The sequence below is a fragment of the Neovison vison genome, chromosome 3 (genome assembly GCF_020171115.1).
Source record: "Neovison vison isolate M4711 chromosome 3, ASM_NN_V1, whole genome shotgun sequence".
NCBI classification, from domain to species: Eukaryota; Metazoa; Chordata; class Mammalia; order Carnivora; family Mustelidae; genus Neogale; species Neogale vison.
In genome coordinates, this window is record NC_058093.1 from 163,946,340 (window position 1) to 164,086,373 (window position 140,034).

A 140,034-nucleotide genomic window follows, 5' to 3' on the forward strand; every position below is an offset into this window, starting at 1 on the left:
GTGATTTCAGAAGCTTCTGTTTGGCAGGCTCAAAAAAATATCCATTCAAAGGAACTGACTCTGCAGCAGGCTGAGCTCAGAAATGGGGAATCTGGACCCTGGGCTCCGGTTAGCTGAATGTTGCCCGACTGGGGAGAAATGCAGCCTTTGGCATGTGGTTCAGTCATTAGAACCTTTTCCAATAAGACATAGAAATTCTTTTTTTCTTTTCACGTAAAAAAAATTTCTTGCATCTGAACCTCTATTTAGAAAAAAAAAAAGGTCTATGACAAAGGTTAATTAAAAGGCAGCCAATTATATGATCTCACTGATTTGAGGAACTTGAGAAACAAGACAGAGGATCTTAGGGGAAGGGAGGGAAAAATGAAACAGGATGAAACCGGAGAGGGAGACAAACCAGAAGAGACTCTCAGTTTCAAGAAACAAACTGAGGGTTGCTGGAGGGGAGGGGAGTGGGAGGGATGGGTGAGTGGATGATGGACATTGGGGAGGATATGTGCTATGCTGAGTGCTGTGAATTGTGTGAGACTGATGAATCACAGACCTGTACCCCTGGGACAAATAATACATTATATGTTAATAATTTTTAAAAATGCAGCATTGCCACAGAAGGACTCTATATTTTATAAATCAAATGTGCATGTGTTTTTGACAATGGTAACCCATTTCTGGACAACATAACCATTTCAATCACGTTTAGTAGTTTGTGCCAAGGATTGACAGGTCCTTTGCCTGATCTACAAGGCCCACAATGGGTGGTCCTAAAGAGGGGATTCTTGAGGTTTCTTCTGCTAATGCCCCATCCCCCACACACCCATCTAAGACAGCCTGAGAGCCCAGGGAATTCAGTGAATGATGCAGATCTTACTTATGGCAAGTTTCACCTTGCTCTCAAGCATCTAAAACCTCTCGCCGGCAGAGTGTTAGGAAGCAGGTCCACACACTGGAAACCCGAAGTGGGTATAAAGAACTTGGCAGGAAGTTCACACTAAAATTGCCCAACATGCTCGGGAAAAGGAGAGATGCCGATGCTGGGTTGAAGGGAAGCTTTGGGGCGGGCAGTGCTGGAATAAAAGAGAAGATCTGAAAATCCAGAAGAGACAGAGGATGGAGAGGGGAATTTCCACGAATCCTTGCCTCTCTGGACCACACCTTCACCTTCTCAACGTTTCCTTCTTAGCTCTCCCCTCTTCCCTTATGGCCCCATTTTGTCCATCCTGCTAGTTTGGTGTCTCTGTTTTGTAGCTTGCTAGTACATCTGGCAGAGAATGAGGAGGGTCACTCTTACATAAAAGGGTATACTGAGTCAGCCCCAGGATGCCCTATCCTTAGCTGGGAGGTTGCTTAAGATGGCATCCTGGGGAAGAAGGGTCCTGTGGAGCGTCCAGGGTCCAAAGTCCCCAGGCTCACTGTGCAGGATTTAGGACCCACAGGCTCTGAACCCACTCTGGCTTCCTCTTGCTGCTTACTTCCTGGTTTTGCCCTGCAGTTATGCTAGATGCTTCTCCCCATGCACCTTTTAAGCCACATCTGAGATTAAGACCCAAACCTCTGAGGTGGCAAGTCTGCTCCGACCTGGGCTCAGGAGAGGGGGCTGCTTTGCCCCAGAGTGGCCTCCTTACTTCTTCTGGAGCTTGTCTGCACATGCCCGTGACTTTCTGAAGAGGAATGGGCTTGGCAGTTGGGAGCAGCTAGGAACTGGGGAACAGAGGACATCCTTGGAGGCCTGGTACCACATTGGTGGGATTCTTGGCTGAGATTTGATATTCAAAGCCACCAACTTTACTTTGCACACTCTTTTAATTTAGAGCTTGAAGTTTCTGGGAAAGCGGTATTAAAAAATAAGGTTTATCTGGGGATTTTGACAATGGTTGATTTCCTTTGAGAAGGATAATCTGGACATGAATGTGTAAGGCTTGCAATTTCAAGTCCACAGGGGGCCAGCTGGGTGAGTGAAAGCTGGAGGCTGCAAGGAAAATGATGTATGCACCAAAGGAGGCATGTGTCGCCATTCGAATTCAGGAAAACTGAGCTTCTTATCCCAGCTTTCTCCTGACTCTAGGTCTGGAGCTGCTGAATCAGCAGGGAATGGGGAGTGAGAGGTGCTGGGAAAACACTCCTCAGGAAAGACAGAGCACTCATTCCATGCTTTATTACTGGGGCATCATTGTGGCTGTGAACTTTGCATATTTGTATCTCTATTACCTTAGGGATTTCTCTTATTCGTGAGGAGGATTTATTATGCTCCGTTCTTGCAGAAAGCATCTCGGTAGGCAGCCACAGGTTATTGAGAAGTTGTTCCCATTATCTCTATGCCTTCTCCTGCCCCAAGTGGAAGCCAAGCTGGGGTCTCCCAGAAGTAGATAAGGGTAGCATGGTGTAGAGGAAAGAACATGAGCTTTGGGTCAGGCAGCCCTGTGTTCAAACCCTGCCCTTACTACCTGCTGTGTGAGTGGAGATGTTTCCAGTTCCTCTTCAGAGAGAGTTAATAGTGCTTACATCAAGGGGATTGGTAAGGATTGGAGGGACAAGTTGTGGAAAGTACTGGTTTAACAAAGAACCAGCTCTTGGTATAAATGTCTATTCCTCCCCACCTCTTTTTTTTCCCACTTGAATGGTTGCTCATAATGCCTATTTTCAGTGTGTTGTCTTCAAGCCAGGACTTGTTCTGTAGCTGCTCCATTAAAGAAACCTCAGTAGTCCCCAGTACAACTTCCCACTTTACAGATTCGAAAACTGAGGTCCAGAGAGTGCAGCAGCTGGCATAGGGTAGTACCCAGCAGGCATCAGTGGAGGGCTTGCTATATGCTAGGGATTATACCTTTTATCCTTACAATAGTCTTGTGAGATGCTTTTTAAATCTACATTTTACAGACGACAAATGGAGAAAGACTTAGGCAATTAACCTGCACTCTACCAAGTCAAGGCCACACAAACCTTCAGCAAGGAAACCAGAGCTGTGACTGAAATAGGTCTGGGTTCCACCTTCTTCTACTCAAGGGTGCCTTTCCAACACCTGAATGGGATGGTCTACATCAAGGTTTTTATGTGTTCTGTGAGGTCAGGAAAATTCCTTAATGAAATCTTTGAGAGGATCATCCACTGAGAAAAATCTAGAAATTAAAAAAAAATTTTTTAAAAATGAATAGACTTGGGGTGCCTGGGTGGCTCAGTGGGTTAAGCTTCTGCCTTCAGCTCAGGTCATGATCTCAGGGTCCTATGATCGAGCCCCGTGTTGGGCTCTCTGCTCAGCTGGGAACCTGCTTCCCTTCCTCTCTCTCTGCCTACTTGTGATCTCTGTCAAAAAAAAAATATATATATAGACTCTATTTTTTTTTTTTTAGAGCAGTTTCAGGTTGATAGAAAAATGAGTGGAGAGTATAGAGAATTTCCATGCACCCCTTCAGTTGCCCCACCCCACAACTCATGAGTGGGTACATTTCTTATAATTCATGAGCCAACATAGATATGTTATTATTAACTAAAACCCATAGTTCACATTAGGGTTTGTTCTTCGTGTTGTACATTCTGTGGTTTTGACAGAGGTGTAATGACATGTATCCGTCATTGTAGTGTCACAGAATGAATTTACTGCCCTGAAACCCTCCGCGTTCCTCCTATTCATCCATCTCTCCCCCTTTCCCATAGCAACAGTGATCCCTTAGTCTCTCCATAGTTTTGTCTTTTCTAGAATGGCATACAGTTAGAATGATACTATATGTAGCCTTTTTGGATTGCCTTCTTTCCCTTAGCAATAAGCATTTAAAGTTCCTCTGGGTCTTTTTGTGACTTGGTCAGTCATTTCCCTTTATGGCTAAATGATATTCCATTGCCTGGATGTGTTTATCCATTCACCTACTGAAGGACATCTTGGTTGCTTCTGAGTTGTTGCAGATTTTTCTATGATAGAAATGGTCTTTGATTTGGCAACTGGAATGACAGGCCTAGCTTTAAGAATAATCCCAACTTCTTCAATTACATTTATTTATTTCAATCTGGTTTGCTTCCCTCGTCTCACACACAAGGATTCCTCATTTCTCCTAGCTCATGCTCCTTTATTGAAAGAGGAACAATCTGTATCATAGAACTGGCAGAACTCCAGGGCTTGGGACCCTCTCAGGGTTGAAGTTCACAATGTCCTCTTGGACCCTCAGGCTTGATTAGATTTAAGGGAACTTAGACTCAGAAACAGTCAGCAACTGTGGAGTCTTAGCCTACAGAAAAATCTCACATGGAAGATTCTGACACACTGCTGGCCATACAGGGTGCTTTGGGCATGGGCAAGATTCTTAGTAATTTTCAATCCCATTGCTCCTTCTCCTAAAGCTGGCCTGGGAAAAAACGATTTCTCAACAGCTGTGGCTCTCCAGAGCACAATGGGGAACAAACGAAGAACGTGAGGCTACAGTGTGTGCGTGTGTGTGTCTGTGTGTAAGTGTGTGGGGTGTGGCCCACAATAAGTATTACTATACTGAGTATTGCTGTAATAATTATTGCAAAAGACCTCCACACAAACACATATGTAACTAGAATTGATAGAAGAATGTGTAGGCCTCTGAAGAGTTTGGTATTATTACTTCTCTGGGCATTGATTTCTTCTTAGTACTATATCTGATTTTCAAAGTTTCCCCTTTTATGGTGTACATAGGTTCTACTCTAAGGAATCACATAGGGGAAAGTATATGTAAGTAAGAAAATTTCCCATGAGACTTTACTACATATAATCTGGACAAAACCCTATGTGTACCCATTTTATCCTTTTTTCTGCCCAGAGGAAGTGTGAGTGGGCCAGGTTTTGACTGTATGGGATGTGCCTAGCCTGGCGGCATCAGGACTGGAGTATGAGCTTATTTAGCGGTAGGCTGAGCGGAACCGGAAACGGAAGTCATTCTGAAGGAGAGCAAAGGTCAAAGTGGTGTCAATATATTCAAGGCTTGATGATCCATGTAAAATAAAAGGCTCAGTGGCTAGCCCAAGCCAACTCTCCGGCAAGGTCAAGCAGCCAGCCAGGAGTGGGCAGACAGGGAGAGCAAGAGGGGGTTCTGAGGAAATCAGGGAGGTCCCAAGCAGACCATCCGGGTTCCTGTGTGTGGCCGCTGGGTAGGCTGGCTCAGATAGGGGGCTGTGAAGGGGCAGTGAATTCCTTGCAAAACCAGAATATAAGCACTGTACCGAGCTTGAGAGTTAGTCTGAGTATAATACAGAACTGAGGCAAGAGTGGCTTGAGTAACAGGTGCTCAGTGGGTGTCACAGCTGTGAGTCCAGCTTCTCTGTGATTCTCTTGGCTTTCCCCATAGGCTTTCATGACAGCCAAAACAGCTTTCCCCATTGTGTCTTTCTACAGGAGCAGCCTGAGGTCCAAGGGCATCTCTGCTTCTCAGGGAGAAAAATCTTTGCTCAGCCTTACACCCATGTGAGCCTGATAGCCGGGACTGGGCCACAAACCCAGATCCTGGCTGCAAGGGAGGGAACTATAAAGCCAGGGTCTGGTATTTTTCATGTTTTCATGCCCTGGGGTCTTTAAGGTCTTGTTCAGACTTCAACCTCTTTGCTGTTTCACATCTCAGCCCCCATTTTGGATTGTACTTGGTCCTGGCAGAAAGAACAGTCACGGATGACCCACAACTACTCCTGAAAGCCCTAAATGTGAGACAAACAGGAAGCTGGTGTTTCCTAGCCTGTCATTGCCCATATCCTGTCGCTGTTGGTGACGTAACTGGAGATGGCAGGTTGTGATCGAGAACTCTTGCACTGAGGAAGAAGGAAGGTTTGGGGGAAATGCTGGTATCAGGAATGGAATGTGTAGGTCATAAACTGTGTCGCTCATCAAAGAATCTGTCACACACAAGCTAGCATATGACAAATATACAAGCTATGAAATGAATTTTAAGATCTGTTCCCACTCTCAGAGTCGACTTTTCCCATGGCTTTCTCTGAATTCAGCTGACTTTATTTGGCACTGCTTTGTGGGCACGTGTCTAATAATAATCCTGTCGCAGGATCACAGTTTATAGGCAAGGGGCTGGATTGTTCTATATCTGGCTTAGTTGCTTGAAGAATTGTGTGTTCCAGCATCCCCGATCCCTCTGTGGTTCGGATTTAGAGGTGGCCAACACAGACACTGGCGTGAGGTTTGAGAGGCAGAGGGAAGGAGTAGCCATTTTTCTCTGAAGCTCTTTGCAGCCTGAATTGGTGGTAGCAAGATGGGTGGCGCCTGGCAGGTTCCAGACTCTCCTTGTTGCTCCTCCACTGTCCAGCTCTGCCCTGCTATTCCCTCCTTCCTTCCTTCTTTCCTTCCTTCCTTGGAAAGAGAACGTGAGGGGGGATGGTGGGCAGAGGGAAAGTGAGAGAGAGAATCTCAAGCAGACTCCCTGCTGAGCCCAGATTCTGACACTGGGCTTGATCTCAGGACCCTGAGATCATGACCTGAACTGAAATCAAGAGTTGGCCACTTAACACACTAAGCCACCCAGGCACCCCTGTCCAGCTCTGCTTTCGGCTTGTTGGCCCAGCTAAGGGACAGTCCTCCACCAGCTACATGGTTGTGGATCTGCAGTGGTTAACACCCTGTTCCTTCCTCCCCCCACCTCCACCACCAAAAAGCCACCTCATTGTCATGGGCCTCAGTGATGGAACAGCACCCGGCTTTCCTGTGTCCCAGCCAGCCCTGACTGGTTCGTGTGGTTAGTGCTTCAGGAGGGGGACCAGACCGTGAGTTTTCTCTGATTTCTCTCACTTCCCCTTCCAGATTTTTCCTTTCCAGACTCCTCCCACTGTTGTGTCAGGTCTAACCCCACACTAAATCTCATCCCATGGTACTCACAGCAGCTCTCCTTTCCTGAGCACAACCTCACTGAGAGATACGGCCCCTCAAACATACGTAAAACTACCCTTCAGTTATTTTCTCTAACCCCTGTTTAAAACCCCTATTTCTACCAATGATAAGATGCGGTAGGATACAATTTACACTTGCCAAAGTAAGGAAATTCTGTCTCTTATAGTTCAAAGTCATCATTTCTGGGTTAATTCACACCATTTGGCATTTCCCCCCCTCCTCTTCTTTCTAGGGGCCATGTTCCTGGGTGTGAGAGGAAAGGCACCCATCCTCCTGGTGGGGCCATGCGCTTCTGGCTCACTGAGCTCTGCTGTAATGTGGCAAGGTGATAGCCGGATGCCCTGCTCGGCTCTCCCCTGACATGTGGCGACTTCCACGTGGTCCTTTGGGCCAGTGTGCTGGGACCCCCTGCTGAACTCGAAGCCCCCTGACATTTGCCTTCACTGACCAGGTGGTCACCTGCTCTGGCCTCATCTCCTGACTCCACATCTCCATCAGCTCACTGGGCCTCCCAGCATCTCCACATGCCTCCACTGGGGCCTCCTGCATTCCTGAATTCTGTCACAAGGCTTTGTGGAAAGCAGGGTGCCATGCCAGAACAAATCTGGAGGTTTATACATGGAAAGGGGGAATCCACAAGCAGGGAGGAAAAGGTTCCTAGAAGTCTCCAGAAGGTTGAAGGGAAGATGTCATGGGGACAGAGATGTGCCCTGGGAAAGCAGGGAATGGAGGTCAAGATTTCTGAGGTGGAGCAGTTCTAGGAGCTGCCAGCCTCAGGAGTGTTCCCGGGGGGCCGGAGCATGACAGACCAGAAATGAAGTACCAGGAAAGTCACCTTCCTTCGTGCAATCTGATCTTGTTGAGTGTGCTTTGGCAAGGGTTCATGGAGAGCAGCATGGAAGCCCTAGGGTTTGGGGAAAAGCAGAAGGAGGTCTAGGAGAATAAAATAATCGTGGATTTTGTTAGCCAGCCTCCTGAGTTTAAACCTGGATATCTAGGGTAAAAGGTCGATTGTTTCTTCAAGCCTTGCTTTCCTCAGGTGCTAAATGGGGACAGTGATAGCCCTTCTGCAGGACGATTGTGAAATACTGAGCCTACAGCTGGTGCTTGGTGCAGTAAGTCTGCACCAGGCACATTTCTTACTCGTTGTTAGCTCTCAATTGCTAGAAAGTGAAATGGTTAAAAACACATCACTGTATTTCCTCAAGATGACTGCACTTCCCGTGGGTTCTAGAATCCAGAGGATATATAATATAACTATATAAATATAAGATATAATATACCTTACATTTTGGCCTTTTTTTTCTTTTATCAAAACAATGGTGCATCTTATAATTTATAGTACCTTGAATTGAGGAAATATATTATTTGCTTCCATTCCATGTAGGTACAAAGGATACAAGATACAAGTTTGGTGTTCTTGTGTTTTCCCTTATTTCGTCATTGGATGGTGGGTCCATTCTCCTATTGCTACCCTTACCCCCTGCCACTTAATGAAAAAATATAGCTAACACTTTGAAATGGAAAAATTACTGTAGTTTTGAATGGGCAATCTTCAAAATACTGAGTTTTAAAAATAGAGAAGTCCTGAACTCCTACGTCACACTGTGCTGCCATCGTTTCTTTAAATATCTGCTTCACCCCATGAGACTGTAAGTTCCCTGTAAGCAAGGAATGTGTCATAATGATCTTTGCACGCCCAGGACTTGGTCTGTCTAGTGTCAGGCTCAGTAAATGCCATCCTAGTGAGTGACTTAAAAGTTGAACCTGGAGAAGAGAAAGGTCCATATGAATTCCTGATGCATGTCAAGTTAATGAAAGATAAAGAAAAATCCGAAGAAGGATAGATGCTTCTGTTATGAAGAGTATAAGAAGAGATTAGCCTGGAATGGTAGCATGAATTATTCTAGTGAGACTCAAGGAAGAACTTTCTGACACAGAAGCTGTGCATGGGAGCTAGTAACAAAGAACGATAGTGGCCGCCCTCCTTTCATTGGTCAGTAGGTGCCCCTGAAGGGGAGGGCAGAACTAGCTGACCTTCTAAGCTTGATTCATCTCTCTTTGAGACTGCTTCTTTTTTAGTGGTTTTTCTCACTTGCTGCAAACCATTGCTCTTTTCTCCACTGGTGAAAGTGAGCCTGGCCAATATTTTTGTAGTCCTCAGAGCATTTCACAGCTGATCTTCAAGATCATGGGCTGGTGTGGATGTCTGCAGGGGTTCAGAGACTGAGCAAGGTAGGGACACCACCTACCCACCCTACTCACCCTGCCAACGGTCCAGAATCTGGTCTCTTTCAAAGACATACACCTGGGTGGCTCAGTTGGTTGGACAACTGCCTTCGGCTCGGGTCATGATCCCAGAGTCCTGGGATCGAGTCCCGCATCAGGCTCCCAGCTCCACGGGGAGTCTGCTTCTCCCTCTGACCTTCTCCTCGCTCATGCTCTCTCTCACTGTCTCTCTATGTCAAATAAATAAATAAAATTAAAAAAAAAAAAAGTCATACATGAGTTTTAGAAACCAAACAAAGAAAACTTGTTTTGCACTGAAGGAAAATACCAAACCAAAGCAACGACAACTTTGCCTGACCTTTAAAACCCCTGTAAGCCTGAGGGCAGTTGGCTGTACCTTGTAAAAACTCTGATCTTTTGACTAAAGAAGAATGCTAATCAGCTCGGCTTTGCCAACCTCCATTTGTTGCCCGTTGCTAAGTGATAGCTAAAGAAGATTAGCGATCATAGATCATAGGTGAATGGAAATTTCTGCCCTGGGCTTTTGTTTGCAGTGATGAAAAATAGTTTAGGGTATTTGAGGGGAAAAAACCCCTCTTCTAAGTCTTTGGCTTTTAAATAGTTTTTAAAGAGCCCCTCTCTGTCTCAACAGACTCAAAGGCCGGAAGAAGCAATAAATGGTTTTCTGCCTTCCTGAGCACCCCTCACTCTTGGTTTTTCTCCTGCTTGTTACCATTTCTTTGGCTACACGTCTGATGATGGAGAAGGCACGAGATCACCCAGCAGGACCTATTATATCCCTGTTCTCACCTCAGCTTACTCCTCCATAAAATGGGAGAAAATAATAGGATGTTTCTCTAAGATTGCTGTGAGCAGAAAATCAGACAACAGTAGGAGAAATGCTCAGTTAGCCTCATGCCTACAGATTGAAAGTGCCAGTATATAACACGAACTACTCTTATTACCACCAATGTTATCATATATTCGTGTCTCTGTGTGGCTCCAGAGTAGTATTATTCCAAAGTGAAATGCACATTTATTTTCTGCTCTTAAAGACTACCTACAGTTGCAATTTTGGCTGGAGCGAGAACCACTGAATGAAAGGCCTTTCCTATCCGAAAGCTTTACCTTGCCGTGTGTGCCCGGGAGCTGTACCCCTGTGAGCCCCACCTCCGTGGCTTGTCTCAAAAGTGGGCCATTGAGCCTCTTGTAGCTGACACATGTGGTTAGGAAGGGCTGTGTAGTGGTCAAGACCTGTCCCAAGTTCCTTGGAATTACTGAAAGTAATTTCGGAGCATCTCTGTGCTGTCACTTTCAAGTGCCTCCTTAATCCACATCTGGCACTGCACAGAATTGCCCTTCATTTATTTAGTAATTTGAATCTTTAAAAAAAAATTACATAGAATTGATTTTTCATTAACTCTGCCAGTAACCTACTGTTTACAGTTTTTACCCGATAAACAACACTATGATGAACATCCTTATACATCCATTGTATCATAATTATAAGGTTATCTTTTAAAGTAAAATCTAGAATCTGAGCTGCAGAATCTGATGACCTTTTGATGGGTTGTTAGAATGATTATTGGATGCATCTGGTAGTAAATGTTCTTCATCTCCCATTACCAGGGCCTTGTGAGAGTTGGAGGAATTTTCTGGAGAATTTGTTTGCCTCTATGTTCAGAAAGAACACTAATTTTAACTTTCTGATTTTTACTTATAGCCAAATATTGGATAAAGAGAGAGAAAGAATATTCTCTTTAATCATTATCTATCTTCATTTCTGTTTCCTCCTTACTTTTGACTGTGAACTGGGTAGATAGATCCCTAAACCATCTTCCTAATTTTTAAGACTAAATCCTGTACTAGGAACAACACAGTGGATAACACTACCTTTCCTGAGAATGGTCCATGTTGTGTGAGAATTTTATTTCTCTTCATTTGCAAAGGAAGTTCCTGCATGGACAAGCTCATCCCTTGGAAAAGCAAGAATTTCATCTATCTCTGATCTAGCGGCTCTCAAAGAAATCTGAAGAATGCTTTGTTTCTATGTCTTTTCTCTTCTGCATTCACCTCTAACTAAAGGCCCCTTTCTAGTGTTTCCCTTTCAATTCTCAGAGAAAGGAATGAACTGGACCAGGTATTTACCATCATTCTGTTGTGGGCAGATCTTCAAACTTGTCTAACCCTCGGGCTTCTGGGCACCCTATAGATGACTATTCTTGGGCCAAGCATCCTTCTCTCTCATCAGTGTGTGTGTGTGTTGTCTTCATCCATTTGGGCCACTGCTTCACCCACCTAACCTAATCACCCCCCCGAAGGCCTCCTACCTCCCAACATTATCACATTGAAGGTTAGTTTTCAACATGTGAATTTTGAGGGGACACACCTAGTCTACAGCAGATGTGCATTGTTTGGAGTGGAAGGGCCCCACTGATGCTCTGCAAGTTTGAGTGGGGCATATAGCATTTAATGGACCTGTATGCATGCTCTTGCTCAGGGATTTCTCTTAGAATATCAAGTGAGGAGATTTGGTAAAAAGGAGATCCTGCATGAACAGACATTTCTGCAAAGACGACATCCAGATGGCCAACAGACACATGAAAAAGTGCTCCACATCACTCGGCATCAGGGAAATACAAATCAAAACCACAATGAGATACCACCTCACACCAGTCAGAAAGGCGAAAATTAACAAGTCAGGAAATGACAGATGCTGGTGAGGATGCGGAGAAAGGGGAACCCTCCTACACTGTTGGTGGGAATGCAAGCTGGTGCAACCACTCTGAAAAACAGCATGGAGGTTCCTCAAAAAGTTGAAAATAAACTACCCTACAACCCAGCAATTGCACTACTGGGTATTTACCCTAAAGATACAAACAGTGATCCGAAGGGGCATGTGCACCCTAATGTTTATGGCAGCAATGTCCACAATAGCCAAACTATGGAAAGAACCTAGATGTCCATCAACAGATGAATGGATAAAGGAGATGTGGTATATATATACACAATGGAATACTATGCAGCCATCAAAATAAATGAAATCTTGCCATTTGCGATGACGTGGATGGAACTAGAGGGTATTACGCTTAGCGAAATAAGTCAATCAGAGAAAGACAACTCTCATATGATCTCCCTGATATGAGGAAGTGGAGATGCAACATGGGGGCTTGGGGGTTAGGAAAAGAATAAATGAAACAAGATGGGATTGGAAGGGAGACAAACCATAAGAGACTCTTACTGTCACAAAAACAAACTGAGGGTTGCCCAGGAGAGGTGGGTAGGGAGAGATGATGGTGTTATGGACATTGGGGAGGGTATGTACTATGGTGAGTGCTGTGAAGCGTGTAAACCTGGTGATTCACAGACCTGTACCCCTAGGGCTAATAATACATTATATGTTTATAAATTTTTAAAAAAAATTATTTAAAATACATAAATAAATATAAAACAAAGTAAAAAAAAAGGGAGCTCCTGAAAATATCTAAGTATTAACCCTATGATGAAAGAATTGCAATCCTAGTTATGTGCCCAAGGGGAATGGAAACACACGGCCACAAAGACTTGAATAAGAATGTTCATATAGCTTTATTCTTGATAACAGAATTGTAAAACAGTTTAGATGTCCAGCAAGATGAAAATGGATAAGCAGCTTTGAGATCATTATTCTATAGAACACTAATGCCAATGAAAAGGAATGTATCACAGACACAACAAAGGTGAATCTCAAAAACATTACATTGAGTGAAAGGAGCCTTATCCCAAAGGGCACACACTGGATGACTCCGTTTACATGAAGTTCTAGAAGAGGCAAAACAAAATAATACAAATATCATTAAACAATTGGTTGCTTCTGGGGGTCGGGACTGGGACTGAACAAAAAGAGGCATTAGTATTTTCTGGTGTGATAGTAATGACTATATCTTGAAAGGGGTTTGGGTGACAAAAGTATATGCATTTGTCAAAACTTAGCAAACGGGCACTTAAAATTGGTGCCTTTCATTGTGTGTAGTTTTTTCTAGGAGGAAAAAGTGTAATCAAATCTTGAGCTCTAGTTAAAGATATGGACATGACATATTTAGAGTGATGTGTAATTATAGCTAGTACGTAATTTGAAATTCATGAAAAAGATGGATTGATGGATGGATAGAGAAATGGGTAGGTGATGTGATAAAGCAAGAATAATAAAATGTTTAACGCTGAAATCTTAGTGAGGGACTATGGGTTTTCATCACAATTCTTTCAAACTTGCTGTGAGTGTGAAAAGTTTCCTAACAGTATTTCGGGAAGAATGCCTAGCAAAGCAAAATATGCCATTCAATTAATTTTGATAGTACTTAGTTTAGTTTTCAAGGCAACTCGACAACAAATGGTAATGAATGCGCATCTGTCATAGCATCGTATATGTTTTATTATATACTGAGGATACAAGAATAAATACAGACTAAATTTTTGGCTCAGAAACCTTACAAATTCATAAGGGAGACCAAAGTGAAATCAAATCAAACTATCATGGGAGAAACCATATGTCAACCGTTTTTTAGAATACTCTAATTTCAAATACTTTTACTTTTTTTTTTTTTAAAGATATTTATTTATTTATTTATTTGACAGATCACAAGTAGGCAGAGAGGCAGGCCGAGTGAGAGAGGAGGAAGCAGGCTCCCTGCTGATCAGAGAGCCCGATGTGGTACTCGATCCCAGGACCCTGAGATCATGACCTGAGCCGAAGGCAGAGGCTTTAACCCACTGAGCCACCCAGGCACCCTCAAATACTTTTACTTTTTAAGTGTTAAGGGATTCGTTAAGTAAATGGCCAATGTCACTTTGATTGCTTAACATCGCAAGACTTTTAATATAAATAAAATAAAAATCAGAGGAAAAAAAAACTCTTGTCAAATGCTGTATTTTATTTTGTTTAGCACACCTTTTTTTTGCCATAACTGTACCCTACTTCTCTGTTGGTTCCGTGACCTTGTTTACATAATATTTAAACTTATGGGGCGCGTGGGTGGCTCAGTAGGTTGAGCACTGGACTCTGGGTTTTGGATCTAGTCATGATCTCAGGGTCATGGGATCCAGACCCACCTTCTGAGCTCTGTGCTCATAAGGCAGTGTGCTTGAGATTCTCTTCCCCTCCCTCTGCCCTCCCCTTCCTCCCTCACCCCCACCACTCTCTCTCTCTCTCTCAAATAAATAAATAAATCTTTAAAAGGAAACATGCAAGGAAAAAGGTACTAAGAATACTTAGAAAATTCAATGAAAGTCAGAAAAAAAAAAAGAAGTGAATATTAACATTCACACGGGTTGGAATTATCAATTTCCCCACCCCCCTCCTCCTTTGATATCTCCCATCTGCGGTCCATCTTCCTCTATAGCCCAAGGGCTCTTTGATCATACCATCATCTTGCTCCAAAATTTTCTCTCGCTCTCTACTGCGTAATGTAGTCCTACAACCTTAGCCTGTGGTCTGTACCTGCCTTTTCACCAGACTGCTGCTGGGCCCACTCATTGTCATTCTCCAGACACTAGCCACTCTCACTGGTTGGAGGTGAGCCTCTGGTGCAGCTGATCCCTGTTTACAGATCTTCACTTTTTCATGAAAAGTCCGTCTCTCTAAGAAAGCCTCTTAGATAGTCCCACCCCAACCTCACAGAGCGATTAATATCTGCAAGCAGTCTTGGAATTTTCTTTCTATCTCTGATGGCTTGTTTACTGCAGATTGTCTTGATTTTCAGAAGGTGCTCGCAACTACCACCTCCACTGCTGTGGGGGCCCTTGGAGGGCAAGGGTTGGGCTTTACTCATCTTTGGATGAACTTAAAGTCACTGAACAGTGCTCAGCACATAGTAAGAATTCAACATGCATTGTTTAATTGAATCTCAACATTTATTCTTAAAATTAACCCACACCAGGCTGAGTGTATTATTTGTAAATGCATTAGCCAGTATCATTTCTTCCAAAATGCAGCCTTCCCCGCCCCCCCCCGCCCTTAAGATTTATTTACTTATTTGAGAGAGAGAAAGAGAGAGAGAGAATGCAAGCACATAGGTGAGCAAGCATGGAGGGGCAGAGGGAGAGAGAATCTCCAGACTCCCTGCTGAGAGCACAGTAAGTCATCTGTTGTCAAGGGGCTCCATCTCAGGACGCTGAGATCGTGACCTTCGCTGAAACCAAGAGTCAGACCCTCCACTGACTTGGTCACCCAGCCATCCCTAAACGGCCGCCTTTCTAACAGAGCCAAAGGCTTATGAATGACCTTCAGCTAGACATTGTGTATTTCACCACCAAAGGAACCATATGGGTACTATTTGGCTTCTATAAGTCTGGGCGTAAGGCAATCCTGAAACATACCATATTTTATCTGGGAGGAGCATGGTTCGCAATGTCAGGTATTGGCCTTTGTGGGTTTGCACTGCTTATCAACTTATTAATTTGCATAATTCTTTTTCTTTTAAGCGTTGACGCTGATTGACTTTGCTTCTTTCGCTGCGTGCATAGTGCCATCTAGTGGCCAGGGGACATATAACACTCATTGACTCCGACAGCGAGTGTAACAATGGCCCTCGGATGTGCCCAGGTTTGGGTAATTATGCTTCTGTTATTCCCTCTGTTTCTGTAGTCCGGAGGACCTCCAGGTGGAGACACATGTGAGTTATTACTAGATGAACGGTAGTTTAAAGGTAGTTTAGTTTAAGGCTAAGTCAACTCAACATGGTCTTTTTTAGCGGGAGTATGTTTAGAAGCGTTCAAGAAGTTTGTATTTTGCGCACTGTCTCACTTCTTTCGTAGTTTCCCCTCAAGGGCTGTTTCCCCTCCACAACCTGGTTTTTGTCCTTTGAGAGAGAGCCCTGGAAAACTGGGGCCACAGCACCAGTGGTTCTTGGAGGGGTAGGGATTGATAAATCTCTAGCAGAGCTCACCTCAAGACGGTTATATGACCAAACTTTCTACTAGAAGAAGCCGCAGATGAGAGGAGGTGGGATGTGGGGGTTCCATCCTAACACGGGCCCTGGTAAAAGGGCAGAACAATAAAACAGTCCAAGCAGTCAGCACGTAGAAACTCTGAAAGAAACAAGAATCTTTGAGCCACTGCAAATAGTTTCCACTATGCATTAAAATCTCATAGTTCTCTTCACATCCAAACCCCTCAAATCTTTTCTCAGAGTACACTGATTAATACTTCATAATGAGAACAAAACTTGGGTTTGTTTTGGGATGCACCAATTAGAGGTTGCAAATTTAATGAAGTATTGACAGATGGGACGCTGACATCATCCATCATACGCAGGCTTAGGAAATCCATTTTGAAAACTTGGCTGGATTTTCAAAATTCAGAATTGTCCTGCTTGGGTGTATCATGAGGAGACAAAGATCAAAACAGCCCATTCCTGCCTTCAGTGATCTCCACTGCGAGGGGCAAGGGGATTTGAAGCAAGAATAAGATACATGAAACGATTAAAGAAATAGAGAAAATCATTTGCTTTTTCTTCTTTCATCTGTATTTTGCATTCTCCAAAAAAGTACATGTAATTCAACAAAATATTTTGATAAAATATCACTTTAAAAAGAAAAATTGGAACAAAATAAAGAAGGGGTTGAGCCCAGGCAGTACATCTTTCCAAGAAAAATAATTAAATAGACTCATTGCTAATTTTCCTAAGCCATCTGACCATTAAGCAAAAGACAATTTAAAAATTTTAAAATATTGATATTTTCGGCTAGTTAGGGATAGATGGGGGCTATCCTAGTGATTTATTATAAAGCTAACAATTATTAAACCAATTCCACAAAACGTATAAATATTTATGAGCAGACAAGCACGAACACAGTCATATAACCAGATTTTGTAGCTCAGGACATGTCTAGTCATTTCACCAATGAAAAATCATTTCTATCCCTTATGTTAATTAGCAAACCCTCTGATGGTGGATTTTAATAATGATATTTGAAGGGCTAAGTAACCATCCCTAGAATTTCAATTTCTGATTAAGATTCCTCAAACACCACTCTTGTTAAGTGGGAAAACATTAGAATTAATTTGAATACATGTTTATCACATACCTGATACTGAAGTGTTTTGAAATGAATTACCTCATGGACATGACAACAGAAGTCATAATGAAGAAGCAGATCAATACATTTTATCTTAAGGTCTTTGTAGCCACATTTAAAAAAAAATTAGGTGGGAAGACAGAGAAGGACTAATTTACTGACTTAAGTTAAAAATATAAAAGAAAACAAGGAAAGGTCACTGTGCTATGTATAGAAGCCTCAGAATTGAGTAAGAAAAAAAAATTAAACCTTAGAATGAGTTCTGAGGGAAAGGATAATTATGCTTCCCCTAGCTTATTGGAGTCATTGGTGGTGCACGTATTGCCAGTGTCTGAGGAAACTGAAAGGCAATGCAAAGCATGTGGCCAGGGCCACCGAGCTGGGAATGTCAGCTGCTGTCAATAGTACTTAGGTCCATGGCTTGGGACAACCGGATGTGTTTTTGCTTTGATTATTGTTGAAACTTCTCTGTAGGCTTCATAGATACTCTGCAGGCTCCTCATTTAGGCTGCTTTCAACCCAGGTTTCAACTTTATTACTGCAACAAGCAAATTTTACTAATAATTAACTGAACAGTGGGATGAAGAAATTCATGCATTTCGTGGAAAAAATAGTACAGCTCTTCAAGTGAAGGCTGGTTTTTCACCAGGTCTTACTGGCTGAGTTGTGTTCCCTCAAAATTCATGTTAAAATCCTAACCATCAATACCTCAGGATGTGACTATATTTGGAGATAAGGTCTTTACAGAGGTAATGAAGTTAAGAAGAGGTCATGGGTCCTAATTCAATTATGACTGGTATCCTTATAAGAAGGGGAAGTATGGACATAGATATGGACAGAAGTTAGACCATGAGAAAACACAGGGAGAAGACTGCCATTGACAAGCCAATGAATGAGGCCTTGGAAGAAACAGACCCTGCTGACACCTTGATCTTCGACTCCTAGCCTCCAGATTTGTAAGAAAATAAATGTAATTTAAGCCCCCCACCTGTGTGACTTGGTTGTGGCAGCCCAAGCAGACTAACGCAGCAAGGTTTGTACTGTGTCACTGACTGTCCCAGGGGGAAGCAGATGAATGTTAGGGGAGTTTAGTGGATCATATACACATGGTGAGGCAGGTGAGGAAAACTTCAAGGCAAAGGTCAGGTTCCTTAGTCTGACACAGTTGAGGAGGGAGTCATTACCACCAACAAGCCTCGAGGAGAAAGGAGAGGGAATGGGTCTAGGAACTCAGAAAAGGAGTTTCTGTAAAGAGAGAGGTGCTTGACAGGTGCCCACAGAGGGTGAGAGGGGAAGACATGCCCTGATCTTGTATTTCTCTTTCTGGACATTCTCCAGCCAAGGCTTCCCCTTGACCATACCCACCTTAGAAGCAGAGGGCAAGGATGCCCATTGAAGCCTCTGGAAAGAACAAGTTCCAGGTCTCAGAGAAACGTGAGAAAGAAGACCAGAGAGTGGACATAAAGAGGCAAATGGAAAATGTCCAGCCAGGTGCATATCTGGATTTTTAACAGAGGCATACCTGCTTCACCTCATTGTCTCTACTGGGCTAATGGATTGGTAGAAGTTCTGGAAGCTGTGGAATAATGAGAGCCCATTTCCATTCACTAATGGACTTGATACAGGTTTCAGAATATTCGTGCCGAGAATACTTGGGTATGGAGGAAGGTGTGGGGGACAGGAGGCAGCAGTTGAAGATCTAGTGACAGAGCAACATCCACAAAGTGGAAGTTCAAGGCTCATGTGCGTTGTCTGTGAAGTAGTAGAAGAGTTGAAGGTAGACTATGATAAAGATAAAGATACACACTATAATTTCTAGAGCTTTACCACCCCAAAAACATTTCCACAGCAGTAGAAATGGTCTAAATTTGTGCCATCCAATTGGTAACCACTTGCCACAGGGAGCATAGCCCTAAAGTGTGAGGGTAAGAACAAATCTAAGAAACAAATTAAATTTTTCTTGGTACAAAAAGGGAAAGACTTGCTCTCCCCTTTCCTCTTCCTCAGAGCATTTACTTTAGAAAACTCAATCATTGCTAATTCTTTCTCTGCCCTTTTCAGATACTATAGAAATCTTTTTAAAACTAAATGAGCTTTTTGTTAAATTTCCAAGGAGCAATGTCTTTCTCTAAGACCTGGGAGTCATCTCTTCGAACATCAAAGATGAGAACATCAAGGAAGAGAGAACCTCGATCTCCCCTTCTCCATGGCATCTGGCTCCAGATTGTAACTAGCTACCTAACACAGAGATAGTAGAAGTCTTATTCTTTCTTTGGATAAAGGCAGTCAGCAACACAATGGCTACCTTAGTTCCCAGGTGGATTTAAGACACACTGTGTATGACCAATGGTGCTGGTAAGTGTTGGTTGAGGACAAGATCTCATTATGTTGTGAACATACATGTAATGGGTTGTGTCTGCCGTGCTATATAAAAAAGTGAGATTTCTGTCTTTGTAATTTCTTAATGGGTGGCCTATGATGCACATCCCATTCTGGCATAATGCTTGTTCAGTAATAAAACTGTTTTCTTTCTCTTCTACTCATGCAGAGAGTTTTTTTGGGTTGGCAGGAGATAATTTTTTAATTGGATTTTTTAAAATGTGGATTTAATTTAATTTCCACAAGAGCAACCAGTTGAAAGGTCAATGGAGGAGCTACGGTGGCATCCTAGAACATTCAACACACAAAGGAAGGCAGGAAAGCAGACAATTGAAAAACAAACAGATGGGACAAAGAGAAAACAAATACCAAGATGGCAGGCTTAAGCTCATCAATATGAATAATTGATGCCAGTAGACTAAACCTTCCCCTCAGCATTCTAAGCCAGGAAGTGTTAAAATGGTTAAGAAACAAGACCCACCTCTATATGTATAAGAAATACATTATAAAGTTGAGAGCAAAAAGATCCAAGATATAAACTATGAGAACACTAAGCATAATAAAACCAGTGTGGCAATATTAATGTTAGGCAAAGCAGATTTCAAGACAAAAAAATATAATCAGAAAGAGAGATATTCTATAATGATAAAAGGGTCAATTCCTTGACCCTTTTATAATGCTAAATATATTTGTACCAATTAGCACAGGTCTAACACGTTTCAAGATACAGGTAGCAGAACTAGAAAAAATTAAACGAGGAGTAGGCAGAGCCACAATCAGCCAAAGATTTTAATATCCCTCTCTCAGCAGTTAATAGAAACAATAGGCCAAAAAAAAAAAAATCAAAGATGATAAAGAGGACTTGAACTCCACTAAAATAGCAAAGCCAAGAAATTTTGGTATGTTAAAGAAGATTTAATTACCTTAACACTGTCTTTGGAAGCACCTCATTTCCAGGTGTTACTTGATAAGCAACATCTTACTGTAAACCTTTTGATGCGGTGGTGGTTGGAATATGGTCTGTAGGGATCAACCAAATATTGCTCTTATGTGCCATTTGGGGTAGGAGCTGTGACTGCATGGTCTTTGTGCTTTAGGAAGTCTTGCTGTGCCAGTGTTGTGAAATATTTATTATTGATGTTGCATTATAGTATAGGCAGAAACGTTGATCTTTTCTCTTATAAACTATAGTAAGTAACTAAAGCAGCTTCTTAACACTGATTGAATGATTTCATCTCTTTGAGTTAGATGTGTGAGCTTGCTTTAGCTGAACTCAACAGCTTCCTCCAATGTTACTTTGGGGGCAGAGAGCGAATTCCAGTCCCTTAGGAACAAGGTTGCCAGAGTTGGCAAAGAGAAATAGAGTGCCTAGCTAAATGTGAATTTCAGCTAAACAACAGAGAATTTTTTTTTTTTTTAACTAGGGGACATATTTATATTAAAATACATCTGAAATTAAAATTTCAGCAGGCCTTCTGGAAATGCTGCTTTTCCAAGGTTGTAAGCAGTTCTAATTCAAATACTGAAGTCAAACAAACGCCTTCTTTCAGGGAGCTGTCTCCTGTGATGCAGAACTATAGTCCTTGTAAACTATGACGGAGCAATAAAAAGATGATGGAAAAGGGTCACTCTCAAGGTCATCTTTTTATTTAAATATTTTATGATGATGCCCATACAAATATAATCTCCCAAGGAACAAATGTAAAACTTAAAACAAATCATCATTTCAGGTACAAAACAACCATTTAGAAAATGTGATTATGTTACATACAAGAGACAGGTTAGGTTTTCCGAATCTGTCCAAGGAGGAAGGTTAAGACCAAGTTTGGATTTTTGGAGTATGCAGGTCGTACTCACATTTCACACAGTAGTGAAATTCCTGTTGCAAACACGGCAAAACAGAACTATTAAGTATATAATGGGAGGAAAAAAGCAACAATTGCTAAGTAGAGAGTAAAAAATTTAGATCATAGAAGATTGACCTTCCTCTTGGCCACATACTTACGATATTTAAAAATATCTGCCTTTTACCCATATATCATTTGTATAGCATAATTCAAGTAAAAAACACGCCTAAAAGAAGAATTCTTGAAGATTCCTTTCCCTAGCAAAATACCTTGAAAAATAAAAATATTACATATCTTTAAAGTTTATGAAAATTATTTTGTTGTAGGAAATATTCACATAAACTGTTACTGATGTGCACGTATGCTTTGAAACTTTAAATGCCCTGTTTTTTCAAGGAGCCACTAAAGTATAATCTACTAAGAAGCCAAAATACCCAAATAGCTTTGCAAAATGAAAGGCAAGGGTGTTGTCCAATTTCAGCCCCAATTGTTCAACTGAATATTTAATATTCACGTACTTAGGACTGACCAGTCAGTGATTTTGAGATGTAGAATAAATTCATAATTTCGAACTCACAAATTGACAGTATAGGGTTTTTCAGTATTTTTTCCAACTACAAACAAAAGAGGATGGTTTCTAAAATTTGGTTTGATTCCACAAACATTTATTCGGCACTTGTGTTATGTACTGAGGATATATAGCAGGGAAATAGCCAGGTTCTTATCACAGTGGAGAAGCCAGTCTGATGGTTAATTTAGCTGTACAAAATTAGAAGACAGTGTATCCTGAGTTTGTAAAAATAGTATATTACTCTAAAACGTAAACTGATTTTATATTTATGAATTTTGCCCTGGATTATTCAACTGAACGGGAAGTGTTCATTATTTTCATGATTTTGGGGAGACACAGGGAAGCAATAATGCTATTTTTACAGTTATATAAGACACACTCACAGAAGCATACAATGTGTGTTCTTTACCATGTTGATGTTCCCAAATTCAATCAACCTAAAACAGATTAAAAGGCCAGTCTTCTGGTCTTAAAGAAAACTGCCGTCCAGACCGTGCACCCAGTTTTGGAGAAACGAGGTGCTGATAATCTACTAGGAGTGATCAAGAATGGGATACAGAACAGCAATGTTCAAGGTGAATGCAGGGGGACAAGAGGCCCAGTCAGCTTCATGGGTGGCTGGACTGGACAGCTGATGCCACGGCTACTCTGTGTCCATCTGGTAAACTCGCACAAGACAGACTGACTCCCTGATTTGCTTTGTGAATATTGTTTGGCCCTAACTCACTAAAAGGCACTTAAGACACAGCATCATCCTTATGCCCTCAGCAAACCCTGGGGTCTCTCTGGCACACTCCCGGCGGCTGGGGCAGCGAGGCCGGTGGTAGATTAGTGATAGAGCAGTGCTTTAAGCCCAGTGTGTAGGTCTCCTAAGTCTACAGGCTCATCAAAAGACTGGCCCACTGAACACATGAAATGGGACCCTGGGTCAGACTCTGGAGGACTACGATTTAGGAGTAAGAATGCTGTACGATGCTGTGCTGGGAGACTCTGGTGGAAGGGGTGGTGTGAGTAGAAGTCAAATGACCAGACTCCTCTAAACCGAAATTTGGCAGGGGGCCACGGACCGCGGCTCCAGAAACCTGTGTCTTTCTGGCCATCCGTGAGGTTTCAGTAGGAAATCGGTAACCGGAGGCAGAGGTTTGCACCCTTTCTGTCACTGTCATGCTCCCTCCTGCTGCTGCCACGGACACGGTCAGAGGGGACGGCAGCCCCGAGCTGGGGGCCAGGAAGCGCTCTCTCTCCCTCACCATAACATAATGCGCGTCTGGCAGAGGCTGAGAGCCTTCCAGAGAACCCGGCAGGCCCCCGTTGGGCTGTATGATTCTCTCGGTAACCACGACGCTACTGTCATTACCATATTGCCGCTCTACCGAGGGAGGGGCTGGCGCGTATACCCGCTCGGTCACAATAAGGGCCTGGGCCTGGCCAGGACCCAGGATGGCAGTGCTCGGCGGCATCGTGGAGCCTGCGGCATAAGAAGTTTCTGTTACTACAACGTTACCAGAAGCCAGTGGATCAGGGAGCCTTGTAGCTACCTTCTGACTCTGCCTGGAAGATTGAGAACTTTTGGTGACTATCTCCTGAGTTACTTTCTCTGTGTTTGCTTCAGGCAAAGGTTTTGGAACTTGAAAGCTACTACCAGTGAAGTAGGCATTCTCTGAATTAATCCTAGTTTGCTCACTGAATGAATGGGAAGTTGCCTTCATACTTGACGCTCCCACAGGTTTTTGCCTCGGCTCAATTTCCCCATCCATATCTATTTTTTGACCCAAGCAAATTTCAGCTAGTGTCCTGAATTTAAACCCTAAATCATCTAGAAAACAGTCATCGAGTTCTCCTTCAATAAAACTGCAGCAGCCAATGGAACCATGGAGAGACTCGGTGTCTTCCTGAGAATAAACCAGAAGGCAATCTTTGCCTGCGTGAATGTCGTCTTCGTCAGTGTAAGAGGCAGCTTTCTAAAATGGAAATAAAACAGAGGCAGAGAATTAGTGACAGCTTCACTTAAGAATAAGGCGATATTTCAGGGCACCTGGGTGGCTCAGTGGGTTGGGTCTCTGTCTTTAGCTCAGGTCATGGTCTTGGGGCCCTGGGATCGAGCTCTGCATTAGGCTCTCTGCTCCACGGGGAGCCTGCTTCTCTGCCTGCTTGTGATCTCTGTCAAATAAATAAATAAAATCTTAAAAAAAGAGAAAAGAATAAGGCAATATTTCTGCCCCAAATGCATAACCAGAGTCTCCTTATAAGAAAACATCAGAGAAACACAAATGGAAGGGCATCCTACAACACAGCAGGCCTGTACTCTTAAAAAACAATTCCTATCATGAAAGAAAAGAAAGGCAGGACTCTGGACTGGGTCTCGGATGGGAAAAACAATGGCTACAAAAAGACATTATTGTGATAACTCGCAAAATTAAATATGGATATGGCACTGTTAAATCTCTAAATTTGTTCACTATACTATGTTAAGAAAATGTGTATGTGCACGTGTGTGCCTGAGCGTCTGTGTGTGTGTGTGTGTGTGTGTGTGACAGAGAGAGAGGGGGACAGAGGAAGGGAGAGATTAGGAAAGCAAATAGCAAATATGGCAAAGGGTTAATAATTGGGTAATCTGGATAAAGAATACACAGGAGTTCAAGATGTGTAAGATTCTTGGAAATTTTCTGCGCAGTGTGAAGAGATTTCTGAGTAAAAGATTGCTCACATACATACACAACCAAGTCTGACTGGAGCAGGGTACGAGTGGAGAGGGAAAACCAAAATGAAACTAACAGGGCGCCCCAGAGTGGAGTCTGCAGTGAGACTGAAAGGGGACGAGGAGAAATGGTTTTCTTAACACGAACCACATCACCATCTTCCCGTGAAGCCAACAGGTGGGCAGATGGTCTGAAGGAAAGGAAGGGGGTAGGAGACAGGAAGGGGAAAAGCACTCCGGTAATGGGCTATCGTGCAGAGAGTGGACAGAAATAAACTGGCCTCCTCAGAAGCCCATCCCTCCACTCCTCTCAAGTGTCCTTCAGAGGCCCAACACTCTGACTCTGCCCATCCCTGTGTGGGGCCCATGGGGCCTTCTTCTCAAGAAAGGTACCCAGCCCTGCTGCTAATTCCTCACTCCAGGCGTGAGGTTTCTGACTGCATCCATCACCTCTCCTGCACCTCTCCTCCTGATTTTTTATGAACTGCCTCCATAGTGAAGCCAAGTAGAGAACATTTAAACAGACAGGACAGATTGGGATTTTTAGGTCTGGTATTCTCCTTGCTCCCCGCACGCTCATCCCTATCAAGTCTGCTCCCGCAGAGGAACTGACCCACTGACATCTGGCTTCATCACAGGACTTGTTCTGACTACTGAAATGTGAGCACAGAAAAGGCAGCTGTGTGGAGGAGTTGGTCATTGCCCCGTTCTGCAGGGTTCTGCAACCCGATCCCCGAGGACGGCACCTGCCCAGTCCAATCAGCTCTCTCGGTTTGTGTCTCAGGATGAAGGCAACATGGAGAAGGGGAGAGTTGTGTCAACTGACAAGATAAGAGATAAGAGAGATAAGCTTCTGTAAGAAGGAAGATTGTGGGGTCATTCATTATCACTAGATAGTGGAGCTCACTGATTTAATGGGTCTCCTCGGTCTTTCCTCACAGCCTATAGGCATTCTCTTAAAAAATGACAAAATTCTACTTAGATCCAAGACAATGATTACCCGAATAATACGACTTTCAAATATAAATGTCTGACCCCCCACCCCCCACCCCAGCACCTATAAAAACCAACCCTCACCTCAGTGAAATAACTTCTTAAGAATTCTTCATTGACTGTAACAGCAGCTGCTCGAGCTCCGACCAGGTCTCTGGAAGATCCTGTGGCTTTCAGGATCCTTGTCCCATCAGCACCTCTGTTGGCTCCTGTTGTCCCTATCCCTTCGGTCACTTCACCAGAAATCAGGCTTCTGAGTTCTTCCCATCTTCCATCCACCTCAGTTACCTCATGATGCCCTTTGGGGAAGGCAGACTTACTTTCTTTTGGGATTTCCTTGGTCATTATACCTCCCACTTTCATGTCTGTTCCTACACCCACTCCATGATCTGCTGCCACATGCAAAGGCACCACCTGTGAAAGTAAAGACAGTTGAGAAGTGAGAAGGACATAGGGTCGGTATAGGTGGTAAAGGGATCTGAGCTACGCTGGCAGGCAAAGGGAATAAGCTACTTCCACGGAGGCAAATTAGGAACAATACTTTGGGTTGAATAACGTGTATTTGAATCATCTGAAGATCTCCATTCCAGCTTCTTATTTTGTCAACTGATTATACCCCAAGGAGAAAACAAAAATTAATTAAGTATGGTCTTAGTCCACTTACGCTATTGGCATCAATGGCATTTTGACTTTCCTTTAGGGTTTAATGCCTCCTTCTATAGTTCCTATATTTCTCTCTCTCTTCCCTGCCCCCCCCCGCCCCCCCCCCCCGCAGGTGGACACATGCTGCTCCAAATAAAGACTGTCTTCGCAAGCCTCCACTGCTACTCGGAATAGCTACCTAAGTTCTTAACGTGATTTCAAACAGAAGTGGGGTAGGCAACTTTTGGAAAGTGTTCTTTAAGAACATTTCTCCCAACCTGCTCTTTGGAATGTGGAGACAGCAGCTAGTGTCGGGAGCACGAAGACCGCATGGGAACGGAACTCATCCCTGGAGGAACAACAAGGAAGGCGGAGCCTGTAGAGGAATCATCACGCTGATCCTTGACTGCCCACGTTCATATCTAAGCCCCTATTCTCTGAGTCCTCTGACCGTTGATGCTAAATAGTGTCCTCCTGAACACAATGCTTACTGCAGATGGTGCTGACAGACCCAGGGGGAAGATGCAGCAGAGAGGCGATGGGACCTCCTTCTATTAAATAGGGAGGAGGGGAGGTGGGGAGGTTTTGCCAAGATTTTATAACTGTTATGGGGATGGTGGGTTTCCCTTTCCCAACCCTATGTACTAGGAGGAACAGAAATGGAGAAGCACATCCCTCATTCCCTGATCCTTTTTAAACATTCTCTGGAACACAAGGTCTACCACAGTAGAACAAGACCACTTCAACTTTGCCCTGGCAACAAACACAAAATCATCTGAACCCTGTTGAACAAACACATGTGAACGAAATCTATAATGACTACTTGACTTTCTCATGACTTAGACTGTTCGGAACAGTGCCCCAAAGCCTTTTAAAATCAGGAAAGAAAACAAGTTCCAAGGACATCTGATTATCTGACCTTGTCTTCAGGTGGCGCCCCTTCGTTATTCCAAGGATGCAGCATCTCTATCGTGGCAGGAATCGGGGTGAAGCCTTTGGCGCCTTCTCCACTTTGGCACATCAGCAATAAAAGTGGTACAACTGGACAGAAACAGAATGGAGTCCAGAGAGGGTGAGTCCCAACATATTCTAAATTGATACTGCATGATTTTGGAATTTGTATCTTGCTTCTTAGAGTTCACTCTTCACTTATTTACAGTCCTAGCTTTGCACTTGTCTTCACTCTGATTCGACCTCGCCAAGCTTGTTTTGGTGACTCATATCAAAGCCTAAAGGCAGCATGAGGGAGTCCTCATCCATCGCTAAAAGGCTGTGTGTGATTCTTGGATGGAGCACCAAGGCTGGATTCAATAGCATATAAATCATCAAGACCAATTTGGAGACTTAAATCTTTTGTTGTTCTTTTTCATCACTTTTTTAATAGGAGAAAATTCACTATCCCCAAAAACATATATTCTAAAAGATCAAAAGCTCCTGGGGATGAAATTTTAGTATGTTCCAATGCTCTAGAACACTGGAACTTCTAAATACTCTACCACTTCATCCTGGAATAGAATTTAGCAGAAGACATGGCAAACAGGTTCAAATTAACATTTGAATTACCCGAGTATTATTTTCGAAAACGACTCTCCATTAAAAGCCCTTAAAATATACATAACATTTCATCATGAATTCAATGAAATTTCAGAGCTCCCTCCTTACATTTTATTCTACCTCAGGGAGGAAGTGAAAGCCAAGGCTGTCTTCCTGATCAAGGTAGTAAAGAATTAATTACACCTGCAGGCAGTCCTTCCCAAATTAGTTTTTATGCCACTTCCATTCGCCAGCTTCGGACGATGAACTGACTACTTTCTACACTCCCTTTTGTGTGAAAAAGCTAACAGCTCAGCAAATATAGCCACTCTGAGTACCTACACTGTGAGTAAAAAACTGAAATTAACCAGTGGCAACTCAACCATCTCAACAGATTTAACAAGGGCTTATCAAGTGTCTACCAGGCACCAAGCCTCACATGGGGCCCTGGGGAGTGTGAGATGAGAAGGCAATGTAAGGAGTCTCTGGATAAAAGATAGAGTCCCAGCTCCAGTACCCACCTACAGACCTGGTGAGCTGAGACAAGTCATTTCTCCATACACATCTATATTTTTGCCAGTAAAACAGAGACAATGATATGAATGTACACTATACACTGTCGAATGCTGTGCATTCAATTGCACATCTACTACGGGCTTTGACAAGCTCCTCCTTCATCACCGAAATCACTGGGGGTGTCTCAGAGGGGGTCCTCCCCCTTGCTCAGTGGCAAGTGGAGTGGGATTCCACATGACCGCACACTGGTACTTTGCTCTTTCGTGAAAGGAAACCGCAGCTCTTCAGAGGCCATGCAGGGAAGGCAGGACAGGCTGTCGCTGTCAGGAAGCACCCGAGTACTCAGAGGTAGGGCTACTGTTGGCGCCGGGGAAGGGGCAAGCTAAGAAGAGGGTTTGAGGAGGCTGAGCCCCGACGAGTTGAAGGCGCAAATCAAGAATTGCATAACTTTGTATCCATCACCCAAATTCATACAACACATCTTTTCCGAGAGCCTGCTATGGGCAAGGCACTGTGCCGAGCCCTGGGTGTGGACGAACGTGGACAGACGTCCATCATCACAGAACTCTCATGAACGAGGCTGTCTAGAAAGCTTGATCATTTAAGTCGGGACATGACGTGTTTTTATGAAACAAAAACTCATCTTTATGAAACAAAATTCTGAAGAGGGCTAGAATTATCTTGGCGAATTTTTTAATGGTCACTTCTTGTTTCCCTGATCACCTTCGGAAGGGTTCCAGTGGGGTTAAAACATCACGGTTACGAAATCAATGACTGCTACCGCAACAAATCACTGGTAGGGCACTGAAAGGACTAGCTGAGCTAAAGAACGGCTTTTCAAATACTTACGTAGCAAGAGCAGAAGGGCAAGAATTATTAGCGCAATGGCTGCGGGTCCCAGGCCAACGTAGGAGTCCTGCAGACGCTCCACGCAACCGCCGCCTTCCAGACACTTACAGATGGTGAGTTTAAGCACTTGCTTTTCAGGGCAACTGAGGCCCTGACTATCCGAAATCAGAAACTGAATTTCACGTCTTCCAGGCTTTAGTTCCTTGTGTTGCAGAAGCACACTGGTACCTACAAGGGGAGGGGGTCAAATGGAAATAGAAATGCGTGATCACCAAGGGAGGGGTGGATGGAAACATTCTTGAATTGCCGACAATATTTAGCTCCAGTGAGAAGCTTTATTCTTGCTTCTCGATTAAAGTCACACTGTGGACTTGTTACAATTACTCCAGATTCCCCCAGGAGGCAAGTTGAAAGCAAAGCACTGGGTCTGGAAGCATCTTTCTTTGATGATGATTAATTTTAACAAATGTGTGTGTGTGATGTCTACCAAATGCTAGAAACCATTCCAGGTACTAAGGATACAGTAACAAACAAGTGGGGAGTTAAATGACATTTCCATTAAATGACCTTTATTGTACCATCTTAAAAAAAATTTGTTAAGGCAATTTTCAAACAGACAATAATAGAAGAGTATAGTTAAGCCATCCCCAGCTTTAGTAATTTTCAGCAACGGGCCAATCTCATTTCACCGAGTCCCCTCCTTTTTGTTCCCGACACTGTATCACGATATATGTAAAATTTTGAAAAATTTCACATCTACAGAAAAACTCTAAGGATATTACAATGAATTACAACCTACCCTTCATGATTTGTTTACATATAATAAAAATATTTTCTTTTTAAAGAATATTATTTATTTATTTGAGAGAGAGAGAGAGAACAAGAGAGAACACAAGCAGGTAGAAGAGCAGAGGGAGAAGGAGAAGCAGGCTTCCCCCGCCTGGGATCATGACCGGAGCTGAAGGCAGACCCTTAACCAAATGAGCCACCCAGGCACCCTGATAACAATATTTTCTATCCACTCACTTTTTTCTGAACAATTTGAAAGTAAGTTGCAGATATTATGGTAAACGAGTCAGAATATACCTTCTAAGACCAAGGGACATTAGTCGTCTCCAATAATTTAGTATTGATATAACCCACAAACTTTCAGCGTTGCAATAATGCCCTTTATAGTTTTCTACCTGTTTTGGTTTTTTTTTTTTTTTCCCTTGATTCTGGATTCAATCAAGAATTATGCATTGCCTTTAGTTGTCACTCTGATCTCTATGAATGATCTAGGTCAGTCCCACGCTTTTCTTTTTTTTAATTTTTTTTGGCCATCAAGACCTTGCATTTCTGAAGGCCACCTATTTCAAAGGATGCTCTGCAGTTTCAATTTGTCTTATTGTTTCCTCATGATTGGATTCAGGTTAAATATTTTTGGCAAGAGCATGACACAAAGAGTTTTATGAATGCAAGACATGTAGACTTAGATGACCACAAAGATAAAAATGAAGTGTTTGGGGTATGTTTTGTTTATTTTTGGAAGTTAAAAAAATAGCCTCTTTTCATTTAGGGTCCAAATTTTATGGAATTTGATCTGCATAGCTAGAATATACTTATTAAATCATTCTCAAAGCTTTGGAGAAGGGAAAAAAGCATCTAGTCATTTAAAGGAGTAAGAACTCATAAAAAAAAAATCTATAAAAACATGGCCTGGAAGAACATAATTAAATTCATGATTGGCTCTAAGGCGGAAAGTCGAGAGGGGAGAAAATGTAAAAAGAGGACTTCAATTTTATCCATTATCATTTAAAAAAAGAGGTGTCATTCAAATATGAGAAACTGTTAATTCCTTTTAGGTGGTAGGTACATAGACGTCTGCTATATTAGTTGCTGGAATTTTCTGTGCTTTAAAATTTTCCCAAATAAATAAAATAGATGAGAGTTATTTATTATCATGACATCTAGCCGATCACCTTATTATGCAACTAAGGAGAAGAAAATTGGTTTACAGAATCCTCTCTAAATTGTCTAGGTATGTAAAGTACAAGTCTTTATACTTTATAACACTTCTGCTTGTAACAGTCCAACATGCATATCCTTAAGAGTTTCATGTTCCTAAGACTATGAAAAATTCAAGGACCCATCAAATTCAAACATCTTGATCTTTAGATAGAAAATATATTTATGTATCCAGAAAGACTCCAAAGACAGACCATTTGGGTTCAAATCCTAGTTTCAGCTTTTAACTAGCTGTGACCTTGAGAATTTTTTTTTTTTAAAGATTTTATTTATTTGAGAGAGAGAGTGAGAGAGAGAGAGAGAGCAAGCATGCATGCACATGGGCAGGAGCAGAGGGAGAGGGAGAAGCAGACTCCCTTGCTTAGCAGGGAGCCTGAGGCAGAGCACAGTCCCAGGACCCTGGGATCATGACCCGAGCCGAAGGCAGATGCTTAACCCACTGCACCACCCAGGTGCTTCTGACCTTCAGAATATTAAGAAAACTCTCTTTGCCCTTGTTTCCTTATCTGTAAAATGTTGATGACAGTAGGGCCAAACTTATAAGGTGATTGACATTAGTAGAGTGCTTAGGACAGTGCGTGGCACCTCCCAAACATCATATGTTTCTTAGATAAGATAAATAAGAGTTGGAAACCCAGTAAGTTCAATGTAAAACATGTTTACATATCTTAGACAAAGAAAGGTCAGCTCCAATTATGCATTCAGCCTGGGTGGGAGTCCCAGGCTTCTGTGAGTACAGAATTAGAAACTGAACAAGGACACCAACCACTTTTCAAGTTTTGAGGCCTATGACTTAATTACCCTAAGAGGAATCATCTAGACGTCTGCCACCCAGGCCTCCTGCTAGCTGAAAACTTGATCTTAAGTAGCCTCCGTTAATCAGGATGGTGACTGTCCTCCTCAGAGGGGAGGCAACTTTAGTTAACTGAGAGCATAACTATCCTCTGCTAGTGAGTACATAAACCCTAAGATTTAAAAATTAGTTATAGGATATTCAAACAAATTAAAGACATGATTTTAATATTTTTGTATCATACAGGAATTATTTATAATCATTACTGTGCTTTTACACTTGCATCATTTTTAGGAAAATTAGCCCTGTTAACATGACAATTTTTTAATTCCAATTTTAAATGTGTGATTATGTTACTGATTTGGCCTTGTAGCTGTTGGTTGAAATATCACTGGTTTGTTCAGTATTGGACCACTGAAGAGGGCTTCAGGTTCAGTGCATTTATAAGTGACATTTACTGGAATTTTAGAATACAGGGATCACAAGAAGTGAGACAATGCAATTGATTTGTTAATTCAGATCGTTGACGTACATAGGCAAAAAATGAAATATGCTAAATTTATAAACGTAGTTTGAGACATTGAAGTCTTTGTTTACTCTGTAATTTGTAATCAAAGCTTCTTAAAATGGTGATCAAATTCTGTTAGACTTAAAATAACAATAAATTTGTTGATTAAGAAAAGCTTGGGTATTATTTTTGAAACTTTCCTAAAATGAACATTAATTGTTTAAAACAAAATAGTCTTCTGGATAGTTCATGGTATTCAAAACCACCCTGGAGAACATCCAGAAGCTCCTATCAACAAGGGGCTATATAGGTCTAAGACATGAATATACGCACAGGGTCACCTGGAATGGGGAGGTCAGACAGGCCCTTCTTCATACTGTGTTTATCATTGACCAGTTTTGTGACTTTGAACAGCTACTTAATTCTAGTTAAGCCAAGATCCCTCAGCTGCAATCAGGGAATCATGTTATAGATTAAAGGATTAAATGCGGTGATGCCTAAGAGGGGCCAGCAGAGTGTCTAGGACTCAGGAAGTCATTCATAAATATTATTTTAATGGAATTGTGATTAGAGCTTAAGACTTTAGAAGGCATCTATTCTGCTGTGCTTAGACAGGCTACTCCTCACCTTACGAGGCAAAACAACTAGTTCAGGAGCCACTTAGAGAATGCCCAGCTATCCTGAAGACATCAGGTTGTTTCTCTTCTTTCCCTGTTCTGTGACTCCAAATGGGGCATCTACTCTTGGCTGACGAAAGACACTATAACTGAGCTTCAGAACCTCATTTTATAAGCTTCTGTAGAAAACTGTATCAGAAATATAATTTATGAAAAAAAGCACAGCCAGTATTTTAATGATTTTAGATTTCTCTCAGATTCAATACTTCAATACATATAGTCCACGGATTTTGCTTACTTTCTTGGTGTACTATTTGCCATTCTTCTGCCATTCCAGCCAGTTTGTCGATGATGGAGAAACTGAAAGGCCCACTGTTTTGGGACCCATCCAAGTCCTCTGCGGTCACATTCACGTACGGCACGTTGTCACAGACAGTCTGGACTGGGTTGACTAGTGTGGGACAGTGGTCATTGATGTCCTCCACTGTGATAGCAATGGTGCCAGTGATGGTTTTTCTTGGATAACCTTAAAAATGAGAAAGAATAAATATGAATATGCTTCCCCTATTGCTGACAACAGACACAGTCTGAATTCTCTTTCTGGTTTGGTACGGAGAAGGTACTAACAAACTGGAGCACTTTCCATCCTAGATATGTTTTAAGGTTCAGATCAAGTCATGTCTTTTAATCCGCTAAATGAGTAGAAATGCAAAGGTTTGTCCATGGGAGAGATCTGAGTTCCCTACAAGAACAAAATGAAGGTCTTGGATGTTCCAAAATAATACTTTTTTTTTAGTATTAAAAATACTAAAAAAACCCCTGGGGATAAAAATACATTATATGTTTATAAAAAAAATTAAAAAAATTAATAAAAAAAAAGAAAAAATCATAAGGAAGGGAGAGTACATTTGCAGTACTGTATCAAAAAATGTGTGTTAAGTGGACGTGAGCTGTTCAAATCCATGTTGCTCCAAAGTCACATACACCATCCTGTCTGCTTAGTGGTCTTCTACATAACAACAAGCTGTTCCATTTAAAGAGGTATTTTATAAAATTAAAAATATTTGATATAAGTTTAAAAAAAAACTAAAAAAATACTCAGATACACATAACGAGAAGAAATACATATGTAATAACTTACTTTCAGATATTGCCAAAATCTTTGCAGTGTATGTACCATTTTGGACGTATCTGGATTCAAAATCAGGAACTTTTACAAGTTTAATTTCAGATGTAGCAGAATTGACAGAGATCCAGTTGTCTCTATCTTCCAATTTCGCATATCTGTTATAAAACAAACATAAAAATAATTCCCACTTCTGGATAAATTGATAATCTCTAATAATCTACAACTCTTTCAAGGTTAATTTTTGGTTCATTCTCTATGTTCTTGTTGTAGGCATTAGTTTGAAATCGTTTTAATTTCTTGCAACTGTCCTGAAAGCCTTCTCTCTTTACAGCGTATCACACTTATTTGGAACATTCCGTATTTCTGTAATGTACCCAAGACATAAACAAGGGCGATCCTTTTTGCCTATAAACCCAGGAAGTTTGCAAGTTGCTCTCTAGTCTGTTCTACAGCCTTTGGTCTAGTCTCCCTTAAATTTGGGGTAAACCTCTGGTGAGTAACATAGTTACCCAACAGCAATTTGTGGAGGAAATGTATTTGCTACTTTCTTGCCTCTAATACTTTCTTTCAGGAAAGAAGACAGGTTTAGACAGAAAAAGACCGTAAATTTCATTCTTAATTTTCTCTTTGTTGCTTTTCGGCTTTCTCTAGACAGAATTACTTGGAGGTGAAACACCCAGTATTTGTCACACACTCAGTCGGTGGAGGGAAGGTGGTCTGGGGGGAAATTTCTCCGTGATTGTCAGTTGCAGATCTAATCTAATCTCCAGACCTTTGGGGGGCTGTAATACTGGGAGCGAAGAAAGAAAATGTTCAATTTCATTACGATTTTTTGAAGACAGGCATTTAAAGTCATTTAAAATAAGGAAATATATTCATAACTGTCTCTTACCTTACATGGGCTACTTGTCCAGTGTCTTCGTCAAAAGCTTGAAATTTCCCAATTATTTGGCCTTGGCTGGACTTCTCCATGCTCTCGCTAACATGAACGGAGATTGTGCTACTTCTAAAATGAATGCCTTCTTTCACATTTTTCACATTTACTTTGAAGGGAAAGGATACAGGCTTATATTTATTCTTAACTGATTTGTGAAAAGCTGCTTTGTTGGTGACAGTAATGCTGAAATCAAGGTTCTTTATTTCTTCATAATCTACTTCCTAGGAAGACAAAATCAAAGGGAATTATTTCAAGAGAAAACAACTAGAACACGCATAGAGCATACATACACACATATAGTTTTAATGTTAATATGACAATTTAACATATGTGGAATACATTAGTGCTCAGTAATCTAACTCATAACAATACCAAGCAATTAAAAAGTCTGTCAGCTTGGATATTCATCAATGTTAAGGATGATTTAGGGCACATCCCCCATTTATCTTTTTAAAGTACAGATCATTGAAAATATATTATATAGACACACACACATATTTAACAACCTGTTTCTTTTACTTATTGAAAAAAGTTAATGGACATGTGATATAATATTCCTTAAAACGTGTTCTGTGGGTTTGTTCTGGTGAAAAAGGTCACATGCCTAGTGGTAGCAGCTGGCTGTCCCTCTAGTATAGACTTTTACTGCACATGAGCATATCAAAAAGCTGAGACCTCCTGGTTGAACCTGCCTAAGCCCAAGGGTTTTCAAATTTATTTAGACAAAGAACCTATCCTCCACACCCTTTTTAGCATAACGTCTATCATTATCTGGTTTGCTATTAATGCCATAAAATATTAACCTTCCTCCAAATCCAAACATTGATTCTTTGTGAACTGTGAAATTTCTAAAGTATATTTGATAGTCAGTGTTTTCACTGAATACTTATTTTATGTTCCAATTTGTCCATTTTCTTTTTATAAACATTTCTACAGTAGTCTACCATTTAGATGTATTTAGTTTACTTAACCATTTGATTATTAGGCATTTGGAGTATCTGTAATTTTTAAATATAATACTGCTGTGAACATTTTTACACAAATCACTTTTCCTCTGTTGAGCTGTATGCCACTGTGAAAAGAAATACCTAGTCAACGTTTATTTAGGTCTTGTTGATTTTTGTTTCTAGTGGTCCTGACCATTTAGACACAGGGGGGCTTGTTTCTTTGGTATAATATTAAATGTATTACATGTGTTCACATGAATTACTGCAAAGCTATTCACTTTGTTTTTTGACGACTTATTACAAAATCATTTTCTTCTCTGCAGGGTTCTAGATGGATAACAGCTTCTGCCCTCTTTGTAAAATCAGCCACTAGGGTGCTGAGACAAGGATTCAAAGGAAAACAACTAGAGAGAATATAGTCTTTATGATTGTATGATCCTTGTGAGAGTTATCTTAAGCTGCCCTTGCACTTAACATGCTTGTTTTAATAGCGTGACGTATGCTAGATGCGAAAGAAAATACTCCCGCCAGGTGTCATTAGTATTCAAAGACCATGGAAGGCCACAGCAATGCTACAGAATGAGCTAGGTACAAGGGCCATAAAAACTGTTTCATATAATAGCCATATATTATAAATAGCCATAGTTCTCCAGAGAGCATGAAAAAAATTTTCAGCATCATGAACAATGAATGAGGACAAATAGCCCTCTGTTTCTAAAATGGTCAACATATTTTAACATTTCCATTTTTGCTACTTTTAATAGCATTAAAGAATTTAAATGTATTTGTTAATTTGTTAACAAAGCCTTGACTTTTTCTTACGTGATGAACTATTATCTGTATTTCCACAGTTTAAAGTATCTGTTCCCAGGGTGTCTGGGTGGCTCAGTTGGTTAAGCATCTGTCTATGTCCATTGTTTTGCTTTTCTAGAAATTTCACACAGCAAAAATCATACAATATGTAGTATTTTGTGTCTGGCTTCTTCTACAAAGCATGGTTTTGAGATTTATCTACGTAGTAGCAAGTATGAGGACTCCATTCCCTTTCATTAACCAAGAATATTCCACTTTGTGGATATACTGCATTTTATCTGTTCATCAGCTGAAGGGCATTTTACTGTTACCAGTTTTCGACTATCATGAATAAAAGCTGCTTGGAAGTTGCATAGAAAGTTTTTGTATAGATATACTTCTTTCTGGACATGCAAATGTTTTATTAGTATTTAGTGTACAATGTAGGGATTTGACAATTCTACACACTATATAAGTGTGTATAAGTATAACCACCATGATAAGTGGTTACTACTGACATCATACAAGTTATTACAACATATGTTTTTATTTTTTGTGGGTGGATACCTAGGCCTAAATCTCTGGGTCACCAACTCCTTGGTGTTTAACATTTGAAAAAACTGCCAAACTAGCTGTATCACTTTTCGTTTTCACCAGCAAGAGATAGGAGCTCCAGTTTCTGCATAATGTTGCCGAGGCCTGGAGTTGTCAGTCTTTTTGATTACAGCCCCTTAAGTAGAGGCATTGTGCTATCTCTTGTAGCTTTAATTTATATCTGCCCTAATGACTAATGATATTGAGTATCCTTTATTTCCATATTTGCTAACTATATATCTTCTTTGTCTAACTTCCTTGAATGGAATCGGATTATTGCTCTTAAAATTTGGAAGCAATTCTTCATATAATTGAGACAGGAAATTTATAATTTTCTCAGTCTGCTGTGGTCACTTTAATACTAATTGTACTATTTTTTGCTATGCCCCCTTTGGCATAGCATCCCTTTTTGTGCTACCATGGTGGAGTGAGAATATTTCTAGAACTTCTATCATTCATCACTGACTTTCTCCTTATGTGTTATTGGCTTTTTGTCTTAGGCATCTAGCAAGGTTATGCTCACATTCTATGACTAAGAGGATTATTTACTTCTTTATAATAAGGCAAATTTATTTGAATGGCACCAATCTGATGTTATTATCCCACTTCTTATACACATAAAATGTGTCTTCCCTTTAAACACGAGGTAATCTTATTCTATTTTCTTTGCTTTACAAAGTGGCAGTCTAAGTAAGTGCATATAATAGCTTATTAATAAATGGTACACATAATTATTACCATGAAAATTCAAGTGAATATTTCTCTATTCGGTTATATATTTATATTACCATTATTCCTCTTCCTATGGTTAGACTTTACCTACTCTTTCATAGACTAAGTTTTTGTAAAAGTTTAGAACTTTGGGAATCAACTTTTGTCTGTGTGTGATTAATGGGATAGTATTTTAGAAGCTATAGCTTTGCATTTTATTTTAAAATCTGATAAGGCGATTCTATCATAAGCCATTTAAAAATACACTGATATTCTTTCTTACTTATAATGTTAGATAAAAATCCATCCTATAATTATAATATTTGCTTTAAAAAATTCCGTGGGGGTAATAAATTTCAAATGTATAAGACCCATATGCTTAATAGGACTATTTTTTTTTTTTAAAGATTTTATTTATTTATTTGACAGAGAGAGATCACAAGTAGGCAGAGAGGCAGGCAGAGAGGGAGAGTGGAGGAAGCAGGCTCGCTGCTGAGCAGAGAGCCCGATGCGGGACTCGATCCCAGGACCCTGAGATCATGACCTGAGCCGAAGGCAGCGGCTTAACCCACTGAGCCACCCAGGCTTTTTCTTTCACTGATTCAATTAAGTACTAGAAGTTAGAATACTGTGTTTCATCAAAATCAAAAGCTTCTACACAGCAAAGGAAACAGTCAAAAAAACAAAGAGGCAACCCACGGAATGGGAGAAGATATTTGCAAATGACAGTACAGACAAAAGGTTGATATCCAGGATCTATAATGAACTCCTCAAGCTCAACACACACAAAACAGGCAAACACATCAAAAAACGGGCAGAAGATATGAACAAGACACTTCTCCAATCAAGACATACAAATGGCTATCAGACACATGAAAAAATGTTCATCATCATTAGCCCTCAGGGAGATTCAAATTAAAACCACATTGAGATATCACCTTACACCCATTAGAATGGCCAAAATTAACAAAACAGGAAACAACATGTGTTGGAGAGGATGTGGAGAAAGGGGAACCCTCTTACACTGTTGGTGGGAATGCAAATTGGTGCAGCCTCTTTGGAGAACAGTGTGGAGATTCCTCAAGAAATTAAAAATAGAGCTTCCCTATGACCCTGCAATTGCACTCCTGCATATTTACCCCAAAGACACAGATGTCGTGAAAAGAAGGGCCATCTGTACCCCAATGTTTATAGCAGAATACTGTGTTTCAAAATGTGACCCTCGTACTAAACATTGGAATCACAAGTGGATTTCTGTTATAAAGGCAAGTTCCTGAGCTCCATCCCATCAGACTTGATTACAGGGCCCAGGAATCTGAATCTGGGGCACGTAACTTTACAAGGTGACTCTTAGGCATATTTAAGCATAAGGACAACTGGATTCGAGCTTTGTCAAGTAATTAGAGCTTTTGTTTTTACACACTATTGGTGAGGTCTGGCTTTACGATAAGTTGATCAATAAAGACATAGTAAACTGGGGATACTTAGTAAAGGCAAGAGGTCATGAGGTAAGGAAGCTCTAGTCAGACATGGGCTGCAAGCAAGACGGTAAGTGTGTTGAGCAATAATGATTCTGTAACATGTTGTCAGATTAGGGTTCAAGTCCCCTGATCTGAATTTGGACTGTAGTGCGACCATTTACTAACTATAGAACTTTGGCAAATAGGGGGGTCTCCAATCTCAAACAATTGTGGTGTCGGTTGAGTATGTAAAGCACTCGTAAGTGTTTGAGGCTCAAAATACAATCATTTCTTCCTCTGCACCAACTTTTCCCATTCCAATTTTGAACACGAAATACTTACCTTGATAAGAGTCACAATTCCTTCATTAGTTTGAGTGTCAGTTTCTATGTGGAAATAACCCATTTCATTTCCTGACACGAATGTGTAATTTGCTAACCAATTATCAGAGCCTATTTCATCTGCATCAAACACTTTTATGCGCATCACTTCTACATTGGCTTGATTTTCTTCAATTACCTTTTCCCGCTGCAAAACATGAACACAGGGTTTTTATTTTAGTATAACACAAACGTAATGATCTATTTTTAGGTAGGACTAAAATACGAGGAAGTGAATACATCTGTTATAAAATAACGGTTACCATTTCATTTTGGACTATAGGTATGTTGTCATTGACATCCAAAATACGAATCTGAACTTGAGCTTGATTTACTGGTTTATCTGTTATTTGTCCATTGCCGTCTCTTGCTTCTACGGTCAAAGTATAGCTGCTGTGTTCCTGCAAGGCAATGAAAAATATCCATCTGGGGTGAAAATGAGTCACTCCCAAATCTGTCTTTCTAGTTCATTTCATCATCAAGAGAAGGAACCACAGTATATTTTATTCCCAAATACATTTTATGATCTGTTATTCATGTGAAGATGCTGTTGATTTGCCGTCAGAGCATTTCTAGAGGCCAGAAAAAGCCTAAAGAAGTTGCTGGTAGTCAAATTCTTAAATGTGTCATTGGTGACATTATCAGGAAATGAGTCTCTCCTTAAAAATAGTCTGTGTGCAAGGAAGTGCCATTCAAAATGCAGTCTGCTTTACAAGAAAGTGATTGGGGCAGGGGTGACTACAGTAGGAATTGGTTCTTCATTTTTAGCTAAGATTTAAGCAAGGAAAACCTAGTCCCCAAGAAAACTTGGCCTGCGAGGAAAAAATGTGGTTGACTTTATCCAGACTTTCTGAGAGCTATGATTCTTAGAGAACCTGTCTTAGAGAATGGTGTCTCACATGCACTCCAAAGTGAGCTCTTCTCTTCCCCACGGTCCCCTTATGATGGCTCCATTCAGTGTAGCTGGAGTGTAAGAAAAAGCGGGGGCAGCCAGGTCCAGTGCATGGGGGTCCTGTGTGGGACAGAACCGCCCAGTGCAAGTCAGGACAACTGAGGCCCCAGAGCCAGTTGTTTGGATTCTAATTCTGACTTTGTCACTTACTAGCTGTGTTGTAAATACACTTAATCCTTTTGACCCTTGGTTTCCTTCTGTGTAAAATGCGGATAATAGGGAGGACCTGCCTCACAGAGTTTTTAGTTGGATTAAATGGATTAATCTATGTAAAAGGCTTCGAATAGCACTTGGCACACCGTAGATGCCCAATAGTGACGGGCATCGTTATTGGCTAAACTTGCCCTATTTCAAAGATAGCAGCTTATCACAAATCAGGATAGTTAAAAATAATACTTTTCCATTCTAATTTTATGTGAAAAGGTACAGAGTAGACTTTCAGGAATAATAATATTAATTTCATAGAGATCCAGTCAGCGATATTGGGCACAATCTTCTCCTTCTCCGGGCAAAAGGAAATGATTTTCCCAAGTAATACAAAATACAGTGACTGCACCCGGACGACGATTTATGTCTGATGACAATACAGTGTTCTTTTTTTTTTTTTTTTAAAGATTTTATTTATTTATTTGACAGAGAGAGATCACAAGTAGGCAGAGAGGCAGGCAGAGAGGAGGAAGCAGGCTCCCCGCAGAGCAGAGAGCCCGATGTGGGACTCGATCCCAGGACCCTGAGATCATAACCTGAGCCGAAGGCAGCGGCTTAACCCACTGAGCCACCCAGGCACCCGACAATACAGTGTTCTTAGGATCGTCCACATTCTCCTTGTGCACACTGTTAAAACCTTCATGTATGTAGCATTTAAAAAAATCTCCCATTTCCTGTTTTGACCCAAAATTTCCCCTTTCAGTTAGAAATAAAAAAGAGAAATGTTTGAGAATAGCCTGTCCAGGAATCCTATTGAAAATTTCCTCCAATTTGGGATTTACAACAATTCCTTCCTTTACGACTATTTCTATTATCCCGAGCAGGCCTCCTGTGTCAGTCTCTGTTCTGTATTAGCAATAGAGGAGACTTCTGATGTTTAATTACAGAAACACGAATTACAGAACATTGCTTTACGATGCTATCGCAAACAGAATCCTGCATGGAGAGGCCCCAGAACAGAGCTGTCCTTATGTAATTTTAAGTTTCCTAACAGCCAAATTTTAAAAAGTTTTTAAAAAAGGGGATACTACTAATTTTAAACAAATACATTTTATTTATTCATGAGATCTAAAATATTATTGTGTTCACATGCAATCAACAGAATATTACTAAGGTAAAATGTTACATTTTTTATTCAGGCTAAGTCTTCCCAAGTTGTTGACTTTTTATATTTATAGCACATCTCAGTTTGGATGAATCACACCTTAAGTGATCAATGGCCACAGATGGCTCATTTGATATTGGGTTTCACCTTGCTAGAAGAGGGTATTTGTAGGAGTTATCCTATAAATGAAGAATATACAAGATAATAAGCAAATTAGAAAATAAATTAACAGAAAGGAAAGCCTAGAGAGATAAAGAAGGGTTCCAAAGATGAGCAACATAAAATACTAACTTAGCATGTAAAAGATGAACAACATAAAATACTAACTTACCTCTCTGTCCAAAGTGAAACTGGTTGTATAAATCTCCCCTGTGTCTTTATTTAAGTAGAACACTGGAGGATAAGCAGGCTCCTGAGATACGATTCTGTAGGAAATTTTAGAATTTGGAGTATTGGGCTCATCTGCATCTGTTGCACTGATTTTCATCACAAGGGTATCTGGCATCAGAAACAAAGGCGTCCAAGTTGAAACTCAACTTCAAGCACAAGTCATGTATGTTATTATTCTCTTTATAATTTCAGCCTGTTCACAAAAGGATTTTAAGTGCTTATAAAAATCAGTTTACCAAGATGAAAAACTTTAATTGGATGAGAAAGTAAGTGTGAATGGCTGCAGAAATAAGAAAGATAAGAAGAGGGCAAGGCTGCAAATTTATTTCTAATAGCTCTAGTGATTAATACAAAGAAATAAGAATGAACAGGTACAAATACATGCTTAGTAAAATACAAACAATTCAGGAAAAGAACAGCTGTTCTCTAGATTATGATCAAGGAGAAATCTCTCCTGCAAGCCTTTACATGGACTACTGCATTGGACCATGTTATCAATAAACCTGACAAGAGACACAACATAAGCCAAAGGTTAGTGAACTACTGCTAGCTAGCACAGCCACCTGTTTCTGTATATAATATCTTATGGCAACATAGCCACACCCATTTATTTACATGTTGCCTACAGCTGCTTTCCAGCTACAAGGCAGCATAGTGGCTACAGAAACCTAACCTGTTCCATCCATCTATCTGTTTTGAGGGTTTAAAAAAAAAAAAAAAAGCCATGTAAAGCCTTTAGAACTTGTCACAGAAAAAGGGGTTGCAAACCTAGAGTGATAAGTTTATTACCATGTATCCTGTGGGTCTCCATCAAGATATAGGATTTCGTGTTCAGTTACATAATGGGGTTAAAATGACGGGGTGGAGTGATACTCATCCATAAAACTAACAAACTCTGACCTGCGGCACTCAACTCTTCAACAGACCCAGCGAAGACGTCCTGTGTGAACACTGGCTCGTTGTCATTGATATCAAGAACTTTAATGCGGAGTTCTAATGGTTTCTCAAGGTTGTTTCCTCTTTCATCCAAAGCATAACCAACTAGCTGAAATCATGACATAAATAATAGAAGAGATTAAATGTAAGCTAAGGTAATTAAATTACTACAATATAAAAACAAATCATAACTACACCAAAGAAAAACTATAAACTAGTTAAAGTAAAATAATTCTTCCTACCAGAAAACTTGGCGTTTCTTCTCGATCAAGAATCCTGGTGATGTTCAATTCTCCTGTGTTTTTATTAAAGACAAACACGCCAAATGGGGACTCTGTGATCCCTTTTCCAGTGTATCTGTATGTAACTTTTAGTCCTCTTTCTTCTGCAAGATCAGAATGTATCTAACATAAAAATAACAGAAGAATACCCCAAGTTAAACTCTCTGTAACTTACATGCACATATTTTTAATGGAAAATTTCCCTCCAAAGTTGTCATAATGTTGATAGGAAGGGAAGATACAAGCACTCAAGAGAAGATGTGCTGATGTCAGAGAACCTGGTTCAAATCCTGTCTCAGCTACTTACTAGTTACGTGATACTAAGAGTTACTTAACCTCTCTGTGCTCAGTGTTCCTCTCACTAAAGTGGAGAGATAGTACTGCCTACCTCTTACAGTTGCTATAAAACTAAGATATCATTAAGGATATATCTTGGGAGGACAGATTTTTAAATTTAGCACATGAGGAAGGGCACATAAGTGGCTCAGTCAGTTAAGCTCTTGATTCTGACTCGGGACATGATCTCAGGGTCATGAGATTGTGCCTGTTTTGGGCTTCATGTTGGGCTTCATCCACGTAACACATCTGCTTGAGATTCTCTCTCCCTCTCTCTCTGACCCTCTCCGCCTCTTGCAGTGTCAAAATTACCTCTATAAATCCATTCGATCATCTGGAAAGGATGAATAAGGCATCCTTCTATAGAAGGATTAAAAAAGTCAAGTGCCTTTCCTGCTTAGAATGTCTCAGGAAATTCACGCATCTAACCCATTTCAAATGCTTTCTGTAGTTGTCATCTTCTTTTTCTATAAAAACTTCATTCCTGTCTGTAATTCATACTTAGTAAATGGGTCTCTGTGGCCCCCTACTGGTTCTTTATTTTCTTCTTCAGACATCGTAGAAGAAGCCATCGCCATTCACGTGAACTACCCAGTCACTTCTTTGTCCTGAAATCTCGGGATAGTTACACTTCCTTCCTATAGATTTCCCAACATGCATTAGGGCTGGGGAACATCTGCTAGGAATGATCAAGGAGACAGCAGACAGGGGCTTCCAACCTCCTGCCACACCAGCTCTGCTCCTGAAGTGGAATGGTGAACCGGGGGCAGTCCATGATTACCTTTCACTGAGCTTCTGTCTCTGACTGTCTTTCTCTTTCTCTTCTCTCTGTCTCTGTTTTTTGCCAAGTATATGCATATGTATATAAAAATGTATATATATATGTGTGTGTGTATATATATATATAGTATTTCTAAAGAATTCTAGATCTTCATGTACTAATTATGTATTACATCACACTATTTAGGTTAAAAATAAAGCAAAACTGTGTGTGGACATAACTGTTGGTTTGTTTATATATATACGTATATACTTAAGCGTATGTAAATATACACATATTCATGAATTTTTTAAGATTTAGAGAATATTATACTGTTGACAGTATAATCTCTACATAGAGAATTTAGAAAGTTGAGGAAATTTAATAAGATCTTTTACTTTTTATGTAATTTCTACATATGTAGCAACTTTTTATGTAAATTTTACATATGTAACCATTCATGTAATTAAAATTACTAAGAACAACTACTGCTTATTGAATCCCCAAAAATCAATGCAGTTTAGAAAAACTTATTGAGAAAATGTATGAATGACTCAAACACCTCAGAAAACCAAACCCAACCAGCAAACTTAGTTGCTTATATACATCCTATTATGTAAAGCCACAATTAAAAATTTGGATTTTAGAAGGGTTTTATGAAAAGAACATAGATTGCTAGAGAGAGGAAATCGTCTTCTGTAGCTGCCTTTCCTTTGAAGGAGCTGTTCATGCATGATATTTATAATGTTGGAAAGATAAAGATAACACTTGGGTATGAACATGTATTCATTCACACAAATGTTTGCTGAGCCCCCAATGGATGTTGGCACTGCTTGGAGTACAGGGCATGAGCTGTGAGCCTAAGGACTAAGCTCTTGCCCCCTGGGAGCTTACACTCTACCAAAGGAGCCAGACAGCAAGTAAGCAATGTATGGCATGACATAGAGTGGAATGCACTATAACCAGGCTGAAATGAGAGTCAAGGGATAGAGAGATGGGGTGAGGCAGAAAAGGGAACAAGATCTTTTAGGGGATGACACTTGGACAGAGGCTTGATGCTATGAAATACTGCAGGTATCTGTGGGGAGGGGATTCCAGGCACAGGAAACATCAAGGGCAAAGGGTGAGTAGCTGGGAAGAATCTGTGTTGGTTTAGGGATGTAGGAGAGTGGGAGATGGGGGGTGATAGGAGCCAAGGTTGGAGAGGAGGTCTTGTATTAGCGCTCTTCCAGGTCACAGTAAAGAACATTCCTTCCACTGCAGCAGGAAGCCATTGAAATGCCTTCACTAAGGGGGTGAACATGCTTTGATTTGTCTTTTATTTAAAAGATCACTCTGGCTGCTTTCTAGAGAATGGGCTGTGGCAGGGTGGGGGATGCAAAAGCGAAGCAGGCAGACAAGGTCAGGGGTTCTTCTGCTAACGCAGGGCAGAGATGACACTGACTTGGACCATGGGGGTGACCACGGAGAGAAGTGAGCAGATCTGGAATATATTCTGGAGGTAGAACTGATAGTACCTGCTACATTTTTGAAAAACTGGATAGAATTGTGTGCCATTGACTGAAATGGTAGAACTGACAGCTTGAGGGGAAAAATCAAGGGTTCAGGTGTGTACATGCTAAATTTGAGATATATATTAGCTGGATTACCATCTAATTTATCAAAAAATATGCCACTTTGAGAGTGAAAGAGGGTTATTAATGATTAGGCCAGGACAATGGGTACCCTGCAAGGATGTATGGTCACCCTCCCTATTAGATACCAGTTCTTTTCATTTTGAAAATTACTTTTTGTATGTAGGGTGGCAGAATATGCCGTCCCCAAATGTGTCACTTCGGTGTAGGATTATTTTGAGCAACTGAAAAGCAGATTCAACAAAAGTTCTCTGTCTTTCCCCTATGTGCCTCAAAGCAGGCCATACATTTGTAAAGGTGTCGTCCCTCCCTTCTCTACCAGGAAGGACAAAATTTAATTATCAGAGACAACTTTAGACCCTCATCAGCTTAGAGATGGCACCGGGGCATCCACATAAGTAACTGTATTAATTAGCCTTTCCCTATCACTTGCTCCCCATAATTTTCCACAATTTTCCATCCGTAGAGATTCAAGGACCTTTTCCTTTGTCTTGTGACTTCTCTAAAAGTTTACTGTTGCTTTGCTAAGATGTTTTCTAGGCCCCAATTCTAACCAGACCTTTGAGTTATTCATCCCTGGGTACTCCCATGTGTTATAGGAGCAGTACATACATTAATCAACTTCTTTGTTATTCTCCTGTTAATCTGTCTTCTGTCACTCCAAATTATAGGGCACCAGTCAGAGAACCTAGTGAAAGAATCTTTCCTCCTCTACATAGAACACCCTCTTTTGAGTACTGTAGCCCTCTCAATTAAAGAAAGATTCAACTAGTGTCAGATCTCTGACTCTTAGGTGAACTGAAGCCCCACATTGTATAATCTAATAGAATATTAAAAGACTCAGTAGGTACATTGTATCATTTTCCTTAAATTTAAAAATGAACATAAGAGTCTTCTCCCACTATATTTCAGTAATATACATATATTTCCTCTTTTTCTGTAGAAGGTACCTTGGCGATCGGATTCCTTTTGGACAGATCCTCTCCTTCCCGAAGAGCCACAGGGGCGGTGATCCAGGACCGCTTTTGCCGCGCTAAGTGAGTGTGTTTAGGAAGCAGAGTATGTTCATTTCCTGGGTTTAAGACCTACAACAATGAAATATTGTCAAAAAAATTATTAAGTATCCTAAAACAGTATGGTATTCTGTAATTTATTAAGACTTCAAAATAGTTATGCAAATCTTAAGGTATACGTTTCCTATTTCTTAACAGGTTTCATTTTCCAAGAGGAAGTACGTACACGCTGACCAACCCCATAGGCATTCAGGAAATCGTCTCTACAGCAGTAGAACAGTACGGTTTTGCTTTTATCAGTTAGAACAGATTTCCCAGACTGAAGAGTAAAAGAGGCTTATTCAAGTGTCCAGACTAAGGCCCAAGATGGAGTCGCCCATGACAAGCCCTGCATTAATACATTGGAACCTAACTAAATTTCTGTGCTTGGCCCTCCCAGAAAAGGAAGGCCTAAGCCAAGCAGCGGGCACTAACCTGCTCAGGACCTTATCTCATCTGCCCCAGCTCCAAAGTGACTCTGCTCTACCCAATCAACAAATACCCAATGTAACTTCCTATTCTTGCTGGCTTTGGTCTATAAAACCCTCCTGCTTTGTACAACTGTTTCCTAGACTGGATGCTTCCCTATTCATCAATCAATAAAGCCAACCAGATCTTTTCAAGATTTATGATTGTTGGATTGTTCTTTTAACAGCCTACAGTAATTGAGTGACCATACAAATTGGCAAATTAAAAAATAATATAGTGTGTCAAAATTCTTTCCTTACTGAAAATGAAGTTTCATTTTTGTGTGGTGGTTTATAGTTTAAAAATGAATTATCCAATGTTTTAAACTAAATCTTAGTAACTAACCTGTGGTAGCAATTTAACTAAAACCTAGTAAAATCGTCAGTTAATGTATTTATTGTTTGAAGGATGACATAAAGGATTAAATTATCCATCTTTTGTTTTCAAGAACTTTGAGTAGAAAAGATTTATTCTATATATTTTCAGTTGGGCTTTACAGAAAAACATTTATGCAAGGAAAATTTCGATACAACTGACCTAGTATACTAAGATCAGAAATCATTTTTATACTAGATTTATCAACTTATTTTGTTGCTCTACATAACATTTTTTCCCCCCAGAAATAATGGTTATCACTAGGTCATCATTTTTTGTCTTATTTTTAGTTGAAAACATTTTTCTACAACTCAAAAAATTAAATTCTATAACAAAACAGCAAAATAACATTATAGTTGACAGTGTAAAAATAAAATTTTATTCTACTTTTTCTCTCACACTTCAGCATATTCACTGGTAACTGCTTCATCATCTTATCTTATGACCATACAGTTGCACATGTATAAAGCTTTTTGTCCTATAAAAATGGAATTATAACATACATCTTGTTCTGCCCCTTGATCTTTCATTCAATACCTCATCATGGACATTCTTCATGTACCATAAGTTGTTTTACCATTCTATCAATGAACATTTTGATTGTCACAAAATATTGCATTGAACATCTCTGGATATATGTTCTGTGCACTCGACTGAGTAGGTATGGCTAAGTCTAAGGGAGTGTACATTTTTAATCTGGTAAGGCATAGCCAAACTGTCTTCCATTAAATTAAGCCTCTGAGTTCAAAAGAAAGAAATAATCCCCTCGGTTCCTTACCTCTAAATGGAGTCCATTTCCAAAGTTAAAGAAGATCTGGAAAATAAGATCATTTATTTATTGTTTAGTTTATCACTCAATTCGGTTTAAATATTTGTTAATAACTTACTACCTAAAATAGTATAAATATTTTAAAAAAAAGCTTTAACCACCACCATTACTATCCTCCTTTGTTTAAAAAAAAATTAATTTTCCCTTTTGTCCACCACCACCTCCCCCTATGACCAGGGCCAGAGACAGGAATCTACTTCTTCTTGATCCACACTGCCTCTTCCAGGAAATTCAGAACACAATAGTTGAAAAACAAAAACAAGAATGCTCCATCCTGTGTTCTCACAGACCCACATAACTTTCCTCAAGGCCTTTAATGGAAATGCACCCTCTGCTCCTGGCTCTGCTCCATCATTTCCAGGGTCACCCACATGACTGTCCACATTCAGATTTCACACTTAAATCTCACCAATTCTTTTCTTGGTTCTTTTTTTTTTTTTTTTAAAGATTTTTATTTATTTATTTGACAGACAGATATCACAAGTAGGCAGAGAGGCAGGCAGAGAGAGGGGAAGGGAAGCAGGCTCCCTGCTGAGCAGAGAGCCCGAAGCAGGGCTCCATCCCAGAATCCTGGGATCATGACCTGAGCTGAAGGCAGAGGCTTTAACCCACTGAGCCACCCATGGGCCCCTCTTTTCTTGGTTCTTATCAAGCACTGTCACACTTTGGGATTAATCATCACACAGAACTAAATACAGTTATTTTTATTCTAAAACCTGCACAATACAGGGGCGCCTGGATGGGTTAGTCAGAGCCAACCCTTGATTTTGGCTCAGGTCATGATCTCAGGGTCATGGGATCCAGCCATGCCTGGGGCTCCATGCTCCGGATGGAACCTGCTTAAGAGTCTCTCTTGCTCTGCCCTTCTCCCACCATATCTCCTCTCTAAAAATAAATAAATAAATAAGTAAGTAAAAAAAATAAAATAAAATAAAAAAAAATCTGCACAATAAAATCTTATCTTGCCCTCTGGCTTTTGCTGCCCTTTCTTTTTTTTTTTTTTTTTTTTTAAATTTAAACTCAATTAGTTAACATACAGAACATTCATTAGTTTCTGATGTAGATTTCATTAATTCACTAGCTGCATATAACGCTCATCACGTCACATGCCCTCCTTTTTGCTTGTCACTCAGTTGCCCCATTCCCCCATCCACCTCCCCTTCAGCAACCCTCAATTTGTTTCCTCTAGTTGAGAGTCTCTCATGGTTTGTCTCCCTCTCTGATTTTTTCCCATTCAGTTTTACCTCTCTTCCCCTACGATCCTCTATGCTATTTCTTATATTCCATATACGAGTGAAACTATGTAATTGTCTTTCTCTGATTGACTTATTTCACTCCTGCTGCTCTTTCTTTTCAGTCCAATAATCTCTTGATTTCACTCTTCCCTTGGCTTAATTTAAACCAGTTTATTTTTTTTTTAAGATTTTATTTATTTATTAAAGAGAGCATGAGCAAGGGGAGGGGCAGCGGGAGAGAGAGTGGGAGAAGCAAACTCTCGGGTCCTGATCTGAGAACCTGGAGATCGTGACTTGAGTGGAAGTCAGATGCTTAACTGACTGAGCTACCCAGACACCCCTAAACCAGTTCCTTCTAACATGGTAGCCTCACGTGGCTATTTACACTTCAATTATTTTTAATTAATAATTCATTGGCTCATTATCCACACGAGGCAAATGGCTTGAAAACATTCCCAACACTGCAGACGACTCTATTAGACAACACTAGTAGAGTATTGTCAGACATTCCAAAGACATTGTCAGTGACTCTCAGACCCCTCATTCTCTTGACTTTCTAATATTACTGCCTCACTTTTTCCCCAACTCTGTGAGACTGTTAATCTTTTTGCTTCTGGCCCTGTACTAACAACAATGCTAGACAGGATCTTAAGAGGCTGAATGGACCCATACATCCATTCACTTTCTAATAGCTGCTCCCTCCACAGAGGTGGTGACTTCTTTCTATGGTGGCCATGTGTTTACTGTTGCCCAGGAGAATCCGGATGGCGCCTGCTGTGTGGGTATGCGGCCATCCCACCTGTATAACTCCTTCAATCTCAAAACTGTGCTCATTCAGACCATAAATTATATAGTTGCCTTATCTTTGTACAGTAGCCCTATCATACCATTCCACACTTCAGCAGACTACCCCCATGGCATGGACCACACCTCTGAACCCACTCACTCTTAGATGACCCCACTTTTTATCTGAGTGAGATTAAAATATTAATCCACTCTGCTTTTCTAACCAGCTCTCGGGGGATGCTGACATGCCAGTTCTTGAACAGCAAGGTTGTAGAATGTGACAGAGTATCAGGCGTTTGTTCAAAGACAATGAAGTTCGACTTATTCATTGCCGTCTCAGTATTGACAAAAGAAATGTTGTCATTCTTAATTATTAATATGTAATGCAGAGAATCTTATATTTCATGCATTTAACATGAAGCAATTTTAACTGCAAATATATATAAAAGAAGAGTGAATGGTACAATGACCATCCACAAAACAACACCAAGTTCCAATCATCTGGATGGAATTTTTAGGGGCACCTGGATGGCTCAGTCAGTTAAGTGTCCAATGCTGGATCCCAGCTCAGGGCTTATTTCAGGGTTGTGAGTCCAATACTGCACTGGGCTCCACACTAGGCATGGAGCCTACTTAAAAACAACAACGGGCACCTGGGTGGCTCAGTGGGTTAAGCCGCTGCCTTCGGCTCCGGGCATGATCTCAGGGTCCTGGGATCAAGTCCCGCATCAGGCTCTCTGCTCAGCAGGGAGCCTGTTTCCTCCTCTCTCTCTCTCTGCTTGCCTCTCTGCCTACTTGTGATCTCTCTCTGTCAAATAAATAAATAAAATCTTTAAAAACAACAACAACAAAAACAAACCCACAACTGTAAAAAAATAAAAAATATATTTTTGAAATTTAGGGACTAACATTAAATTTACACAAATGTTGCGAAGGTAGTACAGAGCTCCCTTACCCATTTCCCCCAATGACATCTTAAATAACTATTGAACACTTGTCAAAATTCAGAAATTGGGCGCCTGGGTGGCTCAGTGGGTTAAGCCTCTGCCTTCAGCCCAGGTCATGATCTCAGGGTCCTGGGATCAAGCCCCACATCGGGCTCTCTGCTCAGCAGGAAGCCTGCTCCTTCCCTCTCTTTCTCTGCCTGCCTCTCTGCCTACTTGTGATCACTCTCTGTCAAATAAATAAAATCTTTTAAAAAAATTCAGAAATTGACATTGGCATATTCATATAATGCAGAGTTGACAAAATTCCAGACTTTATCCAGATTTTATCATTCCCCCCTTTAACTGTCCTTTCTCTGTTCCAGCCTCCATTTAGGAACACGGACTGGATTCGGTATGTCTCCTCTGGTCTGTGACTGTTTTTCAGTCCGTCCTTGTGGATGATCCTGGCAGTTTTGATATTGGCCAAGTATCCTGTAAAATGTTCTCCAGTTTTGTTTTATCTGTTGGTTTATTTCATGATTAGATCAGGGATGTGTTTTTGGAAAGAATACCATGGAGCTATGAAGTGCCCTTGTCATCACATTACATCAGGGGTAAATGATATGCATTTGACATTATTGGAGAAGGTAGACTTTGCAGGTTTCTCCACTATTAAGTTATCACTTTTCCTCTTCCCTACTCTATTCCACAGAAGTGAGTCACTAAGGCTAGCTCATCTTTGGGCTGGGGACTGGGGGAGGAGAGAGACTAAGTCTTACTTCCTACGACAGACATGTATACATATTACATGGAATTCTTTGGCAAGAAAGCTTCGTCTCTTCTTCCCTCATGTCTTTATCTGTTTAATCATTTATAACAGTATAATCATTAAATAAAAATATTTTATTCTGTGGGTTGTAAACCAATATTATTTTATTAATTTTGTTCAAATAGTTCCAGCTTTGGGCACTGAAAGATCTTTCAGGTTAGATTCTGTTCCTACATTTGACATGTTCCCATCTTTCTGTTTTTTTAACTCTTCCCTACTGTCTAGCATCACAAGATGCTCCAGGGTCATCTTATACTTCTCCCATCCCAGCTTCATAATGAGCCATTTCTCCAAGTAGCTCTGATTTCTAATATGGGAGGATGGTATTGAGAAGCCAAGATCTGGATACTGTTGTAGCACACACATTACAAAATTGTTTCTTATCTCTGTTACTTTTATCAGGGAAATCATAAAGATAGAGCTTTTCCTAACTTGGTTATTACAAAAGAGACTGTTTTAATTATCTTTGGGAAGTGGTGTTACTTGGTGGAAAGTGCATGACTTTGGAAATAGTCATACCTAGATTAAAATCCCAATTCTGCTCAATAAATTGCTTTAATCTGTTTCCTTATCTGTAAATAATACATGGGTGGCAGACATTTTCAATTGTATGGCTAATTGCCATTTCCTGCCATTTTAGCATTGACTGAACCCCATTTTGTTCAGGTAGCAAGTAGCCCCTGCTAGCTGAGTAATGACTGGTATATGCCAAAGCATCAGTCTCATTCACTTTGATGGTGACTAGACGTAAATGTGTGTATGAATCAGTTAAGGCTGCCATAACAAAATACTATGGATTGCGTGGCTTAAACAACAGAAATTGGTTTCTTATAGTCATGGAGGCTGGAAAGTCCAAGATAAGGTACTGGTTGGGTCAATTCCCAGTGAGGGGTCCCTTCTGACTTGTGGAGAGCAGCTTTCTTGCTATGTCTTCACACAAGGAGCAAGAGCTTGAACTTGAACTCTCCTGTCTCTTATAAGGGCACTAATCCCATTACCTTGGGAGGTAGGACATTAATACGGGAATTCAGAGCAGGGAGGAGGCAGGGGGAGAACATTCAACCTATAACAAAGTGTGATAGAATTCTGGCCAATCAGATAACTGGAGAGTCTGGAAAAGACTTTCCTCATTGATGCGAAGAGATGCAAATGCACAGCCTCTCTTTTTACCTGCTTCTGGAGATTGTTTATAATCTCATGACATTTAGAATGGAGCCATCTGTGACTACATGGAGAGGGCTGATAAAATGACAGAGAAACGAGACTGACACTGTAATATCTTTGAGGTACAAAACTGGTCAAAATCAGAGCCACCCCAACTCTGGACCACTTTTTATTATATTAAATATTCTTTTTGTTTAATCTATTTTCACTTGGGTTTTTTTACTTGAATCTGAAAGCAACATGATATAGCCAGGTTGCAGGCTTAGAGTGCATTATTAAAAGAAATAATATAGGACTATAATTATTGCAGTGACTGGCATACAGTAGGCACTCAATAAATAGAACTATTTATTGGGATTTCCTTAATTCTATGACTTGCATTCTCCTCTTCTTAAAATTTCTGAAATTTGGATTCACTCATGCCTTCAATTTCTTGAGCTCCTATAATATGCGAATACAATTGTTCTTATCCTCTTGGATTCTTACTTGATGGAGAAATAGACAAGAATCCGTTGTGACAACTGTAAAGAAAATTAAAGCTGGAACAGGGTGGTGTAGTGATTTAGGACTGTGAGGAGGAACTCAGAAGAGGTTTTCTCTTCATAGAGATTGAACAGAATGGGGGAGCAAGTTAGGCCAACTTTCCTGCAAATGGAAGAGCCAAGCATGAGGTGGGAATGGTTTTGGTGATCAAGGCTGGTGCCGGAAGAGGGGAGTGAGTCAGTGGAGATTATATCAGAGCTTCTGGGGTGTCGGTAATCTTGTTTCTTGATCTGATTGCTGATCACTCACTGGGTTCAGTTTGTGAAAATTCAATACACTTGTGATATGTACACTTTTCCATGTGTTACACTAAAAAGTTACAGAAATTGATGTGCACCTTGAAGTCAAGCACATGACAATTTTCTGCCACCAAACTCCTGCGGAGGGTGGAGAGATTGTCAAACGAGGGTGAGCTGCTACTGGCATTTAGTGGGTAGAGACCGGAGATGTAGCTAAACATCCTCTAAGGCACAGGACAGCTTCTCCCAACACATTATCTGGCTCCAAATGACAAAGTGCTGAGGTTCAGAAACCCTGATTTAGAACTTGGGTCTCTGATTGGAAGTTATCTTAATACTCGAGTCAAGAAAGTTTTACAAATTTCCGAGCACTGTAGATTTATGTAAATTTCTCAACTGGTAGCATATTGCAGAGAACATAAATGGAATAACTGACATTTTCTGACTTCTGTCCTCCATCCCCACTCCTTCCCACTTCACTTTGAACATTTCCAGCTCTGTAAGTTTGAGTGATGTCCTGTGGGGAAGTCGTAAAAGGGTTTCAAACATTGGAAGAATGTCTGGACAAGATGATCATTATGGTTTCTTCCAAGTATGAAATCTATAGTTTTTTTTCTCACAGGAACTTGGTGACAGGAAGGTGTCATATGCAACATGCCTTTAAGACTGAAGAGGAAAAATAAATTTCTGGTCTCTCTACCCGAAGAATTAGTGTTTTTAGATGAAACAGAAAAATCCTCCAATACAATTTAGTGAAGTTAAAAACAAGTTTTTATTTTTACCATTGGATGCTGTGCAACTTGTTAAAACTGGTCTACCTGGTATCTGGCAATAATTTTTTTTTTTTTTTTTTGGCAGAGACGAGGGAAAGTCAAACATCACTGCAAAAATACTATCAATCAATGTACTTTTGTTCTCAAGACTTGCACTCTTAGAGAAGACTTCCTGCTCTGAATCACCTTGATGATATAATAAGCAGAATCCAGGAGGACTTATGAGTCCCTGGATGACAGCTCCCCCGACTGCTATGTTTTTGATCCGGAGGAGATGATCTTGAAGCTTTCTTCCATGTTTCCAAGTCAATGGGGAGGTGACCCCTTAAGCTTTAATAACTCAGACCAATAAATATCTTAATACAGATGAACTGTAGAGGGATACAAAGTAGTTCATTTATTTATTTTTTTAAAAGATTTTATTTATTTGATAGACAGAGATCACAAGTAGGCAGAGAGGCAGGCAGAGAGAGTGGGGGGGAGGCAGACTCCCCGCTGAGCAGAGAGCCTTATGCGGGGCTTGATCCCAGGACCCCGGGATCATGACCTGAGCTGAAGGCAGAGGCTTTAACCCACTGAGCCACCCAGGTGCCCCTACAAAGTAGTTTAAAAGCTGTTTCAACTCTGGGACAGTCTAATGGCTTATTACTTTTGCTCAGCCAGAATTAACTTTAGAGGTCAGTAGACAATATTTAGGACTCAAATAGAGATGATCTAGCATGCATCTGCTGTTGTTCTTCAAACTCATGCCCACCCCCTGGATAACCACAGAAGCACCTGTGTTATTTCCCTTTCTCACCCACTCTTCCCACGAAGCAGAATGTTTTAAAATTCTTCATTTCTCCATTTTACTATATGGAAGCCAAAATCAGAAACTGCCCTAAGGATCCTTGGTTTATCCCCAATCCATTCCTAAAGTGTTTGCAGCTTTAGCTAAAATAATCCAAAGGAAATAAAAAGAGATGAGGGTCATGGATGCTACTTGTTTATTTCCACTAACCCCATACCCTGACTTTTCTATTCATATAAACTAAAGCTAGAGGTCTGGTTCATAGTACAGCCTTTGTAGGCCCAAGAAAGTCATGGCAGAAACTCTGTAGTGGCAGAAACTTATAGATTCAGAAAAGTTTAAATGACACAATGCAATAAGAGTGGACCAGTGATTTTGGTGAACTTCCCTGATCAACCTGATGTAGGTTAGATTTAGGTTAGAGTTTCACCTACCATACTCTTAATCTTCTTTTTTTCTAATTTTTTTTATTCTTGAGGGGAGGTAGTCTTTATAAAATTTCTTTTTTAATGGTTAAATATTATAGCCAAGAAAAACAGTATTTTGAACTTTAATTTTTCAATTCTGAATTTGAATTTAGGTAAACTACATACTTTAAGTCTGAATGCAATACATTATAATGATTTGTCATAACCATTTACCTGCTTTTCCAATGTTTTTTTTTAAAATATTTTATTTATTTATTTGACAGAGATCACAAGTAGGCAGAGAGGCAGGCAGAGAGAGAGGAGGGGAAGCAGGCTCCCTGCTGAGCAGAGAGCCCGATACAGGACTCGACCCCAGGACCCTGGGATCATGACCCGAGCCGAAGGCAGAGGCTTAACCCACTGAGCCACCCAGGTGCCCCTATGTTAAGATTCTTCACTGACAGCTTCTGATTAGGGATGCTCTAACACTAGGGCTCCAGAAAGTTTTCTGGCAGTACTGTGTAAGATGAAAGACAGTCTGAACATTAAAGTAATAAGCCAGAGGAGATAGCATGAGGACAAGCATAGGGTAATGGCAGGAGGATGGATGGGTAAAGCCAAACCTTTCAGAGGACTCAACTAATCCTTGGCAATGCCCTGTGTGTGGAGGATAGGGGAAGGTGTCAGAGGTACTGAAATTTTAAGTCTGAGTGGCTAAAGGGATGCAATTTTCAGAGCATAGCTTGTAGACATGGTAGGCTTAGATCCTGGGGAAAGATATTAGACAATAAAGAGTAAAGCACTATGGCTCAAAGGGTGGCAAGGGATACACTCACTCTCTCCTAAAGGCAGCACTCTCCCAGCCTCAGCTGTTACCACCCACTCTGCACCTCCCCTGCCTCCCACTCATATCTGATATGTCACCAGTAATGTGTGTACAGCGTGCCCCTCTAAAGTGCTGGGCTAGAAATGGAGCTGAGAGCCACTGCAGCTTCCTAGAGGTGACAGAACTCCCAGTAGAGTATTATGGAAGCAAAGAAAGGAGATATTTGAAAGAAGAGATGATTAACAGTATTAAAATATGACTGACTTAGGTATCTTGCATAACTTTTCAGCTAGCACCTTCAGGGTCTAAAGAGAGTAGATCTCTAAGATGAGAGAGTGGATAAGGGCAATTTAATGTAATGTTTTTATTTTTAGCTTTTAAAGTACGTTTCACTGAAGAATAATGGATAATATAATATTTTATTAGTTTCAGGTATACAGCATAGTGATTTGGTATTTATATACATTATGAAATGATCATCACAAGCCTCGGCAATTAGGAGCTCTCATCATACAAGTTGTTACAGTATTATTGACTATATTCTCTATGTACAGGGTAGAGAATATAGTCTTATGTATTTTGTAACCAGAAGACTGTACTTCTTAATCCTCCCCTTACCTATTTCATTTAACCTCCCAGCCTCCTCTGGCAACCATCAGTTTTTCTCTTTAAGAGTGCTTCTGTTTCATTTTTTAGATTCTACATATATGTGAGACCATATGGTATTTGTCTTAACCTGAGTTATTTCACTTAGCATAATATCCTCTAGTCCATCCAAGTTGTTGCAAATGGGAAGATTTCATTCTTTTGTATGGCTGAGTAATATTTCATTACACACACACACACCCCCTGCATCCATTTATTGATGGACATTTAGGCTGCCTCCATTCCTTGGCTTGCAATGAACATTGGGGTGCATATGTATTTTTGGATATATACCTAGAAGAGGAATTGCCAGATCACATAGTAGTGCTATTTTTAATTTTTTGAGGAACCTTCATACTGTTTTCCATAGTGGCTGTACCAATTTACATTCTCAGTCTTGGAGAACTATATGTTTCCAGGAATTTATCCATTTCTTCTAGGTTGTCTATTTGTTGGCATATGAATTGTTCATGTAGTCTCTTGTGATCATTTGTATTTCTGTGGTATTGGTTTTAACATCTCTTTCATTTCTGATTCTATTTGGACCCTTTTTCTATTTTTCTTGATGAGTCTGGCTGAGAGTTTGTCAATTTTGTTTATCTTTTCAGAGGTCCAGCTCTCAGTTTCTATATTTTTAATCTCTATTTTATTTTTCTGCTCTCATCTTTATTATTTCCTTCCTTCTAAGAACTTTGGGCTCTGTTCTTTTTCTAGTTTCCCCTCCCCCTCCTTTCTTAAAAGAATTATTTATTTATTTGAAGAGGGGGTTAGGGAAGAGAGAAATCTTAAGCTGACTACGTGCCCACCTCAGAGCCTGAAGCAGGACTCGATTTCACAACTCTGAGATCATGAGTTGAGCTGAAATCAAAGGCAGATGTTTAACTGACTGAGCCAACCAGGTGCCCCTCTTTTTTTAGTTCCTTTAGGTGTAAGGTTAAATTGTCTATTTGAAATGTCTCTTGTTTCCTGAAGTGGGCTTCTATTGTTGTAAAACTCCCTCTTAGAATTGCTTTTGCTGCATCCCATAGATTTTGGAACATTGTGTTTACATGTTCATTTGTCACAAGGTACTTTTTGATTTCCTCTTTGATTTCTTAATTGGCCCAATGCTTGTTTAGTGACATGTTATAGTGTTTATGTGTTTGTGTCTTCCCCAGTTTTCTTCTTGCCACTGATGTCTAGATTCATACCACTGTGGTCAGAAAAAAATACTTAATAGGATTTCAACCTTAAGTTTACTGAGACTTGTTTTGTGGCCTAAATTGTGGTCCACCCTGGAAAAGTACCATGTGCACTGGAGAAGAATGTGTCTTCTGCTGCTTTGGGATGCAATGTTCTGTAATAATCTATTAAGTCCATCTGGTCTAATGCATCATTCCAGGTCAATGTCTCCTTATTAATTTTGGGTCTAGATGATCTATCCATTGATGTAAGTGGGGTGTTAAAATCCCCTACTGTTATTGTATTACTGTCAATTTCCCATCTGTGTCTGTTAACATTTGCTTTAAATATGTAGGTACTCCTGTGTTGGATGCATATTTACAAGCAATATGTCTTCTTGTTGAATTGACCCCTTTATGTGACACCCTTCTCTCTCTCTTGTTACACCTTGTTACACCTCTCTCTCTTGTTACACCAGTCTATTTTGTCTGATACAGGTATTGCTACCCCAGCTTGCTTTCTGCTTCCATTTACATTGAATATGTTTTTCTGTCTCTTCACTTTCAGTCTGTGTGTGTCTTCAGATCTAAAGTGAATCAGTCTCCTGTAGGCAGCCTATAGGCAGGCCCTGGTATTTTTTTATCTATTTAGCTACTCCGTGTCTTTGGATTGGGCATTTAGTCCATTTACATTTAAAGTAATTATTGAGAGGTATGTATTTATTGCCATTCTGTTAATTATTTTTTTGTTGTTTTTGTAATTCTTTGTTCCTTTCTTTCCTTGTTCTCTTGTGATTTGCAATTTTCTTTAGTGTTGTTTGGAATTCTTTCACTTTATTTTTTGTGTATCTATTATAGGTTTTGGTTTATGGTTACTATGAGGTTCATATATAGCAACCTATGTACATAGCCATCTATTTTAAGTTGGTGGTCACTTAAGTTTAAATGCTGTCTAAAAGCACTACACTTTTGCACCCCTCCTTGTTTTATGTTTGTTTTTTTTCCCCTAAGATTTTATTTATTTATTTGACAGAGATCACAAGTACACAGAAAGGCAGGCAGAGAGAGAGGGGGAAACAGACTCGCTGCTGAGCAGAGAGCCCAATGCGGGACTCGATCCCAGGACCCTGAGATCATGACCTGAGCCAAAGGCAGCGGCCCAACCCACTGAGCCACCCAGGTGCCCCCTTGTTTTATGTTTTTGATGTGATATTCTTATTTTGTACTTTCATTAACTAGCTATTACAGATATGACTGATTGTACTACGGTTGTCCTCTTCTACCTATCTTGTTGCTGTCCCCTGTTGTGGAGGCTTTGTTGACCTAATTTCTAGGGCCCCTTCACAGGGAATTATTTCCTATACAGTCGCAGATTTGTTGTGTCTGTGGGAGGACGTGAGATCAGGATCTTCCTAAACTGCCACCTCCCAGTTTTCTTTCTTTCTTTCTTTATTGGTTTGCTTTGTAGGGAACTTGAAAGAATAATGGGATGGAGGTAGTTTAGAATAGGGAGAACCAGAACTCTTCTCTCATTTCATTTCTACCCAAATCTCCCCTCTCATTCTCCAATCACCCAAGCAGTACCCACTTGACTGATAAGAGATTATTTGGATTTTCAAAAGAGAATAGAGATAAGTAAGATGAATCCCTCATTAGAAGCTCACTATTTGTCTATCACCACTTCTCAATGGGGGTGCTATTGGCATTTTCAGGAAGAAAAATATTCATGAGCGTCCAATTCTCCTTGACGGTTCTGAAGAACGCTGGAGGCTTAGCATCCCTGGATTTGGGGTATTAAACATCAATATAATTCTGAGCCTTGTGACAACCAAAATGCACCTTCCAAACCCCTGTCCCCCAAATTTTTCTTGAGAATCATTGTTCCCAAGCCAACCCTCCTGCCAGGCTAAACCCTCCCACTACTGTACTCTCTGGACTTTTCTGCCCATCTTTGATCACAACACCCCTAATTTTGGAACATCTCTTAAAAAAAAAATGAAGAAAAACTGTTTCTAACCAGTCAACTACTATCACTTCTTTCTTGACCTTTTTCTGACCAACTCAACCAAAATTCGTGTTTTATTTTCTTAATGATTTGAACACCTCCCTAAATATGTTTACTAGTGTTATTAGCCTTATTAGCCTCCCTAAATATGTATATTAGCCTTCTGTGGCTTCCCTTGGTATCAAGAAGGCTGAACTCATCTTTCTGCATGGGTTTTGTCTCACACTGTATGTTCCACCGACAATGAACTCCTTCTCTTCTTCCAAAGAACCATGCACCCATGTCTTCAGTATATTTGGATATACTCTTTTCTCTACCTAGAATTCTTCCCCCTTCTTCTCTTCATGTCATCTTCTCACTAATTTATAAGTATTCTCAGATATTGGTGGGATATTCAGTGTTGGAGTTCGTTCTGTAGGCTTCCTGGTATTATCTGTTGTTTTATCATTACTCTCCTTACTATAACCCAATTTGAATTTAGCCATTTACTTGTTTACTAGACCATAAACACCATGATGGCAGAACATGTCTGGCTTTTTCACGGTCTCCCAATGTCTAGTATGCTTAAAATTGAGCAAGGCATTACTCAACAGTGGTCCTATATGGTTAGTTTCTACATAGTTCCTCTTCTTATGAGCACTACCATATCACCATTTAGACTACAATATAAATCCTGATATTCTAGCTTATTTTACTTTAATCATTAAGCTTTGCATCTAATAACAATCTCAATAATTTTTAATAATTTGAAATAAACAAAAATAGTACAATGTCATATGTGGTATACAATTGTTACTTTAAGATAACCTTAACTAAGAAAATAATCTCTTATATATGGACAATATGCTTGGAAAGTGTTATTCAGCTCTTAATTTGTGGCACTTTGAAAAACAGGGGCGGGGGAAGCTATGATTAAGAAATGCTCAAATTGATCTAAAGTTCATTTATGATTTCAGCTAAGGTTTCTGATTTTTCTATTATTTGGCAGTTTAAAAAAAATCCCTAGTCAATGTGTAATTTTTTTTTCTATATAAATATTTGTATGCCTCATTCATGATTCAACTGTTTTGTAAAACTTAGACCAGTAATTCTCACTCTTATACCTATCTAATAATTAGATTAGCTGCAAAGTTTCTATCAGTACATATTTCTGGACCTCAACCATGGGGATTTTAATTTAGCTCATTAAGTATGTCTAAGATTGGGGAGAATTAGGCCAAATGAATGTGCATAGGTAAGGTGGTAAGAAGAGATAGAAGAAGAATGTGACGTGAAACTGGAGGATGGCAGTGAGGTGTCTAAAAGGCAAGGAATGCCAGAGATAGCTGGCAAACCGCCAAACACTACGAAGAGGCAAGGAAGGAAATCTACAGATTTCAGAGGGAACATAGCTCTGCTGACACCTTGACTTCAGACCTCTAACATCTAGAACTGTGAGACAATAAATGTCTACCGTTTTAAGCCACCCAATTTTTGGTACTTTGTTACAGCAGCCCTAGCAAACTAATACACCAGTAGATATGACTGTTCATAATACAATTTATCACCGAATCCTTAAAATGTAGTTTGGTTTTTAAAAACAAGCTTAATTAGTCAAAGGCAAAACGGAGGCAACCATCAGAAAATCTCCCCCCTTTAGCAGTCTGCCCTCTTTAGCAGTCTGGTGAAGCCTATGGACCCTTTTTCAGAATAATATTTTGAAATTTGTAAAATAAAAAAAAAAACCCCACCATTGGATTATGAATGAATTCCACTACACTGAAATGGTCAGAATTTAAGAAACATCAATTTGCGATGTAGTGACATCATTCTTCATTATCAATACATTAACAATAAGATTTAGAAGTCTTTTAGTAATGAGAACAAATGGTATTTTCAGGTAACTATAGTATGATATGACAATATTTGTGACAAAATCACAGGTACTCCTAATGCTAAGGCAGGGTCTTTCTTATACTCATGATTTAAAGAAATGCTAAATTTCAGATAGAGATTAGTAAACATAGATATGTAATTTATTCCCAGCCATGTCTAAGGGCCCTCTGAATTCTATCTGTGGAGCATTTGGAAGTGGGTAAGTCTCAGGTAAAACACTTTCGAAGAGGAAAGATGGTCATGCAATTGTTTCTATTTTCCATTTTGATAGAGTTGGCCTAAATGTGTGATAGTTGTGTGGGCTACTCAGTGTCTCCTTCCTTGTGTGTCTCCCTGAACTGCAAAGGAAAGCTAAAGACCACAGGTTGATTGCCTTGCAGCTACAAAGTTCTAAACGTGATTTAGGTTCTATCAATCAGCTTTTACATAAGATCTGAAAGAAGGAAGTGAAGTAGAAGCTATATGCATACTGGCAAGCCTAGTATGTAGGACGCCGTTGGGTTTTTGCCCCAATCTTATTACTGTCTCAGTGCCTACCATTAGATTAATGGGTGCCAAGAGGCAGGATCCTGGTACATTTAGTTGGCATGCCTCCTAGTAAATACGCATGGTTCTGGACCTGGCAGCAAAGATAGCATCCAGATCATGGCAATTTCTGCATTGTGGGATTGGCAGTTGGTGGTTTCTGATCACAAGAGAGACGGCAACTCCCTAAGTACTTGGGTTTGGCTGTGTGGCTTGGAAGTCATTACTGACAACTCAAAATGAAGTCTGTTTCCTCCATCCTTTCTATACTCACGCAATCAACTTAGTGCCCTGAAATATATCCCTTCTTGCTTTAACTAGCTAGAATGAATTCTGTTATCTGTAACTGAACTCTGACCCGTACAGAATACAATTTATATTCCCTTCTATAAATGACTCATTTTCTCAAGAACTCCTGAAAGATGAGTTGCTTTCTATTCTTTACCAAAGAGTAAACTTTCAACTTCAAACACCCGGGGGTGGGGTTGGGGGTGGGGGTGTGTGGGGAGAACTGTCCATTGTTCTTTGACCAAAGATAAACATACTCAAATTTATATCACAAAAAGCATAACAGGGGCACCTGGGTGGCTCAGTGGGTTAAGCCTATGCCTTTGGCTCAGGTCATGATGGAGGCTGAATCAGGCGCTCTGCTCAGCAGGGAGCCTACTTCCTCCTCTCTCTGCCTGCCTCTCTGCCTACTTGTGATCTCTGTCCATCAAATAAATAAATAAAATCTTTTAAAAAATGGCAGAAAATACAAATAATAGTCTAGAATCTGTTCCAGTTCAGTTAGTTGTTATCACTTCATAAAGAAGTCAATTATTGCCTGATAGAGTAAAAATACTGGATTGCTGAAACAGAAAATGTGCATAAATTATGAGCTATTTCTCCAAAAATTTACATGACTTGGCCTGCTCGGTATACCATTTGAGAACTAAGGCAGTTCTTTTCCTATGTGAAAGGAATTTAATATTTAACCTCAGGGTAAGCCAGGTGCTATGTTAGGTTGGTATTCTACCTAGCCAAGAGGTATCACAAGGAGAAAAGTAGTTGCTCTATTATTCCAGAGGCCAGTCACAGTAAAGTTTTATTAACAAAATGAACTTGACTGAAAATTACCTCAGTGACTTCAGCAAAATGAAATGGATAAACACAGCATGAAAATGAACTGGTGTGCCAAAGGTCTGGAGGTCTTAATTATGTTATTCCAGTGAGACTTCACTAAAATTCCTGGATTGGATTAGTTATCTTTTTTTTTTCCTGTGATATACACACATACACAAAACAGGAAAAAATATATATTAACATAATTAACTAGTATTAATACTATTAAATATGTGTGTGTGTGTATGCGTCCATTTTTTCCCCCCTCCATTGCAATTCTGGGAGAGAGAGAAGGTACTCTTCCGGAAGTTAGAACTTTAATTAAATAATTAATTACTTTGTAAAAGATTTTATTTCTGTGAGAGGAAGAGGGAGACAGAGTGTGAGCGCATGAGCAGTCTGGAGCCGCAGGCAGAGGGAGAAGCTGACTCTCAGCAGTGAGCCCCACTGGGGGCTGGGTCCCAGGACCCTGGGATCATGACCTATGACCTTAGCCCAAGGCAAACGCTTAACCCACTGAGCCCACAGGTGCCCCGGAAGTTAGAAATTTTAAATACAGAGAATGAACTTGTGTTGTTTTTAATGAATTTTAACCATTATAGAAGAAAACTGAGTATGACTTTGTATCTAATCTCTCTGAACATTTAAGTCTCGGGACTTACATTAGGAGAATAACTCACTTTATCAAAACCCATTTAGCAAAGCTCCACACATTTCTTAGCCATGTGCAATTCCTTTACCAAACAGAGAAAAGATACTTAAAACTTAATCGGAGCACTGAAACCAAGCATAAGAAATGTAGCTCTAGAGACCCAACACTATTTTCCAGTGGTTCAAGCCCTTTTCGTTAATAAAGTCTGAAAATCCAACGTGACTGTGCCGCCGCACTTCGGTTTGTCACCTTTTCAAAGGAAGAGAAAAAAATAATCTTCAAACTATTACATATGTTCATTATCTTTAACTCCCGGAAACAGCTTTAGAACACCGACTTTGTGAACTTCAGGTTAAAACGACCTTTATGTGGGTGATTTTGACAGTAACGTGGCTTTAACAACAACAAATTAAACTCCGTAAGATGCGTTTTTAGAAAACCCTATTTGGGCCCTTTGTAGCCGTCTAGGAATCCAGGCCTTTCTCGGGTTCTCCGGCTCACTGACGCGGACCGGGCGGTGCAGAACCGCCCGACCCCGCACGAAGGCACCGCCGCGGTCTCCCCTGCGTCCATGTTGCCCGTCGGAGGCAGAAGACTGCAGACAAAGCCCGGATCTCCAGGGAAGGTGCTCCGGGCCCACGACACCCACGGACCACAGAGGCCAGAAGAGGCGCTAGGGCCGGAGGGTGGCGGCCAGCACAGCAGAACCTCAGGCGGGTTCCCACACGCCCGCGGAGACCCAGCGACTTTTCCGAAGCCTCGAGGTTCGGGCTCGCCACAGCCTGCCCAGCCCTTCCCCACCTCGCGGCACAAAGAAGGAGCGTCCGGCGCCGGGCTCCGCTCAGGCGCAGGCGGACAGGTCAGGGCGCGAGCCCGGCGCCCGCCCGCGTCTTCGTCCTCGCCCGCCCGGGGCGCCGCGTCCCCGCTGCCCGCACTTACCAGGAGAAGCAGCGCGGCGCCCTCCGCACTCCGCGCCATCGCGCCCCCGCCTCCGCCGCGCCCTCGCCTCCGGCCGCTCGCCGGGCTCTCACCGCCGCTCCCCCGCGTCCCCGCCGGCGCGCCCCCGGCCCCGCCCCGAAGCTCCCGCCCCGAGGGCAGCTGTGAGCTGCCGCCGCGCGGCCCTAGCCAGGGGCGCGGTGCCAGGTGCGGCCGCCGCGAGGAAAATGGAACCGTGAGCCCGCCCGAGCTGCTGGCGCCCGAGGTGGGAATTCCTTAGAGGAGGGAGGCGCGCGGTGGACTCCCGCCCCTCGTCGCACACGCACCTGGGACCGTGACGTCCCTGGGCTGGGGACTTTGGGTGGCAGGCCCCGCCCCGCCGTCCTGTCCTTCCCGGTTCCTTCCTCTCAGGAGAGTGGCCGGGACTAAGGGAGGCTCTGGGTCACCCGGTGGGACTCGGCCTGAGCAGCCCCAGAGCAGCGCGGGCCACGCGACCCCGGCCCCGGCCCCGGCCCCGGCCCAAGGGCAAAGCCGGCTCTCCGCAGCCAGACCTGCGGTGTCCAGCGAGCGCCCCCGGCCGCCCGAGGCCGCTCAGGGGTCCAGCGCTTTGTGAAAGTGCTCGGGCCCGGAGCTCAGGTGGCGCCAAGGAGACTGTGGCGCGGGCACCTGTGTCCTCACTGCAGCCAGGGGAGCCTGGGCCTGCTTTCAGAGAGCTCGGGTTCTGGAGCAGGATTTAGGTGGCTGGCTCCGTGAAGGCTTCTCGGTTCTTCCCAGTGCCCCCTTCATTGGTTTCAACAGGTTTGCAGTTTACCTGGTTAGGGGAGAAACAGAAAAATCACAGGTGATCTAAAGGGACAGTCCTTTGACTCCTTGTTAACTAGACGCAGGTAGGAGAATATTCTAGGGGTGTTAAGGGGAAGATAGACTTCGATATGTTTTACAAAATCTCTTAACACAAAAAATAACTAGAGGTCAGAATCCTTGCTCCAGTAGTTACTTGCCGTGTGACCTGGACAGTCTCTCTGTGCCTTAGTTCCAGATCTGTTTAATGGGATTAAAAATAGCACCCAACACGGAAACTGTTGTGAAGATTAAACCATGGGAAAATCCATGGGAAGCCTTCTGCGGTGTTTAGTACATCAGGTTCAATAAATGTAGTTTTTAGTAATGTAATTGCAAGTGTAAATGTTAAGTTGAACTCTTCTTAATTAAACAGAGACAATGGAATCAGCACCGGGCTAGGAAACGTCTAAGAAAGGTTAACTATTGCTGTTGGCGTAGTGGAAGAGCCTATAAAAGTATAAAGGATGTGGTATGCTGGTAGAAAGAAGTTTGGCATTCAATTTGAACACAATAGCAGAGTTCGTTCTGTGGTCAAAAGTGCCCTCCTGTTTCTCTCCCAGTTTATCCTACCCTTCTCTCCCCAGCCCTATCTTGCCAGTTTTTCAGGTCCAGTAGATTTGGCATCTCCTCTTTATTCCCTTTCTTCCCTAGCTGCCAAGGACCACTCCGTCTTTGAATGGAGAAAACCATACTCTCCTCTCTTTGGTTAGGGCTTAACTGTTGAGTGACTTCTCATAGTATTATTTAAGTGTTAGAGACTAAGTTAGCAGAGACTAACTTTCTAGGAAGAGTGTGTTTAATTTTCCACTGTGTTTCCAGTGCCTAGAACAGTGCTGAGTGCTAGGGAGACTCTTAAGCATTGGGTGCATAATTAAATCAGGAGAGAAGTTATATCTTCAGTTTCCATTCCTTTCTCTTGAGCTAGATGTGGGTGGTAGCACTTTAGTGATAATTCTCATTCCCCATCACTCTGGGAAAACTCCTAAATAAACAAGGCAGACTTTACCGAAACATTTTCACAAATCAACCCTGGAGATGGTATATAAATCCTACCTAAAATTAGTGCTCTTGTACCTGAGTCCTATGGGCAAGTATTTATGCCTCATTATTGAGAGTTTGGTTTCTGTTTAGTAATGAACATAACTGTAGCTTTCAGAATAAGAAATAGCTAAAGCAAATTTTATTTCTGTTGGATTATTCAGCTCCCTCAGAGACCGACAAAGTCAGTTTCAATATTGTGTTCTTTTTAAGACATTTACTCCAAGGCTTTGAGAGAAGGTGTGACTACATGCATTATCAAGTACCATTGTATGTCATTCTTAAAATTGTTCCCCTTTAAAAATTCTGAAACTTATGACTCATCGAGTTAAAGGCAGTTGTTCAGAGTAAAACACAGCTAGTACTCTAGCTCCTGACTTCTTTCTCCTGACATGAGAGTAAATCTATTTCATAAATCTCTGCACACAGGAGCAAATACCGTTACTGACAAAGCACTTGAGTGCCTTAAAATAGAGTGTTAACAAGGTGTGAAAGATTTAACTTAACAGGGTTTTCCCCCTAAATTAGTTGAACATTATAGTAAATGTACTTTTCTTAAAACATGTACTTATTAAAAAAATAACAAAAACATGTACTTACAATGTATCAGTTTGAATTATACGTTGTGCAAATAATTAATGTCTAGAGATATTCAAAATACCTACCTGAGTTATGCTTCCCGTAATATTTTGGTTTATACACACACACAGATGAGAATAAGTTTCAAGTGATTGGCTTATTAGAGTCATCTCTTAATATTACCTAAAACATAAAAATTTTGTAGAAACAAAAACTAATGTGTCCTTTATCTACTATCACTAGCTCTTTACTCCCGACACGTTGCAGCATCAAAGAACACTTTATGCATCAGGCATTCTTGGGAAATAGTTTGACAGATGGCTGACCCTTTAAATCTACTGAAAATCTCGGTGCATGTATTAGAATTCATGTCAAAGAGATGAGAGCTAAATTGGGTAATTTCTGATTTTTAAATTATAATGTATGGCCATTACAACATAAAAATAGTCCTTATGACCAGGAGGCTTACTAACAGGACATCTATAGATAAAAGGTATGTAGATATAAGAGAAAATATGAAATACCGCTACATAATGTGAAGAGGGCAGAAAAAGAAGGAATCCCTTTCCTGGCATCACTCCACTCATTCATTCGTCAATTTATTCAACATTTAGTTTGTCCCTGTTCACCAAACATTTCATTTGCATTTTATTGGGAATATACAAAGATAAATAAGTATTTCTTCATCCCAAGAAGCAAAAATAAGTACTTATGAAATAATATAACTGCAGAACTTATAAACTATTATAAACGCAGTGGTCAAACTATATGCAGGGTATAATGCAAACCTAGGATTTGCATAGTCCCAAATTATCACTGACAACCATGATATTAGAGAAGGTTTGCAGGAGGGACTGTGGGGGTGGTGTGGTGAGCTGATTCTTTTTTTTTTTTTTTTTAAAGATTTTACTTATTTATTTGACAGACAGAGATCACAAGTAGGCAGAGAAGCAGGCAGAGAGAGAGAAGGGGGAAGCAGGCTCCCTGCTGAGCAGAGAGCGGGATGTGGGGCTCGATCCCAGGACTCTGAGATCATGACCTGAGCCGAAGGCAGAGGCTTTAACCCACTGAGCCACCCAGGCACCCCTGGTGAGCTGATTCTTAAAGGATGAGTAATTGTGAAGAAGGCACTGAACCCACCAGGACAGAGTAACTCAAAACATAGGCACTGTTGGTGGGAAGAAACCATTCTTTTAACCACATTAACACAAACAAGGGAGTCAGAAGTAAAAGCTTTTTTTTTTTTTTTCCCAGTGAAAATTGTACTGAGATATTAGAGCAATATCCAATTAGAAAAGTCTAGCAAGTAGTTTGAAATGAGAAGGAAAATGCAATTGCAGGTAGATTTAGGAGGCAGAAACAGTCACCTAATTTTCTTTCTTTCTGCACCCTCTTCTTATTGTCTGTCCCCCTCTTAAATGCTATAGCTTTTGAATTCTTTCCTTTCCTTCTTACTTGGTACTGAGATGATTCTATAGGCACTCTGTTTGTGCAAGCTTTCACTCCTGACCTTCTAACATGGGAATATTACCATCTGGATATTTCATGGGGACCTCAAAGTACCATAATAATTTTGTAGGGATGTCAAACTAACATACTGACCAAAAAAGATTTTGGCAATCCCTCTACACCCCTCCAGTTCAAGCCTATGACTTCCTTATATGCCTCTCACATGCTTTGTCAGCTTGGCCACCCAAGCTAAGAACATGAGAGTCATTCCCAATTCAACTTTTTCCATACTCTCCATCTGCAGTTAGGTACCTTTCCCTTCATTTTCTGGGCTGCTGTTTGAAATGATTCATACAATCTTTGTAGCAGCGATCACATTGTGGCTCCTGGTGATTTCACCCATGTCTGCCACTCCACCCGTTTCTCTTTCTCTCAAGACTGTTAGTACTTAGAAAGCAGAGGTCATATCTTATTCATAGTGGACCCAACCCCTCAGATCCAGCAAATATTTAGTGATCAATAAAGATTTGTTTAACTAAGCCCATGTAGTAGAAGGAATTGATTTTAAGTAAAAAGCAGGATTATAAGGGAAGGTGTTTGAAAAATGCACTGTGGATGAATTAATGGTGGATCTGGTCAGAAAACATTGGTCTGGGATTGTGTGTGTGTGTGTGTGTGTGATGTGCACAGGCATACATGCATGCACACATATACACATATGTGTGTTGGTCTGTGTATGTGTGTTTTCCCCGAACACACTGCAGCTCAAGAACAGGAGAAGGATGGCAGGTGGTGATGTGAGTTAGGGCTACAGAGTGCCTGGCTGATAGTGAAGACGTGTGTCAGTATACACATGGAACTGCGTGTGGCACAAGGGGATGGACAGGATGAAGCTGGAGGAGTTGAGGGGACAGCTGAGAAGACAGTGTGTTACATTGGATATGGAGAAATGGCAGGCGAGAATTCTACCACTGAACCACCCATGCGGATATGGAGAAATGGGAGAGGATCCCGCTGTCCCTTAATCCTGAGGAAGGAGGCCTGGTCCTTTTCCCCACAAGACAAGGCAGAAGTGGCATCACAGACACTAGAGTCAGGATGTTGAGATTCTCATGAACTTCCCAGTTAGATGGATCAAGAGCCACCAACACCTTGGGCAGGAAGAGACAGGAACTGGCCAGCTTGGAGTAGAGGATGGCTTTATTGCCTTTCTGAACTAGAACTAACAGAGTAATAACCAAAGCCTAGCAGACTGCAAGCCCTGTGGTCTAGCACGGAGAAGCCAGCATGTCCTTAATGAACAGTCACCACACTTTGGGGCAGGAGCAGTCAGCCCTGAGAGCACAGCTACTGGCACCAACACCCAGAAAGAGTGAGAGCCCCATGCAGTGAGTCACAGTGTCTAACAGAGCTGATCCCCCCAGGCTCCTCCTTGTGAGTCAATATATGGGACTGGCTCGAGGCAAAGTCCCTGAACCAGATGGCGGGAGGAGATCCTTAACATTGTTCACAGGGCAGAGGAGAATTGGTGGATTTGCAATTGGTGCAATTGCAAAATGCTATTTGGCTCAGCCAGAAAACCAAAATTTCCCACTCTTGGGTCTAAGTAGAGTACTGATGATGTCTTTTTTTTTTTTTTTTTTTTTTTAAGATTTTATTTATTCACTTGACAGAGAGATAGAGAGCACAGGTAAGCAGAGCAGCGGGCAGAGGGAGAGAGAGAAGCAGGCTCCCTGCTGAGCAGGGAGCCCAGTGAGGGGCTTGATCCCAGGACCTGGAATCAAAACCTGAGCCAAAGGCAGCTGCTTAACCCACTGAACCACCCAAGTGCCCCAAGTACTGACGATATCTTAAGAGATTCTTTTTTCTTTTTCTTTTTCTTTTTTTTTTTTTTTAAGATTTTATTTATTTGACAGAGATAGAGAGATCAGAAGTAGGCAGAGAGAGAGCGGGGAAGCAGGCTCCCCACTGAGCAGAGAGCCCATGCAGGGCTCGATCCCAGGACGCTGAAATCATGACCTGAGCCAAAGGCAGAGGCTTAACCTCCTGAGCCACCCAGGTGCCCCAAGAGATTTTTTTTTTTAATGACTCCCACTAGTTTTAAAATGTGATAGGACTATAATAATGCTGGATCACAGTGTGCCCAAAGAAGTGGTGTCTAGAAAGGCTCAGCAAGCTACTGGTGTCCCATCAGAAGCCCCTCCCTGCCAATGACTAACGTCCGGAATCCTCTAGCTGAAGGTGCCCTTAGCCGTTACATGCATCATACTGGGAGGGCAGCATGTTAATCTCTCATCAGACATTTACACCGTAACAGACACCACAGATTGAACAGGTATGCTCCCCCTCCGAGTCTTGGCGCTCTCCATTCCCTTTCCCTAAAAGGTTCTGTTCTAGACCGGTACAGTGTTTACTCCCTCACTCTTTACTTTTTGTGCCCCACAAATATGACCTTATCGGTGAGGCCTTCTCCGAACACTCATTTACAAATCAAAATACTCCCAGCCCCAGAGCTCCCCATGCCCCTTCCCTGCTTCATTTTTTCTTCCTGGCACATTGCAATCTGAAGACTATGCATTTATATATTATCTGTTGCCATTTACTAGAACGTAAACTCCGTAAGGGCTGGAAGTTTTCTCTGTGAACTGCTCTGTATCCAGCACCTAGAGCTTTGCCTGAACCCTTGTAGGTCTTCAGTAAATGTAAGTTGAGTACATGCATGAATGAATAAGTGAGTACATCTCTGAGGTTATTTTGGAGGCTGGGGTGTGGGTGTGTGCATGCATATGTGGGTGTGCCTTTAAAGTGAGAGGAAAGGGGAAAGGACAAGAGACAATTATATTCCTGGAAAGATGTCAGTAAATGTCTCCAAAATAAGGTGGACAAAAATCACTCTTCCTCACCATTTTTTTAAGGATGGACCTTGCTAAGCCTGGCTGAACAATGTAAAGTGAAGTTCAGAGGCCAGTGGAGAACATTGCTGTGTTAAGACTCCCTTTCTTTCAGGGGTGACAAAGTGCAAAGCCATAAACCATATGGAAAATATCTTTCCTTCTGGAGGTGAACAAAGCAAGCATTCATTAACAGGATTGTGACACTTGGGAACGTTGATTTTATCTACTCAACTACATTTTTTTTTTTTTTTTTTTTTTTTTTTTTTTTTTAGTAGGCTCCACACCCAATGTGGGGCTTGAACTCAGAACCTTGAGATCAAGAGTTGCATGCTCTACCCACTGAGCCTGCCAGGTTCCCCCAACCCACCCACCAACTACAGTTTCTGAAAAAAAAATTTTCAGAGTAAGTTTCTGGGCTTGGTGTTTACCTCAAGATTTGTTTGATTTGTTTATGGGGATTCTTGGAAAGATAAGGGAAATAGCCGAGGCTAGGAAGATGGGGGGAGAGTATTTGGTATTTAACCGCAGCTCTGGACTGTAATCCATCCCCAACGTGACAGGACATGCCGGGCTTGCAGGCAGGCCTGGGAGTGTTTACAGAGGGTGTCAGGCAGAAACCATCACACTGACTCAATGTGAGTAATGAGCCTATGGAGACACACAGGAAAAAACCCTCAGAAGACAGAACAGACTATTGGTTTCTTGGCAGTTATTTCATTCTTTTGCACGTAGACAAAGGGATGTTCTTATATTTAAGGAAAAAGTGAAAGAGAAGCGATTCAGTAGTTTTGGAGAGAACATTTGGACGTATCATATCGATTGTTAAAGATCTTTCCAAATTGTCAGGAGTAATAATTATAAGTATTCTAGTAGAGAGAGGCAGAATCTCAAAAACAGTGAACGATTTTCATTTTAATGAAAAAAACAAGGATTGGAGGAAATGAAATTTCTTTTATTTACCTTTCAGAATTCATCTTGGTGATGGCGGTGTTTTATTTCAGCGCCATACCAGTCGATGTAGTAATCTGTTAATAATCAAGCTCTGTAATTTGTGAATGGCTTACTTATTAAAATGATTAGAGCAGATCTAAAGTTATTCAGTAATGATGTTACTTACTTGCATTTTGACATCCATCTCGGGTGGAGAGAGTTTATTTCCCCGGGAAGGCCTTTGCAGCCTCGAGGGGATTTGTCCACAGGAGGATATGAGCTTGTGAATGTCATCTGTCACCTGTATCATGGAGGGAAAAAAAAATACGGGGAACCACTGTTTTGGAACACGTTTACATGAGCTGTACTGACTAAAAGTTATAATGTAATTCTTGAGTCCCAAATTATTTTTTTGTGAATGGCAGATTATATCTGTGTACTAACTTCACTTTTGTAACAAAAGTAATTGAAAATATCTTAATATGATAAATAATAATTTAATTAACTCAGGTACATCTATACACACCCAGGGAATTGGAGAGTTAAAGCGGTCTTTCAAATATAAGAGAAGAGATTCAAAATTTCTCTAGTGCCTGAGGATTTTAGGAAGATGTTCGTTTTTAAACCTGATTTGTTTGAGCTGTACTTTTTTTTTTCTTTTTCTTTTTGTTTTGGCAGTGGACTGATTTTGAATTTCATCCCCGTCTCTAGTTCCCACATAGAGATTTTACTAGACAGAAATATGTTTAAATGCTAAGCAAACCAGTGAAGCAAAACACTGATTCAAAGAAGGCAACGGGAAAAAATTTCTCTTGATAATTTAACTTTAAATATCACAGTGACCTATACTAGCTTCTCTAAGTACGATTGTGGTTAAAGACTTTTTTTAATTCATAAAGATCATGATGAACATTACTATATGCCTTGAAAGCAGATCTCTTGTTTGACTGGGCAGTAATCTGCTAATTTACCATGACATTTTTTTTTTTTCAGGTGGACCTCTCTTAACGTTTACTGAAACAATATCTGAGTGATGTCATACCTTTTGAGAAAGTCACACCCGTTTCATGTAGACTCAGCTACAATAGAGGTAAGTCAGTCAACAAAGACTTCTTGTGACAAATTCTTCTCTGGGTATGAAAGAGGAAGAGAGTGTATCATCATACTTCTTTCTTAATTTTAGGATTAGAGCATGCGTCTGAAGTCATCAGGACATTTGATGACAAGTCACCAAATTAATCAGAGCAGTATTACAGGGAAGGCTTAGAGGTGAACAAAGTAAAACCCATGTGAAAGCTCCTGTTAAAGGATTGATTTATGGTTCATAAAAGTGCTATTCTGAGTTTCCTTGTTTGGCACTGTGGGAGAATCCATCTACATGGTGGAATTTTCAGTAGTTGGAATCGTTAAGTCTACAGAGTGTGGTTTATGTTTATTATACCTTTGATTTTCACCTCAGGAGAATGGATAAGCCATCCGAAATAAACAAAAAAATCAGAGGAAGATTGGGGCTTCTAGGTTTTCAGGAATAATAAGATGGTGGGACGTCTATGGAACATGTCATTTACTTTTATTCCTTAGAGACCAGATGCCTGAGGTCTGTTTGTCAGAAAGTGAAACCTGAGTCCCAGGTATGCTCTGTGGCCCTACATGGACAGATGCCAAATATGTGATTTGAGGGACCCTGGAAAGTGTTTATGCTTAAAACACCTCACCTCCTGACCTATGACCTAATGATAATGGAAATCACTTTGTTTTCTAAGTAAACAGATATTGAGTATTAAAGATATCTACTCCAAGGAGGAATAACAAAGTGCTGCTGTGATTGATACTTTATCTTGAATTAAATTACCAAAACAACTATTAATTGTTTTATTAATTATTAATTTGTTTAATTAATTATTAATTATTTTATTAATTATTAAAAACTTATCAACTAGGTATGGTCAGTTTTTTTAAAGGAAGCAGGAGGTAGTGATTCTCAAAACATTGGGCATAGCATGTTTGAGAAATAAGGTAAAAAAACATGCAAAGGAAAATAAATTTCATTTCCTTCAACTTTATGTTGGGTCAACTAGTTCTTGCAAATGAAACTCTTTCTCATGTGGCTAGCAACTTGGCACCGTATATCATAGAAACTGAATATAAAGTGTGGTCTCTTCTGTGTGTGTTGTAATTGCTATTCTGTTGGTGTTACCTAACATATGGATACTACAGAAGGTTGGGTTAAGAGCATCATTCCTTTCACGCTAATTTTCAAGTAACCTTTTTCCCCCAAAGCCACCTGGCTGCCCTATTCTATTTGGTGGAAATGATGTAATTAAAAGTCTTAGAGGTCTTAGAGGGCCCACTGGGTCTAACTCTTGATCTCAGCTCAGGTCTTGATCTCAGGGTCCTGAGTTTGAGCCCTGCCTTGGGTTTCACGCTGGGTGTGGTGACTACTGAAACAACAACAACAACAACAACAAAACTCTTAGCAGGAAAAACCTCTCCACTCTGCCCTTTCCAAGGAAGCCCAACTGAAAACTTATAACCATCTGGTGATTTTCATCATTTTGGCTATCTAAGATAACAATTTGGTATGAATAAATTCGTCTCTCTTTGCTTATGTGTTCAAAGGAGTTTCCAGTGTGGAGTGGCCTATGTGAATGAGGCACAAGATTAGTGAAAAAGAAATATTGTAGTGGCAGTTTGGAGTTGCAGGAAGAGAATTAACCTAGTCAGTTCCTAACTCTGCCCTTGATAAACAAGTTGCTTTTCAGCATGTTTGAACATCTGTAAAACAAGGTTTTGGATCAGATAATATAGATGTTTAGAGTTTGTATGGTTTTAATACTTTGCATGTCAGTACTCTTAACTCTACGTTGAGTTCATTTTGAAGATTTAAATTATAATGATAAAAACAATAAAAAAACAACAGTCTTTATAAGCACTTACTCTGTCAAAGTGCACGCTTGTAACCTCTTTACAAAAACCTCCTGATGTAGGTAAGGACTATTATTTCCATAATAATAGTCCAGGGAGGTGCAGAGTGATTAAGTAGGTGCCCAAGGACACAGAGCTAGTAAGTGGTGAAGCTACGGTTTGAACTCAAATAGTTGTCTCCAAAGCTTGACCTCTTAACTGTTAACTTAAAACACGCAATTAAAAAACAAACCACGTTAAAAAATTCAAATTTATCTTTTGTTAATCATTAAAACATAATACAGTTGTTTTGATTGACTAATAGATAGAATGACATTTTATAATTTTCTCATGGGCCTGGAGTAGTAGCTTTGATTTTGTGCAAAGTTTAGCAGGCTTTCTTTGCCCAACAAATCCATGTTTCCTATCAAAATATTCAAAAACATCTCCTGACTTGTTCTTTCAATGGAGACATCCTTTCCCAGCCAGAGCTGGCAGAAGTAGCAAGAACATGTGTTGGCTTGTTCTGGAGGCTTTGGTGTGAAATAGGTTTGCATAGAATAGAAGAGCTTCTATCATCTTGGCAGCAAATGTCTTTGTTGCTGGTTTGCCTCTTTGAAAGAATTTCCAAAGATCAGTACAACAGACCCTTCTGTTGCAGAGTCTGAGAAAATGTAAGGAGGAAGAGTGGTGAGTTAGAAGATGAACTTATATTTCAACTGTAGCAACCATACCTTGTGAGGAAAAATTAATAGCAATTTATAGCAGCTGAGAGGAAGAGGGAAGATGCAGGAAGGAATATTGTCAGAACTTATTAGACTGTTTATTACATATTAAATTTTTTGTCATATAAGAAGTTGTATATAATGAATGTGTTTAACTTGATGAGTTTGGTGGTAAGTATACACCTATGAAACCATCACCACGGTCTATGCCATGAAACTATTCATTCCCTCCAAAAGTTTCCTCCCTTTCTCTTATTTATTATTCTTATTCTTATTATTAATGACAAGAAGACTGAATACAAGATTTACCCTTTTAGCAAAATTTATGTATACAATACATTATTGCTAACTATAGGTTCTATGATGTACAGTAGATCTCTCGGAGTTATTCATCTTATCTAAATGAAACTTTGTGCTCTTTGACTAATACTTCCACTTCCTATGACACAGTTGCCTACTAATCTAAAGTTGAGGATGTCAGCCTTACAATAATTAAGAATAATTAAGAGTTTGGTCAAACAAGGTCTTTTCATTATGCTTTACCTGAAGAAAAATTAGGTGGAAAATCTAGGTGGTTCTTTTCTTTTTAATAATAAATCTGGAGAGCAGACTCTGCATGCAGAAACTTTCTATCTGCAACACAAACCAAGTGTCACTGTCTGTTCCATGGGTCTGATGATGGAAAGGTACTGCTTCAGCTACACTGAGCTACTTGCTTACCTGAGGGGGTGTGTGTGTGTGTGTGTGTGTGTGTTACCCCCAAGTTAGGACCACATAATTCTTACTATCAACATGGTCAGTTGGACGTGGGAAGACATGACTGAAGTTAATCTCACTTTTTGTGTTTAAATACTCATATTTGGCTTAGTTACAATGCCTTTTTGCAGGAGTGGAAACCATGTCATTATCCCATTTAAATAAATACAAGATTACCTGATTCTGTGCTGCTTTATAATTAAGAGAGTTTTTTTGCAATCCTCTTTTGGTTATGAAAGAATATAAATACTTCCTTTGCCTTCTGAGGAAAGGGAGACATACATGTTCTTTCTTTCTTTTTTTTTTTTTTTGTTTAAAGATTTTATTTATTTATTTGACAGAGAGAGATTACAAGTAGGCAGAGAGGCAGGCAGAGAGAGAGGAGGAAGCAGGCTCCCTGCCGAGCAGAGAGCCCGACGCGGGACTCGATCCCAGGACCCTGAGATCATGACCCGAGCCGAAGGCAGTGGCTTAACCCACTGAGCCACCCAGGCGCCCCGACATACATGTTCTTTCAATCTGAGTGTTTTGCTTATATTAGGATTTCATACTCTGTGTTTTCACACTACTTTTACTGTTTGCTAACTTAATAATGACAAATTCAGTGCACAGAAAACATCAGAGATGTTCCAAGGCATAAACTTAAAAATATGATGGTACTTCATGAAATAAATGTGGAAGGAGAGATAGCATTAAGGCGTAAAATAGTAGTTGTAGTTGTTCAGTTGTGTTGTTTTCTACAAATCATGGAAACACTGAGGTGGAGGGACCCATTTAAAGTTATCATATAAAAAAATGAAATGGAATTAAAAAAAAATCAGGGTCTTAGATACAGAGAACAGACTGGTGATTGCCAAAGGTGGGGCATGGGAGGTGGGGAAAGTGGGTGAAAGGGTTCAAAAAGTACAAACTTGGTTATAAATAAGTCATGGGGGTATAATATACAGCATGGTCACTATCATTAATAATACTGAATTGCATATTTGACAGTTGTGAAGAGGGTAGATCTTACAAATCCTTATCACAAGAAAAAAAATTTTTATAACTATGTATGGTGATGGATGTTACCTAGACTTACTGTGTTGATCATTTCTCAATATGTATTAATATTGAATCAGAATCTCTCCATATAGTTACTTTTACATCTAGCTACATGTCACACATGACCCCTTCTAAATAGTGTGTTATCAAAGTAATCCTTAAGGAGTTGACCAGAAAGGAGATTCCATGACTTTGGGGAGTTTGTTTTCCTTATTAAATGTGAAAGAGATGTTCATTGTGCCCTGAAAAATAAACTCACATATACCTCAAAATAGCAGCAAATCATGTACTTGTTTCTTTCTATCCATTCCTTTGTCTCTACCTTTTCCTCTATCTCTCAATCTTAGATACATATAGAAATATATAGATTTCTCTGTCCTCTATGTCCAAATAGATATATTTGTCTACAATGTACTGCTTCTTTAATCTTTAGAATTATATCTAGATTTCTGGTATTTTAAAAATTATTTTCATTGTTTTCTTTGTATTTCCAATTTTTCATGCTCTACTCAAGTCTTAGGGCTGAAAGCAAGCAGATTATTTTGACAGAATAATGGTTATATATTATTATTGCTTTCTATTGTGAATAACTGTAGATAAACCTTTACATTTATGTCACTTTATTGAATGATTTGAAGTAGTAATTTGCTTCTCTGGATCTCTGTTTTCCTCATTATAATTAGAGTTACTGTAAGAATTAAATTAGAATATGTAACTAACGGTCTTGGCCAGCTGGTGGGGTGTACCAATGTCTAGTTTCTTCCTGCTCTGGTAACTGTATCCATTTGCACTTGTTCTTTTAGACCATCATTCTCTTGAGTTTTAACTGTATCTGCATTGTGTTTAGATTATTCCATTTTGCATTTGTTGAAAAGAAAGTCTATGTATAAAGGAAAAAGAAAGTAAAGACACCAACCTTGAAGGGCCCATGTCTTGTCATGGAGGGATCAGGCAGAGCAGAAGGAATCTCAGTCTTCACTGTGGAAAACGTGTTGCTTCTGGCACCTGTAAATCAAACAATTATCTTCTTTTCTTTATCAATTTATCCCCCCACTTAAAAATGATCTCAGACTGTGCTGTTGAACAAGTATTAAGCCATATAATCTCTGACTCAGAGTTATTTGTAGACCCAGTGCAGGAGTCTGAATATACTCGGTATTTTCTGCAGGAGTGCAGAAAACACTGAATTACCAATGACAGGAAGGAGAGATCCTTAACGTTTACTTGTTTCTTAATTGTTAGTTGCATTGAAGCTTGAGAGTTGAGTGTGTTTTTTTTCATGCTCTTCCTTGAATTTTGACAGTTAAGATACATTGATCTTGCTGTTTTTATTCTTCAAACTTTCTATAAATTGGAGGATCAGGGGATATTTTTGGAATTTACCTACAGGGGCTTCATTTTTTCCTGGGTTTGATTTGGAATGTCAGAATCAAACCATCCCTACGCCCACTCTAACCCAGTTTCTGCTCCTCATACACCAGATCCCAGTTGAATTGTACGCATTAAAGAATAAGGACGGTCAGCCAAGGCAAGATTTGAAGTTCCAAAGGGACTTTTTGTGGCATTCCTTTAAAGAAAGACATAAAAATAACAGACATTTATTGGGAGACACATCCAAGCTGCTGGGGCTGACAGCTGTCCCTAGATCCATGGTACATTTTTCATCATGTTAGGCTGGAAACCTTACCTTCTTTTTACTCCAGCTTTTGTCTCTGAGGCATCATTGCATGTCAGAACTTTTGCCTGAAAGATCATTCCAAACTACCAAACAAGTAATAAATGACTTAAAACATCTCGTTAATAAGACTGCTCTGACTTCATCCAGCACTATTTCCACCTGAAGAAGAGATCCTGAGTCCCCAGGTACTTCCTTCCTGCCTGGGAGGATGGGCAAAAGGTATCAGCTAGAAAAAAAATATAAAATACTGATAAAAATACATATGTAAGTCAGTTTCTTACCTTACATTTCTTAGTAACTGTTAATTCTAGAGAGTAGCTCACCTTTTACTAAATGATTAAGGAAGTACTCATGTTTGTTGCCAACGGTTTTATTATCCCAGTGTTATACTGTTGAAGTTTCAGCACGTACTGTTTAAAATTTATAATACATGAAGTAAAAAGACAGTTTTTAACATTTTTCTTTTTTTTTTTTTGCTTAAAACAATTTTTATTTTTGGTGAAAAAATACAAATACATTTTTGCTTTGAATTTACTTTTACATGGCAATTCAATTTGAGGTCCTTCTAGACAAGATGAGTCTATTTTTATTTTAAAACACATTTAATTTCAATTTTCCCCTTACAGAGCCTTTACTACAGTGACATAGTTTCCTCTGTAGTTTAGCAATGCAGCGAAATTCCCATTTCATCATAAGTTGGGTTTTAAGAGGCAACACCAAAATTCTTTGAGGATCCTGAAGACACTTTTGAACTTGAAATAAGGATTATTATGATTATTAACTTAATTCTCATGCATCACAGAGGCACACATCAACCATGTGTGATCTAGACTCCTCTTCTGTTGAGAAGAGGCCACAGTGATAATAGCAAGGCAGCTTCCTCAGGACCTGGCAGCCGCTCCACAGGATCTAAGTCCCCTCACCTCAAGATGGGCACATTGCAGGTGTTGTTGAAACAGCGGGATTATCTTAAAAGAACAGATTGCCCCCTCTTCTTGGCCATCCTAGCACACACCTTCCTGGTAGTCATGCATGGCACCAGGGGGAGGGAAGGATGTTAGATGTAGGAACATTTAGGAGGTCTCTTTCCTCCCAGGGAGGCTTAGGACTGTATCCTTCTGTGTTAAAAGACACTTTATTACTTTGCATTCCATCTGGAAAAACAAATAGATTTTGAATATGGCTGGCAACAAAACAGGGAGAAGTTTTTTTATATACAATTAGAGATAGTGGAGCTGGACAATGACCTTGTAAAGACTCAGCTAAAACAAGAATGTTGATAAGAAGGTAGGGTGTTCTCTAGGGGCTAAAGGCTGAAGATGAATGACTTGAAATGATTTGAAGAGCTGCTCTGCTATCAGTGCATATGAAGTAATGAATTCAAAATCTTCATTGTTTTCTAGAGAATTTAGTTGTTGTAGCTGTTTCAAAGTACTGAGGCTTAATAAAATAGAGGTTAATGATAATCCCCTTCCATCTCCCTTTTTGACTTAACATGGGGCTTATAATACATATTCAAAAATTTCACCCTATGTTAATCTAGTCAGAGGCCTCTTTTCCTTAGGAGAAAAACCATGTTTGTATTCTCACAAAGTCTGTAGACATTGTTAACATAATAAACATCACTATCTGTCATGTGCAAATTACATCTACTCACTGACATTTAAAAAATAGAGAGTAATTTTCAAGAACTATTAACACAGGATTTGTTGTGAGAAAGGTATACCAAGGAGCTCAAAGTAAGATATTTTCTTTGAATAGATCTTTCAAAGTAATTTAGAAAAACACAAAATATTATTTACACCATACTAAACTTTCCTAAATGCTCTATGATATTTTCTTATCAAACTGTATTTTGAGAACGGAGGGATATAGATATAGCAAGTTTAATGCATAAGCCAGTAGCCCTTAGCTTGAGCAAAAGATGCACTTAGGGTCTCCCAACACCGAGAAGATGACAACTCAGCTGCAACTATTTCCCTTTTCCAAGCAGCTCAAAATGCTTTAGCAAAGACCTTATGACTCTTACATCATTATTAGTGACATAAGAAAAGGTGACAGAGACAAGAACTGGGGCTCTTGTCTCCAAGTGCTTAATCCAATAAGACACGCTGCATTTTATTTAAAGGGACAAATACATTTCTTTGGTACTGCAAAAAGAGAAGTTTAAAAGTTGTTAATTATTAATTGGAATTTTCCCACTGAATATGATCTTAAGATTTTTGGAAAAACATCCAGATTTACTACCACTTGAATGGTATTTGAGAAGTAAGAGTGACAACATGACCCAGTTTGGGGATATTAACTAGAAAATTTAAACTGATCAAGCTCGGTTTAGGAGATTCCAAAATAAGTGCCCAGTTAGACTAATACTGTGAGCTTTGCTATGCTCCTTTGAACAATTTGGTCCAAATAATATATTCAGCCAATATGTTATTCCAGTTCATTCTGGTCATATCAGACGGGAACAAGGATCTTCTATACAGATCATATTACGTGACCCCCTTATCTCCATCGGAGTCTGTAGGTTGCCAGGAACATTGGAAATGGGACCAATCACCCTTTCTGTCACTATAACATTTTGCGTGAGAAGTGGCTCAGAGACTGTAGTGGAAGGTTGCACGAGAGAACCAGAGGCCGAGTAAGTCTCTGTTACCAAATAGCTACCATGCTGCAGAGGGTCAGGGATGGAAACAGCTGGCTGCAGAACAGAGCCGGAAGCAGACAAAGCAGAAGTTCCTTGACTGCCTGACAAAGTCTGGCCCCTAACAGATTCTGGCTGTTGGACTCCTAGGGAATAGCCACAGGATTCCATGCCCAAACAGCTGTCTTTGGAAGGTGGCTGAAATTGTTGGGCTTCTTCATCGATCCCGAGGCTTATCTCTGCAAGCTTTTTAAATTTGGGGCCGAGCGAGTCCAAGAAGCTGTCATCCAGCTCATCAGCAATAAAACTGCAACAACCCAAGGAGCCCACGGGAGAACCAGGGGCACCCATTCCTTCATTATCATAGATCAGCAAGCAGTCATTTGCTTCCTGGGCATCGTCTTCCTCTGCACAGGCAAATGCTTTCTAAAGAGGGAGAAAAGTGGAAAAAATGAATTTTCAAAGAGGCTCAGCTGAAGAATACAACATGGTTCATAGAACTCAAGAATTGATCATGAATGCCTAATTTAGGTAATCCACAGAAGCAAAGCCATACTCTGGGTATCAGCAATTTTGTAAGAGAAATTATCTGGTGTTTGGAGAACAGGGTAGCTGTCATTCCTTTGGAATTGAATCTGGCCTAGGCTCACGTTTTAAGTCTGGGTTTTGAAGGCACTGGCATGGATTTGGACCTACAAAACCAACGTGTTCAAAGCCTGGAGGTTATTCACTGGGCCCAGTGTGGGGGTCCCTGTATGTGCTTCTGTAAATTCATGTCTTTGTGTTTAGGGGTGGGGACAGGCATCCCACTTACACCATCTAAGCCAGCTCTCAGCCAGACTGGCGCCTTGGCCTAGATTTCCCGACCCATGCGGGAGCCTGACTCATAACGAGGGCCCACACCACATCTCAGAATATCCCAAGAGACCCATCCCAAACAAGCTCTCCCTGTCAGTCAGTATGAGAAAATACCTTCTCAGCAACAGTTCTGATCCCAGAATTTACCAGGTCTGATACCAAAACTCTTGGTTTTGGTAGGAAATCTCTTCTACTGATGCACCAACCAAGAGGCAAGATCTGCCTCTTAAAGTCCTCTCTGTTCTGGAAACCGTTTTCCTTTCTGTTCTATGCTTCCTGACACTTCTTCTGACCTTTGATCACATCCCTTTTTTCCCACTTTTATTTCTGGGTCATTAATTTAATGGTTCTTCAGCATTTTGGGGCATGGACTCTTTTGAAAATGTGAAGGGTACTATAACCCCTGTCTCAGAAAAATATGCACATTTGACATACTTTATGGTACAGGGAACACAAAAGAGGCTGCTTTGTATTTCTGCAGAGGATGCTGCTGATCCTGACACAAAAAGATTTTGCCTTCCATTGTTATTCCAGTCAGAGGGAGGAGGCGCCCCTTGCTATATTCTTTCCCTTTGTGTCTACCTACCATTTTTCCTTTTGACTAGTGGCCCAATTTTGGCCATCACCTTAGGTTATCTGCATTATTTTGGCAGAGAACCCTATTTTTTTCTTACATTTTAACAAGCTGTAAGTACAACAACAAATTGCAAAGAAAAAAGATCTCTAATGTACATAAGATAACAAAGCCACAGAGTTTTCTACCACATTACCTGAGAAAAGTAGGAGTCCAGGAAATTCATGCTTACTGCTCCTTCACCATAGTCTTTATTGGTTCCTCCTGTAGAATGCCTTGTTCTCATTGTTCCAGACTGTCCTGCAGAACCAATGCCAAGTCCAGTGACTCCTCCAAATCCTCCAGCGGCTCCAGATCCTGTAGCTGCTCCAAGTTTGGTGGTCAGTTCCATTCCCGAGGTTCCTTCTACCACTGTCCCTCCAGCATATGTATTCGTACAAACTTCTAAAAACAGGGAAGAAAATTCTGGAGCATCTTATGCTGTAATTTTTTTTTTTTTTTTTACTGTTTTTTGATATCAATGGGCCCCAGTAAAGCAAATAAGTAGGAGAGATTACAATTATATGACTAGAGGTGATAAGAACATTCTAGGGTCTGTTATAAGAGAGTAACAGAGGAGGTGAGTCTGTACAGAGGATCTTTGCAGATGGAATAGCTCTGGAAACACACTAATTAAAAAATATACACAGGAGGGGCGCCTGGGTGGCTCAGTGGGTTAAGCCGCTGCCTTTGGCTCAGGTCATGATCTCAGGATCCTGGGATCGAGTCCCGCATCGGGCTCTCTGCTCAGCAGGGAGCCTGCTTCCTCCTCTCTCTCTCTCTGCCTGCCTCTCTGCCTACTTGTGATCTCTCTCTGTCAAATAAATAAATAAAAAATATACACAGGAAATAGATTTTCAGTGACAACAGCCAGAAATAGAAAAGTAAAAACAGAATATTCAGCACACAGCCATGGAAAACTTGTAATGCAATGCTTATTTGTTTTCAGGAAAAAGAAGAAATTAAAATTAAGCTATCATTGCTTTCAATATGGAAACCAAAGAGGAAACATGCATAATGTAATCATGCAAATTAGCAGATGCTAATTTAGTGTCTTGGTGTCTGAAAACAATTTAAAGAGTTATGACTATTTTCCTTATCACCTTTACATTACACTTTCATGGAAAGTTAATTTTTTTCTAGAGAATTCTGAGTATAGTTTTTGCTATGTAATTATAATCGGAGAAGCAGGTGAGGATTGGGGTAGCTGATAAAGGCAGACATTTTGCAGTGATCTCATGCAGATTTTGTAGGCTAGACATTTAAAAACAATCTATTGCTAGGTGTGGGGTTAAGATAAACTTTAATATTAGGCACTAGGTCATATTGTTCCTGTAGTTTATGCCTTAATTGTGGCACTGAGACAAGATGAATAAAATAATTATTTGGTAAACCAAAGAAATGAATAAGTTCACCTATATGAGAGCATAAATGATCTTGTCCCATTATGACTGAATATATATATATATATATATATATATTTTTTTTAAGATTTTATTTTATTTGACAGAGAGAGATCACAAGTAGGCAGAGAGGCAGGCAGAGAGAGAGGAGGAAGCAGGCTCCCCGCTGAGCAGAGAGCCCGATGCGGGACTCGATCCCAGGACCCTGAGATCATGACCTGAGCCGAAGGCAGCGGCTTAACCCACTGAGCCACCCAGGCGCCCCCCATTATGACTGAATATAAAACGGCTACTTGAACTCAAATCTAGGTATTGTTAGTTTTGGGGTAGGAAGAAGGGCAATAAGATTGAGAATGTGCACATATGAGGTTTAACTGCAAATATTACCAATGGTAAAAATAGTCAGAGTTGAGTGGTAGGCACATAGTATTTAGTATATTTTCCTTTACATTTTTCTACACATGTGAAATCTTTTTTAATTAAAAAATTAGTAAGTGACAGAGCTCTACTTTAGTTTATTAAGGTTTGGAAAATGTATAACAAATCTTTGGATATTAAAAATGTGGCATCAGTGGGCAATGAATTTCAATGAACTTATTGAAACCCAAGCTTGGCCCTGGAATCGACTAATACACTAATAGTAAATCATTTCATTGAAACCCTATTTTAGTGGTAACATCTCCCAGCGTGTGTGTATATATATGCAAATTACTAAAAAATGATTTAGAACACTTTTTATTTTTCAGTATTGCTTATTTAACCCAGTATTGCCTTCAAAAATCCATTTGATGTTTACTTACCAGAATTTTCCATGAAATCAGCTCCATTGGCAGTGATAGGGGGCACGCGAATATTTGTGATTTCCTGCAAACCATGTTAAAGAAATAAATAAGTTACATATGAACCAGTTTCATGGTACTATGGGTGAAATGTGGCTCTTTGCTAAAGATGACTTTAGAAGAAGTCCAAATTCTTACAGGAGTAACCATTTTTATGGTTGGACATCTGAAGAGCTGTGATTCTAAAAGGCTCCATTTATTTCAGCCCTCAACAAAGGTCTTTAAAGGTCAAGAAGTGTCTTATTTTTATACCCTATCACCCCCTTTCCTATCTGAATATAAATCTAATTTTGTTCTATGTGATTGAAAGAAACGTTTTAGAAACTAGGTCCTCACCTTGTCTTCAGGATGGGCTCCTTCAATTCCCCACGGATGAATTGTTCCTTCTGAACCATCAGGAACTGGAATAAATCCTCCTGTCACTCCCCGGATAGGACCCATCCCACAGTCACAGGTCAGCAGCAGAAGGGGGGCCACTAGTTATAAAGGAAAACAAAATATCGGAACACTTGAATCATTTGGAAACAATGAGACATGACAATTGTCTGAAACGTTATGAAGAAAATACAGTATACCAGGACTCATGGAAAATCTAATAGAAAGCAAAACTAGTTTCTACAAAATGAAATGTAAATTAAGCATCCTAAAATTTCATATGATTGTGAACTGGAGGATACAGATCTGATCATTCTTGCGATGTGTATATTTTCTTAAAATAGTCACTGTTTGGGGTGCCTGGGTGGCTCAGTTGGTTAAGCAGCTGCCTTCCGCTCAGGTCACGATCCTGGAGTCCCAGGATCAAGTCCCACATGGGGAGTCAGCTTCTCCTTCTGACCTTTTCCCCCTCTCATGTTCACTCTCATTGTATCTCTCTCAAAAAAAAAAAAAAGTCACTGTTTGATGAATGATAAAGATGGTCTTTCAGTTCCTCAATCCTTTTCTGTTATATATATGTATATATATATAATTTATAATTTTATAAGTTATAAAATTATAAATTATATATATGTATATATAATTTATAATTTTATAAGTTATGAAATTATAAATTATATAATTATATTTAAAAATTAGATAAAATTTATAATTTTATAAATTATATAATTATATATAATTATAATATATAATTTATTTGAACATTTTGAGCAATGTTTATTATGTCAGGGGAATACATACCTGGATGGTCAGGATTTTAGGTGGGCAGGATAATCCTGTAATCTGGACTCTAGTCATCTCTTAGTAAACAGCAATTAACCAGCAAACTCCCTCCACAACTAGAGTGATGAGCTAATACCATTGCACTCTTAATTATGACTTGAGAATCCCTAGCTTGGAGGGGCTTTCCTGTCTGAGTAATTTTCATTCTTCTGTGCATATCTGCAAGATCTGTCACATCTCAGCAATAAAGATTAACATCATTTTTATGCTAATGCATCAAGAGGAAAATACTAAACTCTCCCTTGAAAGGAAGTTCTGGAAAGCTAGGTAGTTTAGTGACCCCACCCCCACCTCTGGCTCCTCAGGGTCTAGTGAATCCTCATGTTTGAATTCTGTCCACCCAGAGGGAGTTTAGTTAGGAGTTGAAGGGTTTGAATTTTGGCTCCACCTCTCACCTGCTGGGTAAGTTATATCATCCTTTCTTGCCCCTCGTAATTCATCCAGAGAATGGGAGAATAAATATTATATACATCACCAGCTGTTATGAGGATTAAATTAGTTAGTAGTATAAGTAAAGGACAGTAGTGAGTGGGATGAGGATTTGCTAGTATTGTCTGGAAGGGCTATATCAGTTATACAAATTAGGTTGGTCCTATATTATAAATAAAATAGGTTGGATATAATTGATATATTTTTAAAAATTTATATAATGTTCATATAAATGATACTTCTATATGTTTTTTTTTTAATTTATTACCATTCTCAATTCTCTGACTTTGTTAAGTGTATGGGAAGAATTGAATGTTACTCGTTGACAAATTAGTTTTTAAGGTGATGGATGTACACCTGTATGGTGAGTATTTTTAGATGGGCATAAATTATCTTTTAGAGATCTTGCTATCATTGTTATCTACAATATATATTTGGTTTTTATATATGTATCCAGAGAAACTTTTTCAAAGTCTTGAGTGTATTTGTGCAGACTAAAAAATATATGTTTTGTCATGCCAAAAATCAAAGCCTGGCATTTTTTCAAATGGTAGGAGCACAGGAAGCAAATATGATTGTGGGATTAACACGGTGTGCTTTCTCGGATTACTATCCTGAGCCACAATCCCAAATGTACAATGGCTTGCCTGAGGTTATCTCAACATCCTAAAAGTCAGTATTTCAAAATGAAACTCATCACTACTACCATGTATCTGTGCTGCCTCTAGTATTTGCAATTTCATTTAATGGTTTAAGTGACAACTGAATTCAATGGTTCATCTGGATTTCTTAGCCACTCTTCATATTTGTTAGTCTCCAAATCTTTGCCATGTGTAATGCCTTACACACTTATCCTTTCCTTTTTAGTCTCATGTTTGAATCTGGCTTCTATCATCTCTTTGAAACTAGTAGAAGAATCTCCTAACTGTTATTTCCTTTCTAATTTATGGTACACAGCTCGGCCAATGTTATCTTTCTAAAACATAAATATGAACATGCTAGGCTTTTTTCTCATAGCAACTCTTTTTTTCTCATAGTTTAAAGCACAAAAACATATGTATGAAAGCCCTTTCAAATTGGTATCAGTGCATCTCCAGTTTCATCTCCTTGACTGTCCACAGTCTCCCCATGCATTAGCCTCCCAAGGTATGATTCCTAAAACATGCAAAGCGTTTCTGGCTTTGGCCCATGCTGTTACCCTTTGGGAACAAATTTCCCTCTTTTTTTCTATATCCTCCTCACTTTCCAACACTCAGATTGATGATTCACCTACTCCACAAAGCCTGCATAATACCCCTTTGTATTCATTTCTATTATAGTTGCATCATAGTATTGTTTTTTCCATAGAGTTAGACATGCATAAACCTGTGAACTACATGAAAACCAGAATCAAGTTCCCTTTCCAGCTGGCTGCTTGTGTTAAGACTCACATCCATGTACTTGACAAATCTTTGGTTTTGAAATTGACTAATATGATATTGAAAAACTGAAAGGTGCATCAATTTCAGCTGTGAAATGAAACAATGCTTGTTAATTGCAGAAGAGTAAACATTTTGGGGGAAGGCAGAAGAAGAATATATGGCATGTGTGGGAGGTTACTAGATGTATGAATAGCAACTTCTTTCTTTTTCTTTTTCTTTCTTTTTTGTAAAAAGAGATCTGAACAGATATGGCGAATATTAAGATCTGTTAAATCTGAATGACGGTTGGTTATATGAGTGCTCGTCAAGTAATTTTCTGCACCTTGTGGTTTAAAAATGCACAAATTTAAGAAAAATTTAAGTGAAGGGGCTGGCATAGACTTTTATCATGAAGAAAAGCCTATAGTTCTATAATAAATTTGGGAAGTGAATATGAGTTTATCAAGGATTTTTCTTATTTATATAAGAATTTGCCATGAATTTCCTTTAAATAGAGACCTATTACATTAAAAATTTTATTTGATCACAAGACTTTGATTTAATTGAAGCATTTTAGAAACCTATCCACTGAATAACTAAATTTTACTTTTATTGAAAAATAAAACGTTTTATTTTTAAAATAAAAAAAATAAAGGGGCGCCTGGGTGGCTCAGTGGGTTAGAGCCTCTGCCTTTGGCTCAGGTCATGATCCCAGGGCCCGCATCGGTCTCTCTGCTCATCAGGGAGCCTGCTTCCTCCTCTCTCTCTCTTTGCCTGCCTCTCCCTGCTTGTTATCTCTCTCTGTCAAATAAATAAACAAAATCTTTTAAAAAAATATATAAAAACCACATTCCCTAAATGTGTTTAATAAGCTTAATCTTATTAAGTGAGAGCCTTTAAGAGGGTGTATTTGTAGTGGTAAGCAATTTTCAAGAAGCGCTGGATTAAGCAATAACTTTCAGAGCCTATGATGTATTAATAATGTTCATTATAAAGCTCAAAGCCTATATCCTTATATTTTTCTCTAGATTTACTTGGCAAGGGTTCTTCTTCTATTTTATGTCTACAAAGAAGACATCTTAGAAGATGCTGCATTGTGGGTAAAAGCATTTTTCTGAGGATGAACATTCCCGGCAGTGTATAGAAAGTGTTCATGCTTAAATTTTATTCTTGTTGATTCTCTTGGGCTGTTTTCTACCTGTCTAACATATATATGACTTGCCTTGTTGTATTATGAATATAGATTATTGGCAAGCGACATATTAACTTTCAACATTTCCGGTTCTTCCTGAAAATGTTACCCCCATCTTTGCCTGTAACACCATTAAGGAATGGTTGTACATTGCAAAGATGGTATTTACCATGCAGCCCGAAGGCCTGATTCCCTATCAAAAACAGAAGTCAGCTTTGGCATACTCACATAGCAACAGCAAAAGACCAAGGAGTAGCAGGCCGATGGCAGCAGGCCCCAGCCTCCCTGATGTTCTGTTTCCAGCTGTGTATCCAGGGTCTTTATCCTCCGAAGTTCTGCAGGTGTCCCTGTTGTCACACTGGCAGACTTCCAGAGTCAGGCTCTCTGGTGTCTCGCATTGTCTGTCCTGACTGTCGGTAACTGTGAGGGAGATACTGTGCGATCCAGGAGATAGTGGTTGCTGGGCATTTAGGAGTGCGGAAGTAGCTGAGGACAAACAATCACACAAATCATCAGCAGGACAGGCATCATTTGCCCTTAAAACTACTTATTTGTATTAACAGACCCAGCGATGCCTTAAACATCATTGTCCCAAATAGGGAGGCTGATAAGGTGAGGCTGGAGGAGTTCTAAGAATGAGAAGTTGGGGTTCAGCTGGGTAAACAGGGCTGCACTTCCATCATGTCCTTCTTTCTGCCCCACATGGGACTGTTAGAGCTTCCCATGAAGACTCAGTTCTACCCCAGTTTTCCTCCTGAAAGGTGATGGAAGGCAGGTAATATTTCAATATCAAGCCCCCTCCCCTGGGACTTAGCCAATTTCCTGTATGTCTGCACCAACGCCCTGAATGCTTCTGTGGCCCTCTGGACGTATGCTTTCCCTCTACGTCCATGTTTTTGTGCCTGACTTATTAAGACTGAGCTTCTACTTTGGCTTCCACTACCTCCGCTGATCCTGATAGTTTTCATTCATGTGCGCAAAGGCCAGTGGTATAGGATGTTTTGAGGTGACAGCCTGTGGCCCACCTGACTCATGAACATGGATTATTCTCCGTTCTCCATTCCTATGTTGTCCCTTTCTAAGTGGGCTCCCTTAGCAGCTTTTGTAAGCTGCAGAGCTGTGTCAACTAAACCACTCTTAACACCTTAACCCCTTTGATGTTATGTCTGATCCACTCAGTCTAAACATTGTTGCCTTGTCCTGCTTCACTCAAGCAGCCGTGTCCAATGCTAGGTCCTGTCTCTCTCTGATGTTTTTTTTTGCATGTTTTTCATTGGTCATGTATTGGTAAGCCCATCTGGAGCCAAAAGCTACATGGATATTTTGGAACTAGGGACTTCCACCTAGATCAGTAAGGCCTTAGGAAAGAAGACCACGGAGAACAAGAATGCTTTGGTGACTCTAGCAATGGTTGATACCTGTGACTAGGGAACAATAGAGCACATTCATGGAGGGAATCAAGATTGGTTCAGGAAAGATCTAGAGACAAGTGAGAAGATTCTTATTAAGTCCAAAGGCTATTTCTAGGAGATATCTAGGAAACATAAAAAAATGTAAAATTAGCACGATAAAAGTGAGAAGAAAAGGAAGAATGGATGATGAACTCTTTCCCACTGGCTAACAGGAATTTCAGTCCGCCATGCTGTCAAGATTCCTAACTAGTGACAGACTAAGTAGCACTTCCTATGAGCCTTGAACAGGCGACCCCTCCTGTGCTTCATGTCTGTTCACAGTCTGCCTGGTTAGGAAAAGTTTGTATAGTTAGAAATTTAAACAGCTCTGCAATAAAATTGATGGTTGACTCTATTCTTTTTAAGGTGTGCTGTGGAGGTAGAAATAAGACATTAAAAATACAAAACAATTAGATTGCACATAAAAGATATTAAATAGCACAAACATATCATATTCGTTCCTCTTCTCTTTTGAAGAAAGAAGAAATTCATGAGGCTAGACCACATCTTCATTGCAAAGAACTTTTTCAGTTACTCTTGGAAAAGACTTGCTCCCAAATGAACTCTTTTATCCCTCTGAAAATTTAAAGAAGCAGCAACTTTTTCATTTACAAAAGCAAGTTTACTTTTACTCACCATTGAGTGTTGTGATACTCCAGACAACTGGTAATTTTAGTGGTTGCTCCTCCAGAGAAAATGTGTAGGGACCAGAATACTTATTGTCTAGTGCTCTAGCTGAGACAACCACAGAAGGTTGTGAACTACAAATTGTTTTCTTTTCCAGGACGATTGTTGGACAATTTTCATTAAAACCAGGTACCTCAACATATATGGTGCCTGTAGATGTTTTACCTGTGTTTTCTGTAAGAATAGCATTTTAGAGGTAAGGACATATACAGAATACATTGTACCCCAAAAAACCTTTTACATGTTACTTGCATGCAGCCAACTTAGTATGTCTTCTCGTGAGAAATTATATTCGTTATTCTTACAAGTGAAAAGATGTCATTTTGTTTCTACATCTTGTAAAGAGCAAGCTTAAATTTATTAACTTGGCTGGTGTCTCTACTAGCATAGGCTATTAATTTAATATGCTTGGAACCAAGACCTGTAAGGTGACGAATTCAATGATTACAGATGAAATCAATATAAAACAAGTTTTCTTAAATGTATCCTATTGCATGAACTCAGCACTGTGTGGAAGATTTTTGCTCCTAAGGCTTGAGCCAAAGTATTTGGAATGAACAATGATTTATTTTTACTATCCAAGATACAAAAATTTATTGAAGAAAATTTTTTCAGTGTTGACAATTAAAAACAATAAAGCAATAAAGTAAAAATTTCTCTGTTGTAGGATTATGAATAATTGCTGTTGTTTCCCTTAGTACTTTTTGCTCTTTCCTCAGGTGATATGATTTTTGGTGTTTATGCTTTTGTTTTATTTTCTTATGTTTGCTTATTGCCTGAGCATTGCCAGGAGCCCCATTTTGAAATAGTTCTCTTACCGTCTATGGCCAGAACCTCAGCTGTGATTGTCCTGTTAACTATGAAAGTAGAATCCCGATCGATGTTTTTGACAAATTTGATCTGAGCAGTTTTTGAATCAATAAATAGTAAACCACCATCATTACGTCCCATGATATACCTGTTTATGACAGAAAAAAAAAACGTGTTTTTTTTTCAAATATGGAATGTTTACCTACTTAATGAAAATAGCTGATTTTATGTTTAATGTACTTATACTTAATTTAAGACATGGAAATATACAGTGGCAGAAAATCAGCATATTAGCATGGACAAGCAGTATTTCATAATCCCTAAGTATTAGCCTGATTTTTTAATTTTCTACTCTTTGCAATAAAATAATTTCTTTCTTGCTCTTACAGTATCTACTTTGCCTGGTGTTCTTATATTTGGGGTATATTCGTTTCTATGTGATGTTTTATTTGATTGCACCATAGTGTTCTGGTGAACTACTCTTTTTATTTTTATTTATTTATTTTAATGATTTTTAGTTATATATTTGACAGACAGAGATCACAAGTAGGCAGAGAGGCAGGCACAGACAGAGAAGCAGGCTCCCAGCTGAGCAGAGAGCCTGATGCAGTGCTCCATCCCAGGACCCTGGGATCATGACCTGAGCCGAAGGCAGAGGCTTTAACCCACTGAGCAACCCAGGCACCCAGAACTACTCTTTTTAAACTCAACTGAAAATTTCTGTAAGATCTTTTCCTGATTCCTCTCCATAGGCTAAGGCATTCTTCTCTTAGTTTCCACTTTAACTTATGCTTATGTTTTCTTTGCTCATAGCCCAGGACGTTCCATTGATTTGGCTATAAGTCTCTTCTTGAGTTAGCCACTTCCTTGAGTTGGCCCCTTTGTGTCTGTTTGTATTCTTGGCATATAAAAGTTTATATTATTTTGTAGTAGATTATAAATTAAAACCACATCAAGGAATAATGTAAAAACAGTCTTACTTGACATATGAGGCAGGTTTGTTAGTATCCTCATCGATGGCTTGATACATTCCCAGAACATAATTGACCAGTTTTTTACTACTTATGCCTTTCTGCACAGTAAATGTCTTGGAAGCAGGATGGAATGTAATTCCTTCTTTCTCGTTGACTATTTGGATCGTGACTGGGGTTGACTGCACTCGATACTGAGAAATTATTGATTGGTGAAATTCAGCTTTGTTTTTGACAGCAATACCAAGTTGTAAATTTTGTATTTGTTCATAATCTAGAGCCTAGAGTAAAAAATAAATAAATAAATAAAATTAGAAGGAAAGAAGTATCACAGAGATACAATCCAGCAAACCCAGAATAGGACAAGAGAACTCTATGTCCCATGCTGTGAATGACCCTTTTATTTCTATATACCAAAACAGCCTCAGAAGTCATTATAATGTTGAGATGGAGAAACCATTGAAATTCTTAACTCATAAGACCTCAGCTTGGTAACTGATATTTACAAAATGGCAGACCTCTTTTTTTAGAGTACTAAAACATCATTATAGTTTCTTTAGACTGTGTGGTACAATGGAAAGAATCCTGAATTTGCTATGATAGCATGGCTTGAATACTAGTTTTGCTGCCTAATAGTGGTGTGACTCATGGCACAATACTTAATTTCTGTGATTCTCAAATTTTCATTTTGAAAAAAACTGCAGAACTTCACCTCATCAGATCGTTGTGAGGACTGCACAAATTTAGTCTCATAATACATTCCTATAAATGGCAGTTATAGCCATTCCCAGAATAGCTATTGTATTCATTCGTAATAGTGTCTTTCCTGACTGGAAATTCCTAGGTGGCAAAGGCAAACTATCATAATAAATTTAGTAGGCAAATATGCCTCTGCAAAGCAGTGGGGGAGTGGCCCCCCAACTCTTTGTAGAACCATTTTTAGATGGTCTTGTATGATAACTACTTGTTTGACCCTTTAATTGGGGTGGTCCAAGTCAAATCCTAAGGAATCCCAGGAGGGCTTTTTCCTTTTACCAATATATTTTTCTGAGTGTGATGAGATAAGAAAATGTTCATTTGTGTTACATTTGTATATTACTGAAAATAATTAAGGTAAGGGATCTGAATTTGAGTTTTTAAGTTTGCAATGACTAGTTTTGTGAGCTCTTCCAGTGGTATGGAAGAGAAAGAGTAAGTGGAAGAGAAAATATAAATAGGTAATTATAATACAATGGGTAAGTGACAGAAGAAATTATAGAGTCTATGTGCAAAAATGGGTCAACACTTCTGCTGGGGACAGTTAGGAAACCTTCTGAGACCTTTCAAGGGAGTTGAGTGTTGAAGGTTGAAGGTTGAGGAGGAGATTTTCAGGCATAGGTGAAACATTTGCAAATGCCCAGAGTTACAGAAGGTGACAGGGTGAGAGGCCTTGTCCACAGTTCTGAGGAGGCTGATGGTCATCTTCAAGGCCAGCAGCTCATCATCAGTCCTGGCTGCAATTTGAGTTCTCTGTGGAGCCATTAAGTCCTATCTTCTGGGCTTCCTCACAGACAAACTGAACCAATTGTTCCTATATTCCCGCTGGTGATGCAAATGAGCAATGAATGGAGGACCACTTTCACAGCCAGTGGAGAACAAGGAAAGGTTTTAAAGAACAGAGTAATTCACATTGGTTTTAAGAAAAACATGGCAGTAGACTAGTGGCAGTAAGAGGATGAAGGGAAGTAGAAACAGGAGGTAAGGAGATCTTTCAGGAGTGATTACAGTCATGTAGGAGCAAGAAGGCAAGGCCCTGTACATCACAGGCCATAGAAAGGAAGACCAGAGCCAGACTTTAAGGACAATTTCTAGGGCAGAATTGGATGACTGGCTGTTTGTTGTGAGGAAATGTTATAATGGAATAATAAGGCCTAATTTCTCTGATTCTCATCTAGTTTAGAAGACTAGATGATACCAAGACAGGAGAGAAGGAAGACCTCATTTTCAGGGGTTGCTCATTTCAGGGAGTTTATAACACACCCTTGCAAGTGATGGTTATAGCCTTCCCTCTGAAAAGCAGAGTAATAGGAACTGTTCACATGGCTTCCTGCATTCGGGGATTGCAGCAGTTTCCTTGTTAAGGATCTCTTATGGGTCTGTCACTCTACTGGACTCAAGGAAATAAAGAAAGTCCTATAGAGTTCAGTATGTGCCAAGGAATGTCTTCAAATAGTGGTTATTTTTTCTAGTCTATATCGTGTCCAGGCAGAAATATCCTTATGTTATTGAATATTGGATTCTGTATTTGTGTGTGTGTGTGTGGGGGGGGGTGACTGTTACAGTCAAGCATGTTAAATGGAAGGTTTACTCAATTGCTCTTTTTTTGTATTGCAGATTTAATTATAAATGCCCATTTTCCAAAAACTTCTATTTTCCCCCTCTTATGACTGTAACTAATCCACTTAAAGCAAGGTGACAAATTCACAAACCACACTATCATGTATTCTTGTCCTTTCCCATCTTCAGCTGTAGAGAGTAAACGAGATTAAGTCAAAAAATGGGTTTTACATTCTTGTGCGTTAAGCAAGCGCACCTATAAATATACATATATTAGTGTATTTGTGTTTACTATGATAGCTTGGAAGGAAATAAATCATTCTTCCTGGAAGGAAATAAATTTTTTTAAAAAGCTACCCTTCGGGAATGGGGCTATGCATGTCTTTAAAAAATTCTATCTACTTTTTATTATTAATAAGTGAATTAAGTTTATCTGCAGAAATGATAGTTGGGCTAATATGGAATATTTTTACCATGGAAGGGAAATAGGCCTTACCTTAACTACCTTCAGGATGCCCTCGTTCGTTCTCGGATCAGTTTGTATTTCAAACCAATTCCCTTCATTTCCAGAGGTGAAGAAATATACTGCAAGCCAATTATCTGTGAATTCTTCATCCCAATCTATAACTTGAAACCGAAGCAACTCAGAACTTAAAGTATTTTCCTTAATAACTGCAGAGTACTAAAAAGGAGAGAAGCAGAATTTAAGAGTTATTGTCAGGTTTTATCTAAAGAGATTCTGAATAGAATTAATCATTAATTCTCACATTATGTGAGCCTCTTGCTGGTTACTAAATTCTTATATTTTACAAAAGCTTATTTTAAAGAAAAGTGCAGAGAATTTAAATAGAAGCCAGCAGGCAAATGAATACTGAATTAGAATGACAAAATGAAAAATAAAAAATATATATCATTATTCTTCAAGGAGGACAAGGTGTACCTGAGATTCTCGGAACATTGGGAAATTATCATTAACATCTTTCACTTTGATACTACATTCACATTGAGTTGATAGCCCTTCTCCATCTTTGTCGGCACCACTCACAACCAGCCGATAGCTGCTAACTTGCTAAATTTGGAGAAAAACAAAGAAAAGTAATTATCTCCAGTGCCAAGAATACAAAGAAAACTACCTGCTTCCTATGGGTAAAGAGGTGAAAATATTCAAGCTCCTGGTTTATTCTCTAGAAGGATCACATGAGTTGTTTCATTGTCCAGCATGGAGGATGCATGTGGGCCCCTGGAGGCCAGGTTTCTCTTTTGTAAGCTTCTTAGGACAAGAAAGTTACACTTGGAGCAAAAATGGGCAGTGAGAATGGTAGGATGCTTATTAGAGGGAAGTTCACTAATAGAGCTTTCCCATTGGTCTATTTGAGAATCATTTGCATAAGTAATATAAAGTCTGACAGGATATTGTGTGTGATCAAGATGGCAGTGGCGGTGGTGATGGTAGTTATAGTGGTAGGATAATGGGGAAGAGAGAGCAAGGATTCTTTAGTGTTCTGGAAGCAGGGGTAAAATTAAAACTAGTCAGTAGAAAAAAAAAAGTAACATCAGAGAAGGATTTCTTCCAGAAAGAAATTTCTTGTATCATCTAAGAAATTTATTTTTCTTCCACCTAATAAGGAATTAGTCACAGTTCAGTCTTTGTCCATGTATGCTTCCATGCCTTCTTTTACTCTCCACTTGACCTCCCACTGATATGCTGATACCTGTTTGTTTAGGGTACAACTGATTGTACAGTTCTTAGGTACACATCTCACCCCACTAGAATCATATTGAAATGCAAACAGTTCCCCTAGATTGGCCCAGCTGAGTACGGAGAACGTCTTTTCCTTTCATCCTCAGGTAAAGTGGGGTCACCTCTCTCCGCTTTCTTACAATCAAATCTTTCATTATCAAATGTTCCCAAATGCCTTGCTTTACCTCTCGATCAAGAGAATTGGTTAAAGTACGGACTTCCCCAGTGTGTCTGCTTAGGAGGAACATGGGTATGCCTGCAGGTTCCTGAGAGACAATTTTGAAGGCTATTTTAGAGTTCAAGTGGTTTGGTTCATCTGCGTCCGTGGCATTTAGTATCATCACCAGTGAGTCTAGAAATACAGAAGAATCTCATGAAAGAATATGTAAGAATTGACATTCTTTTCACATTATATATTCAACACAATTTCAAATTGACCTTTGTTTTTTAAAATCTTAAATCTATCTGTATGCTCAAAAATGAATTAAATGTCAGTTGCAGTGTCTCTTACTGTCTTTCTTAATCAGGTGGAACTGTGCTGCTTTCTTTAAAAATCTTCCTGTTGGGGCGCCTGGGTGGCTCAGTGGGTTAAAGACTCTGCCTTCAGCTCAGGTCATGATCTCAGGGTCCTGGGATCAAGCCCCACATGGGGCTCTCTGCTCAGCGGGGAACCTGCTTCCCTTCCTCTCTCTCTGCCTGCCTCTCTGCCTACTTGTGATCTCTGTCTGTCAAATAAATAAATAAAATCTTAAAAAAACAAAAAAACAAAAAACTTCCTGTTGTCCTTAAGCCTTGGCTGTGTTGGAGTTGAGACTATTTTCTGTCTTAATTTCTTCCCTTGATGGATGGCATTGTCTTTCTCCCTTTTCCCCAGATTATCCAAGTAACTTAGTGTGTCTCTGTCCTTTATAATTTAAAAAGTCTAGCTGATGCATCCAGGCTACCTAAGGCCACCCCTGTGGCTTTATGACTACCAGGTACTCATGTGACTTATGTATAGAGAGTAAGATACTATTAAGTTCGTAACAGGACCATGACCTAGAGATACAATGGCAGTGGATAATTAGCTCAAATAAAAATATTAGAAAGTAAGACCCAGGTTATTTGGATGAATTTTTCTGCAAGACCACTGATAAAACTAGGAGAATAAATTAGCTTATAAAATGATGACTATAGTGATGACTATATTTTAAAATAAAAAAAATTAGAAGTGGTAGATACTGTAAGGGACTTACTTGAAGCACTATTTTCTTCAATTTCTCCCACAAATACACTTTGTGAGAATACTGGAGGATTGTCATTGACATCTAAAATTTTAACCGTTAGTATAAGTGGTTTCTCTACGTCTTGTCCTAGGGCATTTAGAGCATGACACGTGATCTAGAAAAAGGAGGGAAATGTTTCTTAATACTCTACAAACTCAGTTTGCATACTACTAAAACTTGTAGAAATAAAGCCCCTACTAGCATATACAGATTTTTTTTTTGCACAGAAGAAAAATGTTCCCCCCAAAACTAGACAAAGGAAGTAAAGGTACCCACAGTAGGCAGGCCAGTTAGGCAAGCTGCCCCTTCTTCCAGGCTGGTACTGTCATGTGATACAAAGAGTATAAAACTCTTTGCAGGATGCATGTTGGACTTCAATGCTTACTCATGCACCCTCCTAGTAAATTCCTTCAGGGGCACATCCAGAAGTGGAGGCTCTTTATAAGAGGGATGAACGTGGTTATTTGTTGGTGGAATTTTTCATGCATTGATCTCTCTTCTAAATTAACCAGTAGAAGAATAGCACATTCTAAAGCCAACAGGCACAAACATAAGGGTGCCCAATATTGAGGACACAAACTTACCAGGAAGCTTGGAGTTTCCTCTCGATCAACTATGGCTGTTATGTTAATTTCTCCAGTGTTTTTGTCAACAACAAAGATTCCAAAAGGGGGTTGATCAATTCCCATTCCAGAAATTCGGTAGGTAATTTTCTGGGTTGCTTGGAAATCTGAAGTAATCTGAAGCCCCAAACACCCAAAATGTGAATGTGATCATCAGTCAGGACTTTTCCTTTCTATTTCTCCACCTTCATAGTCTTAAGTCTTTTTAAAATTTTATTCACTTTTTCTGACCCTGTGATGGTTACTTTTTGCCTTGATGAATACTGGGAATGTGAAGTATTTCAAACTGTTGCATCTATTGACCAGCATGGACCAACACACATTAATCATTTTGGCTCTAGAATGTTTGCTAAGATTGTGGCCACCATGGCGATGTTAAAATGTTGAGAGAAAGTCATGGATACTTAATATTGAAAAGACTACTTCTGAATGCTCCTTTCCTTAGCAGAGAACATTTTTTGAAAAAAAAAAAAAAGACATTTATTTAAGGGCGCCTGGGTGGCTCAGTCATTAAGTGTCTGCCTTTGGCTTAGACCATGATCCCAGGGTTCTGGGATCAGCAGGAAGCCTGCTTCTCCATCTCCCACTCCTCCTGCTTGTGTTCCCTCTCTCGCTCTCTCTGTCAATTAAATAAATAAAAATCCTTAAAAAAAGACATTTACTTTAGTTTAAATAGAGGGAGCTGGAGAGAAAAAGGGGAAAGGAACTATACAGTAAGTGTTAAACATGTTTATTAAAATAAATTATTTATTATTATTTTATTTTTATTATTAAAATTTTCAAGCTTTTTAATATGGAAAATTTCAAATATATATAAAGTTAGATTAGTATAATGAACCTGATATAGCTCATCACCCAGTCTTAATCATTATGAATACAAGGACCCCCAACCATTTATCTTATTGCCTTATCCATATATGTATTTTTGTTAGCATATAATGTATTATTTGCCCCAGGGGTACAGGTATGTGAATCATCAGTCTTACACAATTCACAGCACTCACCATAGCACATATCCTCCCCAATGTCCATCACCCACCCACTCCATCCCTCCCTCTCGCCCCCCCAGGCCCCCAGCAGCCCTTGGTTTGTTTCCTGAGATTAAGATTCTCTTATGGTTTGTCTCCCTCCCCAGTCCCATCTTGTTTCATTTTTCCCTCCCTTCCCCCCATTACCCCCTGCCCTGCCTCTCAAATTCCTCATCATATATTTTTTTCTATTTGTTTGCTAGAATCCAGATCTAAGCAAGGCATATTCATTGAACTTGGTCCCCCTGTCTCTTAATTATTTTTTATTACTCTAGAAGCCATAGTGCCTTCATCTCATTCTATATTATTATTATTAGTTTTTTTTTAAATGTGGTTGAAGATACCAGGTTATTTGTTCTATGGACTCCGCAGTCTGCATTTTGATAAATGGATTGCCATATCATTTTAATGTATATCTATTACATTTATTGTGAAACTGCATATCGCCCCTGCTGATGTGACTTACTTTGGCAATTGGATTTCTTTTTGAGTTGTCTTCTCTTTCTCGGCAGGGTTTTGCAAATTTCACCCATTCACGTTTGTATCTCCTTTTGCCTTGTACAGCAGTATCATCTTCTCCGTGTTGACCTTTTGTCTTATGTGAAAAGGCATCCCATTTTATTATGCACATTGTTAAAAAGTTTTGATTTGAGTATTGCTTATCAACACCTAGGTTGAGGAGCCCCCACTGTTTCATAGTATCTAGGACTGTCGAAAGTCTACTTTGCTTGACCTCACACTTTGTCAAGCAAAGAGAGAACATTTAATACCTAAAACAATTACAGAACCATATGATTTTTAATACTGGCATTGGATCATATTTTGTATTTCCTTTATATATTCCATAATATCTCACTGCTCTGGTACCTAGGATGTGTTTAATAAAAACCTGTTGATTTGTTTAAAATAAGAAAGAACACATAAGATAAAGTACAATAATGACATTTATACATTCTTGGTATTTAAAATTGGGCTGGTTTTAATTTTATTTTCACAGTTATTTAATAGTTTTAAACATTAAAGAAATATTTACTTTTCCCAATACAATTTTAATTTTTTGAACTAAACTATTATTTTAGTTACAAAAAACTTTTCCATACTTTACCTCTATTCGCAGTTCTCCATGAACCAATATGAGCACCTGTAGACATTTAAATAAAATCAAGTTAAATGTGAATTCTTCTAATAAATAATTACAAAGATAATCCTGTTCATACTGTAGTTTTTTATATTTCAAAAAAAGTGCATTTGTTGAAGCAGTATTCAAAGGTAAAATCCTCTCAGGAAAAAGAAAATATTCTCAGTATAAATAAGTTTTTTAATCTGACTTTAGAGTTTTAATGGTATACAAAAGAATCTACTGAATTATGCAAAACTGTGCCAAACAGTTGCAACAACCAGACATATTTTACCTGGCTGTTCTATAAAGACTTTCTAAGAACTCTGGAAGATACTGCTTCGGGAAACAGTGGTGAGCATCATTGTGATAACCTATTAGTTGCGCTTTTTTGTTGTATGACAGTGGAGAGGATGGAATAGAACTAGTCAGGTTTAGAGAGTAGAACATAAAAGTTGGGGATATGCTATTCCAATCATAAGTACGGCGTATGTGGGATATGGACCTGCTAATCCCTGCCCTGTTATTTCAGCTTAAATGTTGAGCTTAATTTTCACACTGATCTGAAAAAATTAAATGAGGATAAAATGAAGTCAGGCAGTCTAGGGTCTTTACTTTCTCAAGAATATATGGGATCTTCTTTTGTGTCACGTTCCATCTTTTTTTTTTTTTTTTACCTAGAATGCATTTTTTTAACTTGAATATAGTTAACACACAATGTTATGTTAGTTTCAGTTGTACAAGTTAGTGATTTGACAAGTTCATACATTATGCTATGCTCACCACAAGTGTAGCTGCTATGTGTCTTGTTACATCAGTGTTACAATATTACTATTCCTTTTGCTGTGCTTTCTATTCCTGTGACTTAATTCATTCCATACCTAGAAGCCTTTATCTTCCACCCCTCTTCACTCATTTTGTTCAGTCCCCCACCATTCTCCCCTCTGGCAACCCTCAGTTTGTTCTCTGTATTGATAGGTCTGATTCTACTTTTTGTTTTCCTTTGCTTTCCTTTGCTTTGCTTTGCTTTCCTTTCCTTCTCTTCCCTTTCCTTTCCTTTCCTTTCCTTTCCTTTCCTTTCCTTTCCTTTCCTTTCTCTTCACCCTTTCCTTCCCTTCCCCTTTCTTTCCCTTTCCTTTCCTTCTTTTTCTTTTGGATTCCAAAAGAATCTTATAAGTGGAATCATATTGGGTTGTCTCAGTCTGACTTCTTTAACTTAGCAGAATACCCTCTGGGTCCATCCATATTGTCTCAGATTTCCTGATATCAGCCTTCTTATGGCTGCATAATTTTCCATTACAACTTCCTTGTCCATTCATCTGTTGATGGACACTTAGGTTGTGTCCATATCTTGGCTATTATAAACAATGCTGAAATAAGTATAGGGATGGATATGTCTTTGCAATATGGTGATATGGTGTTTTGTTTTCTTTGGGTAAATATCCAATGGTGGAATTATTGGATCATATTGGATCATACCCATATGGTAATTCTATTTTTAATTTTTTGAGGAATCTCCATACTGTTTTCCACAGAGGTTGTATCAATTTCAGCCTCCACCAACAGTGTACAAGGGCTTCCCCCCGCCCCCACATCTTTGCCAACACTTTTTATTTCTTGTCACTTTGATTTTAGCCATTCTAACTGGTAATGATCAGTTCAAGTTTCAGCAATTGCCATGAAACTGTTGGAGTTAATGTTTATTATGGTTTTTGTGTTAGCTGCAATTTATAGATCTTTATATTATCTCATGTAATACTTATAGTAGCCATCTGATGGAGATACTATTATTATAGTCTATTTTATGGATGAAGAACTGGAGCCAGGAGACAATGAGAACTTTGTCTCCTCCAACAGCTCTAATTGAGCCAGGATTTGAACTTCTGCACCCTGACTCCAAAGTGTATACATCATCATTAAACTAGATTTTAGCCAAAGTTGGCATAAGTAAGTAGAAAAAACTAGTGATAGAGAGAAAGTTATATGATACTCAATTTAGATTTCTTCCTGGCAACAGTGAAAGTTACTGCTGAAACATGTAGATTTATTACATTGTTTACTTTGTAAGGCTATAATAAAGAGGCAGGTGGAACTCTGAACCAAAAAGTAACTACAACAGACATAGGATGCCGGGACCCTTGCATTCTAAAACTTTCACTGAAATCCTTATTTCAAAGGGTCTGCAAATTGTTGTGAAAAGGGACCATTTCATATGGTTATAACCTGTCTCAAAGTGATTTTACAGCTTTGCTTCTCTTTATTAAATGTTGTTATGAGTTACCTGGGAGAGAAGACTCAAGCACGGTCATTATCTCACTAATTTCTCAATTCATAAGGACGACTCAGCTACATGTGAGGGGAGGGTTGGGCCAGGCACCCTTCCCTTTACAGGAAAACTGGAAAGAGTCATCCAGAAAATATGAATCATGTTTGCACTAGTCTGACAGAGACGGGTTCTTCGAATAGACAGTAAGGGATAATTTCTGTTTTCCTGGGAAGCAAAGAAAGGACAAACTCTAAACTGTGGAGAATGATCATTGCAGATGGTCGTTTCTTATTTGTTCAGTCTTTTCACTGAATCAGAGCCCTTACAAGTTATTCAGTCAGTCCTTCACTCTTTCTCATCCTCTTTTTTAAAGTCAGACCACCAAGAATGTTCTCTAATTTTAGGGAATATCATGCAATGTGGTGGTTATTTGTGCTTCTAGGAATATGGGAAGGTTAATAAGAAACACTTCTGAAATATTACAATATTTTTTAAATATTTAGAAATATAATCATAGCCTTATGTTATTTAGAATGATGTTTCTTAAAAAAACTTTATTATTTAAGATAATTAATATGTATATTAGTTACTTAGTTGCTTTAGTTATGTTAACATACTTCTTTTGAGTATTTAATAAATATTTCAATAGTTTCCTGACCATATAAATCAACTAAGTTGGCTTTTTTGATAGCCTTTTGATTGCAAATACAAATGAGGAGAAAACACTCCTTATCTTGAGAATTCCTATACTTTTTTTTTCCTTCCTCTGGTCTCCTGGTTATTTTGATAATTTTACTTATATGATTTTTAAAGCATTGATATGACCTGAGTACTCTTGTATAGATAAGAATCAGAAATATTTTATTAAAAGCAAATCAGACTAGTAAATTAATAAAATAACACATGGAATAAAGTAATTTAATGTCTGTATACCCTATTTGCTAGTTAAATGTATATAATTATATCCTTATGGTTTCTATTGAATATAATACATATAAAACACATATATTTTGAGGACATGGGTGACCAGTTTTTGAAAAGTCATTTATAATAACAACTGCTATTTCCTGAGTTTGGCCAAAATTTTGTGTAGAATTACCTCAAACTTTTGTGTGGGGATAGATGGACTGTTAAACTATGCATTTATCCAGTGAGGTAGTCCTGGCTGGCTTAGGGTAGCTCTCCCTCATCTCTAGAATGGAATAGGAGGAGATCACATCCACTCTCCTCTGGGAAATTTGTAAAATGAATTAGATGATTCAAAGAAATAATTATATGTTTTAAATGTGTTTTTTGTTTATTAATTTTTGGGGAAACATAATATAAGCTGGTGATATTATTTTTATAATTGGTTAGATACAGTGATTATTAATGAGTTCAATCATAGAGGTCATTCAGTACATGTTTGATGAATACATTTCATATGTATAATGCAGAAAATATGAGCAGTCTGTCTTTTACAGCATATATGTATGTGTATGTACTCTCTATATATACATATATTTTTATAGACCTTTTAAACTTAAAATGTAAAACCCCCAGAACATTCTAATAAGCTTTGTATTTATCAGGACAAACCCTTAATTGAAAAAAAATGATATATGTTTAATTACTTAGAGATTAAAATTTAATTTTAGACAATTTAATTTTCAATAGCTGATTTAAGAGTAAACTCAATTTAAAAAGTTAAGCCTCATATCATGGTAGGGATGCTAAGAAAAACATACAAGATGTTATCAACAAACTGGATATTCTCAAATACTTATTTTGAATGCTGTGTAGGAAACAGTCAAGTGTAGTAATATGAAACTGGACACCAAATCTTGAATCTTGAATTTAAATCCCAGTCTCAACATTTACTGGTTGTATAACTTGGGAATATTACTTAATCTTTCAATTTCCTCATCTGTAAAATAGAGATAATAATTCTACTTACTTCATATATTTGTTTTGAGGATTAAATGAATTAGTAAGCCTAAAGCACATAGATGAGCACTAGTCCACAGTAAGTGCTTACCAATATCAATCATTTCTGTCATCAGACTTTAATGTATGTGCTTCCAAAGCGAGCACTGTCAACAAATTTTTTTTTTAAAGGTGTAAGAGATGGGGCACCTGGGTGGCTTAGTGGGTTAAAGCCTCTGCTTTCAGCTCCGGTCATGGTTTCAGGGTCCTGGGTCAAACCCCGCATCAGGCTCTCTGTTCAGCGGTGAGCCTCCTTCCTCCTTTCTGCCTGCCTCTCTGATTACTTGTGATCTCTGTCTATCAAATAAATAAATAAAATCTTAAAAAAAAAGATGTAAGAGAATCACTTTACTATGAAGTGACCTTTTATTATTATTCATGTCAAGATAGAAAAGAGTGTTCTCTTTTTTAATAAATGAATGAACAAAGGGAAAAGAGAAGGAGAGAGAGAGAGAGAGAGAGAGAGAGAAAGAAAACAAGGAACAGACTCCTCACGATAGAGAACAAACTGATGGTTACCAGAGGGGAGTGGGTAGGGTGGAGGGTGAAATAGGTGATGGGGATTAAAGTGTACACTTACCATGACATGATGAGCGCTGAGTAATGTGTAGAATTGTTGAATCATATATTGTACAACTGAAACTAATAGGACACTGTATGTTAACTATACTGGAATTTCTCTTTTTGAGCATCGGGAAGAATCAAGAACCAGTGTTTCACTATACAACTGTGTAGGTTCCCCCTTGCACAATTTCAGGGGTTACTGTTCACATTGTAGTTTATGTGAATGTGTCTCCTGGAGTTGTGCAGTATTTAACCTAGCCAACTGTGCAGTGGCCATGTAAGAAAAATGTGCATATTAGATGGATTCAATTATTCATAGTATAATTATGGATAGTAACCAGTTGTCCATATAATTTTCTTGTAATGAACTTCCCAAAACAAGCCCTTACCTTAGGCTATCAGATTGACTCTTAACTGGAAAGGAAGAGCCAAAGGCTAAGAGTTTTATGAGAAACCACATGGGACACTAAGTGTTCTGGCTCCAAATGAAAACCAGTTTCAGGTATTAAGCAAGTGAGAGTGATAATTGGTAGATGTAATTACATCTTTCCTGACATTTGCTCAAGTCAGGCAGGACTGGCCAGAATTGCTTGGCAAGTTTATTCTGAATTTAGACTCTTAACTTTTGGAGAGGTTCAGGAGCAAATTTATTTCTATGTATTTATTAGCACTGGAAACTAGATTGTTTCATTGATTAAGAGAAGGAAAGATACCTCAAAGATTTTCCTTCTGTTAAAAATTTGGGCCATTGCCTTTTCCACAGAACTAGAGCAAAGAATCCTGGAATTTGTAGGGAACCACGAAAGACTCCAAATAGCCAAAGCAATCTTGAGAAAGAAGAATGAAGCTGGAGGTATCATACTCCCTGATTTCAAACTGTCCTACCATACTACAGTAAACAGTATGGTAGGAGCATGAAAAGAGACACATAGATCAAATAGAATAGAGCCCAGAAACAAACCCACACATTTATGGTCAATTAATCTATAATGAAGGAGGCAAGAATATACAGTGTGTAAAAAGAGAGTCTCTTTCATAAATGGTGTGGGGCAAATTGGACAGCTATATGCAAAAGAATGAAACTGGACCACCAATTTACACCATATACAAAAATAAATTCAAATGGATTAAAGACTTGAATGTGAGAACTGAAAACATAGAACTCCTAAAAGAAAACAAAGGGAGTGAGTTCTTTGACATTGGTCTTAGTAATATTTTTTTGGAGCAGTCTCCTCAGGCCAGGGCAACAAAAACTAAAATAAGTGGGACTACTTCAAACTAAAAAGCTTTTACACAGCAAAGAAAACCACCAATGAAACAAAAAGTTAGCCTACTGGATGCAGGAAGACATTTGCAAGTCATGTATCTGATAAGGGGTTAATATAAAAAATATATAAAGAACTCAGGCAACTTAGTATAAGAAAAAACCCAATTAAAAAACACACAGAAGATTTGAATAGACATTTTCTAAAAAGACATCTGGATAGCCAACAGGCATGAAAAGATGCTAAAATCACTAATCATCAGGGAAATGCATGAGATACCATCTCATACCTCACACACAACAGACTGGCTATAATCAAAAAGACAAAAAATGACAAGAGTTGACAAAGGTGTGGGGGAAAAGGAAACTCTCATGCTGGTGGGCATATAAATTGGTACAACTACTATGGAAAACAGTGTGGACATTTCTCAAAAAATTAAAAATAGAACTATTACTATATGATCAGTAATTCCATTTCTGTATATTTATCCAAGGAAGAAGAAAACATAAACTCAAAGAAATAAATGCACCTCTATAATCATTGCAGCATTATTTACAATAACCAAGATATGGAATCAACCTAAGTGTCTCTCAATAGATGAATAGATAAAGAAGATGTGATATATACATATATATGTGTATATATGTAGATATATATAAAGGGTATCATACTTCCTGATTTCAGCCATAAAAAAGAATGAAATCTTGCTATTTGTGACAACAGGGATGGACCAAAAGGTATTATGCTAAGTGAAATAAGTGGGACAGAGAAAGAAAAATACCATGTGATTTCACTTATATGTGGAATCTAAAAAGCAAAACAAATAAGCAGACAAAATAAAACTGAAAAGAAACTTATAGATACAGAAAACAACCTGTTGATGACCAGAGAGATGAGGGGTTGGGGGACAGGTGGAATAGGTGAAGGATATTAAGAAGTATAGACTTCCAGCTATAAAATAAATTAGTCATAGGAATATAATGTACAGCATAAGGAATATAGTCAATGATGTTGTAACAACTTCATATGGTACTAAGATTAATCATGGAGCTCATTTTGTGATGCATAAAAATATTGAATTACTATGAGGTACACCCAAAGCTAGTAGTATATTGTATGTCTATTACATTTCAGTAGGAAAAAATTGGACCATTTATTTACAATAATTTTTCTAAAATTTTACTTTTAGTATGTTCTATAGAAGAAGGTGGTTGAAAAGAGTTCTGCTATGTTTAGAACACATTTGAATGCCGAACTTGATATTTAAAGGACTCTCTTTTTTCCAGCACCAACACTACTAATTTCTTTAAAACTTTGTGCTTTAAAAATCTTAGGATTTCCATCATCACTATTAGCTTTGTATTGAGTAAAGTTTTACATAATATAGTGGCATGGAATTAAATAGCTTTTTGTCCAGATGCTAATAGATGTTTTAGATGACAAACTGTGTTGCAGGTTTTGTGGACTATAAAACACTGAAGAGTGGGCTCCTTTGAAGATAGACATTATTTTTAAAAGGTTAAATCTCAGGGCACCTGGGTGGCTCAGTGGGTTAGAGCCTCTGCCTTTGGCTCAGGTCATGATCCCAGGATCCTGGGATAGAGCCCCACATCGGCCTCTCTGCTCAGCGGGGAGCCTGCTTCTCTCTCTCTCCCTCTGCCTGCCTCTCTGCCTACTTGTGATCTGTCAAATAAATAAATAAAATCTTTAAAAAAATAAATAAAAGGTTAAATCTATGAAGCTAAGTATTTTCAAACATAAATTTTTTCCCCCAAGTGTTTATTTTCTATTTGAGAAATGGATCAAACATGCACAGGAAGCTGATAACTATTACGTTTTTCTTTGACTATAGGCAGGTGTTCCCCATGCCTTCACCTCTCAAATAATTAGAAGACTGGACAGCTGAAATTTTGAGTAATGCTCCAAGTTTGAAAATGTTATTTTCTCATACCCACTATTACACGAATGTAAGATATAGTTTGATGTGCTCTTTCACTCAAGAAAAATGGAGGTCCTTTCTTGACTTACTAAAACTGGTGTTGGTTATTTAAAATAGTAAGGCAGACTTTTAAGAAGTTATCAAGAATCACTTGTGTAACTAATGTAAATATTGCAAATGATAGGAGTCTTACAAAGCACTTTGTATTTTCCAGAGCAGTTGTTTGCACATTTTGCTGCTTTTTTTAGTAAGTGACATATTTATTTATTTGAGAGAGAGAGAGAGAGAGAGAATGGGAGCATGGGGAGGGGCCAAGGGAGAGGGAGAGAAGCAGACTCCCTGCTGAGTGGAGACCCGGATGCAGAGCTTGATCTCATGAACCCTGAGATCATGACCTGAGTGAAACCAATTGTGCCCCAACATCCATGTTGCTGCTTTATTCTTACCGTGGCAGAGGACTGTGATTATTGTCATATGACAGTTGAGGGAACAAAGCCTAAAGTGAGTCAGTCATTACAGGCATAGATTGAAGCCCGTGACTTTGCTATCCTATCTCACTTCTCTAGGCAATCTTCTATGGTCATAGGATGGTGGAATTAATTCAGCCCTCCAAATATATGTCTTCCCACTTCCAGACCTCACCCTTCAACAACAAAAGATGTGCATTCCCACTCCACAATGCTTTGAAAAACTTGTTTTTTTTTTTCCTCTTACCACACTATTTCAAAACTTGGGGTGGCTCCCCACTTCTAAATGGATTCCATTAAGCTTCACTGAGTGTACTTTCAATCTGACACTCATTTACCTTTCCAATTCATGTCCAATGCATACTGTCATTCTAGCCAAACCAGTATGTCCATTGCCCCTAGGTAAATGCTATAATTCCTTTGTTCCTGCTGGTCTGACAACTAAGGGTATAGGATATCCCCCTTTGGCCCATCTATACTAATCAAAAAACAGCTCAAATCTCACCTAGTCCATGGAACCTTGTTTGCTGACCTCACTCTTGACTGATATAGCATTCCACTAACAGCGTTAATAAAAGACAAGCTCTGTCTGACAGAAATTTAATAAGAACACAAATATGAGCTAAATATACAATTTTAAATGTTCTAATTGTTCTAATATTTATTTATTTGTTTGTTGTTAAAGATCTTATTTGTCAGAGAGAGAGTGAGCATAAGCAGGGGGAATGGCAGAGAGGGAGAAGCAGGCTTTCCACTGAGCAGCAAGCCCAATGCAGGACTCAATCCCAGGACCCTGGGATCATGACCTGAGAGCCAAAGGCGCATACTTAACCAACTGAGCCACCCAGATGTCCCTAAATATTCATATATTTAAAAAGCTTAAAAGGGTGAAATTAATTTTAACAATATATCTTTTATCTAATATATCCAAAATACTTTAATTTTTAATTGTATTCAATATAAAAGTTGACATTTTACATTCTTTTTTTCATACAAAGTCTTCAAATATGTTGGGTGTTTTACATTTAATAGCACATCTCAGTTCAACCACATTTTAAGTGGTTATTAGCTACATGTGGCCACTGGCTGCCATATTGGACAGAGCAGGTCTAGACTATTCAATTTAATAATTACGTATGAAGTTATAGTGTTGTTTAAATAGCTTGTGTGTGTGTGTGTGTGTGTAAAATTTTTCTAAGAGGAAGAAAATGTCTTACTTTTCATAGTTTCCTTCATGACCAGCATTATAGAGGCAGTCTGGGAGGCTACAGTTTAGAGGCCTCATTTAAATGTTCATCTATCTATTTTTCAAACAATGTGTGTCCACTGTAAGAGAGATATTATAGGAGCCATTAGGAATATAAAGATGAATGGAACACCCCTTAATATAACTATTTTACTGTTATTTTAGGACTAGAGGGATTTTTGAGAATGGTTTATGTCAAAGCAGGGAAAAGAGCTCCCCTACACTTGTGGTCGTCCAATTCTGTGTTCTTGTGACACCTTCTGGCACCCCTGCCACTTTTCTATAGCCTCCTGAGTTGGTCATTGATTTGAACATGGAGATTATCAGGCTACCTGAGGTTTAGTCTAGAAACAACCATTTGGAAAGGTAGGAACATCATACAGCTGTCTAATTTCTCTTTACAACATTCTTGGGTCAGACTCCTTGGAGAACCAAAACAATTTGTTCCATTGTTATAACAAAAATAGACTCTAACATTGAGGTGCCTGGGTGGCTCAGTCAGTTAAGCATCTGCTTTCGGCTCAGGTCATGCTCCTGGGGCTGTGGGATTGAGCCCTGTATCGGGCTCCCTCAGAGAGCCTGCTTCTCCCTCTCCCTCTGCTTCCCCCTGCTTGCTCTCTCTTTCTCTCTGTGTCAAGTAAATAAATAAAATCTTAAAAGAAAAAAAAAAGTACTTAAAAAAATAGACTCTAGGGACACCTGGGTGGTTCAGTTGGTTGGGCAGCTGCCTTCGGCTCAGGTCATGATCCCGGTGTCCTAGGATCGCGTCCCGCATCGGGCTCCTTGCTTGGGGGTGTGGGGGGAGAGCCTGCTTCTCCCTCTGCCTCTGCCTGTCATTCTGTCTGCCTGTGCTCACTCTCCCTCTCTTTCTGACAAATAAATAAATAAAATCTAAAATATATATATATATATATATATATATATATATATTCTCTAAAAGAAGGGACAATAACAATTTTCTGCTTGGACATTGTCCTAAAAGGGAAAGCTGGGAAACTCCCACTCATAAGGCAGCCTATTCTAATTTTGGACACCTTTAATTTTTACAAAGTTCTTTCTAAAGATCTATTTCTCTGCAACTTCTTGAAGTCCAATTATCATCTCAACTTTTTGAGATGGTGAGGTGAGGGAAACTGGTGCCTAGGTCAACTCGGTTTATTATGAAGTGAGAATTAGTATTAGGAATTTTCTTTAATATTAATTTATGGTATATGTCACTACTTTGATATCCTAATGTAACTGATAAAATTGTGGCCTTTTTTTTCTTCACTAAAACAGCATAGTTAAGGAACAAACTAGTCTGTGACATCTAGACTAGTGCTTTGCTCTTCAGATCTCACTTCTCTTTTAGGTAACATTGTATAAATCTTTCTCAACCAACAGAAGTATTATGCTTCTGAAAAAAAATGGCTTCTAAAATGTTTTATGTCTTTTCCCCCCAAAGTCAGGATATTTTTTTGCACATAATGGCGAAACATAGTTTTCTTAATACCCCTTTCAACTTTTCTAGAGTCAAACATTGCTTTGATTTTAACGGTCTATTTTAAAAACACGTCAGGTATCAAGACCCGGCATGTACGTTCTTAGCCGTATGCTTAAGAGATATGTAACCTTGCAAAATAGACCTGGCTCTCTTTCATGTGTTTTAGTTTGTGTATTGGAAAGATGGATAAAACCATTACTTTGAAGAAAGTGAGGGTGTTGTGGATAATAGATCTAAGATCAAGATTACTAAATTCATTAACCAAAGAAATGCTAAGTATCAACTTTCAAATTCTACTTCTCTCTGATTTATTTTTCTATGTAAAATACAACATTAAAAACCACCGAAAAGCGGAAATTGGTAACCTTTATGATTTTATTCTAAAATGTTTATTTCCATTTCACTCCTTTTAGAACTTATAAGAGGGATTCAGCAATCAAGTATAGTATTAACAAACACGGAAGGGAACAGGGAAAAATTGGAATTATTTGAAAAAAAGAAAAAAATGGACTTACCATTAAAATGGCCAGAGCCCCTGGTGTTCTGAAAAGGAGCCAAGTCATTTTCTCTGACTTCCCTGGTGGACAAATCCAAGGAAGCTGCTGCTTCAGTCCTTCCAACTGTCTGCATATGATGTCTAAGAAAAGCTTTTCGGTCGCGTCTCTGCTTTCTGGAGTCTACAGATGGTCTGTTATGCAGCTCCTCCCCACCCTAAACCAAGGATTGGTCTTACCAGAAACGCTTGCATCACTTTTGCTCCCAGGTAAAAACTTAGACACACCTCAATTCCAAAAGCAATGAAATCCTTTGTTGGAGGCTGAAAGAAAAGTTCACAGGCTGAAGACAGGTTTAATAGGAAGGTCCCAGATGAATAATAAATTCATCATTGTGTGGAAGTGCAAAAGCTTGTCCTGACTACCCTGAAAAAGAATCTAGTTGGCTTTTCTTCAGGGTTACAATTAAAACTGAAAAGCAAAACAAAACATACAAAAATCCCCCAAAACCTAACTTGTAGAAGAGCATTTGTTTTTAGTCTGATTATATGTGGGCGGATTGAAAGTTAAGCGAAATGTCAGTGTGAAGTAATGATATATTTTATTGAAAGTAATTCAAATTTGAAGAAGAAAATCATCACATTAAGCAATTATTAATACAGATTTTGGGGAAAAAAGGTAGAAATAATTGAAAATAATTAGGAATAAAATTGGAGTAAACAGTTACCTAGTGCCTTGGATATTTGAAATATATAAATAATGCATTGCAAAACCAGATCCCTGATAATAATCAGATGACATCTTTCCTCTTGTATTCCTTTTCATTTATAAGTTTGTTCAATGATAGGTTGCCTAGTGAAGAAGGTTATCTTTGTGCACTTTTAATTAGTCAAAACATTTCCTCTGGAGCAGTCAACCACCTTGCTGTCATATATTTATGCACTTCTAAATATGTGGGTGCCAACTCAAGTTAGAGGATGGTGGAAAATCTACTAACACCACTTTAGTTTGCTTTTAACACTAGATTTAAAAACACTTTTAAACATTCCAGAGTATTTAAAGAAATTTTTCTTTGATAGAACAACAATTTTATCTTTATAAGTATTTATGCATCAGGTTTGGGAAGCTTTTTAGTTTCAGGAAAACCATTTAATCACAGAGTGTTTTATTTTATTTTATTTTTGAATTTTTAAAATTTGAATTCAATTAGTCAACACATAGTACATCATTAGTTTTTTGATGAATCACAGAGTATTTTAGACAGAAAGGATTTTGTAATCTGAAAGTTAGGGGGGTGGACAAAATCTTGTGGTTTTAAAAACAATTGTGGTGAAATATGCATAACAAAATTGACTATTTTAACCATTTTTAAGTGTAAAACTGAATGGCATTAGTGGTATGCTCATATTGCTGTGCAAACATCACCACCATCCACCTCCAGAAAAATGTTTTTGTAATAAAGTTTGTGCAGATAAGTTTTATTGGAACATAGACATGTCCGTTTATGTATTATAAGTGACTGCTTTTGTGGTACAATGAAGAGTTGAGCGGAGCCTTTTATGAATAACACTGTAAACTTCGAGGCAGGAAAGAAGAGAAAGATTTAATGAATTCTTTCCTTTTCCATAATTTAATATCCTGTAATCCTTCAAAATATTGTACTCAAGACAAAAGAGGGGTCCTAGGTGGCTCAGTCAGTTAGCTTTTGGCTCAGGTCGTGATCTTAGAGTCTTGGGTTAGGGACTCAGCAGGGAGTCTGCTTCTTCCTCTCCCTCTGCCTCCTCCCCCTGCTCAGGCTCTGTCTCTCTCAAATAAATAAATAAAATCTTAATAAAGATAAAAGAGATTAAAAAGATGATAGCAGTGAGTTATGATATTCCTGGGCATATCCATAAGTTGAGCTGAATTTAGATTCTAGATACGACTTACTTTGTTCTGATTTACCCTTTCTAAAATTCCAGTTCTTTGACAACTTTAATTAATTAGGGGCTTCCACTCTTTCTTCAGAGATAAGGAAGTGTTTTACTTTAGTACTTTAAAATACCAGGTACAGGTTAAAATACCAGTTACACATGGTATCTAAAAATTGTGGACATCCTTGTAGGAAGTAATATACCAGACTTGGCCCATTGCAGCCAGTGTAGGCTCCATCTATGTCCCAGTCAAGGAGGACTGGAGAAATCCAGGACAAGTCTCATTGTGCATTCTACAGGCAAGTGGTGCTCTCTGATCTTACATGTGCTCTTGACAATGATTTAAGCCAACACCTTTTTTTTTTTGTTTGGAGATTTGGGACCTCAAGAAAGTAATAAAATGTGTTGTTGGGGCCCGATTTGCATAGTGTTGGGAAGGGAGTGGTGGTTACCTCGGCTGGGGAGTACATTTGCATAATACCTTCGGAATAAGAAGGGTTTTCTCTTGCCATTTCATTTGTTGGTGAAAAGGAAAGATGGGAACATTTTCCAGGGGTTTCCATCGCATGATTATGTTATTACTCTCTGAATAATGGCTTTGGAAACCCAAGCCCAACTTGACACTGACTGTTATTCCAGAGGCTGAAATAAAAGTGAAGATAAAAACAATAATAATCATAATCATAATCATTAGAAGGGAGCTCATTGTATGTGTACGTTATGGTTCAACTGAGGCACCATATTGAAAATATAACAGTTGGATAGTAGGACACATCACAGGTTTAAAAAGTTAAAGAAACCATTCCTCAGTTTGCTAAAAATTGAACCATGGCCTAAGAGGTGAAGCAATTAGAATGAATATTTATTCAACTGGGCAGTAGCTTCTGAGGTTTCTCTGATGTTTCTAAACACTCATTATGTAGAGCAGTTCTATTATTCACCAAGTAGAGAATGTTAATGAGACTTTGCCTTCACTGGCAAGCCTTCACTGGTTTGTTTGTTTTGACTGTAAATGTGTATGTGATGTATTTTATATGTCAGACATTACTACTTTCTGATATTTAATTTGTTCTTTAATATCTAAAAATTCATGAAATTAAGATACTAGTTCATAAATCGTGCATTAACAGAATTATACATACATCTTGAAATGACCTGCAAAAGTTGTGACCCATCACCCTTCGTTGTTCAAGGTCATGGAAATCAGACCTCTTCCATTACAATCATACCTGCAGGCATGCAGAAATGTCAGGGAATTTAATAACTGTGCACCAGCAGAGAAGAGTCTGCACTTTAATAATTAGTGAAAATAGAGCTGTTAATCGAATTTGCTCTTAGATGGTGTGTAACATAGTCCACCATGTTTCTGCAATTCCTGGAATTATTTCTTTAAAAGGATGTGTGTGATTCTTACCATATATTGATTGAAGCCCAAACTTCATAAGAGTGATTATGGGTGACTGCATATCTAAAAAATGTTTGCATAAGCTGCGGACCAGGGTCAACATCTTTTTGCTTGGATTTAATCTGATTAGGCAATTGCTTCTTTGTGGGAGTATTTTTGTCAGGTGGTAAGCATGAAGGAGGGATTTTTCAAATGAACATCGTGCTCACTCCACTATTCTTTAGGAATAGTTTTGATTTGGTTCTTGTGATTTGCTGGAGATCAAATTGAATAGCTGGGATCTATTTGCAAAGTGTATTTGGAATCCATGTAGTTCGTACCTCCTTGGGTTTTTGCACTAGCCAGACCCCTAACATCTCTCATGTAGACCAGGCGATGGACAGTGACTGAGCTCTTGTTCCTTTTTCTTCTCACCCAGTTCACCCCTCACTCAGCACCCTGACTGCTACCTGTAAAAGGATCATGGCTTCCAGCGTGCTTGGACCAGAAGCAAATCTGCCTGGCAAGGCCTACAAGGAACTGCCTGATTGACTCTTCTTTCCTTTCCAACCACATCCCACACTCCATCCCTCTCATATGTGTCTTCTTTTGTTCTCTAGAAACCCTCAGCTCCTTTCCTACATTCGGTTCACTCAGTTTCTTTCTCTCCTGGCTAGCTTCTTCTCACTCGTTCGGTGGTAGCTTCTACTACCTTCTTTCCACAGTTGGGCACTCTTTTCCTCATATCTCTTTATCAGTCATCCCAATTTGCTTTGCCTATCAGACCTAGTACCATGTATCAGCTGCTTTTTCTTAGTTGGATTGCTTAGACTGTGAGTTCTATCAGGGAGGAATTATGTCTGTTTCATTTAATAGCATATTCCTAGGATTTTGCAGAGTGAACAAATGAATATATCTTTAAGAATTTTGTACAGATATTACCTGCTGGAACAAAGGACACATACAGTTCAAAGTCTTAATAGATTGTCATCCAAAAGGCTATACCAATTTGCATTCCCATGGATAGTGTAAGAAAATGCCAGTCATAACGCTTGTCACAGATAAATCTTTTCTGCTTCTTTTATGAGAAAATAGTACCTTTATGGAAAAAAAAATAACCTGTTAAGAGACTTAAATGTTGTGGGGACACCTAGGTGGCTCAGTTGGTGAAGTGCCTGCTTTGGCTCAGGTCTTGTGATCGAGTCCCGCATCGGACTCCTTGCATGTCAGGGAGCTTGCTTCTCCCTCTGCCTGCTGTTCCCCCTACTTGTGCTCTCTCTCTAAAATAAATAAATAAAATCTTTTTAAAGAGAGAGATTTAAATGTGTATTTAAATGCTAATAATTTACTGGATTCTAATAAATTAAAATAAAGTTAAGATTCTGAGTATAGTAATCTAAGGTATTTGACTCAGAGCTAAGCAAGTTCTGGACCTTGGTTAGATCCCCAGGACCTGGCATCCTTCCTGGATCTAACATCATCCTGGTCTTTTCACCATTTCAGGTGATATGATGATGGGATAGAAAAGATAGGAGAAAACAAACATGCAGTCAAATAGTAATTTGCTATACTCTGTTGCTATGATTACGATCCCTTTATTTATACATTTTAATCTTCCTTTTGATGATAAATAGTACATTTCACGTATGTTCTCAAGTATTTTTAAGTATCACGGGAGCCACATCTTCTGTTTTTCTAGTAATCAAATTGTGCTGGTATTGTTGGTAATTCCTAAGGAGGAAAAAAATGGTGGTTGTTTTCATTTAAATTTCAACCCACGATGCCACCTGTGGGAAGAAATACGTGGAATGACCCACCGGCTTCTCAAACCACGTGGCACACCTGGGGTGTGACTGCCAGTGGATATGGATACACTACCTTTGTGCGCCCAGCTTTGCTGCCAACCCCAAACTGTAGAAAGATGGAATCTGAAAACGGCATGGAACACTTTAAAAAAATGATCTCCAAGGATTTCAGGAAAGACTGCAGCTGAGAACTACTAGCTCTTGGGTGGTAAGGAAAGGGGATGCTTCTAAAAACGCGCAACTGGGGCGCGTGGGTGGCTCAGTGGATTAAGCCGCTGCCTTCAGCTCAGGTCATGATCTCAGGGTGCTGGGATCGAGCCCCGCATCGGGCTCTCTGCTCAGCGGGGAGCCTGCTTCCTCCTCTCTCTCTGCCTGCCTCTCTGCCTACTTGTGATCGCTCTCTCTGTCAAATAAAATAAATAAAATCTTAAAAAAAAAAAAATAAAAACGAGCAACTGGTTGTTCTTTACCCTTTGGGGGCTCTGCATTTCTCTACCAGACTAATGTGTTACCAGCTTTTTACCGAGTGAGCCATCATGCAGGGATACTTTTATGATTAGTAAGTTCCAGGTAAGTTTGGCAAACCTGTAAAACTCATACAAATCTATTGTACCGTCCTTTTACAATTCGTGTCCTGATGAGGAGCCACAAAACCTTTTGAAACGATTAACTAAAGAGAACAGAAATTTCAAGTTTATTTTCTTGCTGCTGCTTATTGGGGGCAGAATAACTTTCATATCATGGGGGTCAGTTTTGTATTCACATAGTACTTAGGGGAGCCCTGAACTTTCCATTCAAACACATAAACATGTTTTTTTTTTTTCCTTCAGTTTTGGGTATGTCTAATGGCCTTCCTTTGAGTAAACATCATTATTCTATTCACTGACATTAAGAAGAGGACCCAAATCCATTACCTACCTGAACTGGCCATAGATCCATGTCATACAGAAAATGCTTATAGAGTTTTTTCTATTTTTTTTTTTATGTTGTATCACATTAACTTTTTTTAACATCTTTTCAATTTACTTTCCTTTAGTGAAACCACTGAAAATGCCTATGGGTGCCTTTACACTGAACATTTCTCAAAGCACAATCTTTGCAGTGCGAGTTTATAGTCTTTAATCCAGTACTGGCACAGCTGCAACATATTTGGCCCATTTCTGGAAGGTTACACCTAACAAGAGATTAAAGATAGAGAAAACTCTATTCTCCCTGTTAGTACAGCACATCCTTGAGTCACTTTGGGCTTCATTTTTGATGTGTTAAACACAATGGCAATTTTACAGATGTTTGTGCATGCCGATTAACTGGTGCAACTTGGTGATTTAACGTTAATCGCAAATCTTCCATGTAAAGTCAGGATTGACTGAGTCTCGAAACACCTTTTTATTCCTTTAGACTTTGAAGTGATGCAATTCCTAATAATTTGGGCTGGTTAGCTTACACTTGAAGGAAGTGATTTGAGCTTATGAAATTTATCTCCAGTTACTCCAAATTTCACTAGTCTGAAGCTCCCCAATGTTCAGTTGGTCTGTTGAGGTTTTCCATTTTTGCAGAGCTACATTTTGTTAATTTACATTTGGGGAGGAGATTCTATCTACCAGTTTTCAAGTTTACTAACACACATTTTCACATAGCACTTCTTTTTTTAAAAAAGAAATTTTAAAGTGGATTTTTTATAGAATAAATCAGTAACTATTCTTTACCTTAATGGTAAGGATCTACGGAGTGAAACGAGATTAAGAATCCTTTCACAGTCTCATTTAGAACTAAAGATATATGGAAGTAACTTTCTTAAGAATGCACAGAAGAGTATTAATGAAGGGCATAAAATAATGGGACATCTGGGTGGCTCAGTCGGTTAAGCGTCTGCCTTCAGCTCAGTTCATGATCTCAGTGTCCTGGGATTGAGCCCTACATCAGGTTCCCTGCTCCCTTGTCCCTCCCCCTCTGCCTGCCACTCTGCCTACTTGTGCTCTTCCTCTGTCAAATAAATAAAATCTTTTAAAAAATGAAGGACATAAAATAAGATCTAAGAAAATAAAAAGATATTATTATGATACCTGGATGAAAAGAAATACTATTATAAAATGTCAGTTTCTCAAAGAAAAAAAAATTTTAATGCAGTCCTCAGATTTGACCCTTAGTTTATGGGAGGGATAGAGACAGAGAAGGTTACCAAAAAATCTTAAGGTCTATATGGAACAAACCATCTATATGGAGAACAAACTGTCTGAATAATGAACTTGTGAAAAGGAATTATGGGCAGTGGATTCAGCCTACTGCTCCTACCCCTTAGTTTCCAGCAGGATTTTCTTTTTTGGAGCCAGCCTTTGAGAAGACACGTTTTTTGTTTCTTCTCGCTATAGGCTCTCTGGGGCAGGCTCTGTCCTTTGGTCCGGGTAGTGGGGGTTGTCTGTGACTGGGTGGGTGAGTTTAATTCTGGAATGGATATTAGGGTGCTTATCATGGATGCCCATCTCAACCACATCATCCACATCTATTTTACTATAAGTAATAAAAACTCATGCTTATTTTTGTGTGTGTATCTCCTATACCTTACTTCTCAATTGCTTTAGATATAAGGAGGTGACAAAAGTTGGTTCTCTAACACCCTAACAAATATGGTATTGGTTTAGGAATAGATAAATAGAACACAGAAAACAAAATATTCTGCAGAAAATAGAAAGAATTAATTATTAATTCTATATATACCAGTTGACTTAGAGATAGTTGTATGAGGTACTATTGAGTGAAAAAAGCAAGATATAGATTATTTTGTATAATATGCGTGTATGTGTGTATGTCTATGTGTGTATGTGTGTATGTGTGTGTATTACTATAAATGATTAGTTGAACATAGAGAAAAGCCAGAAGCACAATATGACACTGTTAGCATGGGTTTTCAAGCAAGAGAATGCCACTACTATGTGTTTAGGGGTGGGAAGGGTAATTAAGCTGAGGAGGAAGTATAAAAAAATGCACTGAAAATGTATCATAACATTACATTTGTTAATTTATGTCAGACTAAATATATATGTAACATTCCATTTAAAAATATTTTGATTAATTATATGTTTAATATTTTTCCTTTCAAAGCATTAGCTATTGAGAAAACAGAGATTTTACAATTTGATGTTTAAACCATTTAGAAAAAGATAGACCTGGCCAAAACCAGGAGGAGTTATATATAATTATTATTTTAGGGCTTTGTCTGGTAACAAAATTAGCATAAAATACTGAGCTATTGAATTCCTTTGAGTCATATGTTTTGCCCTAAATAAGAACAGTGTGGTTTGAAAACACATTAATCAACTGTGTCCATGCTGCCGAAGGTGTGGCATAGTGACCAAGGGTGTGCATTGTTTTCTGGTGTGACTGAGAGAGATGTGCACTTGAGCTGGGAAAGATAGGGCCAAAGCAATGGATTTTTTGCGGCACTTTGCATGAAAAACCCAAATAGCATATTTTATCATTTATTTGTTTATTTAAAGATTTATTTATTTATTTATTTATTTGACAAACAGATCACAAGTAGGCAGAGAGGCTGGCGGGGGGCGGGGAGCAGGCTCCCTGCCAAGCAGGGAGTCCGATGTGGGGCTTAATCCCAGGACCCTGAGATCATGACCTGAGCCAAAGGCAGAGACTTTAACCCACTGAGCCACCCAAGCACCCCATATTTTATTACTTTAGATATAGCATTTTTCATGCTGAAGATGGAGGCTGATGATTACTGTTCCAGCAATGAGTATTAATAAAAAAGTAATGTCACTAGTTACACTGGGGTTTGCTGGCAATTTCTAGAAGCATGAGAGGTTTTAAAACTTGATCCCTGCTGTCCTGCTCATAGGGCTGGCCTGTAGTAGGTAGATGGCTCCTAACATGTGAGAGTGGGAGAAGCTGCCCTCATCACCAGATCCAAGGGGACACTCTTGGAGAGTCTAGTCAGCTGTGAGCCAGTATCTCTATCCAGTGGTTCACAAGGGCAGATGGTGGAGCCCTGAGGCACTGGCTTCAGGTGGATGACTCCATCGTAAATTGAGGCAGTCCTGAATTTAATACAAGCAAGGCAGGAAGCAACACATGGCTCACGAGAGTTATCACCTGCTTCACAAGGTCTAGACCACAAGCTTTGAAAGGGCAGGAGTCCCTTCTCACCTGGTCCACGCTTGGCTCTCAATAGCCACTTGTTGAGTAGTAAGTGGATGGATGAATGATTGGATGAGGAGGTAGTGATGAAGGGAATTGGTTTGTCGTGTTTAGCTGGGCTCCAGATTGAGCAGGAAAGCCAAGTAGATGAGAGGCAGGTGCAGCAGAGGACCTGGAAGGGAAATGAATGGCTCATACCATACCTCCCTAAGGAGGCTGGAGCTCCAAACTCATTGAACACCCAAACACACTTCTCATTTCAGGGAACAAGGGAACTGATATTTATTGAATACCCCCTATATACTTAATTGTGGCATGAAGTATATTCTTTACATCATTTATTTACTTATTTTCACCAAACACCCTGCAAGGAGGATGTTATTAACCCTGTTTTGCAGATGAGACAGACAACCAAGACTCAGTAATTTTTTTCAAGATGATGATACTGGCAAGTGCTGTAGCTGGATTTGAACCAGATCAGCCTATCTTCAAAGTTCATGGTCTTCCCACAACCCCAGTGACTCTACAAACACGGACCTAAAGAGATGTGTGTTCACCAAAGCTGAAAAGTACTGCATTTGCCTATTTTGTTTTCATTTTCTTCTTTTGATTATCATGTGAGTAGTAAACATACATGGTTTACTTTTGATTACTTTGATATTTTGATTATTATGTGAGTAGTAAACATACATTGTAGAAAGTTAGAAAATACAAGCAAACAAAAAGAAAATAAAGGCACCACATTTCAGTCACCCACAGATTAGTTCTATTCACACTTTTCAAATACATGTCTCATCCGGAAAATGAGGCTAATTTCATTTTCTTTACGGGGTGTTTGGGAGAATAAATACCTGATAAAAAGAAAATTACTAGCATAACATGTAAATACCTAGAAGGCAAATACAAGTTTCTTTTCCTGCTTGAAATTCTTCCACTCACTTTTCTAATTACATATCTGCAATTTTTTTGTTTTAGCCAAAAGGAGATTCTGCTGTACGTGCTCTTTTATCACTTGTTTTTTCCCTATGTAGTCTCTGCCTTTCCATGTCAATAAACATTTATCTTTTCTAATATTCAGTCCATATTCAAATTTCCTCAAGTAAGCAAAAAAAAAAAAAAAAAAAAAGGCTTTTACAGGTGATTTTTCCAAATTAAGATCTAACTCGGGACTACAACTCCACCTTAAATTTATTTCAATCTAGCAGTACCCCCCACACCCCTTTTTAAAATGACACCAGCAGGGTGCCTGGGTGGCTCAGTGGGTTAAAGCCTCTGCCTTCAGCTCAGGTCACGGTCCCAGGGTCCTGGGATTGAGCCCCACATCAGGCTCTCTGCTCGACGGGGAGCCTGCTTCCTCCTCTCTCTCTGCCTGCCTCTCTGCCTCAAATAAATAAAAATCTTTAAAAAAATATTTTAAAAAAATATATAAAATGACACCAATTTGTTGAAAGGCCTGAGACAGTTATCCTTCAAAATGTCCCACTTTTGTATCAGTCTTGTGTTAAACTCGTCCCCCTCTCCTTGTATTTATAATCCCTTATATGCTGTATCTACAGATTTGTCAGATTCAAATCACACGTTTTCATCCAGAATCCATCCCACGCCCTTCAGGTACCACATCTGACCCCCCAGACTAGCTGGGGCTTTGTGTCTCCATGTCCATACGTAGCACTTGGGTAGAGATTTCTTAAGGATTATACTGAAGTATTTGCTTAAGAGTCGATCCCTCTTACTACTCAGTAGCGTCCCCAAGGACCAAACTAGGTCTTATTCCTCTCTGTAGCCCCAGTGCCTACTCTGTTCATGGCCGATACTCAATAAATATTTGTTGAAATAAAATGAGATCAGTGGATTGGAAGTCAGCAAAATGTGGGCTGGGAATCATGCGTCTGAATGTTGCATTGCAAGAACAGATCGGAGAGTCCTGGGGGAGTCAAGAGCAGGTTCAGGGATTCCAGGTCACACGGTAGGTTGCAGGCAAGTTTCAGTGCCTGCAAAAGTTCTTGTTATGTTAGCAGTCAGAAATCCAAGTCAGGTAGGAGAGAGAAGCAGTCTGAATAAAAGTTGAGTTGGCATTTAGGATTAGCCTGAGAACAATGGCAGCAATGGAGTACAAATTAGAAATAAGAAGCAGAACAGGCAACTAGTAGGTTCAGCTCCAAACCAGGAAATGACTGTCTATCCTAGAACAAGAACTCTTATCTGCTCTGCCTTGGGCGGGCTTCCTGGTGAGGTGAGAGAGCAGGTTGGGCAGGTGCAGCTGGTTCCAAAGTGTAGCGGGCATCTTAGGGCTTGTGAGCCCAGTAGAGGCTCCGAATCCCCTTTCTGGATATGTCCCTCTTCCAGGCCTCCAGACTGTTTCTCTGGGTGCAGGGCGCTCTCTCCATTTTTGTTCCTCTCCTTCCCTCTCCTCCTTCTCCTTCCTGCTTCTTCAGGTACCCTGCCTCCCCGCCACCAATCCATTCTTTCCTTTCTTTCTATTATTTCCCCCTTCTTTCTTTTCCCTCTACTACACCACCTTTGGGTAGAATGTAGATCTGAAATTTGTATTAATCTGTTTGTCAGACTAATCCCCCCGTTGTTTTCTTACTCTTAAAAGAAGATCCAACTAAAGAAACCAACAAAAAGATCCAACGAATAAAATTGCTTACTGCTCATTTAAATTTAATTAAAAGCCACTCTGTAAGAGCATGGATATCTGGTAAGGGTGGGGTGGAGGCAGTGGAGACACCGAGATTAGCCCCCAGAAGCCCTCTGCCCATCAAGAAGAGTGGCCCAGGGAAAGGGAAACAAAATCTCAAGGATTTCTGGAGGTTCCTTAAGAAGACTTAATCCTCAGGAAACAATAGTTCACTGCTCTCCAAGAGGCTTCATCCCCAATTTTCTCGCTTGACCATAAAACATCTGGGGATTACATACCTAGAGTTTTACTCACAGGGGATCCTCCACAACTGGTTTGTTTTTGAACAAAATGCCTGGAGTGCCTCGGGTCACTCTCATTTCAGGAAAGATTTAAGGTGTCGTAGGGAATATCTGGTTAAGCAGGAACAGTTTGTACAGTTCCACACCCAGGGACATACGTTTTTCCAGAAACTTACATTTGGAAGGTGGTAACTGGGAAGTCTGGAGAGGGAAGGGACTTGCCTACCGTTTCATGGCTCACCAGTGTGACAGCATAGACGAGAATCCCATCCCATGGTCAGGTTAGGATGACAGATTGCCACTGAGCAGGAATCACGAGCTTGTGCCTCAGCGTCTACAAAGCGCCATCTGTTTCATACCCTGAAAGTTGAAGATCAAAGCAAAGATTGCCAAAAGTGGAGGTTGCTAGGCTCCGTTTAAATAAAGATATGATGCACTTACAACCCTCTGGCTTTTCTCCATGCAGATGATCTATCTTCCCTTAGTTACAATCAGAATAGGTCTGTGGTAGGTGAGGATCACTGAGTGCTCGTTTCGCAAAGTCTTCCTTAGTATTACGGGGATTGGTAACTTCCTTGTTTTCCCAGTGCTTTCCAGGAAAAGGTATTCTATATGAAAGATCTACCTAGTGCCTATTTTCATGTCATGTGAAAACCCAAAGGGCACAACAATATCTCTCGCCGGCATTCCTTTTGCTCTGCTCCAAGAGGTACCACCCCTTCTAGCTTCCCCATTCCCAGCTCTAAAACTCTTCTTATTTCTTTCAACTTATTCAAAAAAATTCAAGCATTTTGAGAACCTCAGGAAACTCAAGATGACCTAGTCTCATGGTTTTCAAACTTCTTTTAACCAGTCAAAAATATAGTTTGTCACCAACCAGTGCACACATGCACAAACACATACTCTTATTATGTGTGTGGTACTCTGCGATTACCTTTCCTTTTATATTCTGTTTAATTCCATTAAAAATATTCATTGAGCTAGGTATACTAAGTTGACTTAAAGACCCATTATTTAGGAGTGTGACCACAGTGTGAAGAACACTGGGAATCCAGTTCTCTAGTTTTACAAATAAAGTAAGGTGAACAGCTTTAAATGACTCATCCAAGAATTGGCCCCAAATATGAATAGAATTCTCAGTCCAGTTAGGCAAAGCAGTAAGACTTGAGAGGTGGAAGGTGACTATCTAATCGTTTTTGCCTCCTGGTAAGTTATTAGTATCTTTTTATGATTTCTCTTTTAGAAAGATAGATTCTCCCATAATCTACAGCTGGTAGAAGAGATAATATTTTAAATGATATTAAAAATTAATCCAAGAAGGGTAATTCAGTCAACAAGTACTCATCCCACTGTCATTTACTGTCTAGTATATACGAGGTACAGTTTGGGCCTAGAGATACAAAGATGAATGAGATAGTGTTAGATTCTTGGATCAGGGTGTGCCCATTTGCATAGGAAGAAAGTGACTAATTCAATTCATGCTGTGAAGGATTTTACGTGACTAACTCATCATGTGAAATTGACAATTATTTAATGAATGCTTCCAATGGTGACTGCATTTTCTAAAACTCAACTTGTCTAACGAAAAGGAGTGGTAATGGGTAACAGGTAGGTGATTTTAACCTAAGTCTGAAAGGGATGGTGATTACTGTGAACCTGTCCTGGAAATCCAGGAAATAAGTTTACTATTAATTATGCACCCAACCCTAAGATTCATCAACCGCTCCAAATTTCAAAACTCATTATAAAGCATTTTTTTTTTTTTGTTTTGGCCAGATTTTCCAGTTGACAAAATGATGGATGTTTTCTATGTATTCACTGCTAATCATTCTGACTATCATGAGCTTAGTGGTTCCAATTTCAGATTTCACTTCTCAGCCTTTTTCCTGTTGAGCTGCATGCTTTTCTGTCTTAGCTGAGAGCACTTAACAAGTACTCTGCCAAAACATTCAATGAACTGAACACACCCTCATTTCAGAGAAAGGACACCCTTTTCGATGCTACAGGTACCATAATTCCTAACCCAGTGGGATTTTCTGTAGTCTTTTTTCCCCTCCCTTTCTTTTGCTCTGTTAGGGGAGTGAGGACTCTGGGAGGAGTGTGTGCTGTCTTCTTGACCTGCTGAGTTTTCCTTTCTGAGGTAGCCTGTGGTGCAGAGCAGAAAGGCACAGTTGACTTGGGAGAGGCTTGAATTTCAGGAGGGTAGGCTTGTTCTACTAAAGAGCACCTCTCTCTCTCAGGTTCTCCAGCTTGCTTCCTCCCAGCAGAAAGCAAGACTGCCCGAGGGTCTTCCAATCAGAAAATCTGAAGATTGAGGGAGGAAGGCACTAAGTACCTAAAGTAGTTGATCACTAAAATATGGTAATGGATTTTCCTTTCCATTTCTTTTGATAATTATTTTTCACTGGCACATTTTATGAATTTGGGGTGGGTGAAAAGAGAGTTAAGGTTCCATTTGACTTTTTGTGGTGCTTGCTTTGAGATATCGTCCTAAGGTACTGCTCGACTTCAGCAATTGGTGAAAACTCTTGGCTCTAGCCATGCCGGGGAGAGTATGCTGCTGTCAAATAGAGGACACCCCTGAACAGGAATTAATGAAATCTTATTAACTTCTGGTCATTGTTTGGGGGGGAAGTTGGCTTGTACTTGTTTTGACAGTGGTTACTGAATAAGCCAGATGTTCCCTTAAGTATCCAGGTCTTCTATCTTCGCTGTTCAAGGGTAAAACAAAATATTTTATGGTAGTTTTTTTTTTTTTTTAGGATTTTATTTATTTGACAGACAGAGATCACAAGTAGGCAGAGAGGCAGGCAGAGAGAGAGAGGAAGGGAAGCAGGCTCCCTGCTGAGCAGAGAGCCCGATGGAGGGCTCGATCCCAGGACCCTGGGACCATGATCTGAGCTGAAGGCAGAGGCTTAACCCACTGAGCCACCCAGGCGCCCTACGGTAGTTTTAAAAACATCCTTGTCATGGTTATTTCTCTCCTGGAAAAATCTCGGTGCACGTGGCACAGAGAAGGTTAATTCCCAAGTTAATGGAGGCAGATGAGAAATGTTGCTTTGAAACTGCGGAAATGGAAAACGTCAGGAACAGGCTAATACTTGAAAGCCACACATTGTGGAAGATTAGTCATAGTTTAATTGTACTCTGGATAGTGTAAAAATCTCTTTTTTTAAAAATTAAGAACAAAGATAAATAATAAGTGCCATCTCAGTATGGGATCTACAATCATCATGTCAGATCATGTCCTATCTTTGCTGAGCATAGTTCTTTTATTCTAAAGCTTATACCTAAATCTAAGGATCTTTCTTGGTGGATGATGAACCTTGTTCTATCAACCAGCCTATAGGCAGTACTCCGGAGATGCCAGTATGGCAATGTGGTTTAGGTTTCCTCATGCCTTTTGGTGAGGAAAGTCGTTTTTTGTTTTGGTTTTGTTTTGTTTTTTGTCGTCCCCCCCACCCCTGGGCTCAAATTGTTAGATGATATTTGGTATTTTCTTAGAAAATTATTACCTATAACTCTGGTTCTAGGATTATACTGTGCATTGATCAGGGCTGAATACTTAGATATATTGTCTTCAAAAATGAGTAGGTTTTAGGGCCATAAAAATAACCTGGGATCTTTTTTTTTTTTTTTCTTTAAGTAGGCTCCTCACCCAGTGTGGAGACTAATGAAGGGTGTGAACTCATGACCCTGAGATCAATACCTGTGCTGAAATCAAGAGTCAGAGGCTTAACTGACTAAACCACCCAGGGACCCCGCACCTAGGATAATTTAAGCCTTGATAGCAGGGCACATCTATCCAAATATTCCTTCATATTGTTGGCATCTTTACAAACAACTATAAGCTTCATAACTTTATAATACATGTGTTAGATTCCATGGTCTCCATTAGAGTACTGGAAGAGAAACTGGAACTCCAGAAGTCAAAAAATATATATATTGCTGTGATTATTGTACTTTGGCATATAAGGTATTTTCAGGAATATCCAGGACTACCTTGTTAATAATGTGTCATAATACACAAATTCTTTAATATATGTATAGTCTTGGCCCAGAAATTTCAATTCTAATGCAAATAATGTAAAGTGCATGTAAAGTCCATATCATTATTTACAATATAAAAGGAATGAAAGAAACCTCAATGTTCATTCACAGCATGAATATCCCTTAAAACACTTTTATAAAGAATTTTAAGTAGGGGCACCTTAGTGGTGCAGGGGGTTAAGCACCCAACTCAGTTTTGGCTCAGGTCATGATCTCAGGGTTGTGAGGCTGAGCCCTGCATCAGCCTCCGTGCTCAGCAAGGAGTCTGCTTGAGATTCTCTCTCTCTCTCTCTCTCCCTCTCTGCACCTTCCTCCCTGCTCTTTCTCTCTCTCTAAAAGAAATAAATAAAATCTTAAAAAAATATATATATATGGGACACCTGGGTCGCTTAGTCATTTAAGTGCCTGCCTTCAGCTCAGGTCATAATCCCAGAGTCCTGTGATGGAGCCCCATGTCAGGCTCCTTGCTCAGTGGGGAGCCTGCTACTCTTTGCCTGCTGCTCCCCCTGCTTGTGCACTCTCTCTCTTTCTCTCTGACAAGTAAATTTTTAAAAAATCTTAAAAAAAAAAAAAAAAGACTGTCTCTGCCTCTCCCTCTGCTCCTCCCCCTCTAAAAATAAATAAATAAAATAATTTTAAATATAAAAAATGGAAACAAACTTTTAATAATTGCAACTTTAAAGTGAGATGCAACAAATAAGAGTGTAGAGATCACACTTATTTCTAAACTTTGTAGAAACAAAGTTTAACAGTCACGAATTTGGATTTCTTGGGCATTAATCTGCCAACTGAAGGGTAGAGCGGGGAAGGATTAACTGAAAGGAAAACTGTCATGGTGTTAGCAGTAGTTGTCTCTGGGTGATGGTATATGATTGCCATTACCTTTTTGTATTTTCTAAATTTTCTGCAATAACTACACATGCTTTATACTAGGAAAATAATGAAAGCTGCTCAAATAGCAAAAAAATAAAAATAAAAAAAAACAAAACAAAAAAAACCACAAAAAAACAAAAACAAAACCAAAAAACAAAAGCCCTTAAAATCTTAACACTGACCTGTTTTAAAATTTTTCATTTCTCTCCTTTATAAATGTAGAAAGCATATTATTCTTGAGGTGAAAGTTTGGGTCTTAGTGCCCATGTTCTGCTCCTTTAGCTGATGGTCCTTCAGGGAGAGTCTTACTATTTCAAGGGCATTTACTGGGCTTGGTGGTTTTAGGTTACAGTGCCATCTTTGGGACATGGCTGGTATAACTGTGGCCACCATTTAGTGGTGTGAAATACACAATTTTTTTTTTTTTAAAGATTTATTTATTTTAGAGAGAGGGAGCATGGGGTGGGACAGCGGGAGAGACAGAGAGAAAGAGATTCTCCAGCAAACTACCCGCTGAGCGTGGAGCCTGATGTGGGGCTTGATCCCACGACCCTGAGATCATGACCTGAGCTGAAAACAAGAGTTGGACACTTAACCAACTGAGCTACCCAGGCGCCCCATGAAACTTATACTATGATTTTGTGATACGGGCAGTTAATTGTTCCATTATCTCAAAGATTATGACTGGTAGATGAAACTCAAATCATTCCCTCACTGTCTTGGTTCATTGAATCCACTTCCTCACTGATCTCCTTATCAATAGACTTGCACCCCTTCTATCTGTCCCAGAGCAAACTTCATAAGTGATTTCAAATTCACTCTTCTTTAAGTATTTCAATGGTTCTCTTTAACTTTCAGATTAAAATAAGAATTTCTTAGCATGTCATACATATTTAGGCTTCTGACTTCTTGTCTCTACAATTGTCTTCCTTCATTCTCCAGCCTTACCAGACTCCTTCCAGTTTCCTAAGGAGCTAATCTCTTTTTCTATGTTCTCAGTTTCTGTGCTTCTCTCCCATTCTTTCTAGTTTTGAGTGCCCTTCCCATTTCTTTATCTGGCTTTTTCCCATTGGGTCCTTCCAGTCTCAGTGAAAGATCATTTCTTCTTGGAAGCCTTTCCCACTTGGCTGGATGCCCATAGTCTCTGCCTATAGCACTTTTATTTATTCTCTGGGGTAACACTTGCCAAACTACATTTTAACTCTTTACTTCTTCCTGCATTGGACTGTGAGGCCCTTGATGGCAAGGACCTCAGTTTACCTCTCTACCCCTAGCAGCTAGTTCACAAGTAAATAGTGAAATGATTAAAAAACATTTAATGAATGAATGAATGAGCTTTGGCACTAGCTCCCAGTAGTTCCCATAAGTTTTCTTTTTCTCAATTTTCTCCATTTAGAAAGAGAGATCATAAGGGGATTAAATGAGAATATGTTTGAAAAAGCAATTAGTGTAATCCTTTACATATGATAATAAATAAACATTCGGTTCTTTATTCTTCTCTCTTTACAGTACCTATGTAGTTTCATGTTCCCTGCACCTGATGGCTCATGTCTCATTGATATCAAGGTCCCCACCCAGTCAGTCAGTACCTCCTCTGTATTTAAATACATAATGAAGACTTCTAGTCAACCAGTGTTTATGCTGATCGCATGTGTGCGTTGTGACTTTTGTACCAACACCTCACCATCACTCACCGTGCATAGTCACTGCCTCCCTATTAAACACATAGTCAGTATCTCTCTTGCCTTTAACTTAGTCATCTTGCTAATCACAGAGAAACTCAGCTTTATGGATTTCTAATCCAACCTCTTTTTAAGAAATTTTTTTCGATGCTGAGAGTTAATCTTTTATGCCAACAACAATAAATACGAGTAGTCTTCAATTTTCATTTGTTCCACTTTTATTCAACTCTTTTTTTTAAATCCACCCTTCCTTACATTGCCTGTCTAAGCACAGTCCCACCTGCATATGAGCTAATGCATAAGCCCTTTGTGTTAGCACATGGTGCCCGAGTGCCAAACAAAGGCTGTCTTTATCTGTAAAAGAGAATTTATTTGTGTAATTATGAGAAGGGTTTTTATTGCCTTTTCCTTTATTATTTTTTATAATGGTAAGATACCTCGCAATCTTTTGTTTATTCATTCTCTTAGCAATCTACAAAAAGTGGATTCCTTCCCGGTGTGAACTCCGTTTCTTTAGTCTTACTGTTATTTCAAATAAGCTGAAATACAATTAATTAATTAACTAACTAACTAATTTATTTATTATCTATTTTATTTTATTTTTTTTAGGGGAGGGGGATGGAGGAGGGTCAGAGGGAGGGGCAGAGGGAGAAGCAGTGAGAATCCCAAGCCGACTCTGCACTGAGTACTGAGACCGACACAGGGCTTCATCTTCCGACCCTGAGATCATGACCTGAGGTGAAACCCAGAGTCATAGGCTCAACTGACTGAGCCACCCAGGGACCCCTTAAATAAGCTGAAATAGATTTAAAGAAATTTTCATAGCAAATTAATTTTCATTGGCTGTATTTAATAATTAGTCCATGTTTAACATATTGTAACAGCCATTTAAATATTGTAACATTCAAGAAATTTATACGATATGTAGTGACAGTAAGTGTGACCTTCTGGGAATTTTTTTCCGTGTTACATGTAAGTGTAATTTTTAGAATTCATTCATTGGTTTTCATGGTTGTTTTGATAAAAAGTAAAAAATGTTTCTCTTAATACTGGGAACTCTATTTTTCCTGCTGTAGTGCTCTATCTCACACACACACACACACACACACACACACAGACACATTTTATTACTGACCTTTTATAGAAGAAATGGTTTTGAAAGAGAAAAGACCCACAATCAATGGCTCTAATGAAGGATAATCTTATTACCAGCAGTCTCTCAAATTCTCAGAAATTTTAACTTTCTTCTGATATATTTATCTTGTAAATCCTGAAAGTAGAATTACTTTCTCAATAAGATTTAAAAAATTTTTTTTTTTTTAAAGATTTTATTTTATTTATTTATTTGACAGAGAGAGATCACAAGCAGGCAGAGAGGCAGGCAGAGAGAGAGAGGAGGAAGCAGGCTCCCCGCTGAGCAGAGAGCCCGACGCGGGACTCGATCCCAGGACCCTGAGATCATGACCAGAGCCGAAGGCAGCGGCTCAACCCACTGAGCCACCCAGGCGCCCTATTCAGCTATAACATAATTTCTTTCAAAAAGCACATGAGGTTTTCAATAACTCTATTACTTTTTCTGCAAAAGGTAAATTTCTCCTGAGATTAGTTGTCTTTCTGAATTATATACTTATATTTTCTTGCCAAGGATGGCATTTACACAAGACCATTCAAAGGGCTGCTATCTAGAGGCAATGCTGGTAAACTGTAGACACTTCCTTATAGGTGCCTGGGAGAAATGGACTATATTCTTCACTTCTAAAATTAATGAGTGCATGCTATGTGCTAGATATTTTATTAACACTGGAGAAAAGCAGTGCCTTTTTTCCTAAGGTACTCACAGGCTGGCAAGCATATGCTAATATCCTGTGTTAGTTGGGGTAGAGGAAAGCTAGCTAAGCCAGCAGCTTGGGGGCAGGGAAAGAGATATCATGACATGCTCTCTGGGAAGTAGCAATGGTTGAAGTGAGTGTTGAAGGATAAGCAGGAAAAGCTAAGTAGATGAGGAGCATGAAGAGGGTTCCAGGTTAAGGAGCCAAGGAGGGGCAGAGTGACAGAGGTATGAGAAAGCATGGCCTATTCTGGGACCTGCAGATGGTCTATACATGTCACTTGAAGTGGGGGTGGGGAGGGAGGTCAAGGCCAGCCAATGTAGAAAAACTTTGATTGATTGAAGTTATTTTAGACCACCCAAAATACAACTGCTCATCACAGTGGTGGTCCAAGAGGATCTGTGAGGGTTTGGAGCCAGCAAGCTCACCTTCAAATATTGACTTTTTGGAGGACCCTTGGCTCTGTGGTCTCGTGGGTGTCTCTGTGATCAATAGCGTAGCGTACCAGCTGTCATGAGGACTCCTGATGGTTGCCCCATTGTCAGCTCCTAAAATAAGACCTGCCCATTTATGAACACACAGAATTTCACTTGTTCCCCATTTTATACCAAGTTAAAACCAAACCCCTAATGAGATTCAAGTTTCTTTACCATTTGCCTTTTTCACAGATCCTTCCAGAATTAAGTCAAAAGAATTTGAGTGTCTTCATGGATGACATGGGTAGCAGTCATACCATAGTGTTGTTTAACAAATTCTATAGGATAATATATTGAGTAATTATTACAGTAAGCATCATATCAAATGACTGACCATGTACAATTGTATAATGCCTATTTTGCTTTAGACCTTTTTTATTGTATTTAATTTTACACTTAGTATTCTTTGATTATATCCTATGTTTTTAGTTTTTATACCTTTGGCATCCCTGTCAGATGAAATTCTGCTTGGCTTAGATTAGATCTCACCATTTTCAAGAAGTCTTCCTCAATTCCCCTTATGAAAATTCATTATTCTTTTCTTATTCAACAGATATTAGTGCCTCTGATAGAGGAACAATAATGATAATTTTATTGAATTTAAGTCCACAGGGAAAAAGAAGATATTTAATTCTCTAATTTAGAACAATTTCTGGAATTTATGCAGTTGACATGTTAGTTTATATTGCGTATTTACTAAGAAAATGATGATTTTATTGAGAAATGTTACCATTGATGAGTAAATAATTTTGAATTACAATTTACAAGAGAATTCATGCTCCTGTATTATACCCATCACTATAGACATGATAATCACCTAACAACACAATGGGGAAAGCTTTTCTGAATGTGTGTTTGTGTGTAGAACACCACATGCACCAAAGAGAAAATGAAACATTTTTGCTTTATCACATATTTTTAATTGAAGAAATATATAAAACATTATTACATTCGGTAATATATTGCCATCAGAAATATCTAATTCAAAAGATGAAATTTTTTCAAATACCTTTTTTCTGAAATAAGTTTATAAATACTTTTTTTTTTTTAAAGATTTTATTTATTTATTTAGATAGAGAGCACCAGCAGGGGGAGAGGCAGAAAGAGAGGGAGACATAGACTTCCCACTGAGCAGGGAGCCCAACACTTGGGCTGAGCTCATATCCCAGTCACATGGGATCTTGACCTGAACCAAAGGCAGATCTTAACTGACTAAACCCCCAAGCTCCCCTATATATACTGTCTTTTTAATGTCTTCCTTTCCCTTCACCTAATAAGACTTTTCTTTTTTTTTAAAGATTTTATTTATTTATTTGACAGAGAGAGATCACAAGTAGGCAGAGAGGCAGGCAGAGAGAGAGGAAGGGAAGCAGGCTCCCTGCTGAGCAGAGATCGCGATGCGGGACTCGATCCCAGGACCCTGAGATCATGACCTGAGCCGAAGGCAGCAGCTTAACACACTGAGCCACCCAGGCGCCCCTAATAAGACTTTTCTAAGATAACCCACTTATACATTTGATAACACCTTCCCTTCAGGTAATTGCATGGGGCAAGAGATATGACTCAAACTATATGTTATTATATTTATTAATTAAATCTCATTTCTTGAACTCCTGGGTCCATTTTTAAACCTTAACATCAATGGTATCAATGCTGTATCATCTTTATATCCTAGATAAATCAATCCCCTAACTCTTTAGTACTGAAGAGGATATCTTGTTTTATGCTTTCTATTTTGATTGGTATGATATTTTAATAATATTCCAACTTCAGAGGTTTATAGCATGTGAGTGATATGGACCATCTTAGAATAATGGAGGAGTTCCTCCTCACTGATAATGTTGAGAGAGAAAATAAAATGGTTCTGGTCTTGTTTCCATGAACCGCATAAGGCAAAACATCCAGCAGAGGTGGATTTCCTCTTTTGGAAGCACCCTTAAATCTTTGTGTATTGGTAGGAGAGTTCATAGAGAAATTTCCTTAGCCTTCTCACAAGTGGTTTCAGTTAAATGTTTAGTAGTATTTTCTTGGTCGTTTCTCATATCTTACAGTGTTTTCAACTTTAAACCCATAAAGACCATGCAACAGGCCAAACTTGATCCTCTCCAAGTCTGATGAAGCTATAGTATGGATATATAGGTTATAGTATGGATATATATATATAGAGTATGGATATATAGTTTAGATAGCAGGCCAGAATATTTGGCAATGGCTTCAAAGTTCTGTACCACAACTAGTAGGTTGTGGTCATTTTACCTCTCCAGTTCTAGATTCCTCTCCTATAAAATGAGAGAATTGGGCAAAACATTATGTGAGATGCCTCAAATTCTACCATAGTTTTATTTATAAAGAAACAAATTAAGTAAGAAGCATTACAGTTATTTCCTTCCAAAAGGAATAAGCCCTGAAAATAAGTTTATTTCACTTACATTGTTTTATGAGTCACATTATAGTTACTACTATATAGTTTACATATTTTACAGAATTAAATAAAATGGTTTTGCTAGAACCTCTTAAAGGTTTATACATTTATACCTACTAGAAGTAAGCAATCTGTGCATGTGTTTTCATTTCATTCATTCAACAGAAGTAGCAGTGTTAAAAAAAGAAACACAACTTAGTAAAGGACTTAAATACTTTGTTAATTATTCTTGGTAGGAACTCAAAGCTGTATCCCCAAAGTTTTAAGTCTAGAAAGGAGTTGGAAATTCTAGGAAGACAGAAATAATGTTTGTCTTCCTCATCTATTTATTCATAGAGACAAGACTGGCACTCATTACATAGTAGTTTCTAAGTAAATATTATTGAATACATGCGTAACTGCAGAGGTACTTTGGAGAATATCTCATTGCCAAATCAAAGCTCTATGACTCAGGTCAACAAAACAGATTTCATATGGGTTTCTGACATAATTAGCAAGAATAGAAAAAACATTCTCTGTATGAAGGAAATACTCTATTGCTTTCCCTAAGCACTGTTTGTACTCTACTGTTATCATAATTCTTTTTATTATCCTAAATTAATTTACAGTTACTGATATAAATCAATAAAGT

The 140,034-nt window shown here is 39.3% G+C and overlaps 2 protein-coding genes and 1 long non-coding RNA gene across 4 annotated transcripts; all 3 read right to left on the bottom strand.

Annotated features, from left to right (window-relative positions):
* Positions 1-21,123: 21,123 nt before the first annotated feature.
* Positions 21,124-66,823, bottom strand: DSG2 (desmoglein 2). Its single transcript, XM_044243220.1, has 15 exons — positions 66,771-66,823; positions 49,297-49,332; positions 47,574-47,708; positions 43,855-44,016; positions 43,577-43,721; positions 42,618-42,784; positions 40,286-40,423; positions 39,985-40,170; positions 35,094-35,359; positions 34,214-34,356; positions 33,371-33,598; positions 29,148-29,375; positions 27,169-27,290; positions 25,692-26,021; positions 21,124-23,877 (listed from the first exon to the last, which is right to left on the bottom strand). The coding sequence occupies exons 1-15, from the start codon at positions 66,807-66,809 to the stop codon at positions 22,867-22,869; spliced, it is 3,336 nt and encodes a 1,111-aa protein (XP_044099155.1). The 5' UTR covers positions 66,810-66,823; the 3' UTR covers positions 21,124-22,866.
* Positions 66,824-67,488: 665 nt separating this feature from the next.
* Positions 67,489-75,579, bottom strand: LOC122902956. The gene is made up of 3 exons (XR_006383897.1): positions 75,543-75,579; positions 74,688-74,801; positions 67,489-67,578 (listed from the first exon to the last, which is right to left on the bottom strand). It is a non-coding gene; the product is annotated as an uncharacterized LOC122902956 (long non-coding RNA).
* A 6,385-nt stretch (positions 75,580-81,964) lies between these two features.
* DSG3 (desmoglein 3) lies at positions 81,965-116,000 on the bottom strand. 2 transcript variants are annotated; one of them, XM_044243223.1, is made up of 16 exons: positions 115,920-116,000; positions 104,198-104,233; positions 103,559-103,687; positions 102,026-102,181; positions 101,412-101,556; positions 100,362-100,528; positions 99,376-99,504; positions 98,932-99,117; positions 96,129-96,400; positions 95,157-95,296; positions 94,288-94,512; positions 92,429-92,686; positions 88,298-88,437; positions 87,923-87,986; positions 85,877-86,121; positions 81,965-84,674 (listed from the first exon to the last, which is right to left on the bottom strand). In XM_044243223.1, exons 1-16 carry the CDS (start codon positions 115,965-115,967, stop codon positions 84,057-84,059), a joined length of 2,958 nt encoding a protein of 985 aa, XP_044099158.1. In that variant the 5' UTR covers positions 115,968-116,000; the 3' UTR covers positions 81,965-84,056. The 2 variants fall into 2 exon arrangements, with proteins under 2 accessions (XP_044099158.1, XP_044099157.1); XM_044243222.1 differs by having other exon boundaries at positions 85,877-86,124.
* Between the last annotated feature and the right edge of the window lie 24,034 nt (positions 116,001-140,034).

Bases quoted from the DNA above. Each gene is read 5' to 3' on its own strand.
- DSG3 (XM_044243222.1), bottom strand. From the start codon at position 115,967: ATGACTTGGCTCCTTTTCAGAACACCAGGGGCTCTGGCCATTTTAATG. The intron at 99,505-100,361 runs GTAAAGCAAGGC...CTCCAAATTTAG, and splicing joins CCAATTCTCTTGATCGAGAG to CAAGTTAGCAGCTATCGGCT. The intron at 96,401-98,931 runs GTAAGGCCTATT...TTTTTACTCTAG, and splicing joins GCATCCTGAAGGTAGTTAAG to GCTCTAGATTATGAACAAAT.
- DSG2 (XM_044243220.1), bottom strand. From the start codon at position 66,809: ATGGCGCGGAGTGCGGAGGGCGCCGCGCTGCTTCTCCTG. The intron at 40,424-42,617 runs GTAAGTTAGTAT...ATTGCCTTGCAG, and splicing joins GTTTCACTTTGGACAGAGAG to GAACACAGCAGCTATACTTT. The intron at 40,171-40,285 runs GTAACCGTTATT...CATGTTTTGCAG, and splicing joins CTATAGTCCAAAATGAAATG to CGGGAAAAGGTAATTGAAGA.